The sequence below is a fragment of the Ictidomys tridecemlineatus genome, chromosome 6 (assembly GCF_052094955.1).
Source record: "Ictidomys tridecemlineatus isolate mIctTri1 chromosome 6, mIctTri1.hap1, whole genome shotgun sequence".
Lineage (NCBI taxonomy): Eukaryota > Metazoa > Chordata > Mammalia > Rodentia > Sciuridae > Ictidomys > Ictidomys tridecemlineatus.
This window is the reverse complement of record NC_135482.1, coordinates 8485896-8596504: the sequence shown is the minus strand read 5'-3', so window position 1 is coordinate 8596504 and position 110609 is coordinate 8485896. Positions and strand designations below refer to the sequence as shown.

General features: G+C 52.5%; 2 protein-coding genes and 2 long non-coding RNA genes across 7 annotated transcripts; 1 reads left to right on the top strand and 3 right to left on the bottom strand.

Annotated features, from left to right (window-relative positions):
- Positions 1-6913: 6913 nt before the first annotated feature.
- Positions 6914-29042, bottom strand: Nptxr (neuronal pentraxin receptor). The gene is made up of 7 exons (XM_021724524.3): positions 29007-29042; positions 27945-28130; positions 26214-27239; positions 14899-15124; positions 13720-13967; positions 11378-11557; positions 6914-10462 (listed from the first exon to the last, which is right to left on the bottom strand). The coding sequence occupies exons 1-7, from the start codon at positions 29040-29042 to the stop codon at positions 10238-10240; spliced, it is 2127 nt and encodes a 708-aa protein (XP_021580199.3). The 3' UTR covers positions 6914-10237.
- Positions 29043-42647: 13605 nt separating this feature from the next.
- Positions 42648-52888, bottom strand: Cbx6 (chromobox 6). 2 transcript variants are annotated; one of them, XM_005322244.4, is made up of 5 exons: positions 52700-52888; positions 52493-52536; positions 52288-52353; positions 52087-52153; positions 42648-48033 (listed from the first exon to the last, which is right to left on the bottom strand). In XM_005322244.4, the coding sequence occupies exons 1-5, from the start codon at positions 52766-52768 to the stop codon at positions 47092-47094; spliced, it is 1188 nt and encodes a 395-aa protein (XP_005322301.1). In that variant the 5' UTR covers positions 52769-52888; the 3' UTR covers positions 42648-47091. The 2 variants fall into 2 exon arrangements, with proteins under 2 accessions (XP_005322301.1, XP_005322300.1); XM_005322243.4 differs by having other exon boundaries at positions 42648-48087; positions 52700-52887.
- Positions 52889-64826: 11938 nt separating this feature from the next.
- Positions 64827-81695, top strand: LOC144378511 (uncharacterized). Of its 3 annotated transcripts, XR_013440251.1 has the most exons (4): positions 64827-73879; positions 76488-76679; positions 79269-79417; positions 80423-81695. It is a non-coding gene; the product is annotated as an uncharacterized LOC144378511 (long non-coding RNA). The 3 variants fall into 3 exon arrangements; XR_013440250.1 differs by lacking the exon at positions 76488-76679 and having other exon boundaries at positions 64837-73879; XR_013440249.1 differs by lacking the exons at positions 64827-73879; positions 76488-76679 and having other exon boundaries at positions 76686-79417.
- On the bottom strand, positions 78810-85023 carry LOC144378512 (uncharacterized). Its single transcript, XR_013440252.1, has 2 exons — positions 84613-85023; positions 78810-84509 (listed from the first exon to the last, which is right to left on the bottom strand). It is a non-coding gene; the product is annotated as an uncharacterized LOC144378512 (long non-coding RNA).
- Between the last annotated feature and the right edge of the window lie 25586 nt (positions 85024-110609).

The window sequence follows — 110609 nt, the reverse complement described above, 5'->3', positions numbered from 1 at the left end:
TGTCTATTCTGTAGTTACTTTGTTGGGTCAAAATTGTTGATCATTTTGTTTAAATTTTCTGTACCCACACTGATATTTTTGTCTGTTCTACAAGTTATTGAAAGAGGTGTGTTAAACTACCTCACTATGATTTTGGATTTCTAGATTTTTCCTTTTGGTTCTGTCACTTTTTATTTTATATATATGGAGCTATGTTCATATGTGCATTCAAATTTATAATATCTCTTAGGAAGATAAATTATAAATTCAAATTTATAATAGTTATATCTTCCTAAGAGATTGACTGCAGTGTTGGGATCAAATCCAGGGCCTCACATATGCTAGGCAAGTGCTCTACTGCTGAGCTAGACCCCCAGCCCCCAAACTGACTCTTTATCATCATGAAGTGTCCCTTTTATCCCCAGCAGTGCTTTTTGTATTAAAGTGTACTTTACACTAAGTGTACCAACTTTTACTCAGTATTTTTGCAGTATATATATTTTTTATCCTTTTAATTTGAATCTTTCAAATGAAAATTTTAAATTCAGTTTGACATTAATTTTTCATTGGAATATTTATCTTTTTGTATTTAAAGTAATTACTCATGCACATTACATTTATTTTATTTACTTTGACCTTTTTTGTGCTACTGTCATTAAATGTAGCTTTTACTAAAACCTTGACCCAAATGCCAGCAACTTCAGAGAAGAAATTTGGGTGGAGAGAAGAGTTATTTCACTTAGGAAAAATAACCACTCTATTTTTCCTGATCGTTGACACACACAATTTAAGCATAAACAACTTCTGTGACACTTTAGACCTCTCCTATGTACTGGAGCAGTAACAAGTTCTTAATACGATTAGGCTTTTATTTTTATTTTTTAAAGAGAGAGGAGAGATAGAGGGAGAGAGAGAGAGAATTTTCAATATTTATTTTCTAATTCTCGGCGGACACAACATCCTTGTTGGTATATGGTGCTGAGGATCAAACCTGGGCCACACGCATGCCAGGCGAGCGTGCTACCGCTTGAGCCACATCCCCAGCCCACGATTAGGCTTTTAAACACTAGGTCAAGGCTTTACATAAAAATACCACTTTACTTTTCCCCACTAAGTTTCTAAAATATCACATACTTTATCTGTATCTGCAACCATCTGGGAATTTTTAGGAAACTTTTATGCATAATCTTATTCCTAATACCTGGCTCTTTAAACTCAGTGACAAAAGATTGACACCTCCAAAAACAATGGCCAGGGAGGTGTCATCTGAGATGGGCGTTGGAGGCAGTTCCTCACCTTCCAGGGCTAGGGTGTGTGATCTGTGCATTGTCTGATAGTCTTCTCTAAATTCATGATTAAATCAGCAAATTTGCCATTTGTTTTCTATGGTCCCACCTTTTCTCTCTCACTTTTTGGTCTTCTTTTGAATTTTTATCATTCCATTTTTTTTTCTGTAATAACTTGTGAGTCCCATGTTGATACACAGTTCTTTTAGTGACGCCATAGGACAAATAACAGTGCTCCTAGGCATGTTAAAGTTTAATGTAAATTCATATTTTTGCTACTTCCAGGACAAAGGAAGGACACTGAACTACTTTACCTGAGTGTGTCTCCCCCCACCTTTGGTTCCTGTTGGCGTCCTGGGTTTGAAACCTCACAAGACGTAATTGCTTTTGCTTTTTTCCATCAGCATTTACTTAGCTTGGTACACAGCCATCCTTTTTGGTGGTCTCCATAGGAATCTCCATGCTCGCCTCAGGGGTTACTTTCTCTCCCCCCAATGCACTTTCTTTAGTATTTCCTTCAGGGAAGTTCTGCTGGTGAGGCCGACCTCGAACTCTCACTCCTCCTGCCTTCACTTCCCAAGCTGGCTATGGGAGTGCACACCATGCCTGGCTCAGAGTCCTCTCTCTTGATTTCTAAAGGATGTTTTCAGTGAATGTAGAATTCTGTGGAGCCAGTTATTTCCTTCCAGCACTTGGGAGATTTCTTCCTTTCTCCCTTCCTTTTATTGAAAAGTTATTGACTTACTCCATTTTGTGCTGAGTTTTAACTGAGACTGAGTTGGTAGTTTTTAGTTTTTTGGTACTGGGGATTGAACACAGGGACATCTTAGTATTGAGCCACATCCCCAGCCCTTTCATTTTTTAATGAAAAATGCTAAGTTTCTGAGGCTAGTCTCGAACTTGCAATCCTCCTGCCTCAGCCTCCAGAGTAACTGAGATTACAGGCTTGCAGCACTGTACTCTGCAAGACAGAGTGATTTATAAGGAACAGGAGTTTATTTCTCACAGTTCTAAGGCTGAGGAGGCCAACAGCACGGCACCTGCAGCTGGTGAAGGCGATCTGACTGTGCATCCCACGGCTGAGCAGGGAGGGAAGGGGAAGAGCATCAGAACCAGAGGGAGCCACCTTGGCCACCATGACATTAGTGCCCCACGGGGCAGAGTCCTGTGACCTCCACTCCCTTGTTGAACCTGCCTGCCTGAGCTGCTGCACTGGGGTTGCATTTCTAACACGTGAGCTTAGGGGACACATTCAAGTCACAGCAGGAAGCTATCCTTGCTGTTGCTTCTTGGAAAGTAGAACATCCTTCTCTGGGTGCTTTTAAGATCTTCCTCTTGTCTTTGATTTACGGTTTTTTCACGTTCAGGCCCTCATTTGTGGTCTAGCTCAGCATTTCCCACGTTCGGAGTTCCTGAGGTTCTTGAACCTGTGGCTTACTGTATTTCGGTGGTTTGAGGAACATTCCTAGACACCTTGTGTTCTAGTATCATTTCTGCCCTGATCCCACTTCCCATTTCCCGGGACTCCCTGTGTGTCAGGCTTTTGCGCGGTGCCTGATGTTTGCTGAACCCTTCTCGGCACTCCATGTTCCCCTTTTTCGTTTGATTTCTTGAATAGAGAAATTCCTCCCTGCATCTGGCCTGTTGTTAAATCTATTAAGTTCACAAATTTGGGTGGTGTATTTTTCAGTTCTCAGATTTCCATTTGGTTCTTTTTTCACAGTCTATAATTCTCTGTTGAAATTCTCCAATTTGTTCTCTAATGTCTCAAATAGAATAGCCTTCCAGGGTTTCAATTATGAATGTGACTTCATAATTGCTTTCAAGGGTCTTATAACTCCACTATTTGGATCTCTTATTTTTGTATTTCTTAATTTTTCATTTTTTACTTTGAGATAATTGTAGATTCCATTCTGGTGTGTGTGTGTGTGTGTGTGTGTGTGTGTGTGTGTGTGTGTGCGTGTGTGTGTGTGTGTGTGTGTGTGTGTGTGTGCGTGCGTGTGTGTGTGTGTGTGTGTGTGTGTGTGTGTGTATCAAAGTGAGATCTCTTGAGTTCTTACCTGAGTAAAACATCACCAAGGTATGGACACAGATGTGATCATATCCAGATTCCCTCCACTTTTACCCGTGTGTGTTTATTTCTATGCAGTTTTATCAGATGACTTTAAATTTTGTTCCCCCCTGTGGAAATTCAGCCATTCAGTTTGTTTCTGGATATGTGATAACTTTCTGTTGAATGCCAAATCATGTGTGGCAAATATCTTACAAGCCTGGCAATGCTGTAGTTCCAGCTACTCGGGAAGCCAGAGTAGGAGGCAATGTAGTGAGACCTCACCTTAGGGGGAAAAAAAGTAAAATAATATTTTCTTTCTTCAGAAAGAATTCATCTTGCTTCTAGAAAGCTGCCGGTGAACTGGCTGATTCTGTAATTCAGTTGATGAATGGAATGGAAGCTGGTAATCCACAGAAGGGTTGGATGTTTGCAGGGTACCTACTGTGAAGCTGTGACCCTGGCTGGGTGCAGTGGCTCATCTATCATCTCAGTGACTCGGGAGGCTGAGGCAGGAGGGTTGCAAGTTGGAGACCAGCCTCAACAACTTAACAAGAAAGACTGTGCCTCAACATAAAAAATAGAAAGGACTGTGGATGCAGCTCAGTGGTAAAGTGCCCCCGGTTCACCCCCGGAACACAAAATAATAACAAACTAACGCTTTGGGGCCCCCTGAAAGTCTGGGTCCTTGGCCCGAGGGCCTCCTCCTGAACCTGGAGTTCCCAGCTGGGCGCTCTACACCTCCTTGGTATCTGACTTCTAGGACAGTTGGCCAGCTGCCGGACACAGCCATTTGTGGGAGGTGCCTGCGAAGGCGGGCTCTGCCCTCTGCTCTCTCACCCTCACATTGGTGTCCCTCAAACCGCCTGTGGTCGGCTCCTCCTGGTGCCTTCCCTGGACGCCTTTTTTTTAGTGTTTATTTAGTTGTAGATGGACGCTCAGTACCACACAGTACCTTTATTTACTTTTATGTGGTGTGAGGATTGAACCCAGTGCCTCACACATGACAGGCGACACTGGACCACTGAGCTACACCTCGGCACCCCTTGGACGTCTCAAACATGCCCTCGTTTCTCCCGGGCTTCTCGGCAGGGAGTCGGTGTACAACAGGAAACTCCTCCACCAGCTGTTGTTTTGATATCCTGAAAGGACAGGGGACCCAATCACAGACGCCTCGTGTGGCATCTGTGTGCCACAGCCTGGATGTTGAACAGCCCTGTGTTAAAAGCTCGGTCCCCAGAGGGACTCTACTGGGAGAGGGTGGCAGTGTTGGTGGAGGGGGCCATGGGAGGTCCTTAGGTCATTAGGAGTGTGCTCGAAGGGGACTGTGAGACCCCAGGCTCTTTCTCTTTGCTTTCTGGCCATGAGGTGGGTGGCTTGGCTCTGCCACATGCCCCCCATGACGTGCTGCCCAGCCACAGCCCCAGAACAACAGGGCAGCTGACCACTGACTGCAGCCTCCCAAGCCGTGAGCCCAAATAAATATCTTCTTTGAGAACTGACTGTCTCCAGTATTTTGCTACAGTGTCAGGAGCTGGCTCACACAGCAGGCTTTTTCCAGAGTCAGACTGAATTCAAATTCCAGTGTGGGCCAGCATCCCGGCTACTCGGGAGGCTGAGGGAAGATTGAAGTTCAAAATCAGCCTGGGCATTTGAGCAAGATCTTCTTTCAAAATAATAAATAGAAAGGGCTGGGATGTAGCTCGGTGGTAGTGCACTGGCCTCATATGTGTGAGGCCCTGGTTCCATTCCCAGGCCTGCCATTCGCAAATTCTTGGGAAATCTGTGAACCTTAAAGCTCCTGTGGGTTCACTCGCTCATGAGAACTGCACAGAGTGAGTTATGAACGCATATTTTTAGAATAGATTTAACAAAAGGACATACGATATTTTAAGAAACCTGTAATACAGGCAATGTTCCCAGCCTTGTCCACGGATCAAGCAGAGGAGACAACGTCCACCTGGATCCTGAGAACTGTTAGGCCACCTCAAACTGTCCTGTGGTCACCATGCTGATGCCATCCCAATGCACTTCGCCCCCCCACCAAATCCTCTTTGACAGAGACCCTGAAAATGCGGTCCCTCTCCCGGTGCCTGTGCTGCCCTCCCGCGTGGCTCGTCTGAGCCTTGCTGACTTCTGCAGCTGGCGCGTCAAGGACACGGTCATCCTGAGCGAGGCCCCTCTCCAAGCCCCTCCAGTAACCAAAGCAGGGATTTTGTTTAAGGGAGGAGACACTGGGAGGAAGTGCACGCCCACTGGGGTGACAAAGCAGTGGGGGATGAGTTGGTCACTTGGGGGACACGTTTTGGAGATGGTCGAGGGGAAGGGCTCTAGCTCACAGCGCCTCTGAGAGCAGCAGGGACAGGTCAGGGTGACAGGAGGAAGCTGAGGAGTGGGCTCGCGCTGGTTCGCGGGCACCTGGAGGCCGTGAGGAGGGAGGGATTACGTGATGGCCTCTGTCCCCTCCAGGAATGAGGAGGTACAACTGATGTGAGGCGCAGGGCTGGGGTGCGGGGTTGCAGAGTTGAGGACAGGGACAGTATAACGTAGCCTTAAGAGTGCTTAGGTCGAGGGGCAGAGTGACGCAGCCCTGGGGACCTCAGGCCTGAAGTTCAATGGGAATCAGGGGGTGCCAGGGCTGGGCCTCCCCACACAGGGCTCAGCTGCGCAGAGCTGGGAAGCAGACGGGGAGGTGGGATGGCACCGGGCTGGGCAGCCAGCCTGGGGGACAGAGGGAGAGGGGGCGTCTGCAGGTGAATCCTGCAGGAGAGGATAAACAGGGCGCATCTGTGCAGCTCGGCCTTCAAGGTGTGTCTTCCCGTTGGTGGGAAGTCGCTGAAAACATCCTTGTCCCCAAACAAATCTGGGGCTCTGGCCTGGAGTCAACGCAGCACGTGGGCTTCTCAGCTACCGTGGCCGACTTCCCTCGGGCCTTCCCGCTGGACAGGCCACTTCCAGCCAGCCCTACCTGGAATTCACTCTTGGAATTCCTGGAAGGTTGGGAGGCTTTGGGGACAGCCTGCGGAGTCCCTTCTGCTGGTGTGACCCTGCCTAGCCCCTGACTTCACAGGGGTCATTTGTAGACAAAGTCCAGCCCCAACAGTGGTCTCATGGGTAAAGTGCCCCCCGCGACGACCGTGTGCGCAGGGAGGTCCCCGGAAAGATGGAGACCCTGCAGGACTGGGGGTGGGTGGTAGAAGGGTGGGGTCGGGAGCAGACCCTAATGCTGCTCCCAGGACCCAGGACCCAGGCTGCAGGTGCCAGAGGAGTCCAGCCGCCTTGGGGGAGGGGTTGGAATATGACAGGGTCCTTCCACCTGCCCGGCTCCATCTCCAGGACCCCAAGGGTCCAAGCAGGTGACTCAGACTGGGTCCTAGGGAACAAGTCGGGGCCCGGATCCTGGAACTGGGGCACATGGTGGGGAAGGGGTGTTCGGAACGAGGCCAAAGCCCAGTTCTCAGAACTGGGGCACTTTCCATGAGGGACCTGCTTCCCACAGCCTGCGGCATGAACGCCGGAACAGAGGTGTGCCTGAGCCGCAGTCCAGGTCGGGTGCCCCGGGGACAGCACCCCCCACCCCCAAAGAAGAGCCTTCGAGTAAACCGAAAGTTTATTTTGAACATTCAAATTTACAAAAACAAAAAAGTAACAAAAACCATGACACAGGTCACACACGCGCACACGGTGCATCGCAGGCCACTGTGTACAAACAGGGAGGGGGACCCCGAGGGCAGCCGCGGAGGGCGGGCAGTGGGGGCACTGACTGCACAGACAACGTGACATGCTTGCCGGCTGCTCAGCCTGGGCCACACGGCCCCTTCCCAGGGTCAGGGTGTCGGGGTGGGGTCCGGGGTGGCAGGCATCTAAAACAGGGGTGAAGAGTGGTCCCATCTCTGGCAGGGCCCCTCCCCAGTCCCCTCAGGCCAGGGTCTGGGACACCTAGGAGGCGTGGAAAGGGGCCTGGGTCCTGGAGAGAATGGGGCGTGGCCTGCCAGCGGGGCTCACAGCGCCCCAGTCTCAGCAGGGTGCTTTGGGGGGCCACTCGCCCTCCCCAGGCCTCAGCGTCCTCCTCCGAGAACTTCCGGGCCCCATCTGTGGTCCCGGGTCATGCACGACTGTGGCAAGGGCGTAGTCCCCTAGGGACTCTGGCAGGGGTGCCGCCACATGCCTCAAGGTGGGCAAACCTGGCAGAGCGCAGCTGTGGAGCACCTGCCCAGGGCGTGGCTCACAGCGGAGTCTGAAGAGAAGCAGATGCGTCCCCTCCCTGCCTGGTCCCCAGGTCAAGATCCCTCAGGGCTGGGGACCCTTCTCACGGCCTCACCAAAGGGACCTTGGCCCTGGGGAAGGTCCCTCCAGGAACACCTGTCTCTCCGTCCCTCTGAGCCAGGTGGCCGTCCCTTCAGGCCAAACCGCACCGGCAGCAGCGCACCTGAGCTCGTCTGTGTGGTTGGGGTTCTCGGGCCCTGGCTGAGGCTGGCCCTGTGTGTGGGTGGAAATCTGAACTTCACCCCTGGGAGGCCGAGGGACACGGGCAGGGCGCTTCGCCCTCTGAGCCCCAGGGACCTCCCTGAACTGGAGGCCAAGAGGGTCCTAACCTGTGACTGTGCTGTGCACAGGGCTCAGCGAGCGCCAGGTGCCTAAAGAAGCCCGACATGGCCAGCTCCATCCTCCTGGGTGGCCAGGCCCAGCCCCTTTCTCCCTGTCTCTTGGACATGTCCAGGAGCAGCTCAAGTCACCCGACTGTCCCAAGAGCAGGTGCCCTGTGTCCGCAGAAGACTGAACAGATGAGGGAGGGGTGCAGACACACTCAGAGGCACACCCCAACATCGCCAGTTTGTTCCCTTCCCTCTTGGGGCTGACCAAGGCGATTGGCACAGGAACGAAGCTCAGGCGTCCATGTCGAGTCCTCACTGTGACAAAGCATAAAGGACTGGGGATGACGTGTCTGGGTGGGCTCAAGTGGCCAAGCAGTTTCTGTCACCTCCCTCCCAAGGCCTGATCCTTCTAAGGTCTCAGAATAGTAGCAGAAACCCAACAAGGTCACGTCCCCAGCATCTAAGTTCCGAACCCTGCCATTGCCCCAGCAACAGCCCGTGTCATCGCGATGAGACACTTGACCCAGCACTTGGGCTGATCTCATTGGCTGTTACCGGGGCAACCGAGATCTCAGTGGTCCTGGCTGAAGCCCGAGTGCTGTCTTCCAGGGCCCTGGGACCGAGGTGCTGAGCAATCGTCTGTGCTCTCAAAATGGAAACAGGACCTGGGGGCGGAGGCCACAAGTCCAGGACATGGACGCACTTCCAGGCACTGAGCCCCACACCCTGTGGCTCTCGCGTCATGGCTCAGGCTGAGTGGCCATGGGGAGCGGAGCAGGAAAAAAGAGGTGGGGTGAGATGCACCAGTGCCATTGCTCAGACACCTGGGAGGGACACGTGCATCCCTAGCTGTCCCTTCTGCCACAGTGCCCAGGGGTCATGCTCCCCGTCCTGGGGTGCCAAGATGTCTGGGTGTTGCCTGAAGGGAGACGTTCCAGTGGCATGCTAGAAAGCATCCTGCCCTCTCAAATGTCCACCCTCTCAGGTGTGGACTGGACCCAAAGAAAGTGTGGTGTGGAGGGAGGAGCACTGAAGAGGAAGTCAAAGGCTCTGGATTCTAGTTCTGACTCTCCCCCATTGTGCTGTGTGATCCTGTGCAAGATACTTGCCCTCTCTGAGTTCTTCCCCATTTCTCACAGCAAGAGGTGAGGCTGGATGGCTTTTCTCAGCTCTGACATTCTTCCACTCTCTTGGGGGAGCTGGTGAGGACTCAAGGTCTTTGTGACACTCTTAGACAAGGGTGCCAGGCTGGCAGGACCCAGAAGGAGCTGATACTTATGATCCATGTGTGAGTCTGTTCTGTCTTGAACCTTACCCTGAACCTTGACCCTTGGAGACACATGCCCAGCCTGATCCATCTGCTGCCCAGTCCCAGGACCTGCCCCTACCAAGCCCCTGGGTTCTCGGGTTTTCTCTGCACTATCCACCTGGTCAGGTGGGGGCGTCATCTCACTATCCATCTGGGGAGCTCTCGGAAATGGCCAAACCAAGGGCCTCAACTCACAAAGAGAAAACTCGGCCCAGAGAGGGCAGGCACTTATAGAAGACCACACAGCAGGTTAGCAGCAGGGCCCTCTCAGCATCTTCCTCCCTCCCCAGGGCCATGCAGAAGGAGTGTCCTGGGCCATGACGCTTCTGCTTTAAGCTGCTCCCAGACCAGAGAAAGTGGCCCAAGCCCTGGGCACAAGAAGTGACCATAGTCCTGTGGCCTCTGGTCCATGGGACCCCAGCCCTGCAGGTAGGGCTGGGCAGGGAATGTCCTGGAAACTGAGGCCGGTGAGCCTGGGCGTGGGACCGACATTCACACCACTGCACACACACACAGGAGGGAGGAGGGGTAAGGGCTGGCAGCTCATCCAGACCCCGCCCTCCATGGGCAGCGGGAGAGGAGGGAGAGGCAGTCTGCTCTCCAATGCCCGTGTCAGCCCCTTCCGCCTCCTGCTGCGGCCCCAAGAGAAAGGGGCCATCTGCAGCCTGGGGGACAAAGGTACTGAGGCCACCGCCATACACGACCCGAGGGGATGCTGCTGAGGTTGGTGGAATCCGTGTGTTCGATGGGAGAGGGCGGGCAGGCCGGGTCACCCCAAGTAACGCCAGGAGGGTGGGCGGGGCCTGGAGTCCCCGGGCTTGGCCTGTTGACTTGAGATGCTTGTGCCCACCCAGGAGGCCAAGGGGACCCATCGAAGGGCAGGGATTCTGGAGGTGTGTATACAGGTGAGAGGGACGGGAGACATGGCCAGGAGGGGCAGGAGGGAGGCCAGAGTGTGGGCAGGCTGAGGAGGGAAGGACCGCCCCGGGGTCCCCCAGGTGGCAGGCGAGGTGGCCCCTCATGCCTTGGCTCGCCCCTTGCACACGTCGAAGGAGGACTTCGTTGCACCCCCGAAGGCCTCAACCAGCTTGTCCTCCCAGGGGAGGACGTTGCCCAGCAGCGGCCCAGTACAGTTGGCAATGCCCAGGACCTGGGCGGGTGTCAGGGCATGGTCCCACAGGTTAAACTGGGTGATGTCCCCGACGAAGGCCTGGGTGGCATCAAATCGGCCCCCGAGGGTGTCCTAGGCCAAGAGAGAAGCCGGGAGAAGAAAGAGGTGTGGCGTGAGGGAGCAGAAAGAACAGCAGCCAGGCCCTTTCCCCAGGAGGCCCTGCCCAAGGTCCTAGCCCACCTCCAGGTCCTAGCCCACCTCCAGGTCCTAGCCCCACCTCCAGGTCCTAGCCCCACCTCCAGGTCCTAGCCCCGCCTCCAGGTTCTAACCCCGCCTCCAGGTTCTAGCCCCGCCTCCAGGTCCTAGCCCCGCCTCCATGTTCTAACCCCGCCTCCCGGTCCTAGCCCCACCTCCATGTTCTAACCCCGCCTCCAGGTCCTAGCCCCACCTCCAGGCCCTAGCCCCACCTCCAGGTCCTAGCCCCACCCCCAGTCCCTAGCCCCACCTCCAGGTCCTAGCCCACCTCCAGGTTCTAACCCCGCCTCCAGGTTCTATCCCCACCTCCAGGTCCTAGCCCCGCCTCCAGGTTCTAGCCCCACCTCTAGGTCCTAGCCCCGCCTCCAGGGTCCTAGCTCTGCTTCCATCCAAGCTCCACTCTAAGGTCCTAGCCCCACCTCCAGATCTAGCTCCCTTACAAAGTTCTAGCTCCATCCCTAAGGTTCTAGCACCATCTTCAAGGTTCCAGCCCCACATCCAGGTTCCAGTCCCACCTTCAGGTTCTCTCTTTACCTCCAAGCTCTACACTCACTCCAAGGTTCTAGCCCCCCTCCAAGGACATAGCCCCATCTTGAGGTTCTAGTCCTCCCTAAGGTCCCAATCCCTTTGGCCAGTCCCTACTGTCTTTGGCCCTCAGTCTGCCCATTTGTAGAATGGGGGATCTGCCTGAATGGTCACTGCTGTGTTCTCAGGTCCCCTATGCCTGCCTCTCTCCTCAGGGCCCCTGGGCAGGCTCTTGGGCCTCCAGCCTGACACCAGTCCGACCCTTACCTGCTCCTGGCCCAGGATGAGGATCCCATGGGGCTTGATGGGGTGCCAGGCCGCCAGGTTCTCCCCAGAGCCTCGCAGCTCTCCATCCTGGTAGGCAGACCACAGGCCATCCCTTGTGGTCCAGGCGATGCAGATGTGGTGCCAGCTGCTGTCCTTCAGGCTCAGGGGCAGCTGGGCCACCTGGACACAGATTCCCCAACCCAGGTCAGGGGAGCCACAGGCCCAAAGCTGGAGCAGGGGGGTGGGGCTGGGAGACCCAGGGACTGGCCCAAGTCCTGAACCTGCCTCCCTCCCGTCCCAGGGTTCTGCTGACCCCTTTCCCTTCCCCCACAGCCTAACCAAGCAGCTTCCCTCAGGTCACAAGTGACGGTCCAGTTCGGGTCTTCCACTGCTTCTAGGCCCACAAGGTCATGCAGTGGAGGCAGTGTCCCATGGCCCACTCCTCCTGCATGCATCACCCCATGTCCACACACAGCCCGGGCCGGGGCACTGGCAGCAAAAAAGAGGCCTTGGACCTGAGGCCAGGTGCCAGTATCTGGCTCTAGCTCTGCCACCAACCCCCTGCGTGACCAGGGAGGCTGTTCTTCCCGCCTTGGACCTCAGTTTCCTTGTCTGTAAAGCGAAGTGGTCAAAGGAAGGCAAACAGCAGCCCTGTCTTTCCCTCCAGCCAGGAAGCCACGGTTAGTTCACCACGAGCCTCAGACTCATCACCGAGCTCCGGGGCCTCTGCTGAGGGGCTGGGCTTGGCCTGTGAGGTGACGGCACTTGCAGTACGTGGACATGGCAGTCCTAGAGGGCTCCCTCATCCCATGCGCTCTCTGGGGCCTACTTGGTGCCAGGCCTGATTCTGGACACTGGGGAGATGGGTCTGGTCATGGCCTCAAGTGAGCTGTGCCTGCCCAGGAGGGCAGGACTTCAGGGACAACACTGCCAGAGTAGTACAGAGGCCACAGGGAGACACAGTGGCTGTGAAGGCCAGAGGAAGGGGGAGACGGGAAGAGAGGACACCTGGAAGGTCAGTGGTATCCAGCCACTCTGTTGCCAGGCAAACCACGCACCGCCCAGCAGGAAAGTGAGAGGCCTGGTGCCTTGTCCAGGGTGCTGAACTCCTGGGCTGTCCTGGGCAAGGCCAGGGATGGCAGCCAGCCGGTGGTGGTAGGAGCAAGGTGGCAGGGTCTAGATGGAGCCCAGCTGCCTGGATGGTCTTTGAGCTTCTGGGTCCATAAGAGAAATTCACTGTGTCCTGGGCCCATCTCCTTCCTTTTCTCCCAGGACACCCAGGAGAGGCATCTCCTGACTCTGTGTGGCTGTGAGCTGGTCACAGGTGGGTGTGACATGTGATGCCTGCATTTCCAGGGGACCTTAAGGGATCACTGTGCCAGCAAGGCCAAAGCAGTGTGTCAGGCAGGAGGAGGAACTTTGAGGGGGAACAGGGGTGATGAGAGCTTCCTCTTCTTGCCCCTCCATCACCTGCCCCGCCAATCACTCCTCCTTCCCTGTCTTCCAGCCAGGCCAGGGGAAGGGACATGGGGACGGGAGCCTGGGTGTGAGGAGGCAGAACAGGGGAGGGGGTAAGAGGTGACACTTTCGCCCTCACCAGCAGCGTGGCCAGGAAGCCTGGCTTCCCCTCTGAGTCTCACTGCTCTCCCTGCAGGATGGGGACAACGAAGAGACCTGACTCCCAGGCTGTGGGGCAGGCTGGGGTGGCAGCAGGATAGAGCTTTGTAGCGCTGCGCCTTGGAGCTCACATTGTCAAGGCTAAATGCCAGGCTCTGCTCAGACCCTCTATGTGGGGTTAAGCCACTTGCTTCCTATGACAACCTGAGGGGCAGGGACTATTGTCCTCCCTGCTCACAGGTGGGAAATCAAGGCCCAGGCTGGCGAATGGCCACCTCACTCAGTGGGTGCGATGCACTTGCTTCCACCCGGCACTCAGGTCCCAGAATGGCCGAAGCCGCGTGTCCCCCACAGAGTGGAGGGCAAAGAAACTGGCAGAGGGGGAGGTCCCCAGCCTTCCCCCCCTCCCCAGGCCGATCCATGCACCTCTCTTCCTTCATTTTCTCTCTCTGGGAGAACAGAGCAGGCCCTGGGCACAGGCACCTCCAGCCCCGCCCCCACACACACACAGCTGGGCCACTGGGGAAGTCACCGCGAGTCTGTGACCTCCCCTGCTCCTCTAGACAACAGGAGCGACCCTACCCGGCCAGCCCACCTCTGGATTGCCTTTGCCTTCCCAGCACCCGCCTGGCACACAGGAGGCACTTAACGTGTGCTGAATCGGCCGAGCAGAGCTCCAGCGCTGACCCGTCGCAAGGCGGCGCTGCAGGGCCCCTCCTGCCTACCTTGTCGTTGATCAGCAGCTCCATGGGCTCGTGGCCAGCCTCCAGCAGCACGATCTCGTTGGCCTGCCCGGGCACCGAGTAGGAGAAGGGGGTGCCCTGGCCGGTGCCGCCCGACTTGGACCGCAGCCACATGCAGGCGGTGAACGCGTAGAGCTCGGGCAGCGCCTTGCGCACCCGCCCATACATGTAGTTGTTGCGGATGGGGATGCTGATCTTGAAGGCGTCCGGGGGGCTGTAGGCCGAGGACCCTGGGGGGTGGCATGGCGGGGTCAGAGCAGCCAGCAAGGGCTGGGTGCACAGGCACTCCAGAAAGAGGGCTAGCGGCACCCGGCCACCCACAGGCGTCGAGTGGGTCGTCCCCACCCGTCTTCTCTACTCTGCCTCTGGCTAAGGGATATAAGTGATGAATCCCCCCCCACACCCGGTCTGGACCTAGATGTCCTGAGTTCAAATCCTGCCTCTGCCATTTCCAGGCTGTGTGACCATCAACAAGTTCAACTTGACCTCTCTGGGCCTCAGTTCCTTCAGTCAATGGTTTCTCCTGCTCCCCAACTTGTTTCCACAAGGTTTCAAGGCTAAAAGGCCCATGAGATCTCAGGAGTCCTAAACCCCCATTTCTTGGATGAGAAAAACAGGCCTGGGGAAAGAAGTGACCTTCCCAGGTCACCGAGCAAGCCAGTGACAGATGTGGAGCCTGGAGCGAGCCCTCCTGATGCCCACCCCTGGCACCATCTATTGTGCTGCTCTGCCTCCCCAGTGGGGCCAGGCCTGGGGGTTAAGCAAACGACAAAACCCTGACTGGTAGTTGCTGCAGGTGTTATTTGTGGGTGTTTAAATGCATGACAGTGGAGTCGAACAGAACTGGATAGAGGTCTCAATCCTCCACTTTTTGGCTGTGTGACCTTGGGCAAGTCACTTGACCTCTGAGCCTCAGTTTCCTCGCCTGTGAAAATCCCTGTGCAGTTTGTGAGGACTGACAGCTGACATGCAGTGCGCTTAGCCACTCAGTAGTACCAGGAAGTGGTAACTGTCAATGATAACTTAGGTCTGATGATACTGTCCCCCACTTATTCTGTACTCCCAGCCTCCTCCCCACCCTCCCATCCAGCTTTAGCCTCTGGAAAGCACGAGCTCAGGGTGGACCTGGCACCTCGGGGCCTCGCGGGGCCCAGGACCCACCGTGCTCCAGCTCAGCCACGCGGTCCTGCAGGGCGTCCAGCTCCTTCTCCACCTCCTGCCGCTGCCGGTGGCTGCTGTGACTGAGGGCCACACGTTCCTTCTCCAGCGCCAGCACCTTGGCCAGCAGCTGCCCCTCCAGCTCGTCCATCTTGGAGTGCAGGGCGGTGGGCACCACGGGGGCGGGGGCTGGGGCGGCAGAGAGGTTCACGTGGGCTGGGAGCTCCTGCTGCTCGGAGGGAGAGAAGGAGGGAAGGTGAGGCCACGGGAGGGAGGGGGAAGCCTCGGGCACCTGGACGCCCACTGTCTTAGAGAAGCCAGCGGGCGAGCCTCCGCGGGCCTGTCGGCCTTCTAGCTGCCAAGGCCTGGGTGGCCTGTCACTAGACCCACGGGGGCGGGCACAGCTCTGCCAAGGCCTGGGAGTGCCGGGGCCGGGCCCCCTCTACTCACTGCTCACACCCAGGCACCAGTCGGGGTCAGCCTGCTGGGCCGTGTCCACTGCCCCCAGGGGTGTTGGCTCTCTGCATGTGGCACTGCCATCAAGGCAGACCCAGAGGCATAAGCCAGGGTCTTCTGGAACAGGACTCTGGGCACAGCCTTTGCAGGCAGAAGATCCCAGGCTGGAGTTTGATGGCCCCGGACTCAAGTCCAGCTTGGAGGCAGCCCGCCCCGTGGCCTTGGGAAATCCCGAGCTGTCTGAACTTACTTTCTCCCGAGACAATGGCACCCAGTTGGCAGGGCTGTGGGGCACTGAGGGCCAATGCCAACAGGCGGCCTGCTGTTGCGATTACTGTCTGGGACACGGTGTTCGGGGTGGGGGACTCACATCACGCAGCCCAGGATGGGGACTGAGTGCCCAGAGCCCCTCCTGTCCTGCCATAAGGTCCTGGCCGGAAGGAGAACTGGGGCAGGGAGCAGGAAGCTCTCCTTGCCCTCTCCTGGTGGAGGGAGATGGGTAAGGCTGCGGGTTCAGACTCTTGGAGGGGACAGTCTCTGGCAGACACGTCACAGGAAATCAGTGAGAGATGAATAATTCCTAATAGCTTCTAGGAGCAAACTGAACATTCGCCCTCCCAGGGGATTCCTGTCTCCTCCATGCTCCTGGGCAGTTCCCGCTCTGCCTGGTCATGGCCCTGTCCCCAGGCCTGGGACCCAGACTTGAGTTCATCAAATCCTCACAGTTCACTCACTGAGCACCTACCACGTGCTGGGCCCCCATTTAGGGTGCTAGAGACACAGCGACACAGAAAGCCCAGGACCTGCCATCTCGTGAGTGCCCCGAGCTGCCAGGGGCTGGCTCTGGAGCTTGGGACAAGCAGAGATGACCCTCTCAGCCTCATCAGCCCAAGCCCCAGCCTTGCTGGTCATTTACTGGGTGACAGGCATGTCCCTGTTTTTAGCCATGTGGCAGGAGGGTAAGTGTGTCCCATGTTTCAATGTGCTGGGGGATATGGGAGCTGACCCCGTGAATGCTGGGGTGGCCTCATATCAAGGAACTGGAGGGACCAGCTCCCTGGCACTGTGCCCAGAGAGCAGGAGCAGGCGGCCGACCACCTGGGACCACCGCTCCTGTCTGCAGGACAAGGCCTTGGCACGCCTGCTGCAGGCTGTGCAGGGTGAGTGATGGCCTGCGGGGGGGTCCCGCAGGGAGGGTCCTACCCAGAGCCTGGCCAGAATGGGTGCTGGGGCATGGCACGCGGCTTGGGCCAGGTGGGACGGTGCTTTCTCTCTGGCTCAGGCCCAACAGGCCTCTCACCAACAGTCACCCACTGACCCATGTAACACGTCTGTGATGAAGGTACCATCAGTGTCTCCATTTTGTGGGCAGGGAACCCGGGGTGAGAGTCACCCACTGTCACTTCGGGAGCAGGCAGCAGAGGAGTCCCCTGGCAGCCCCACTCCGCTATCTTCACTAGGCATCATTTGTCACCTGGCTGTTCTGGACACTTGTCCTGCCACTGCTCTGTCCTGTCTGTCCCCCAGCTCTGCTGAGAGGCTCCTGTGGGAAAGGTGAGGTGGCCTTGGGGTCTGTACCAGTGCAAATTCAGCCCCGCTCCATCTGGTGGCAGGGGGAGGGACTGAGGCTCGACCTCCCTGTTCCAGCCTCTGAAAAGGTCCAGGAGACCCCATGAAGCAGTGGGGCAGGGAGACCCCGGCCACCTTTATCCTCCACCACAGCCCATCTTAGAGGTCGCAGCTGCCCACCCTTCCAAATGCCCTCGTGGTCCCTGGGCTGGGGGGAAGTGGGGATGGGCAGGTGGGCCTCTCAGTATGTGCGGCTTGGCCTGTGGCGATTAGCTCACAGGGGTGCTCCTCCTCAGAGCTGAGAAGGCTGTGGCAGGGACCCCCGCCCCCAGCTCTGACCCTCTGATCTGCTCCCAGTTCCCCGCCAGCCTCCGTGCCACACTCGGGCCAGGCCTGACACTTCCCGTGCTGTTCGTAAATCTTCACACTTTCACCGAAGGTGGCACTCTCAGGACCCCTTTGAAAGGCTGGGGACACCGAAGCAGGAGTGCTTCTGCATTGCCTGGTGCCGCTGGAGCCAATGCCTCTCTAGCTGGGCATCAGGACAGGGGGGACACCGGCTATTTACACTAATGCTGATCCACTGCCCCCTCAGGATGCATGCCAGCTGGGGGGTGGCCACGTGTTCCAGGGAGGAGGTGGGCTCCCCATCACGCACAGCCCCTCCCCACCCCAGCGCTGAATCAGAACACGACTCCCCCACCCCCCTTGCCATCTGCTGCGGTCGCTCGCTATGCTGCGTGGGCTCCGGGCCAGCTGCCAAGTGGGCCCCTGGCCTGAGATGGTGTGGGAGAGAGGGGGTGATGACCACGCCACCGCCCCACTCAGCTCCTGATGAGGCAGGAAAGTGGGGCTTGGAGCCGTGGCCGTCCTGCTGGGAGTGCAGGTGGAGTTTAGGGTAAGTTTCCTGGGCCTGGAGCAGAGCCCAGGAGAGTCCAGCTCAGCTGCTAGTGTGCGGGGCTCCTGGGCACTCGGTACCAGGAATGCCAAGAGGGCGCGTTCCCGGCATGCCAAGTCCTGCTCTAGGGACGCTCTGAGCACACACTCCGCCAAGGCCTCCACAACCCGAGGAACTGTGTCCACTCCTCGGTGCTGCCCTGATGGTGGATTGGCCCAGTGGGCACTGCGCTGGCTGCCTCGGCTGCCTTGAAGGCACAGGCCACCCCTGCTTGCTGGGCACAGGGCGGGCTCTGGAGGCAGCCGGGCAGGGTGGGTCACACCCCCACCTTCCCAATCAAGCACCCCACGTCCTCTGTGAGTCCTGCCCGGCATCCGCCCTGGCTCCACCACTGGACGCCCTTGCCGTGGGGGGCTGCGGGGCCTCAGTCTCCCCCAGACAGAAAGGAAGGACGCAATGACACTACTGTCTCATGGCATCGTGACGGTTGAACGGGCGACTGGAGGCGGGTAGGGTACAGCTGGCACCGAAGGGCTGCAGGAGGGCCGGCCCGTTACTGGCCAGCACCACTCAAGTCTCCCTTGCAGGGGCCACTGTCCGTCTCCAACTCCAGACCTGTCCGTGGCGCGGCCAGGACGCGGGACTGAGGCGGCCGCCTGGAAAGGCGGGGCTGACAGCAGCCAATCAGGACGGCGGGTCCCCAGGGGGCGGGGCCGGCGCGGCGGGCGGTGGGACCTCGGCTCCGGGCCCCCCGGGGCTGGCCACACTTACGCCCCTTAACAGAAATCATCTCCAATGATTGAAAAACAGAAAACAGAATCCCGAAGCAGAGCCCTGACGGCAGAATCCAGCCCCGCGTCTGGCGTCGCCCAGCCCTTTGTCTCTCTCCAGCGCAGGCCGGGTCCCCTGGGCTGGGACCCCTTTGTGGCTGTGTCCCTTCGCAAAGCAGCCAGAGGCCGCCACCTAAACTCAGTCCAGCCCCGCTGGTCTCCTGCCTAAAATCCTTCAGTAGCCCCTTCCCCATAATAAAGTCCCTCCCTGGTCTCTGACCCCACTACAGGACCACACTCCAACCCAGCAGGCTGTCTGTCACGCCCACCCAAAGTCCCCAGCTGCCCCAACTCCCCCGACTGAACTCCCTCCTAAGGCCTCCGCACATGCTGTTCCTTCTTCCAAGAACACTCTCCCCGCCCCCCACCCTGCCCAGTGCCTGCCCCCCTCCAGATGGCAGCTTCCCTGATGCCTGAGCTAAGATGCTCCGAAGGGAGACAAGCGACCCTGAGGGCTTCTCTGGCAGAGCTGCAGAACGCTCATTCATTTTATTCACTCATTCATCCATCTGTCAACTGTGTTCCTGTTATGGACACCACGCAGGTCTGCATTATTTCTAGGCTCCTTGATACTAGATCTGTGACCTTGGGCAAGTTGCTCAACCACTCTGACGCTCAGTCTCCTCATCTGTAAGATGTGGGTTCTAACAATACCTACCTTTGGGAACATAAGTAATGATAAAATGAGAGAATAGATGGACAGCCCGGCACACAAGTGACTGGCAAGTGGTCATAACTATTCGTATTATTCTTTGCTATTATTGAGGGGCAGGAGTCTGGGTCCTGGACCTGGGTTAATGGATCAAAGTGCCAGCAGAACAAGTAGGCAAGCGTCTAGATGTCTCCGAGCCTCCTTTGTGTCACTGTCTGTGAAAGGGAGGGCAGTCGTGGCTGGAAGGCTTGGGCACAGGGGCATCTCATCCCTGCTGCTGCTTGCTGTGTCCCTAAGGAGAGGAAGACCCCAGGCCTGCCCCGGGGTGCTCACGGGGCACAGAGGCAGCTGCTGGACGAGTGGCCAGAGCACAGGGCGTCGGCACCATGGAGCACCAGGGTGGGGCTCAGGAGGCCTCTCAAGGAGCCCAGTGGGAGCCACGCGCCCTGCCCTGCTGTCCCACCTTCCTCCTCAGGGACACCCCAGAAGCTTCCTGACTCCCCCAGCCCAGTCAGGAAGCCAGGGGCAGGGGACAGACTGGGTTCTGTCATCCCGGTCCCCAATGCCAGCTTGGAGCTGTCTTGAGAAGACAAACAGGCAAAGAGGACAAGAAAGGGGACAAGACTCTCTCTGGAGCTGCAGAAGGGGTGCCTGTATCCTGGACACCCCTGTGGGCCCAGAGTCCCCAGCCTCTGTCACCTGTCCCCTCTAAGGACTCCAAATCAAGCCATTGCTTCCAGAAGGCGATAGAACTTCCTCCACGGTCCTGCCTGCCCAGACACCTCCTGGGACCCAGACCAAACCCCACACCCAGACTCTTTAGTCAGAAACCCTGGGTGGCCCTGGCAAGTCCCTGTGCCTCTGGGAACCTCAGTTTCCCCTGGAGTAAACCAGGGCTGTGGGGACACCTAAGTGCTTCCGCTTTGGGTTGAGCACCTCACTCCTGGTCCCCAGAGTTCCACGGGGCTGGTGCACCCAAGGCTGTCCAGGAGAGACCCCAGCATATGCCTCCCTCGGTGAGGAGCACACTCTGACCTCACCCCACCTCCCACAGGCAGTGCACAGCTAAGCGGAGATGCCGGACAGCAGGAGTCACCAGGGCGACCCAGATTAGAACCACGCGGGCCCACTCCACGCCCACCACCACAGGGGTGTCTGAAAATGACCAGGCCCGGGCTGGCGAGGCGCAAATGCAGGTGGGCGTGTAAACTCTCGCCGCCACTTTGGGAACACATTTGGCAGTACCCCCGGCGCTAAATATACCCGCTCCTGCCACCCAGACGTCCCACTTCTGGGGATAGATGAATGCAGGAGAACCAACGCTGACAGCCACCGAAAGATGTCACCCACATGTCCAAAGCAGCTTTATTTGTGACATCAGGAACAACCCGAATGCCCACCAGCAGAAGAAGAGGTGAGTGAATTAAAGTGCGTCCTTGCTATGGGACACCACCAGGCAGTGAACACCCAGGAGCCCCGAGCACGTGCCTGGTGACTGATGTAGAATGGAAAACCCAGGCACAAAGGAGGCCCGGATTCAAGTACAAGCAAGATGGACCCCCAGGGACAAGGGGTGGACTAGGAAGGGCCTGTGGGTGGGGGGTGCTGACTTTGAGGGGCAGGAGGGAGCCTTCTGGGAGCTGGGGGAGGTCTTCGCTTTGATCTGGGGGTGCTTTCAGGATGTACCCGTGCACCATCTCCAGGAGCTGTCCACATAGGATTTGGTCCTTTGTAAGCACCAAGGGCGAGCTTTTCCATGTTCTGGATCTAAGATATCCACAGGGACACTCTGCTTCTGCCCAGGTGGCTCCTGCCAGCTTGAAACACAGGGAAGGGTCTCCCCTCCCAGAGGAGAGCCTGGCAGGGAGGGACTATAAGGACACAGGATGGCCCTTCCCATTTGACAGATGGGAGACTGGGGTCAGAGAGGAGAAGGAGTTTTCCGAGGTCACAGGAAGCAGGTGGGAGAGATGGGATTTAAGAAGCCAGGCTTCAGCAGGTGCCCTGGCCTGTAATCCCAGTGGCTCAGGAGGCTGAGGCAGGAGGATGGCGAATTCGAAGCCAGCCTGGACAATGAGTGAGATGCAATCTTGAAAAAATAAGGGCCAGGGATGTGGCCCAGTGGTAGAGCTCCCCTGGGTTAAACCCCCAGCACCACAGAAAACAAATGCAGAAACTTAGAATCAGGCTTCTTCCTAGAGCGAAGGGCCACCATCAGCTGGAGTGGGAGGTTCAGGGACCCCAGTGTGGGCCTCACTTAGCCCCCTCCTCTCATCTTACAGGCAAGGACACTGAGGCCCGGAAAAGGAGAGTCACAAGCAAGGCCTCAGCCCTGCCCAGCAGCCTTCCACAGCAGAAGTTATCTGGAGCTGGAAGGGGGTCCAGGAGCATCTGGCCCCAGTGTGGGTGTGCCCCTCAGACTCGGAGCCTCCAGGCCCCCTGTGTAAGATGGGATTGCGTGTGGCCTATTTCATAGGACTGAAGACTGGACAAGCCAATAGGTATGTTGCAAGTGCCCCATCAAGTTGCCATTATCATAAACAGCACAGGGAGGCCCCGGATTACTTCAACGGCTGGAGGACGTGCCTTTGAGCTCTGGCCTGGCGCTCTCTTGTTCTGAGTGTTCTAAGGCCAACATGGTCTAGCACAGTACCCAGCAATGGGCACTGCCCTCACTTGTCTTTCTTTCTTGCAGGTGAATGAGATCTGACCCCTGCAGATGAGTCTGGCGTTAATCATAAAGAATTTTGGGCTCTGGAGCCAGACACTGCATGGATCAAATCCAGGCTCCACTGCTGTGGGACCTGGGGCAAATTTTTTAACCTCTCTAAACAGCTGTTTCATTGTAAAAGGAGGATAGAATAGAATTTCCCCATAGAGATTTTATAAGGATTAAATGAGATAATGCATAGTTCCTGATGCAGGGTAAGTGCTCAGTAACTGTGATTTATAATTGCTATCGTTGATTTTTTTTTTTTTTGGCAGGTACCAGGGATTGATCTCAGGGGCACTCGCCCACTGAGCCCCATTTTGTATTTTATGTAGAGACAGGGTCTCACTGAGTTGCTTAGTGCCTCATTTTGCTGAGGCTGGGTTTGAACTCATGATCCTCCTGTCTCAGCCTCCTGGGCTTGCTGGGATTACAGGCGTGCGCCACCACCCCTGGCACTAGCACTGATTTTTGATACAGCAGAAATTGTGGCTTCCCTGAATCCAACGTCTCCTGTGATCAGCAGCAGGATATTCCTTGCTATGGCTCCTACTTCAGGATGGGGGAAGGCAATCATCTTGCCGTCTGGGTTAAGGGTGGGGCTTATGTCAAAGAAACGCTAAGTCAGCCTTGAAGTTTCACTGTGCACATAAATTAGCACAAAAATGAAATACTGAGACATGCATTCACAGTGAGTTGCCACGTAAATGGTCTAACTCTCTTAGAAAGTAGTTCTTGGCCAGAGCCATTAAAAAAAAAAAAAATCACACACCTATAATCGGAGGCTGGAAAGCTACTTTGGAGGCTGAGGCAGGAGATCAAAAGTTTGACGCCAGGGCTGGGGATATAGGTCAGTTGGTTGAGTGCTTGCCTCGCATGTACAAGGCCCTGGGTTCAATCCCCAGCCCCACAAAGGAAAAAAAGAAAAAAGAAAGGGACTGGGGATGTAGCTCAGTGGTGAGCACCTGCCTAGCGCCTGTGAGGTCCTGGGTTCCAACCCCAGGATCCAAGTCAATATCTTCTGACCTAGTAATGCGACTCCTGGGAATTCAGTGAGAGAAATGATTCAACAGACTTAAAAAAGAAGCCACTGTGCCTCAAGTTGACGTGACAATGAGAATCTAGAAGGAAAACAAGTAGACACAGCCCATGGCAACAGCCCAGCAACAGGAGCCGGTCAAGTGACCGCGGAGAGAAAGCGCTGGAAGGTGAGTCCCAGGGAACTGTCAGTCATTAACATGCTAATTGCACAGCAGCGCACTGCGCAGGTTTGGGACTTAGGGGGGCTGCAGAAGGGGAGAAAATGGAAATAAATGAAATCCCCCCCAAACCTTTGACTTTTTTTTCAATGAACAACAATAAATAAATACATGTGTACATAACACACAAGAAGATGGTTTCGCCTGAGTTTTCGAATGTGGCTGCCACCTGAGGTCTATGGGGAGAAGGTTCTAGTCGCGTGTGGCCGGGAGGGGAGGGGAGTCCAAGAGGCATGGGTGATGGTGGGCAGGGACCGCATGGTGTGGGGTGGACAGAGCATGATCGGGGAGGCCTCTGGGAGGAGGTGACCTCAGGACGGACTCTTAGATGGGGAGCAGGAAGTGCTGGGGTGAACCAGGCAGAGGTAGGAAGAGCTGGAGGCGAGGCTGGAAGCACAGCTGAGCCCCAAACTGCAGCCTGGAGTCTGCACCCCAGAGGAGCCCCTCTAGCGACATAAGGGGGACCCCTGGGGCTGCCTGGAGGAGGGGGGACCTGGAGGTGGGACACTAGCAAAGAGGCTGCCACAAGGTGCAGGGGAGATGAGTCCAGAGCGAGGAGGCCCCCGGAGCAGGGAGAACGGGGGCGGTCAGGAGGGGGAGGCCAGGGGCAGGAGCTCAGGTGGTGTCCTCACCCCAGAACTGAGATTTGGTTTGGCCCACTGTGGAAAGGTGCTGGAAGCGTCCAGATGTGGCTGGGTTCACGCAGGGAAAGGGACAGGCCAGCCGAGAGGGGCACACACCACGCAGGAGGTGGCCCCTGCCAGGAGACAGGAGCCGGGCAGAGCAGGCAGAGGGCGGGGAGAGAGGCAGATGTCAGGCCCAGGAAGGAAAGGAAAGTCTCTACGCGGCTTATCAACTCTGGGGACATTAGCAAGAGCACTTTTAGGACATTGGTGGCAGAAGAGGTAGACCCTGAAAAATCTGGGGGCTTCCTGAAGATACTGAATGGGAAGAGAAGTGAGGAATTAGACGCTGGCCTCATGGTCCCACCTGAGAGCGGAGCCTGGCCCCATATCCATGGGCTCCAGACTGCGGCCCTGCCAAAGGCCCCCCGAGACTGGCTCTGGCCCCCGCCAGGCTCAGAAGACAGCCCCAGCCGCCAGGCGGCCACCCGCCTTTCTTTCTTCCTGTCCACCACACAGAAAAAATGAGAAGGTGAATGTGGGGAAGCCGGGCCCCCTGCCTGGAGGCCAACCTGCCGCCAGAACCCAGCCGCCAGGATCCCCCAGCCTCAGTGGGATCTCCCGAGGGGAGCCCCCCCTGCCAAGAGCAGCGGGTGCTGGGGAACAGATCCAGGCCAGCCCAGCCTGCCAGCCCACACATGGGAGGAGATGCCCGTGCCGTCTGGGCATGGGGGTGGGGGCTAAGAGAGGCCAAAGGACGTCAACTGGACATTAATTATTTAACATGAATAAAGTCTGTTTTCCTAAAAGAAGAGTTTGTTTCCATTTTTGGTTGCTTTTTTCAAAATTGATTATATTATAGCACAATGATCAGAATAGCAATCACTCAAATTGCCTGAGCGTGCCTCTGTGCCAGGGACGGTTCTGGGTCCTTTCGCATCAGGTAGACTCACTCAATCCTCCGCCACCTGGTGAGGCACATGCTACTGTTATGCCCATTTCACAGGTGAAGAAACCAAGGCTCCCTTTCCCTTTGGAGTTTGAGCTTATCCCTGGTCATTTCCTTGCACTGTCCAGGTGGAGTCGGGGGAGAGGGTGCTGGACTGGCTTTCCTCCCTCTCTTCTCACTTGAGGAGGTTTTTAGCTGGGTTTTCCCACCTGTAAGGGGATCAGAGGGCGGCCGCAGTGCTGTGAGCCATGACTCTGACACCCCGGGGTGGGTTCTGCCCTTAGCGGACTAGAGGACTGCTGGTCAGGGGCATCGCCAACCCTCTGGTGGGCATCCCCTGTGCTGCTTGCCCTGGAATTTCACTGAAGGAGCTTGGGGGCCCCACATTTACTTCCTTCCCCTCTGTGTCCTCGCCTTGCCTGGTGGCACTCAGATTGGAAAGCGGAGGTGCCATAACTTTCCCCCCCTTTTCCACAAGGCTACCCCCTTCCTGTGGTCCACCTCCATGCCTGGGGGTGGCCAGGGTCTTCCTGCTGTTTGTTCGGCCCAGTTTGATTGTCTGACCTACACTTCTGGAGACCACACATTTGTTCTTACAGGAAGGAAGGAGGTGGCGGAACTCCACAGGAGAAGTGACTGGCCCAGGATCACACCCAAGAGAAGCAGGCTGCTGCCTCGGACCACCCATGCCTGGCCCAGAACTTGAGCTGGGAAAATCTGGAAAAGGTGACGGTTAGGAGGCAGGGTGGGTCCCCCATGGCCATCCATTCCCCACCCAGTAGCTGTGGCCTTCCAAGTATCTGAGGCTGGACCTGGCCTCTGAGCTGCTTCCGCCAGATCCACAGCCCCAGCCCATTCAAGAGTGAGAGAGGGTGAGGGGCACCCAGGTTTGTCTTATGGGCACTGTGTTCTCGGCTGGTTGGCATGCGAGGAGAACTCTGAGTCTTGGCCAGTGCCTCTTCTCACCTGACCGAGGAGTGGGACTGGAGCTGTTTGGGGGTTCGTGGGGAAGGAAACGGACATTTAATGAGATCTTCATACGTGCCAAGCATTTCCACACACGTTCAATTTCCACTACAAGGGGACGCCGTTATACCCATTTTACAGTCGCGGAAACTGAGACTCAGGGAGGTGCATGGAGAGAAAAGGGCTGAGTCTTTGTGGCGCGCTCCAGGTGCCGCTGTCACGGTTCCAGACACCTGCTTGCTCCTGACAGCAACCCTCCCGCCTCGCCCGCACGGAAAGATCCTCCCGGTTACACAGACAGGAGACCCGAGGAGATCCGCGGGTGTGGCGCGGGCACCTGGCGCCCTTGCACGCGGGCGGCGGCCCCTCCCACCCCGGCGGCTCCCCGACGGCGCGCGGCACTCACCTCGATGCGGTCTATGCGGTCCCGGAGGGCGCGCACCGCGTCCTCCAGCTCCAGGATGAGCGCGGGCGAGTCCCAGGCCCCGTCGGCCATGGTGTCGCGGCGGGGTCCGGCGTCCTGGAGGCCGCGCGGCAGGCCGCTCTCGCAGCGGCCCAGCTTGCCGGTGAGCTCTCGGATGGTGTCCTGGTCGGCGCGGATGCGCGCCTCCTGCTGCAGCGCCGTCTGGCGCAGCTGCTCCGCGGTGCTCTGCAGCAGCAGCAGCTCTTCGCGCTCGCCCGGCGCCGCGCCCGCCGCGTCCCCTTGCTCAGTCCCCGACGGGCAGGCGGCCGCCAGCGGCGTGCACAGGAAGCGGCTGAAGAGCGGCCCGGGTGGCAGCGGGTAGGCGCTGGCCGCCGGCGCCCCGGGCAGCGCAGAGGGCCCGGCCGAGGCGCCAGCGCCGTGCAGCGCGCTCAGGCTGCGCTGCGGGCCCGGGGACGCGGCGGCGCCCGCGGCGGCCGAGGCGTTGTCGGTGCCGCCGGGCAGCGCCCGCGCGGGGCTGGCCGCCAGGGGCACGCTGGCGATGATGCAGATGACGGCACCGAGGAACGCCAGCATGCCCGCGGCCAGCAGCACGGCCAGGAACTTCAGCGTGAGGCGGGCGGCGGGGGCGCCCGAGGCCCCCGGCAGGCGCGGCGGCGGGGTCGGGGCGCGGGGCCCGGGAGCGCAGGGCCGATCGGGAGCGGGAGCCGGAGCTGTCGCCGCGGCCGCTGCTGCCGCCGCTCTGAGCCCGGGCGGCGGGAGGCGGAGAAGGCGGCGGGCGGCGGGGAGGGAGCGGGCGCCGCGGCCCCGCCCCACTCGCTCCCCCGGCGGCCCTGGCCCAGCCCCGCACCCGTTCTGTGCCGGGCGCCCAGGTGCGGTCGCCCGAGGATGCCGCGCCGGCCGGGGCGGCGCCCAGGACTTTAATGTCACCGCCGGCGGGGCGCAGAGGGCGGAGACCCCGTGGTCGCGCGGCGGGATCCTGGGCGACCCCCAGCCCTCCCCTCGCGCCCTCTGGCCTCACCCGGGTACCGGTAATGCCCACAGCCACCTTGCAGCGAGCTTTCCTCCTGTGCAGCTCTGTGCTGAGCACCCTACAAGCCGGGTCTCAATTAAGTCTCGCTGGGGACAGGCGCACAATACAAATGAGGAAACTGAGGCCCTCTGTGGTCAAGGCGCTGGCCAAGGTCGCGCAGCCAGTATGAGTCGGAGCAGCATTTGTGCCTCGTTTCTTCCGACTGGACCAGACTACCGGATAATATGGGGTGGGAGATGGAGAGGATGAGAGAGGCCAGTGTTGGGTGGGGTGGGGGGTGTTGACAGAACCACTGTTTGTACCATGGCCACTTACCCGTGGCCTGCCAGTTCTAATCTCCTAAAGGAGTTCACTTCCCTCCACCCCCATTAATAAGTATTTCTGTGATCTCAGGGGATAGCAGAAACCCCCTCCTCCAAATCCTGCCTGTGCCCCCACCCATCACAGACGGGTGGCAGAAGGAAGACCCTTGGGCAGGAGAACGGGGCAGGGAAGGACGAGCAGCAATGGGATTAGCTAGTGTGTGGGGAGGTGAGCTGGGGAAGCATCTTACTTCATTCTGTCAAAAATGTCTAAATATATGCTGGAGAAAATTAACTTTGCAATTAAAAACTTTAAAAAAAAATCCTACCATCCTTCACACTCCAGCTCTAGCTGTATTTTTGCACAAATCCTCCCCTGACCAGTGCGGATTCTCGGGGTTGCAGGCACAGGAAGGACGTGGAAGTCTCCAGGGCAGCCTGTGGCTCACTCGCCCGCCCCAGGCCCGACTCCTTCCAGGCCTGCATTCCCAACTTGAAGGGAAGCCCACGCCAGGGTCGTGGGGTCACCAGGGCTGCATTGTAGTCTTGAGTGGTGTCTGCATAGTGCTGGGGGCGAGGGGTCACCAGAACATCTCTGAGGAGGCAGCAGTCCTGTAGGACTCTGTCTGGCCACTGGGGTCCTGTCCAGGAGTCCTTGGGCATGTGCTCTAGTTCCTCCCCGCCATGGGGATGATGTCCTCCCTGTCCACCCCATCTCTGGGGGTCACAGACTTTTGTCCGGATCTGAGTCTTCACCTGGGGGCAAGGCGCGTGCAAGCTCTAGCTCCAGCCAGTACCAGAGCCGAGTGTGTATGGGTGTGAGCCGGTGCTCACTGAAGCAGTGACCTGAAAAGCGAGCCCAGCAGTGCAGCTGGGAGGTAGCATCTCCAGACAGAGGTGGCTGGGCTCTGTGGAGGCAAGGGCAGGTGGCAGGGCCCCCTGAAGCCCTGGAGACTTATGAAGCATTCGGACCCTGGGTGCATCTTCACGTGTCCTGCGAAGACAGACACACAGACAACATCCCCAGGAGAAACTGTCGTGGGAGTTTGAGGGAAGGACAGGGGAGGCCATGACAGGGAGCCGCTGCAGGAACAGCAGAGCCACGGTGACTTGGGCACCAAATGGTACCACCTTTACGTAAGCTGCCCTGAGAGTTTGGGGCCATTGGATAGAGGGTCTCAGGGCTGGAGGTGAATCTTATTTCAACCAGTGTGTTCACCCCTTAGCATGGGTCTTAAGCTTGTGATAGGAACATGTCACTCTGCTGCTTAAAAACCTGTGAGTGGCTTCCATCCTTGTTCTGGATCGTCATTTCAAGGCTGACGAGCAGCCGTGGAAGACCGAGGAAGTGTCTCCCTCTGGACTCGAGAGCAGGTACCATGTTCGCTGATCAGAATAATAAAGTCTGTGTCTCTGGGCTAAAAGTAGGGCAGGAGAGCTCACAGCCTCTCGTAGAAGGTTGGAGATGCCTAAACCCATGGTTGCTTGGCTGTGACTCAGACTGGTGATGGGAGCAGCACCTACCTAAGGTGGCCCGTGTCCCCTGGGGATATTCGTGCTGCCTGACTAACAAAGTCTTTTGTCTCTGACCCAGGGTTGTCTCCAGTCTTCTGCCAGCATCAGCAGCCACGGTAACTTGCAGGTAAGATCAGATCTCAGGCCTTTCCCAGTTCTGGACACACTCTCTGTGCCTCAGTGTTTTGATCTCTAAGATGGGAATCATGAGAGTCCAAGGGCAGCCTTGGTAAATATCTTATGGGGGGGCTGGGGATGTGGCTCAAGCGGTAGCGTGCTCGCCTGGCGTGCATGCCGCCCGGGTTCGACCCTCAGTATCACATACAGACAAAGATGTTGTGTCTGCCAAATACTAAAAGATAAATATTAAAAAAAAAAAAAATATATATATATATATATATATATATATATTTTATGGTGTTAGCTTCTGGGATTGCGAGATGCTTGGTAATCAGAACACCCTCCTCTTCCAGCCCATCTCCAGTCCCTCTGCCTGCAGCAATGCCACCTGTGTCCATGCCCCCAGGCCACCAGACTGCTCCCCCCTGCCTTTGCTCCTGTGACCCCCCAGCCTGGAATGTCACACCTCCTGGATTCTTCTGCAGCCCCAGTTGGAGCCTCCCAGGTTCCTCTAGATGAATTCTGGCTGGACTGGCTCCCCGCAGGCAGTGCTGCTGCTGGGGACGCGGGGAGTGAGGACACTGAGGTCCGGGAGCCTGTTTCTCTGGGGCTTTTTGTTGGACCTTCCTCAATCCTAACCTGGAACTCTTCAAAGCCTGGTCGGAATTCTCAGGGAACCCTCCATAAAGCTGGGATCATTCCCACACTTCCCTTCTTAACTCCTGTCTCCTGAGTTTTAGGTTTTGTATTTTCATTCCGATCTTAGGGCGAGAGAATTCTTTTGTAAATAACAAATATAGTCATTCATTTAAAAAATAAAAAAGTTTTCCATCGTCCTTGTGACGCATATGCCCGGCAGTGGGGTGGGACCAGAAATCTCAGAGTTCATATTCTAGTGGGAGGCGGACAGTAAACAAATGAATAATTAAATAAGCAAGTCAATTTACAATAGTGGTGAGAACTACAAAGAGAAATTTTAAAGTGATGTGATAGTTATAGGACACCTGGGACTTGGGGAGCTGGGAGATGGACGTCATTCATAGTTTTCACAGAAGGCCTGCATTTGCGCCGAGACCTGAATGACCTAAGAAACCAGCCATGAAGAAATCTGGGGAAAGATGGAGTGTTCTAGGCAGAGGGAGCAACTAGTGCAAAGGCCCTGGGGCAGAAATGAGCTTGGTGTGTTCCTAGGACAGAAGGAAGGCCAGTGGGGCTGGGCAGAGTGAGCACCACCTGAGGGCAGAGGCTGGGGAAGGAGGTAGAGCCAGGGCTTTCCCACCTGGGGGCGGGGAATGGGTTTGATTCCAAGTCCAGCTGGAGGGACTCAAGTGTGGAAGTGATTATCACGAGGTCTGTGTTTTTTTAAGAATTCCTTTGATCCTTGTGTGGAGACTGGGTCACAAAGGGATGGGAGGTGAACAGGGAGATTGGTTGGGAGCCCTGGGGCCCTTGAAGCCCGGATGCTGAAGATCAGGATGGACTGTAGATTTATTCCAGAAGCAGGCACGGCGTGGGTCCCCAGTGCTAAGTGTCATCAAGTTTTCAGTGTTGTCCTGGGGGGCATGCCCTCGAGGGGATTGTGGGGCGCTGGTCTCTCTCTGCTCTGTTCTGTGTTGTGACCATTTGGTCCTACCCATACTCCTCCCAGGATTTGCCACCATCCACTGCCTTCTCCAGAAGCCGAACCAATGTCCCTTCCCACAATGTGATCTTGGAAACCTCCCAAACTATTAGCTAAGTACACCTTTTTTTTTTTCTTTATAAGCTGAGAGCCTCAGGCATTTCCTTATAGCAATGGTGTTATGTGAAGGATGAAAGGGGAAGAGGCAGAAGGAGGCAGCAAGAGCCTCAGACCTCAATGCAAATCTGGCAAAGTCTTGGCCAACCCAGTAGTGAGCTGCTGGAACAAGTCAGTCATTGGCTGTGAACTGCCCCAGAAGGGCTTGGCGTTAGCTCAAAATGTGGGGTGCATCATGAAGTTGGAGGTATCTGCTCATCACACCACAGGCAACTGAGCAGCAAGTTTGTTCTTGAAGGGAGTACGGAGAGCGCCCCCTGCAGGGCCACCCCTGCACTCTCAAGACCCGCTTCTCCATGGGGAAGAAGGGATCATTTCCTCATGGTCGGTCGGCCTCCTGCTCTTGAGGGGACTTGGAAGTGGGGTGAAGGGAGCTCCCACAGCTGCCCCTGGCCTCTGGCATGAGCAGTGCTCCCTGCCTGCGGCCTCCCCCAGCCGCCATCTGGTCTTGCCCTCTGCCATGGCCTCCACTGACCAACATTCCCTGGGTCCAATCACATCCGTGGGAAGGCATCTGCTTAGTAAGTGCTCACTAAACTGAGATTAGTCGTAACAAGGTGGGGTGTGGGGAAAGCAGGACTGGGCAGGGGAATATCACCAGGGGACTTCTAAAAGATGGAGGTTGGGTAACACCTCCGCGGTCACCAGCTTCCGGTTAGGTAACTGGTCACCTCTGCCACAAGCAAGGGTAGAGCTAGAATTTGAACATGGCGCTCAAGGTGACCAACTTGGGCCAGTTTCATCATTGAGAGTCCTGCATCCTCAGAAACCTCAATCCCTGAAAAACTGTGACAAACTGTGACAGTGGGCCACCATGGCAGTCTCAGAATGCCCCGCCCTTCAGCTGCATCCCTCGGTGCTGGTGCACCATGGGTCGGTACTGCCCCCCTAGAATGTGGGGAACAGGGGTTGGGGACACATAGAGCCACCATCCTGGACATTTCCAAGCCCAAGGTCTGGGTCTGGTCTCCTCGGGATCTGGTCTCGGGCCCTGAGCTGCCTTGGTCTCCTCATCTGTGGGGTAGATTTAAAGAAGGCCAGGTGAGAGGCGGTGTGCGGACTCTCCCAGGGGCACAACACTACCCCTGGCACTTAGTAGGCGTCCAGTACGTGCTGCCCCTCCTTATTTACTCCCAGTTCTTGTAAATATTAATTCCCCTTTTTACTTCTTTGCTTGGATCTCCAGCGCCTACAACGCCTTCTCCCACAAGCCTCTTCTTGGGTCCCCTCCGGTCCCCTTCCTAAGCAGAGTCAGGGGACCGTTCAGACTGAGGCCCCTTCACCCCGGTTGGGGCCTCCCGAGAGAGGCTCAGAGCCGTCGCCCTCCTCGCCTGAGCTGGAACAAGGAGCCCACAGCAGGGGGAGGTCGGAGCCAGGCCAGAGAGCTTCCCTCTCGGGGAAGCCCAGAGTGCCATCCAGAGTCCTGCCTCCCTGGAAGCCAACCCGGCTCCCAGGCTTGGGCAGGAAGGAGGACATCTGCTCCCACACAGGCGCAGGAGGGACTGGAACTGGAGGAAACATGTGTCCTCCCCGTGGGGGGCCTGGGAGTTGGCTGGGAAGCGCCTGCCCGAGTCCAGGCCCAGAGAAGAAAGGCCAGAAAGAGTGGCCAGCTAGTATGGCCGCCTCCTCTTTCTGTGCTGCATGGGGGCTCCCTGTCCCAGGGCATGTGACAGCCCTGGTGGCTGGTCCTGTCCTGTGCTGGGTCTCCCCTGTGGAGCGTGGCAGCTCCATACTGCAGTGGTCTCAGTCTCACAGATAAAAAAATGGAAATTCAGAGAGGCCCGGCCTCAGCCCAGGGTCCCACGGCCAGGGAGGACACACTGGCCTTTGAAGGCAGGACTTATCAGACTTCACAGGCCTCAGAGAGGTGACCAGGCCCCACCCAGAAAGGAGGCACCAGGGTGTCCTGGGAAGGGTCCCTCCTGCCTGTCCGTGCCTGGTCCCCACTGGCCACTGCAGCCCTTCCTGTTCCCGCCCAGTGGTCTGCAGCTCACATTTCCCCAACGAGTCCACAGACTGCCCAAGTCCTGCCACCTTGTCTCCTCATTCGAGGGCCACTGGCACCTGGGAGCGTCCAGGGTGTATCTGCTTCATGCACAATGGAATCCTGGGGCTGATGGCCATATCTCCACAAAATGGCAGTTTTCCGATGTCCCCAGGATTCTTAAGACACTGCATTTAGAGTTTTTGGGTTCTGGGAAATGCCCTTTTCTAGTCTGTAAAATGGGTGTGCACAACACTGAGCTACCGATGGCAAGAGCCGGCTGGGACCTTGCCTGGGTGGCTATTCATGTGTCCCTGGCAGCAACTCCTCCAACGCCATCTGTTTCCTGATCTAGCTCAGAGTACCCAGGGTGAGTCCTAGGAGTGGGGAGCAGGCTGGGGAGACCCTCAGGCTGGGCGAGGGGACAATGCACGTGGGGGGATGACCCACGGGCTGGACCCTCCTTGCTCCCACGCCCCGAGCTGGCCAGCCCTCAGGGGCACCTCGGGATGGGCCCAGGCTTGGGTCTCTCTCGTCTCTTGTCTGCCTGCCGCCAGCAACGGTGGCAGTAACTAGCGGGTTGTACCCACACACAATTTATTTTTCAGATATAGAAAGTGAGAAGTGGGGGGGCCGAGGGTGTGCAGCGAGGGGGAGGCTCGTGAGAATGGGGAGCCCTTCTGCTGAGGAGGCGCTGGCTTCCCAGGCACCGCTGGACATGTGACAGCGCACTTAAACCTCAGGAAGTCCTCTCTCGTGGAGAGTGCCATGGTCACCATGCCCAGGTGGCTTGCAGTGATGCTGAAACCGAGAGGTGAAGCCAATTGCTTGAGGTCACTCAGTGACGAAGTCCAGATGCTGGGATTCAAACCCAGACCTTTAAGCCCACGGCCTCTGGGACCCACCGTATCTCCAGATGGAGGCCTGTGATCCCAGGGACTCTGGGGGCTGGGGCAGGAGACTGGCAAACTCTAGGCTGGCCTGGGCAACTTAGACCCTGCCTCAAAATTAAAAATAGAAAGGGGCTGGCGATGTAGCTCAGTGGTAGAGCACCCCTGGGTTTAGGCACCCCAGTATGCCCCTTGGCATCCCCAAGAATCTAGCCAAGGTAGGAAAATGGTAAGAAGAGGCCAGACCAGAGTGCCAGGTACACACCACCCCGGAGGGCCCTGAATCTCTCACCCACTGCAGATGGGGGGCTGGAGTCCTCTGGGGGAGCAGGTGCCTTGCACATAGCAGGACAGCTGCTCCCTGGGATGCTGGTCGCAGGAGGGACTAAGCAAACTGAGCCAACAAATGACGTCACTGCTTCTGTGTCCCAACGTATAAACCCCTCTCCCTGTGACCACTGGGGCAGAACCCAGGATGTCAGAACCCGGGGTGACTGAAGGGACGAAGCACTGAGGGGGACAGCGGTCATGACCTGGTGAGGCACCTTGTGCACGGAGGCGCTCCTGTCCAGCCCGGCGCCCCTGGGCCTTCCCCGGGAGCATTTTCAGTAGCCCCCGTCTTGCACACCGCCTTCTGGTGTCTTCTTTGGCCTCTCAGCGATCTTTCCTGCTGCCTGGGCACAGCTGGGCCGTGGGCCAGACAAGTGGGGACATGGGGACCATTGTTCTCAGCTTTGGACTGGAGGGGACCCGCAGGGCTGGACAGGGAGGGATAGATCTAGTGGCGTTTCCATTCAGGGGTCAGTTAGTCACCACCGCTGGTGGCTGGCTGGAAAGGAATGACTCAGGGACAAGGCACAGGCTCCCACGAGCTGGAGGGGGAGTCAGGCAGCCGGCGGTGGTGCTTCAGACGGGGAGCTGTGAGGTGTCCTGTTGAGGTAGGGCAGAGTGCTCCAAGGGGTGGACCTTGAAGTTGGAGCCTGTGGGTTTCTGTCCCAGCTGCAGGCCGGGCTAACAATGTCACCGGGAGTGAGTGACTCAGCCTCCCCCTCAGTTTCCCTGACTGCACCATGGCAGGATCAAGAGAAGTGGAGCTCGAACAGGCAGCTCGGGGCCCGGCTCATGGACCAGCCTGCAAAGCTCCCTGCTGTCCCCTGGTACCGATGGCAAAGCCAAGCACGGAGCAGGGAAGGGATTCGCCCAGGACCCACTTCTACCGCTGTTCCCTTACGCACTGCCATGAACACAACATGTCAGGGCAGTGGTCAGTCATGACAGCGAGGGGTCCACCCCAGGATCTAGCTGGGAGTGATGGTGCATGCTGTAACCTCAGCAGCTTGGGAGGCTGAGGCAGGAGGATCACAAGGTCAAAGCCAGCCTAAATCCACTTAGCAAGGCTATGAGCAACCTCGTGTAGACCCTGTCTCAAAATAAAAAATAAAAAGGGCTGGGGATGTGGCACAGTGGTTAAACACCCCTGGGTCCAATCCCTGGTACAAAAGAAAAAAGAGAGAGAGAGAGGAAGGCAGGGAGGGAGAGAGGGAGGGAGGGAGGAAGGAAAGAGTTAGCAAGAGAGCCAGGCCTGCTGGCACACACTGTAGGTCCCAAGTACTTGGGAGGCTGAGGCAGGAGGATCACAAGTTTGAGGTCAGCATTAGGCAACTCAGTGAGATCCTGTCTCAAAATAAAAAAACAAACAAAAAGGGCTAGGGACATAGCTCAGGGGCGGAGTGCCCCGAGTCCAACTCCCAGTACAGGGGGAAAAAGAGACTGAGTGGTAGCAGATGACCACCCGACAGGAGGCCAGAGCAGTGGTCAGGCCGCACCCGGCTGTGGCGGGCACCTCTTCCTTCCCTTCAGCTCCTTCACTCCTTCCAAATGACCCTGCTAGGTAAGGAGCATCCAGTCCGCCTTCATGGGACAGGTGCACCAAAGCCTGGCCTACAAACCAGGCCTCCCGAGTCCTGGACCAGGGTGGGCGGCAGGAGGAGCTCTGGGAGGACCTCTGAGAGCTCGAGGCAGCGAGACAGCGCTGGGTGGCCACTGCCCCACGTCCAGGCCTGGGTGCCCGCGGGGATCGCCTGGGGAGCATGTTCACGAGCCCCCTTGGGGGACCAGGGTCCAACTTCTCTTTTCCAAAGTGTGTCCGTCTCCTTGCCCGCTGGGGGTCTCTGGGCAGCCCAGAGCCTGCTGATCCCGTGGGACTGCAGACCACAGAGGCATAAAGTGGGACACAGCGGCGGGGGCTTGTCTGCTCCGCAGAAGGGCCCCCCCCCCTCCGCTTTGTTCGGCTTCCCTGGGCTCCTCCTGGCTCTGCCTGCTCCAACCCCAGCCCCGCTTACTCACAAAGGCGGATGGCTGTGGTTTAAAAGGAACGCGGGTCTCTGTCACGCTCTGAGCTCACTCCACTTTGGAAACAGCAGGGAAGACTTTGGTACCAAGTTGCTCTAATGAAGACCACATCCCGTCTCGGGGACCAGAGGGGGACCTGTCTCTATCCATCTCAACTCTGATAGGCGGTGTGCCCCGCAGGTGTCTGTCCTCTCACGGTTTCACATTTTCACTTCCATCCCTGGATCTCACTCTTCTAGAGTTTTCAGAAGTTTGGGGAGGGAACACGATGCAGGGGGGTGGCTGGGGAGAGGGAGTGGGGTGACAGTTTTGTTTTCTAGCTATCTTTTTACTCTTGATTCTGTTTTGTCCCCCCCCCAATTTTTTATTATAGTAAAGCATGCAACATAAACTTCACCACCCTAACCATTTTTAAAAAATATCTATTTTTAGTTGTAGTTGGACACTCACCGTTATTTAATTTATTTACTTTTATGTGATGCTGAGGATTGAACCCGGTCCCGCTCGTGCTAGGTGACCGCTCTACCGCTGAGCCCCAGCCCCAGCCCCAGCCCCAGCCCCCACCCTAACCATTTTTCAACGTACATTATTGGCACACTGCACCCGCACAGCTCCCCCAGCTCCAGAACGCTCATCCTGTAGAACTCAGACTCTGCACCAGTTAAATACCACCGCCCCTTGCTGCCTCTCCCCACCATCGGCAGTCCCCTGCTGTTGCTCTGCTTATCCACCATTTGGGTATCCTCTGGACAAATGTCTAGTCAAGTCCTTTCCCTATTTTTGAGTCTTTTGTTGTTGTTGAGCTTTTGGAGTTCTCGACGTTCGCTGGATATTAACCTCTTATCAGATATATGACTCGCAAGTATTTTTTCCTGTTCTGCCCTGTTGCGGTTGGTAATGTCCTTGGATGCAGGAAATTTTTAAAGTTTCATGCAGCCCAATATGCCTTTTTTTTTTTTTTTTTTGGATTGGGGATTGAACCCAGGAGCACTCAACCCCTGAGCCACATCCCAGCCCTTTTTTGGTATTTTATTTAGAGACAGGGTCTCACTGAGTTGCTTAAGGTCTCACTAAGTTGCTGAGGCTGGCTTTGAACTCTTGATCCTCCCGCCTCAGCCTCTTGAGCTGCTGGGATTACAGGTGTGCACCACCACACCAGGCCCAATTTTTCCCGTTTAGTTCTTTTGGGGGCCTCTACCTTCGATGTCACACCAAGAAATCATTGCCAAATCTGGTGTCATGAAGCTTTTGCACTGTTTCAAGTCTTTAGTTCTAGGTCGTACATTTGGATCTTTGATCCATTCTGAGTTCATTCTGACCCAGTTGGCCTTCAGTGTCTGTGAGTTCCGTGACCCCGGATTCATCCAATTACTGATCAAAAATATTAAAAACAGGGGCTGGGGTTGTGGCTCAGTGGTAGGGTGCTTGCCTGGCATGTGTGAGGCACTGGGTTCAATCCTCAGCACTGCATATAAATAAATAAAGGTATCGTGTCCGTCTACAACTAAAAAGAAAATACTTTTTAAAAAAATACTAAAAACAGGGCTGGAGGTGTGCCCTGGGTTCCATCCACAGAACTGCAAAAACCAAACAAACCAACAAAACAAACAAACACACACACACTCTCTCTCTCTCTCTCTCTCTCTCTCTCTCTCTCTCTCTCTCACACACACACACACACACACACACACACACACAAAATGAACCCTGCATCCATGCTGACATTTCCCTTGTTGTTATCCCCTAGACAACACAGTATGATAGTATTACACGGCATTTACATTGCCTTTGGTATTATAAATAATCTAGAGGTGACAAACCATGAAAGTATGAGTACAGGTTATGTGCAAATACTATGTCATTTTAAAAAATTGAGCACCGGGAGGCTGTGAAATGTTGGGGGTGGGCTGCAGCCAACCCCCTGGATCCCAAGGGGCCACTGCTAGGTGAGGAGGACCCAGCTTCATTCTTTTCCTCATGGAAATCGTTTTCCCAGCAGTATGGGTGGACTGTCCTTCTGCCTTCAAATAGTCCTGCAACTCTTCCTTGCCCCCAATCACTCGACATGTGGGAAGGTTACATTCCGGACCGTGCCCAAGTCCATTGGTCCAGATGTCTGTCTTTATGTCAGAGCAACATTGTTTTGATTATTGCTTGCTATTGATTTTTTAGATTTTTTATTTGTTCTTTTTAGTCCTTCATGACATAGGATGTGTTTTGACATACCACACACACCTGCAGTAACTTCCCGTTGGTTTGGTTGCACATGCGGTGGAGTTACACTGGTCGTGTATCCATATATGAACATAGGAAAGTTATGTCTAGTTCATTCTACTGTCTTTCCTATTCCCATACCCCCTCTCTTCCCTTCATTCCCCTTTGTCTAATCCACTGAACTTCTATTCTTCCCTCTCCTACTCCTACCACTTATTGTGCATTAGCATCCACATATCAGAGAGAACATTCAGCCTTTGGTTTTCAGGGTTTGGCTTATTTCACTTAGCATGACACTCTCCAATTCCATCCTTTTGCTGGCAAATGCTATAATTTCATTTTTCTTTATGGCTGAATAATATCTCATCGTGTATATGTACCTCACTTTCTTTATCCATTCATCTATTGAAGGCAGCTATGTTGGTTCCACAGCTTGGCTATTCTTAATCGAGGTGTTGTAAACATTAATGTGGCTGTGTCACTATGCTAGGCTAATTGTAAGTCCTTTGGGTATATGCCGAGGACTGGGATAACTGGGTCAAATGGTTGTTCCATTTCATGTTTCCTGAAGAACCTTCACAATGCTTTCAGAATGGTTGCACCAATTTGCAGTCCCACCAGCAATGTATTGCTACTGAATTTTTTAATCCAATTACACATGATCTGTGATGCCAATTTCTTGACATTTGAGATTTGTTTTATGTAGTACTACATGATATTCATGATAATTTTTGGAAGTATTAGATGCATGCTTGGAAATAATGTGTTGGTGCTGAACCCTATATACGTGGTTTGTTTTTCTGAGTTTGTCTTGGTGGCTTGTTTTTTGGGGGCTTTGTGATTTTGGATTGTGAGCTTATGTTTACTAGGGTTTTATCCTTGAGAGTCCCATGTAGCCTGCTGTGGGTGGGTGTGCAGCCTGGGAGGTAGGGCCCTTGAAGCTGTACAGTGTAGCCCATTCCAGGTTGGTTTTATATTCATTTCTAGATTAAGTTGTTCTGGGACCACCTGAAAAATAAAAATCTACACTTCAGATTTGTCAGGGACGGTCTAGAGTTACAATTCCTCAAAAGAAAATTCTTTTTTATGCTTCCAACAGAGCCAGAGGTGAGACAGGCAGTTTATGTGACATCACCTTTTGCTAAAGGGTGATTCCCTGCCCACCTTTTGCATTCTCACCTGGGGTGGGTCCAGTTGTATCCAGGTATCCTGGTTCTGAACCTGTTGAAGAGGACCCTTGGCCGTGTCCCCATCTCCACAGAGGGGTCACATTCAAGCTCCTTGCTTACCAACATCAGCAGAAGCCAAAACCCTCCCTCTACTCTGGCCCCCACCCCAGTGCTCCCCACTGACCCACCAGGGTACCCAAAGAATCAGCACCTGTTTGTCACTCTGAGGTTTGACTTGTCGATTGGTGGTCCCTGGGGAGTACTTTTTAATGGTCTTGGAAACTCAGTTCATTTGATTTTATCCGGTGTCTTTAATATAGCACGGTTCTGTCTTTAATATGACAGAAGGTTCCTCCCTCACGCTGTAGACCTGGCTGAGCCTCCATCCCCCATCCCCCAGACCCTGTGTCCTCACTTGTCTGATGTGGGTAACTGTCCTCTAGCCCTGCCTCAGTTTACCCTCCGTTCAATGTGATGAAGAGCATGACTTGGGAAGGGGGTGCTGGATATCCGCTCCTAGAGTTTCCCAGTGGCCTTGAGAGCTAAATGTCTACGTCCTTGGTGGCCCTTCTTGGCTGGCTGGGGACCTGTCATCTCACAGCTGAGGTGAACCCATCCATTAGTGCCAACACCTGCTTCCTTGCCTAACCTGATACCCAGCTGTGTTTGAAAACTGGAGAACTCTAAAGGCAAATCCTAAAAACTCTGATCACCAAATCCTAAAATTTCCCAACGTCCCTTGACTCTGGCGATTCCCTGTTGTCCCCACTGCCTCTGTCAGTGTCTGGGCCTCATTTCCCTCATTAGGATCATTTCAAACCTCAGCCCTGAGCAGCCTTTGTCTCCCCCTAGGCCTCTCCCAAGCTCACAGCTTACAGATGCACAGAGCTGGAGTCAGGAGGCCAGGTCCACGCCTCTCCCTTGTGGCTGTCTTTGCAAACCGCTGTGGCTCAGATGTCCTTGTGCCTGGCCTTTTGAAGTGTCTCTGCTCAGAGGCCAGCAGTTGGAACAAAGAGGGTGCAGAATCGGTTCATGATGTTGGTCGGAAGGGGAGAGTTTTGTCCCAGCCTCTCTGAACCCCTCTTCACTCCAGGAGGAGCTGGATCAGGACTGAAAACCCAGTATGTTTCAGCTTTTAGAGAATGACAGAGTAGATTTTGCAAAACTAGTCATCTTCACCTTGCCCCAAACCTAAGCTCCACCCATCACAGACCCTCACCCCAGCACAAGGCCAGGAAGAGGACACATCGAGCGTGGGGCCAGGGTGGGCACAGCCTGGCAAGCACACCCCGTGCACAGCCCACCTGCCTCATCCCGGGAGCTGCGTCCAGCTCTCTACACCTCCCCCCTTGCTCTCCTCAGTGGGCGCTGGTCCTCATCACAGCTTCCGGCTCCTCTGAGAAGTTGCCATGGACACACTCATTAACTCTCAACCAATGAACAGACTCACCGCTGAGTAGAGGCAAGATCTGTGATAGCGCAGTATTGACTCACGTTGGGCTGTACCTGTCTCTGGGGACAGTCCTATGTCCTCAATCTCCAGAGCTTGGGGCTCAGGGCAAACAGACCAGCATGGAGCGAGCAAGGCTTTCCCACTGTGAAGAGGTGGGCCATTTGGGGCAAAGGAACTAACTGATCACTTCGCCTCTCTGCCCTCCTCTGGCTGTGACCTCTGTTCATGACGCATGGGCTGGCTGGGCACTGGGGAGGAATGTGTGCTAAGACAGTGAGGGGCTCACAGTACCTGCAAGGTGTGAGGTGTGAGGGTGTTTTGTGGTGAAGTCCCCACCGAGGGCTTCCTGGGAGCAGATGCTTGGATGAGGAGGTATGGTGGCGAGGAGGAGCGGGTGCCTTGGAGGACCAGCTCTGACCACGGCTGGACTCTGCTCCTCTCTCCTGCCCTGTCAGCACCACCCCTCTGAGTCCCTTGCCACCTGTCTGCCCTGCCTCTGTGATGTATCTGGGAGCAATCTCTGGAGGGACATGCTTCCATTTGGCTTGCTGGCCTGGGGACAGGGCCACTGGCATGTCAAGATAGCTGGACAGGCTGCTAAAGTCCCCTACCTATCTCTCAGCTGCTCCCAGTTTAGTGACAGAGATGACTCAAAGGCAGGTTCTGTGCCAGGTGCTGAGCCCTTTCTACAGCAGAGGGGCAAAGACAGTTCTGCCCTTGGAGGGGCAGGGGCTGGGCCAGATCACAAGGAAGGAGCCAGCGTAGAGCCTGGCATGGGAGCAGTCTTAGGAGAGCACGTGTGGGTGTGGGTGTGGGGGGTGGAGTGGAGACCCCTGCAGGCTGAGGACTTTGCAAGGGATCCTGAGAGCTGTGGGCTCCCTGTTTGAAGGAGGCCTCTAGGCCTCTGGGGCCTGGTGTGGAAGTCGTGGCAAGGTGCAGGCAAGACTGGAGACTGGCAGGGTGCACTGCCAAAGGGGAGGTTCTGGACTGGCGGGATGCAGGGTGGGAGACCCGGAGAGGCCAGACATGGGATTTCACCACCTGGGAGCAGGAAGAGGGCTGAGGGCGGGCAAAGTGACACCTGTGCAGGGCCTGCACCTCAGGAGTTTGCAGGTGGGGTGCCTGGGGCTGCTGCTCTGAGCCCACAGAGGAGAGAGCTGTGTGATCGGCGGGTCACACAGCACCAGAACAAGTGCAAAGGACCCCCATTCCCTGAGCCGTGGGGCAGCTCCTCGCTACCAAACAGGGACGTACCGTGCAGACCACTGGCAAGGGCGACATGCCCTCTCTGAGCTCTGGGCTACCACTCTGCAGGCCCCTTCCTCTCCTGGGTGCTGTGACTGCACCTGGGAGGACAGTGAAGGACCCCACCCTCCCACGTGCCGCCTACTATCCCCAAGGCTGCAAGAAGGGCAGGCGGCCGTGGCCTTCGGAGTCTGGGGCCATGGTGGGAGGGAGGGCACCGGCCTGCCGCGTGCCCAGGCTGCACAGAGGCGGCGCCGGGCCCCGGGATGCCCGGCCCGCGGGGCTACCCACCGCCCGACGCTGCTTCAAAGAAAGAGACAGACGCACCCACCCGGGGCAGGGCCTCGGCTTCGGAATGTGACAATTTATTTGGGGGTAAAAGAGGCTTTTCACTCCCATTTCCTGGCATCGATACAATACTGAAGAGCAGCAGAACAAACACACACGACAGTCACCAGCCGAACCCACCCTCCCCCGCCCGGAACCCACGGAACCGGAACGACAAGACCAACCCACACCGAAAACCAGCCCTTCCCCGCCGGAAGTCCTGGCGGGGAGGAGCGGGCAGGGGCCGCCCGACTTCCGGCTCCTGCCAGTCCTACTACGTTCCCGTCTTGACCGCTGGAGACGACGTTTAGCCAGCTGGGAGCTGGATGGTTGGACCACAGACAAGGCAACACCACTTCATTTTAAAAATGAGCGCGAGAAAAAGAGACAGTGCCCCTCCCCAAATATAGAGCTATATACGTATACTTTATATATATAGAATTCCTTCGTGCACGATTCATTAAATGAGCTTTTCAAAAATTAAAAAAATTATAAGATACATATTTATTTAGGCCTTTGTGTTTTTAAATTAAAACCAACGAAAAGCAATTTGCATCTCTCTGTGCCCAGCAAGGGCAGGCGGGGGCACCTCGCTCCTCTCACCTGGCCTCTGGGGGAGGCCCTCCACCCTCCCGTTCGCCTAACTGATGCTCTGCATACAGTAGGCACTCACTGCTGGAGCACTGACTCCTTTGAGAGGGCGGGAAGGTTGAGAGGAAGGGTCCCCGGCCCTCACCCAACAGTCTCCCTGCTTCTGCATCTTGGGGACTGTCCACCAGGGGGGGCCAGGGAGCCCCTCTCCTGCAGTTTGAGTCCTTAGCTGGGCTAAATTGGGAAGAGATGCAGACAGAAAAAACTAAAACGCTTAAACTTCTTCCTTTTTTCTTTTAAAAAAGTGATTCCTCAAACCATATAAGCCCCAAAGAGGCCACCTTGGGCTAGTGCGTGGGAGCCCAGGAGTGGAACTGACCGGCTGACCAGGTGGGGCTCCATTGTCCAGCACGGACCAAGTGCAAAAAAAAAAAAAAAAAAAAAAAAAAGAACCAACCAAGCAAAAAACCCTCCCAAAACAGAAAAGTGGGGGAAGGGGGTGCATCCTCTCAGAAGGGGCCACAAAGGCTGGCAGCAGCCCAGACCCCCTTAGCTGTTTTTCCCGCAGGCTGATCCTCCAGCTCTGGGCAGGTCCACTGGCCTGGTAATCCCAGGACCACTCAGCTCTGGGATCAGCCGCTGACCTTGTTCTGGAGTGGGTTCCTCACCCCAAAGAAGCAGCTTGGCCTCCTTTGGAATGGGGAGATTCCTCCCACCCTGCCACCTCTCCTGCAGCTGGGAACTTGGTCATCACCTCCTCCTGGATCACAGGAAGGAAGCTCATTTTGACCTTGACCCCTTTGCAGAGTGAGAATGGGACTGTGGGTGGCTGGAGGTCCCAGTGCCAGCAGCCATGAGCACCTCACGTCCTTACACACCACCAGTGCCTTATGCCCAGGTGCCTTTCACACATGGGCATGCTGAGGGTCAGAGCGGAAGTGAGACAGGGACAGGTGCCCACTGTCCAACTCAAACCAGACACCGGATCTCATCTGTTTCCTATGTCGCGTAGGAGGGAAGGGGTGCATTCAAGGGGAGATGACCAATGGCCACCCTCTAGTGAACATAGAGGACAGTGGGCTCTGGGAGTTACTTCACATACAAAAATAAAGCAAACCAGATTGCAACTTTTGCTAGGTAATTAGGCAAATGGAAAAGCAGCAAGGGGTGGAGGAGGGGCCCACGGGAGGCCGATCCGTCCAAGTGTGCGGTCAGGAGTGGGCAGGCTGACTGGGTCTCCTGGGAGAGGGAAGGAGGCCTCAGACCCCATGCCCCCTCAGGCCCTGGAGGGCACCCTCCCAGAGGCAGTGTGTGGGCATGCCCGAGGTGGGGACAAGCTGCGTGGCTTGGAGCTGGGGCAACAGCCTGCCTGTGGAGACGGGCATCCCCATCTCCCGTTACCCCTGTCATAGTCACTGCCTACATCTCGCAGGGAAGAGACTCTTCCTGGCCAGGGGAGCTCAGGAAGTTCCGGTCTCAGGGGTGATAAGAAGGTCCCCACAGGGCGGAACTAGGAACTGCTTGGCCCTATAAGCTGGCAAAGGAATGGAGAGGAGAAGCCACAAGCCTTCCAGGAGAAAACTGCTAAGGAGCCACAGCCACAGAGCACCAGGACCCCATCTCTCCAAAACCTCAGCAGCCTTGGTCTCCATCAGCCGGGCAGCCTGGGCCCTGCTTCTGGCTCGCTCCCTGGGGGCAGCTGTCTTCCTTCCCTTTACTAAGGACGGGTGTGGAAGTGGGCCAGCTCAGCGGAAAGGCTCACCCTCCTGGGGTGGAGGAGGATGGCCGGCCCCAGGGACCACCAGCTTCTCATGGCCACCTCGTCTGTGCAATGCCGCATCACTACGTTCTCTTTAAATATCTTTCTCCCCCCACCCCACTCCCTTAGGAACCCCATGATAGTTTTTTCTATTTCTTTTTTTCTTTTTTTTCTTTTTTCTTCATTTTTTGAAAAACTAATTCTTTCACTTTCCTGTCATAAAATCACCTCTGAAAACACAACTTCCTTACAAAAAAGGTCACGAATTACACAGATTCTCAGGAAAACACATTTCCATGGTCTCTGGAAACACCTGTAACTGGCCCAGGTGGTGGCTCACCTGGGGAAGGGCTGGGGGAGTCACCTCTGAAGGCAGAGGAGAAATACCAGCCCTTATTTTGGGGAAAAGCCAATTGGCACTTGGACGGTCGCAGAGCCCAAAGGGCGGGGTGGGGAGGGACTTGGAGTGCTGCCACCTCAGACCCTGTGGGAGCCCCTGTTCTGCACCCCAAGGGTGCGCTGGGGGGGCCATGCTGCAGCCCCCAGCAGGGAGATTCAGAAGAGTGTCCTCCCAAGGGACCAAGGAGCTTGCTCAGTATCTGACGGGCTCCCCTCCTGCCTCTTGCCATCTTGCTTCCGAGCAAGGTACCAAGGGCGTCACATAGAGGGACCCAGTTTAAGCCACATGCAGAAATTGCCATCCACATCCACCTTCGTCCCTGGCAGTGGCCAAGAGTGGGCTGCCAGGGGCCCCCAGCCTCACCCCAGGGGACAATACCCTTGTTCTCCGGAACACAGGCTCCTCTGCAGTCTCCGGTCCCTGCAGTCCACTCTCCCAGTGCCTGGCCTAAAGCTGGGGCTTTGGTCTCTGGCATAGGTGCCTGGCTCCCTGGCAGCAGGGGCAACAGACGCTGCCTAGGAGCCCCGAGGCCCCCGCTGCTCCGAGCAGGCTGGGCTGAGAGAAAGCCTCAGCGTCAGAAGCAGAGGGCGGGGAGAAGCGGGAGGCCCTCGCAGCTCTCCAGGCCCCCCTCCCCCAACCTGGAGGAGGGTGAGGCTGAAGTGGGGCTCCCCATGTTCGCCCACAGTTCCCACCATGCCAGGTCTGCAGTGAAGGCCCAGCTGGCCGGGCTGACCACCCCAAAGAGAAGGGTCTGGGCTCGGTGACCCTAGCACACTGGGCAGGGAGAAGCCGGGCAAGGGCACAATACACTGCCCAGACACGACTATTCCAGGCCCGAAGAAAGGGAAGGACCAGGCCTTCAGGGACCCTGTTCTGAGGAGCTGCAAAGGGTGCCGCAGGGAGGGCCCATGGCCCAGCACCCGATGCCCACATGGACCCTCGTACACACACGCCAACGGGCAGATGCACACTCAACCGAACCTTCCACAGCAGGTTCTTGTAGCACCTTTGGTCAAGAACTGAAGGGGCCTTTAGATGCCAGGAGGCTGTGGCAGGGTGCACTCTACCAGCTCCTCCCGCCTTCAAGACAGGGATGGGAAGCGGACACAGTGGGGCACAAGGGGCCTGCTTGGGCCTGGTCCAGAAGCAGGCAGTGAGGCCCGGCCTCTGGCCCAGCTGCTGTGCCCTCACTAGTGGAGCGGGAGGGGCCCATCTGGTCTCCTCCTTCACTGTCTGGGGCTTTGCCAAACGGGCAGGGAGCCATCCCTGCCCCCTCCTGCTAGGCATCTGCAGGAAGAAAAGGGACCATGCCCACCCTGGGTGGGGGTCTCCGAGGGACCTGCAGCTGCTGGGTTAGCACCGAGGTCAGACGCTGTACACGAGCAAGAAGCAAGCAGAGGGGAGATGGAGCGGGATGTAGATAGGGCAGGTGGCCAGGCCTGGGGCTCCTAGAAGCCCAGCAGGCCCACTGCACACAGGTAGGGGCAGTACCAAGAGACAAGCGCGTGCCCTGTCCCAGACTTGACCTAACCCAGACTGCCCCGCCCACTGGCCTCTGGGAGGCCAACTGCCCAACCCCATCCCTGGGTCAGCACGGAGCCATTTGAGACAAGCAAAGCACAGGCAGACGGATCTGAGGGCAGGGGTAGGGCAGGAGCACAGGTGTGACTTCAGGCAGGAGGCCCCCCTGCCCTCCTCCTTGGGGGGCCCTTCACTTGCTCACCACACTGCTGCCACCTCCGGCCACAGCGCCTGCTACCCCAGCAGCCACCTTCTCGAAATCCTCAGGGTTGCAGAATTCCTTGATAGTGACCGTCAGGAGGTTGCTGGTGACATCGGTGACAACCACATTGGAGCAGGGTGACATCTCAGGACGCCAATCCCCAGCCTCAGGCTCAGAGGCAGCACTGGAAGGCTCTGGGGCCACTGGAAGTGCCTGGGTGGCGGCAGCAGTGACATCAGGAGGTGCCCGCTTGCTGGTGGCTGCCGACTCCGGGGGAATGGACAGGTCGAGCACCTCTGGCTCGGGCCAGGTGGGGGCGGGGGAGCTCATGGTCTCAGGGAGCAGCTTGGGGGGCGTATCATCAGGGTCAGAGGACTGCAGTGTGGGCGAGGGGCAGCCCGAGGAGCTGGAGCTGTGAGCATCGTAGGGGGCAGCAGGGTTGGCCAGGAGCAGCCCCTGGCCGGGGGCGGCGGGGCCGTCGGCTTTGCCGGCAGGCGGGGGGGACAGAGGGGCAGGCGGGGGCTTGTACAGTGAGAAGGTGCCGAACTTCATGTGGCGGATCTGGGTGCGCAGGACGCTCTCGCTGAACTTCTTACTCTTGCCTATGACGCGGTTCCTCGATGGGACTTTGGGACGGGCAAGTGCCCCCGCGCCCTGCGCGGCAGCCCCTGCGCCAGGGCCTTTGTCGATCACCTTCAGGTTGAGGATGATGCGATTCCGTTTGGGCTCGCGGGGCTTCACCTTGCGATTGATGATCCGCACGGTTTCGGAGAAGGGCGAGATGGGTGGGCGCAGGCCAGGGCTGCCTCCTTGGGGGTCTGGGCGGGGCAGGGGGCGGCGGGACATGCGGTGGCAGCGGCGGATGTCCTTCTTGAGCCGGTGCACAGCTGCGCTGGAGTGCAGCTTGGGCGAGGAGGCGCTGGCGCTCGGCTTGACAGAGAAATGCACATCACTGATGCGGAGGGCCTCTGCCTGCGCCCGGGCCTGCGGGCAGAGGGGCGTGGATGGGACCTCAGGGCCCGCTGACCTCCCACACCCTGCACAGCCAGCCCTGAGCACGGTCTCAGGAAACCAGCTGAGAGCAGGCAGAGAACACTGGTACTTATGACCCTTACTCAGAACAGGAGACAAGTCCAGGAGGGGACTCCACTTGCCTAAGGTGACCTACAGTCTTGCTGGCCCCGCCTTCATGGCTCCGCTGAGGGCCACCCTGTCAACAATCACGACCCTTGGGGGGGGGGGGCGCCAGTTCTTACAATTCTCAGTGACATGAAAGAGGGGCAGGTCCTCCCTGCTCCCCTGGCACCTCAGTCCTGCTGATGCATTTGTACTGTCCCCAGGTTCCCATTCTCTTGCCTTTGATTGGCCAACTCCAGCCCCATTCCCCCCTCCCCCAGGCCTGGCTTAGAATGAGCTGGAGTGCGGCAGAGGACTGTGGGCAGCCAGGAGAACTCCCAGGCTCCTGGACCCAGCTGTCCTCCCAGGTATGGAATCTCTCCAAAGCCCCAGGGCTCTGCAGTGGATCTGCCACCTCAAGGGAGGTCCAATAGGACCCTTGAGAAACCCAGCTCTTAGTCCAACCCATCTACTGTCAGAGGACACCAAATGGAGAGTGAGCAAGGGACTCCCAAAGCCATATAAGCTGTCCCTGGTGGCCTGTCCTTCCTTTGCTAAGAAAGATACTAAAGAGTCAAGGCCAGGGACTGGGGTCGTGGCTCAGGGGTAGAGCATTTGCCTAGCCTGTGTGAGACACTGCATATAAATAAATGAATAAAATAAAGGTCCATTAACAACTGAAAAAATATTTTTTTTTAAAAAAAGAGTCAAGGCCAGCTGCTCAGGTCTGCAGTGACAAAAAACAGGGCACCATCCTCTCAATGAGGGCTGGGCGCACAGCAGCAGGGGGCGGGGCAGCACAGGGGGCGGGGCAGCGCAGGGAGTGGGAGGGCAGGTGAGAAGACAACCCCCCACCTGAAGGAGGTATCATCAAGCCGGGCCCTGAAGCCTAAGAGGAGAGCACCATGGTCTTACTGAGTACTCAGGGTGCCCAAGCAGATCCACAGTGAGGGTGGCCCCGAGAAGACAGGGACACAGGGTAGAGGCAGAGAGGCTATGGGCCCACTCCAGGGAGTGACAGAATTCAGAGTGTACCAGGGCTGGCAGCCATGGATGGGGACAGAGAACTTAGGCAATGACTGCCTGGATGCGGGTGGGAGCAGAGAGGTAGGTCACATCCCCACAATCAGGGTGACCCTAAGGTGGGGCTGTGTTCCAGGGTCTTGCCACCTCCCACTCCCCACAGCGTGGAGGCTCAGCCTCCCAGGGAGGTAACCGTGTGTCCTGACAGGACTAGACTAACCATGACCTTCCAGCTGACCAAGAGTGGCTCAGAACATGACCCTCACACCCCAGGGCGCAGAAGTACACTTCAGCTCTATCTGGTCTCCCCACCCAATTTGGGGCCTCCTGGGGCTGCCTGCTCAACAATTCCTCTGGCCACCAGGTGGCAGCACACAAGGCCAATGCCACCAGCTCCCACTGCTCCCAGCCAGCTGAGCTCCCCAGGGATCCGACCACTCACACCCCTTCCCAGACAAAGGCAGAGAGAAGCTTTCTGCTGGCAAACAGGGTCTTAGCTGCGAGAACATCCCCATGGAGCTTAGGGGGTCTCCGCTCTTTCTCACCCTCAGGGGACTGGTGCTTCTCCCTGTGTCCTGCCCAATCCCAGACCCGAGTCCAGCAGTGATGCAGGGGAGCGGCAGAGCATGGGTAAACTGCAGATGCAGGAGGAACCCCCAGTCTCATTTTTCCTGTCTGTACAATCACGACAGGCCCCACCCCAGGGGCACTCCTGGGGTACCTCATGGTGTACAGCACCTGCTCGGCACAGGCCTGGATGCAACAAGCACTCAATTCATTTGTCCATGGGTGCTGAGTCAGTGAGCAAGCATCTCCTTCTAAGGCATGCTTTCCAAATTTTCTACCAGAAACATTTCTTACTTTATAATTTTTAAATATCTTTATAAAATACTGAATACAAGTCTATCTGCCTGGTGAGTTAAAAGTGACCACTGCCAACATGCTTCTGGCCCCGGGGGGGGGGGGGGGGGGTGGTGTGTGGCAGCCCTGGCTGAGGGGTTAGAAACTCTCTAATGTGTTATTTAACTTAACCTCTTGGGTCTGTCTTCTCAGGTATGAAATGGGGACAATGGAGCCTATTGCAGGCTCCTGCTCCCTACAGAGTGGTTCCTGGCAGAAAGTGCTGTTTGGGTGTAATCTGATGACTGTCAAGGCTCCCAGCACATCCCAGCAGTGGGCCCGGTTCCAGCTGCCTCCACAGCCCCTCACAGGTATCTTTATCACTCTTGTGCTACCTGTTTTGTAAGATCTAGATCAAAGTGCTACTGTCTGCCTCTGCACCCAGAGTGCGTCCGCCTGCTCCCTTTAATCTGACATGTACTCAAGGAAGAAAAAGGATGAGGTCAGCCATGACTACAAGGATCTCAGGTGGGTTGTTCCCCTTCTCTGGGCCTTGACTTTTTCATCTGTAAATGCGGATAAAAATACTCCCCACTTCACAAGGTTGTTGAAAAAATTAAAACAATTCATGCACAGGGTTCAGCACTGTTAGGCCCATAGGCAGCTCAGGGAAAAAGAACCTGAAGTAAAAGGCACTTGGTGAACCCATGCTCAGGGCCATGACTCGCTTCGCCGCTAGAGGGCGCTCCGACCGCGCCGAGAGGCTGTCAGCCCACCAGCCTTCCAGCTGCTCCGCCCCATCCCTCCCACCGAGAAGCATCAGGGTTAAGGCTGCTCCAGGGATCCCCTAAGATACGCTGCAGGGGGGGGGCGGGGGTTACAGAATACGGAATTTTGGAAACCCATATTTTTTCCACTTCTGCTTTAAGTTCAAAACAAACCCCTACACACGCAGTCCTTTGGCTGAGCGTACGCGGGGGTGGGGGGGTGGGGGGGGGTGGAGGAGTGGGCTGGACAAGACCATCCCACCCTCCCTGGGCTTTGAGCCTTTTGGACAAACTGGAGACTCTTGAGATTCTGCAGCCCCTTCTCTGAAAAAAGCCCTCCCTATCCTTTTGGTGCCAAACGTCACAAAATAACTGGCTCCGAGGAGGGAAGAGGCCCTGAGATATCCTCAGCCCCACAGGGAGACTGCAGTGCTCCAGTGAGTTCTACCTGCAGCTCTGCCGGCCACCTGGCCACCTCAGGTGGTCTTACCCTCCTTCTCCCAGACTCTTCTTCCTCACCAAATAATACAAAAGCCCCATCCCCAGGAAGGCTTCCTCTGGAAGTTCATCCCTTCCCTGCCAGGGCCAGCGGGCTAGGCTTCACCGCGCCCCGCCCCACCCCATCCTCTAAGAACCTGAATAAACAGGTTGGGGGCATCATCGGAGGTTCAGCACCTCGCCCACCCCAGCCAGTGGTCCAGCTTGATAACACTCAAGCCAAGTGATTTAAGGTCAAGTTCAAATCGAGCTCAAAAGTGAGGAAGGGAGAGAGGCAAAGTAAATCCTGAAAGGTGGGGAGGGGGAGGTAGGCAGGTGGCTTCCAAAGTGCCCCTCCTGGTGCCCCTCCAGAATGTGGCCCCTGCTCACTCTCCCCCTGGGCTCCACCTCCCCCAAGCTCCCAAGGCTGGCGGAGGTGAGGGATCTCCTGGCAAAATAGCCTCCCTGCCACCCCCTCCTGCCACCTGCCACATCCAGTTCCTTCCAGGAGCCCCGCAGGCCCCTCAGACCCTGGCTTCGTCATCTGGGATTATCCCTACTCGCAGGCCCCTTGCTGGAACTGACCCCGGCCTGCTGCCAGGGGCTTGTCTGGGGTTCGCAACTACCCCCTGCCCAGCTGGGGCCCCTCAGGAAAGGCCCGCCCGCCTGGGCGGTCGCAGATCGGTCCCTCCCCTCCCGGCCCCGCGCAGTGCCGGGGCTGGGGGCCCGAGCGGGGGCTGCTGGGGCTGGGCCAGGTTACCTTCAGGAGGAAAGTTTTAGGTTTGGGTCCCCTCTTCTTGGGTCCATACAGCTCGCGCTCCCTCTCCCTGCGTCGAGAAACGCCAAATGTTAAAAAGAGCCCCTTGGCGGGCCCCCTCCGCGGCCCGCCCGGCTCTCGCGCCTCCCCGCGCGGCGCCCCACGAGCCTCGGCCCCGCCGCGCCTGCCAGCTTCCCAACTCACTTCTGCTCGAAGGCGGCAATGAGCCGCGAGTCCAGGATGTTCTCCTCGGGCTCCCAAGTGCTGTACCTGCCGAGTCACGCACGCACAAAATCCAAATGAAACCACAGAGGCAGGGCACGCCGCGAGGAGCTCCGCGACACCCTCCTCCCCAGGCCGGGGGCCCGCTGCCGCCCCTCCCCCACGCCCCGGGCCCCGCCGCACTCACTTGATCGCCCACCCCTTCCATTTCACCAGGTACTCGATGCGTCCCTGAAAAACAGAAAGGAAAAAGGAGGGTGTGGGGGTGGGGAGGATGCGGGGACGCAGGGAGGCGGCGACGCGGGGGTGGCCGAGGGAGCCGGGTTAGCGGGATCGCTTCGCCCCGAGGGCTCCGGCCCCGGGGAGCGGAGGCCGGCTGCGGGCGTAGGCTCACCTTTCGGATCCGCCGTTTGATGATAGACTCGGCCGCGAAGACCCGCTCGCCCACTGCAGACAGCTCCATCTTGCTCAGCAGCACCCACAGCCCATAATACTCCCTGCTCCCGCGGCCGGTGCTGCACCGCTCGCGCACGCGCCGCAGCGCACAGGCCCCGGCGGGCGGGCGCGCGGCGGGGCGCGCGCTCGCGTTCCAGCTGCGGGCCGTCACGTGACCCGCCCGGCTAGCGCGCCGTTGCCAGGACCTCCCCCTCCCCGGGGCGGTTGCTAGGGAAAGTTTGCGCTCGCGGGGCGGGGGCTCGCGTTGGCTCTTAAAGGGCCCTCGCCTGGCGGCGGGAACCCGGGCGGGAGACCAGTGGATGTTTGGCTTGTGACAAGCCCGGTGAGGCGCAGTGCAGTCTTCCACTCCCCTCCACTTCATCTTCCAGGCCTCGGTCGCTATCACCTTCTCCCCTCCATTCAACACCCCCTTGCACGTCTTGCCAGGGGGCGTCTGGAGCCGCGGCGCATCCTCCTGTAGAAGTTTGCAAACAGTTAAATATGATACAGCAGAAATGCATTTGCTGTTGCCTCGCCAGGCCTTGCGGGAATTTCTCTACTCCACCCCCCCACCCGCTCCGTTATCCATTATTTATGTATTCGTGGGTGTGTGGTTTTGTAACCAGTTCAGATGAGTTAAAACAAAAACGCCACCGCAGGAAAGGGGGTGCGGTGGATCGGGCATGGCAGGTCGAGGGAGGCCGAGGTGATCCTGGGCATCCGTTCTCGAGCTGCGGTCTTGGGCAGCACCTGCCTTCATTCACCCAGGGGGCCCTGAACCATGTGGCTGTGGCAGGAGGAGGGAGAAGCTGCGGGGCGAGAAGGTCCCGCACCTCAGATTAGGTCCAGAGCGGGTCATCCTTGGGTCACTTGTCAGAATCCTCCCCAGCGGTCATATCAGTGTTTTCTCATCCCAGGCCGCTTTGCCACGTCACTGGCCTGCCCGCAGTTCCTCTCATGGTTCCGCCATTGCTCTCGGGGACACCAGACCCCAACTTCCCATTTGGGGAGGGGCTGTGGGATCTGGAACGGTCCCCAAATAGACAAAGTAGCCCTAGCCCCACAAAAACCTTTTGTTTTGAAGTTATTTAAGGTTTTTTTTTTTCGTTACAATAGTCTTGTTCTTTGCAAAACAAATATTTAAAAAACATTCAGACAAGGGGGGAAAACCCTGTAACCTCCATAAAACCGTTAACATCTTCAAAAATCTTCCAGCCTCTGTTCACTGCTTATGTAAGCACATGCATACTATATATACATCACATGGATATTCATTGCGGGTATATATGTGTATATGTACGCATGTATAATTTTTAACAAAATAGGATAGTACTGTTTACACTGTTCTGAAATCTGCCTTTTCTCCCTTACTGACATCAATTAGACCTTAAATACTGATATCGCCAATATTTTATTGGTGGGGGGGAAACTGAGATGGGTTGGGGGTGGTCAGAATTGTCTCTTGTTTGCACGACTTGATCATCAGGAAAGATTTTTACATTTCTGTGCTGCATCACCATTGCTTGCTGTTTCAAATCAACCACATCAAAAAACTAGCATTTCATCCCTGTATCCCTGCAAATGTGTTCAAGTACTACCTTGAGAGAACCCCTCCCCCATAAATCCTAATGCGCCAGAGCAACAGCTATTCACTGGCAAGCCCCAAATGAGCATCCAGGTTAAAACAGCGCTGTGCTCTGGGGGCGGGGGCAGCCAGGGTGCAGGGGCAGCTAGGGTGCGGGGAGTGTGAGTTTTGTGAGTGTGTGTGTGTGTGTGTGTGTGTGTGTGTGTGTGCACGTGCCCACAGATGTAGGCTGAGAAGAAGGCAGCAAATGAAGCAGGTAGTTATCAATCCACTGGTCAATTCATTCAGCAGCATTTGTGAGCCCTTATTAAGGATCAGGTTTTATATTAAACCATCAGGAAACAAAGTTGCCTCGGGCTCAGTATGCTAAGTCATGTTGAAAGGCACCTACCATGCAATGTGACTAGTGCTGCAAGAAGGGTGTATTAGTTTCCTGTTGCTGCTGAAACAAAATACAGCAAACTTAGCGGCTTGGATGACATAAATTTATTATACTAGGGTTCTGGGAGTCAGAAGTAATGAATCAGTGTCACTGATCTCGAGTCAAGGTATCCTCCTGCCTGTTTGCTTTTGAAGGCTGCAGTAGAGAATCTGTTCTTTGCCTTGTCCAGCTTCTAGAATCTGTTGGTGTTCCTTGGTGCATGGATGGCTTCATCACTCAAATCTGTTTCTGCCTTCTGCTGGCTGACTTCCTGCCTCCATCTCATAAGCACCCTGTGGTCAATTTGCATCCACCCAAATAATTGAGGACAATCTCTCCCTTTCAGCATCCTTGACTCAATTTTGCCAGCAGAGTCCCTTTATATGATGAGTTAGGAATCATATTCATGGGTTCTGGGGATCAGGATGTCCTGGGTGGTGGGATTATTCAGCCGACCACAGAAGGTAAGTACAGGGCGCCTTGCGGGAGGCCTGGAGGAGGGGCCAGGAGGGCTGGAATGGAATCTGCCTGTTAGTGACAAACGGGAAGGGCATCCCAAGTAGAGGTGTCATCCAGGGCACGTACCTCGAGGCATGAAGATGTCTGCTTTGGGGACCCAACACGCAGCCTGCTGTGGCTTGGGCCAGGGGGACGCGGCAAGGAATGACACTGGGAGGATGGGTGGCTTCACAGGGAAGGACCTTGGGTGCTGCTTGAGCTTGGACTTTGTCACCGGCAGTGCAGCCACCAGGGACTCTTCAGCTGAGTGCTCAGATGAGGTGTGGGGGGGTCCTGAGGATGTTCGGGTTCGTGTCCCTCTGGTTGTGGAAATCCTTTTCCCTCTCTGGGCCTTCGTGTTTCAACTACAGCATGGCAGGCGGAGTGGCCAGTTCTAGTGGCTCACAACATGTTTGACCTGTGACTTTTTTGAGAATTGTTCTGTCCCAGCTACTCCGTTTTTGATAGATCTGCGCCCACCCCTGAGCACACCTTATGCTGTGAAGCCATCTCCATGGCTTCTCTATTCTACGAGCAGAAGTCCCCCTCACCTCTGTGTGTGGTTCTGATATTTGGTGCACGGCCACAGGGGAAGAGATGGATCCCATCCCCTGCTGAGTTGCTGCCCAGAGAGGGCATTTCAGTCAGCACGCGCCACGGAGCAAACCCACAGCGCAAAACACCAAGAAGTGATTCTCCCTCCAACCCTTGCGCTGGTTCCCCTTTCTGCAAACCCTCAGAGTCATTGTCAGCCCCTGGAAGGCAGGGCCGAGGACAGGGTCCCCTGGTCTCCTGGTGCAGCTGCTCTGACTAAGGTTCCTTTCATGGTTTTCAGCAGGACCTGACTCGGTGGACCCTGGGGTCAGGCCTTTAGCCTAGGCCTCTGGTGACAGCTGCAGACGCCACATCCAAGGTGGAAAGCCCCAGGTCTCTGAAGGCCTGGCCTTGAAGTTACACAGCTGTGCTCCCCCAGGTCACAGGTGTGGGGAGCCTAGTTCAAGGTTCCCAAGGTCCCCGCCCTAGTCCCGCCTGGTGTACGTGTCCTGTGTGAGCTCCCCCTTCAGTCTATAGGGAATAGACTGGGATTTTCCCGCCACGATTAGGTTGTATGGAAAATGTAAAGCGATTCTTGCGGATGCAATTAAGGTCCTAATCAGTTGACTCTGAATTGCCTCAAAGGGAGTTTGTCCTGGTGTGACCCAGCTGGGGGAGGGGGGCTCTGGGAAAGAGGGGCCAGACCTTCTCTGAGGGCAGTGACTTGGGGCAGCAGAATTGCTCACCTTTTTTGTCCTTGAAGAGGCAAACTGCCACACTGTGAAGCGGGTCCTGTGGCAGGAGCCGTGGGCTGCTTCTCAGAGCTGAGGACCTCAGTCCTGCGGTCACAAGGATCTGATTTCTGTCACCACCTTTGAGCTCGCAGAAGGACCCTGAGCTTTCAGTTGAGTGCCGCCCCTGGATGACACCTCGGCCACAGCCTGGGAGCCACAAGCAGTCTCCAGGCAAGCTGCCCTGACCGATGGACACTGTGGGAATACCCGGGTGTTGCCCTGAGCCACTGAGTGGTGGTGACTCAGCATCACGCTCTTAAAAACTCATCAATAACGGCCCAGACTCAGGGATGGGAATAGACTCCACCCCTGGATAGAGGATTGACAAGGTCACACGGCAAAGGGGGCTTAGGTCTATTACACAATATCACAAGTGGGTCCCCGATTTGGAGGCCAGATACTCCTTCCACAGTGGCCCGCTCCTATAATCCCAGCAGCTTGGGAGGCTGAGGCAGGAGGATCATGAGTTCAAAGCCAGCCTCAGCAATGGGGAAGCACTAAGCCAGTCAGTGAGACCCTGACTCACTGACTCAGTGGCTCAGTGGTCAAGTGCCCCTGAGTTCAATCCTCAGTACGAAGGAGGATGTAGGAGGAAGAGGAGGAAGAGAAGGAGAAGGAGAGATGAGATTCCTGCCCTGAGCACCTGGGTTCATGGGAATTGAGGGTGCAAACAGCTGCATCAGAGCTGGGCAACTTTTCGTTGTCCACCTCTCTGAGCCCTGACTTTCTTCATGTGTAAACTGGAGTCCTTCCTCTCTTCCAGAATTGTGAGGATAATAACATACCATACGATAGCATTAAGGGCACCCGGAACTGTCGGGGACACGGTAGGTCCATGGGGTGGAGGGGTGCATGCATACCCCCCAGGCCCTCTGCATCTCCAGAGAGATGGACTCACACCCGCGCACGGGACATTCCTGACCCACATTGTCTTCCACTGAAAGTCAGTTCTCAGATCAGTTCTGGAAATTGAAATTAAATTAAATTGAAAAACATCAAAGGCTAAAGCTTTGCGTAGCACTGTGACATTCCAAGGATTCCTGTGTGTGGTTTGCAGGTGACATTAACTAATTCAGTCCTGGAAACCGTCCTGCAGGGAGCTGTTGAGATTCCATCTCACTGTTGAGGACACAGGGTTTGTGCTCACTCCAGGGTGGAAGGCGCAGAGGAGAACAGCAGTAGATTCTCAGACTGAGGCAGGAGGGTCGCCAGCAACGTAGAGCCTGGCTCAAATTAAAAATGAAATGGGCTGAGGTGGGCGGGGCACGGTGGCCTCTCATCCCAGCAGCTCAGGAGGCTGAGGCAGGAGGATCACAGTTCAAAGTCAGCCTCAGCAACTTAGCAAGACCCTGTCTCTAAATAAAATATGAAAGGGCTGGGGACATGGCTCAGTGGTTAAGGACCCCGGGGTTCCACCCCCAGCACTTTCAACAAACAAACACAAACAACAAAAACCGAAACGTGAATGCTGTGTTCACCTGGAGCCCTTCATCTCCTGCCACATGTGGTGATTTGACCCATGAAACTGTGGACAAAAAGCTGAAGACATGAGTTTGGGTAACAGATGCGAGTCACAAACAGTAGAAATGTGTAGCGACTTCTGAAATACCGCGATGTGACATTATGTGCTTCTAAAGAAAGTCTCACTATTTATAGCAAGAAGGCAGGGGAATTGTTTGGAAATATTCCTGAATATGGTCATAATTGGGCAAGGCACACGGGAAATGCCAGTTTTGATGGAGGGCTCTGATCCAGCTGTTCTTCTGTTTAAGACTCTTAACACCAAAGCAGCCAAGATAACCACGGTAGCTCCTCCTGCCTCTGGAGGAAGGCTCCTCTCTTCCCGTCCTGTCCTGCACATCCTTCCTTGGGTATCACTGAGACACCTGTTTACTGAGTGGTCCGTGCCTCAGGACCTTTGCACTGACAGCCCATGCTCAGAAAGCACACCTGCCAAACCCAGGTCTCTGCAGCTGCCTCTTTCTTCTCACAGGATCTCATTTCAGGTGAGGTCCTCAAAGGCTTGCCCTGGTCACCCAAGAGGAGCGTCTTTCAAAACTACTCAGTGGTCTGGTGGGAAGCGGGTGCTAGTTTCTCTGAGTTCTTTTTCACTTTAAGGAAAGGTTGGAGCAGCCTCACGGGGGGCGCTGGAAGGCCAGGGTTCCCCGGGTTCCCTCTGCACCTCTGTCAAACAGCGTGGACCCTGCCCTGGAGCAGTGACCAGCGTGGGAGCTGCAGAAGGCTGGCTGCCCGTGCTGCTCCACCCGCTGTCCCCAGCACCTGCTGTCCCAAGCCTCTGGCTCTGGGGCCCTGCTTCTGCCTACAGCTCCAGGTTCCCTGGACGGAGCTGGCCAGGCGTCTCTTGCCCCACTCGGATGTTCTCCATGCTGCAGGGACAGGGCAGCGTTCCACGTGCTTGTCATCGTTCTCCCCTGTGAAGCATGAACTCCTGAGGCAGGGACCCGGGACGGTGGGCAGCCAGGCAACTGACACCATGTGCCCCAGGTTCCGGGGACATGGCCTAGAGCAAGGCGAGTCCCAGCCCTCGAGAGGCTTAGATTCTTAGCAACAGACAGTGACACACAGGGCGGGGGTGGGGTGGGGGGCCCTTGGTTGGATGTGTCGTGGCGGAACCGAGTGCACGGATGGGATCCTCAGCTGGGAGGTCGAGGACGGCCTTCTGAGGAGCCACATCTTAGATGAGACCCCCGAGAGGAAAAGGAAGAGGCTGCAGGGACTTGGGGAAGAGCTTCCCAAGCAGAAGGAGCGGTGATGCAAAAGCCCTGGGGCCAGGACACATTTGGTATCTCCCAGGGACCAAAGGGAGCAGGGGACTGGAGCAGAGCGGACGGATGACCGGCGGCAGAGGAGGCAGGAGTCCCACGAGCAGAGCCTTGTCGGCTGGAGGAGAGCTTGGGTCTTGTTCCAAGTGCAGTCAGGGGGCTCTGGAAGAGAAGTTGCTGAGAGAGAGAGAGAGAGAGAGAGAGAGGGAGGGAGGGAGGGAGGGGGGGAGGGAGGGAGGGAGGGAGGGGGAGGGAGGGAGGGGGGAGGGGGAGGGAGGGGCAGGCGGGCACGGCAGACTCAGGCAGAGGGAGCCCGGCTGCCAGCGAGGCTCTGAGTCCAGCCAGGGCTGCCCCGCGCACAGCAGGAGGCAGAAGCCTGCGCCTAACAGCGGAAAGAGCTGTCCCTAAGACTCCAGGCTGGGGTGCCCTGTCACAGAGGTGGTCTGGGAAGGTGCCGGTGACTTAGGGCAAAAGTGAAGCTTCGCACCGAGACACCCCAATACCACAGTGACCCGAGCAGCCAGTCTCCATCCTCCACCACCATCGGGCTCTGGAGGTCGGAGGCCCCGTGAGGCCAGCAGGACTGAAGGGGCGTCAGGGCCACGGGCGGGAGAACCCAGGACAGGCTCCTGCTGGCCCTGGCCCCCCACCTCCTCTGACAGAGAGCGCAGGTCTCCTCTGTGGCCTTGGCCTTGCAGATCTGTGTGCACTGCCCCTGCGCTTCCCGCTTTGCTGGGAGACTTTTCTCCAGCCACCTTTCGGGGGGCGGGGGGGGGGGGGGGAGGGGTGCCCGCTTCTCCGGGTTCTTTTCACTTCGGGGAAATGCTGGGGCAGCCTCGCGTGGGCGCCGGGAGGCCAGCGCCCGGGGTTCCCTCTGCAGCTCCGCCAAGCAGCGGGACCCTGCGGTGACCCGTGTGAGGGCTGCAGAAGGCTGGCTGCACCTGCTGTCCCCACCACCTGCTGACCCCAGCATCCTGGCTCTGGGGCCCTGATCCTGCCTACAGCAGGGACAAGTGTCTCCTGAGGCAGGCCATCCTGGCTGGAGGCGGAGGACTTGCCACTGGGGGTAACATCACTCTTGTCCTGTGTCTCCACTGACTGGGGACATGCTTGCCTCCACCTCCGGGGACTCTCCAGTACAGACCTTCACCCTGAGCTGCCCGGGGGACTTTGCCGGAGGGAACTGCTCGAGATGGTCACAATTGGAGCCTTGGGGAGCCCTGGGGTGCCCTATCCTCAGACGCAGCTCCGAGCCACTGCAGTGTCTCTGCCATAGAGATGGGACATCCCGCCAGGGGACAGTGTGGCCCACAACTGCAGCCCGATGAGTGGGAACATCTCCGGGTCCTGTGCCGTCAGTGTGTGGAGAGAAGGAATTGTGGCCCGAGCCCAGGTTCAAGGAGCCTGCTGAGAATGTGCCCATCTTGGCCCGAGAGGGACAGAAATAAAAGGTGACAGGATTGTCTCAAATACGCTCACCCGCCCCCCCACATACACAGTAAGGTGAATTTTTACTGATGCCTTTAAAGGTGGTTTCTGTGTACAGAAAAGGTAATTCAGGGTTTTGCTTAGGTTTTAAAGATTCGTCTTCAGTTTATTATTTTAATAGTTAAATAATATCATCTTAAAGTTAATATTAAGCTGATTAGGTTATACATAAGATGCCTAGTTCATCCTTAAATAACTTATTAGTTTAATTATGGGTCTGGAAAATTTCAGCAATCATTAAGGAGGTTTTGATGAATTATGGCCTCGTTAATGAACTTCAGCTCCATCAAACGTTTCATACGGCGTGATCTATATCTGCTTAAGTTGTTAAGTATAATTGGCTCACAAGCCCGAAACACTCAAGTGATTCTTACAAACCCACTGTGTTAGGTTGTAAATATGGCGACCCTGCAGCTTGATCAGCAGCTGCAGGCTCTGCGGAAGGCTCAGTCCCAAGCTCAGAGCCATTACTCAATGGCACATTTTAAAATTGGGGCGGTGAAACAATCTCTTCTGATCAGCCAAGTTCTCTCAAGGTTGTGAGGGTTCAAAACAGAAAGACTCCTTCTCGCAGACACAGCGACACTTTAGTTTTAGGTTTCTGCATGTCTGTACTTACTGCAAATCTCCCTAGGGGTAAAAAGTAGTTTCCAAAAACGGTGTCACTTCACACAATTTTTGAGCTGCTGATGCTGCAGAATGCCTTGGGAGCTGTCGGTGGGGATTCTTGTGGGAGACGCTGGAGGCCCCGTCAGAGGCCATTTATAAATGCTCCTCTCAGAGGACTTTCTCAGGGTCACTCAGGGTCCTGGGGACAGCCTCGTCTTCCACCCCAGGTTTCTTTCCGAGCGTTGCCTAACTCTTCCTTATGTTCATGGGAACCTGTTAACTTCTACCTTAGTTTCTCCATCAGTGCTTGGATTATTTAAAAAAAAGTTTTTTTAGTCGGACATGGACCCAATACCTATATTTTATTTTGATGTGGTGTGAGGATCGAACCCGGGCCTCACAACGTGCAAAGCAAGCACTGTCTTACTGAGCTACAACCTCAGCCCAGTGCTTGGATTTTGTATTTCTTTGCCTCCTTAAGGTATAAAAATGTCTAAAGACCTTTGAACTCCATGACAGTGGCAGCTAGTGTTTATCTAAGGCCGACTGTGTTCCAGGCAGAGTTCCCAGAGTCCTTCATTGGTTCATTCAGTCAATTCCATCAACTTAAGGTAGGTCCTCCCACTTCCCCCATTTTGCAGATTAAAGAAGGGAAGCACGGAATTCCGTGACTTGTCCAAGGTCACATGGCCAGAGCCCCTACTCTTACCTGGGACCTCAATTTATTTTATTTTTTAGTTGTAGATGGACACAATATCTTCGTTTTATTTATTTATTTTTATGTGGTGCTGAGGATGGAACCCAGTGCCTCATGCGTGAGAGGCAAGTGCTGTACCACTCAGCCACAACCCCAGCCCCATCGATTTTTAAACATTGATGGAACCACTTAACTCCCGTCGCTGTTAAGACAACCCTGGCTCTCTCGGGGCTCAGTCTGACCTGTCCATTGTGACTTTGCACACGTCACCTGCCCTGAGGTCTGCTCTTCAGAGTGCCGGGTAGATATCCACTCCGAGTTAGCCTTCGGGAGCTGACCTCTATGCTCTGGAAATGGCCTTGCATCTCAGTCAAAAGTTTCGGTCAACCATTAACAACGGGGACCCATCAGTAAGCTTTTGCAGTGTAACAAACCACCCAAAACTCGGTGGCTTCAACAGCCACCACTTATTCTTTCTACAAAGCAGTTTATTGAGATAGAATCGATGTATAATAAAATGTATACAGTGCGCCCTCCATATCCCTGGGTTCCGAATCTGTGGATTTAACCAACAGTAGGTTGAAAACTGGGGGGAAATTGTTATAGTCAGTTTTTACACTGCTGCGACTCAAAGACCCGACCAGCACAATTGTAGAGCAGGAAAGACTTATTTAGGGGCTCAGAGTTTCAGAGGTCTTGCTGAGAGCCATTGCCAAATAGGAATGACGCATCGAAATTTCCTTGCCAGCGTACTCCATGTTGCTTAGAGGAAGGACTCATGGAAATGGACTTGCCTTGGACATACACTGTGACATTGCATGTGTGTTTGAGAAAGGTGACCCTGCTCAAGGACCAGGGTGGATCCAGGTTTAGGGTGTATCCTGCAGGTTTTAGGAAGTATCCCGCTCCTTGGGTTTAGGGCGTTCCAGGGTTAAGGTTATTCCTGCTGGGAATAGGGCGTATTCTGCTGCCTGAGTTCCCGTTGAGTTCTCGTGGAATTCAGAAGGTATTTGGGATAAAAAGCCTGGTGGAGTACGTGTATTGGGCGGCAGAACTTGGATTTCCCCAGAACGTGTTTGTACAGGGCCGGTGTGAGTTCAGGAATAAAGAATTGCTGTTTGAATCTACAAGGTGTGAGTGGCTTGTGCCCAGCCAGACTGTGGCAGAGGTCTCAATCCATACACGGCAGGCTCCATACCTTGGGGATCAAGGTGAGACAGGACATCATGGCAGAAGAGTGTGGCAGAGGGAAGCAGCTCAATGGTGATATGAGAGAGAGAGAGAGAGAGAGAGAGAGAACAGTGCACACTCACCAGATACAAAATACATCCCCTGTAGCCACGCCCCCAAGACCCACCTCCTCCAGCCACACCCACCTGCCTTCCCTTAATCCCGTCAGGGGATTAATCCACTGATTGGGTTAAGGCTGTCACCACCCAACCATTTCTCCTCTGACCTTCTTGCATTGTCTCACACCTGAGCTTTTGGGGACACCTCACATCCAGACCATAACAGTACTGAATATGTACAGGTCTGTCTCTTGTTATTGTTCCCTAAACAATAAGTATAGCCACTATTAACATCATTCACATGGTATTAAGTATTGTAAATAACCTAGAAATGATTTCAAGGGCCAGGGAGGGTGTGCGTAGGCATATAGAGATACTACGCCATGTTACATGAGAGGCTGGGGTACCCAGGGATTTTGACATCTACAGGGCGTTCTTGTCCTTGGTCATCCAATTGTCCTTGGGTCTAAGTGTGACTCAAAGGGTAGGTAAAGGACCTACCCAGGGTCATGGAGCCAGTGGATTGTGTGTCTCTAAAACCTGGCTTTTAACCTCTACAGTGTAATGCAATTGCGTGGGGACAAGTGCATGGAGAACTGCCTACATGGCATACGTTAAGGGCTTCTGAGTGGCAGGCCACTCCCTTGTGCTGGGCATGTAAGCGGCAGGTCACTTACCCTGTAGGCACAGCCCTGGGCGTGGGGCCAGGTGTGGCAGTCCCTAAGCTTGCTCCACGGCCACTCCTCAATTGGTGGCTGCAAGGACAGTTAGCAGACACTGCATTGGTGGCTGCCTGTAATCTGCCTAGCTGCTGCCTGAGTATATACACATGGTAACCGCGCAGTAAAATCAGACCTGCTTCCTGCTTGGTCCCCGCAGGTCTTGATTAGCGACTCCCAAGCCTCACTCTCCTCCACCCTATTCTGTAGACGTCCTCACTAGACGAGAGAGCCCACACACAATAGTTAACAAAGGGTTCCCAAAATGGAAGTGTAAAATTAAAATAATAATAACCCCAGATGTAAGTTCAAGGTGATTTTTTTTTTGATGGTGCTGAGGATTGAACCCAGGGCTTTGTGCATGTAAGGCAAGCTCTCTACCAACCAAGCTATTTCTCCAGCTCTCAAGATGATTTTAATGAAACTTATGTGAAGGGGGGGAGAAAAGGGGGGAAAGTGTGCTAAAATTGTGTTATTTTTAGAATAGAGAATCATATCCACATTGAATAATTTAAGACATTTTGCAACACAAAATGTATTTATCCCAAAATCTGAATGATTTTATTTTTCCTGATTATAAAAGCTATATATATAGCTTTTATAATATATATATATATATATATATATATATATATATATAGAGAGAGAGAGAGAGAGAGAGAGAGAGAGAGAGAGAGAGAAACAATTTAAACACTTCACAAAATCCAAAGTAGAGGGTAAAACTCATGCTAATTTCCATTACCCAGTGGTAACCTTTGGTACTGTTTGCTAAATGACCTTCTAGATACCTCTTCATGCAAAGATACACACATACATCCATGACTGTGCCTGCATGTATGTGTGTCTATCTGTCTCTCTGTGTTAGCTCTCCATTGCTGTGACAAAACACCTGAGATAAATAACTTATAAGAAAAAAGGTTTGGGGCTGGGGATGTGGCTCAAGCCGTAGCGCACTCTCCTGGCATGCGTGCGGCCCGGGTTCGATCCTCAGCCCCACATACCAACAAAGATGTAGTGTCCGCCGAGAACTAAGAAAAAATAAATAAATATTAAAATTCTCTCTCTGTCTGTCCCCCTCTCTCTCTCACTCTCTCTTTAAAAAAAAAAAGGAAAAGAAAAAAGGTTTGTTGTTTTGGCTTGCAGTTTCAGAGGTCCCAGCCCATGGCCTTGGCCCTGCTGCTCAGGCTGTGGTACCACAGTGTATAAGGGGGAACACGTGGTGGACGGGGAAGCCGAGACAGCAGAGCTGGGGTTCCAGTACCCCATCAACTATGCCTCTATCTTGACCTATCTGTCCATCCCCCATCTCCACGGCAATAAGTCACCCCGTTAGTGGCTGCGGGGGACCCACTGGCTGATGCGCCATTGTTCACTTATACAGTCCTAAGCTGCTAGGCCACCATGCTTCCCGTGTTTGGAAGTCACACCTGGGCTAGGATGACAATCGTGAAGTGCCTGTCTCAGTTCTCTCCTTAGAATCCATCGAGTGGTCAGAGGTCAAAAAACATCACAAACTTCAGGGGGAGGGGACACTGCTGCCCTGTCATGGCTCTTTACAAACCAGGGGCTTCCGGCTCCTCTGGACAGCGGCTCCTTCTGCTGGGTCCTCAGGACAGCACAGTGTGGCCTCACGCCTGAGAGGAAGCCACCCTCGCTGGCTGCTGCTGGGGTGACTGGCCGGGGCCTCTCCTCAGCAAGGGAATTTTCCAAATCCTGAAATTGCCCTGTTTGCACATTGCAAATAATTTGGCCACAAGAATTTCTGCACCTGAGAGCTGGGAGTGTTCTGTGGTGCAGCACTTGACTGGCAGGCCCGAGACCCGAGGCTGATTCCCTGCAAAAGAGAAAAAAAGAAAGAGCAACCTCCTCCTCTGCCTCCCTCCTGTGGGTCTGGGCCAGGCGTGTGCGTGCCTCTTTCTCCCGCCACAGGCTTGAGTATTCCCTTCTGAAAAGGGTGGGGGAGGTCAAGGGCCTCGGCCCAGAATTCTGCAAACAGAACCCAGGGCGGATGTGTCAACACAGAGGTGGGGCTTGCTGTTCTGCTGACGTCTTAGATGTACCCACCAAGCCAGGCTCTCTGCTGGGGAGGCCCAGAGGAATGAGATGCAGGCTCTGATCTGAGGTGCTGCCCCATGATAGTAGGAAACCAGGCACTCACGGGCACGGGGTAAGGGCAGAGGAAATGGGAATTACGCAATCACAACCTGCACCTGTCATCCCAGCAGCCCGGGAGGCTGAGGCAGGAGGATGGAGAGTTCAAAGCCAGTCTCTGCAAAAGCAAGTCGCTAAGCCACTCAGTGAGACCCTGTCTCTAAATAAAACACAAAAGAGGGCTGGAGACACGGCTCAGAGGTCAAGAACCCCCTGGGACCATGAAGGCAGCCTTGGGCACAGGGAGAGGCCACTTTAGCACCACAGACTTCGGCAATGTCTTTCCAGCAAGACCAGCCCCATAGGCTGCTTTTCAAGTCCGCGGTTAAGTCACTCGCAATAGGATTTTCAAGGTCTCCATGCGCCAGACACTTCTTTGGTGGTGGAGTTGACATTTGTTATTGGAGGAAGTGGAGCTTTTATTAGCACGGGACTAGGTTGACGGTGATGTCACCTTCCTCTGGCAGGACCAAAGCACGGGCTGTTTGGAAAGGGAAGGCACCAGGATGCCCCCCTGGACCCAGGCAAGGGGGATCCTATGCTCTCGAGAGTCCCAAATCAATTTTCCCTAAACTGTCCTTTATGTGTGGTTTTTCCGAGTCAGGATGCGGGACCCCCATCTGCTTTGCATTGACAGCTCTCCCTATTTCATAGCGTGGATTTAAGGGACTAAGCTACTGTCCTAGAGCCTGTTCTGGCTTACGGACTGGTTCTCTGCCGTGAGTTTTAGCAGGTCCTGTTGTCACCTGCCTCTCCTGTGTCTAACAGTCCGCACCTGTCACACAAAAGGAGAAAACAGCCCAAAACAAACAGCGAGGGCAGAGGAGATGGGAATCACGCAGTCACAACCCGCACTTCCTGGGGATTTCTGGAACATTTTGCCGAGAATTGCAGACGTGACCTTCTTTTCACGTACACCTAGAGCGTCACAGTGGTAGAGCTCTCTCCTAGCATGCATGAGCCACCGTCGATCCTCAGCACCGCATAAAAATAAAATAAGGGTGTTGTGTCCACCACAACTAAAAAATAGATGTTAAAAAAAAAGTTGACTATTTTTCTCATGAAAAAGTAATCTAAGGGCTGGGGATGTGGCTCAAGGAGTAGCGCACTCGCCTGGCATGCGCGGGGCGCTGGGTTCGATCCTCAGCACCACATAAAAATGAAATAAAGATGTTGTGTCTGCCGAAAACTAAAAAATAAATAATAAAAAAAACTAATCTGAGCTGGACGCGGTGGCGCACGCCTGTTATCCCAATGGCTCTGGGGCTGAGACAGGAGGATCACGAGTTCAAAGCCAGCCTCCTCGATGGCGAGGCACTAAGCAAGTCAGTGGACCCTGTCTGGTCAAATACAAAATAGGGCTGGGGATGTGGCTCAGTGGTCCAGTGGTCCCTGAGTTCAATTCCTGATACCCCCCCCCAAAAAAAAGCAATGTGTTTGTGTGTGTGTGTGTGTGTGTGTGTGTGTGTGCGCGTGCACGTGCCTGTGTGGTACATTGGAGGTGAAACCCAGGGGTGCTCTACCACTAAGCTACATTCCTAGTCTTTTTTATTTTGAGTCAGGGTCTTGCTAAGTTGCTGAGGCTGACCTCAAACTTGCAATCCTCCTGCCTCAGCCTCTCAAGTAGCTGGGATTACCAGCATATAGCCATGCCTGCTTCAAAAAGCTATCTTCTGTCAAGTCAAAAGGTTGACTTGAACAAAAAACATTTTATGACCACCAGGTATGAAATCAATAACAAAAAAGTATAGAAAAAATTAAAGACTCTTTCGCTAATGAGCCAAAAAAGAAACTGAGATGGGCTTTAAGATGTGTTTAGAAGTAAACCAGGATGAAAACTCCACCTGTCAGAACATATCAGCCACTTTCACGGGAGAAAAGGATTGAAAATAAACACAACATTTAATACAAGAAGTCAGCAGGACAGGGCTGGGGCTGGGGCTCAGTGGCAGAGCACTTGCCTAGCACATGTGAGGCACTGGGTTTGATCCTCAGCACCACATAAAAATAAGTAAATGTAAAAAAACAGCTGGATAAACTCTTAAGATGTAGGAGAAAGGAAATGTTAAAGAGCAAAAATAAGTGAAATAGAAAGTAGCATAATAAGTCAGATGACTTAACCAAGCCAAATTCTGCTTTAAAAAAATATATATCTAATAATACTGGCAAACCTCTGGCAAGATTATTGAAGGAACAGAAGGAAGCCAGAGGCTACCACAGGAATCAAGAGGCAACATGCCCTTGGACAATGAATATGACAAAAATATAATAGGGTATTATGACCAATTTTATTCTGATAACTTTAAAAATTTAAATCAAACACACAAATTTTACATTTAAAAATAATGAAATTTGGCCTCAGAAGAAATTTTAAAATATAAACAATGTTTTAGCCATTTAAAAAATTAAATTGGTGATCAAAAATCTTTATATCCACAGGGTGTGGTGGTGCACACCTGTTATCTTAGCAACTCAGGAGGCTGAGGCAGGAGGATCCCAAGTTCAAGGCCAGCCTCAGCAACTTAGCAGGGCCCTAAGAAACTTAGTGAGATGCTGTCTCTAAATAAAAAAAAGAAAAAGGTCTGGGGATGTGGCTCAGTGATCAAGAGCCCCTGGATTCAATCCATGATACCAAAAAAAAAAAAAAAAATCATATGCAAGAAAATCCTGGATAAGAATTTTTTTTTCCCCCTTAATCGGGGGAGTTTTACCAAACATTTAGGGATGATTCACTCAATTGAACACAAACTTTTCCAGAGAGTTGAAAAAAATATCAGTGCTCCTTCATTGTTTTTATGAAGCTGGGAAATCTTGATATCTAAACCAAAAACTGCTCAAGGAAGGAAAATGTGGTGTTATCTTTTCCATAAACAAGCTGTCAGTAAATAGAATCCGACAATAGAAAAGATAACACTGTGTGACCCAGTTGTATAGGAGATTTTAAAATACATTAGAAAATCGAGTAATGTTATCAACTACATTAATAGATAAAAAGAGAAAATCGTATGATCATCTCAATAGACACAGAAAAAGTATTGGACAAGAGTCAAAGTTTCAAGTTTCCAAGCCAGGTGCAGTGGGGTGCACCTGCCATCCCAGCTGCTTGGGAGGCCTAGGCAGGAGGATTGTTTAAGTTCAAGACCAGCCTTGGCAGCATAACAAGATCCTGATTCCGAAAAGAAAAAGAAAGCTAAGCAAACGAAGATATAAAGAAAACCTCTTAACCTGCCTGTAATCCCAGCAGCTCCGGAGGCTGAGGCAGGAAGACCACAAGTTCAAAGCCAGCCTCAGTAACTTAGGGAGGCTGTTAGTGAGACCTTGTCTCAAAATAAAAAATAAAAAAGTGCTGGGGATGTGGTAAAGCATCCTTGAGTTCAATGCTCAGTACCAAAAAAAAAAAAAAAAAAAAAAAGGAAAATCTTAACCTCATTCAGGACCTAGAGTGAAAACCTTAGGAAACCCTGAAATGTTTCCATCAGAGACAAGGCCAGGATGGCTGCTTCCATCCTCCCATTTCAACATTAAAGTCTAGTAGGGCCAGGAAAAATAATCAGTACACTCTCAGCCCAGAAGAAACAAAACTGCCATTATTTGCAGATAAAGTGATTACTGTCTCCCATGGAGAAACTGCGGAGAGTGGGGCCTGGCGCACAGTAGGCCCTCAGGAAATAGTTGTTGAGTGAAGGACTAGATGGAGTAGAGGGTTGAAAGGACCCTGTCAGCGCCTTTGTCTGCTTTTATTTGTAGCTCCTTCTGATTTTCCCAGTGTGTGTCTGTGTATCTCCATTTACTTTCAAACTTAAGTTTCGTTTTTATATGAAACCTTGTCAAACCTCTTTCTTTTTACTGATGTGAAATTTGCATTACATAAGATTAACCTTGGTGTGTGTAGCGGGGCACTGGGGTTTGAACCTGGGCACTTTGCCACTGAGCTACATCTCCAGTTCTGTTTTCATTTTGAGACAGAGTCTCTAAGTCATTGAGGTTGGCTTTGAACTTGTGACCCTCCTGCCTCAGCCTCCCAAACTGCTGGGGTCACAGGCGAGGGCCACTACACCTGACTTAATTCTGTTACTTTCTTGCTGTTTTTTGTAAATTGAAATCCCTTGCCCAATTCAAGGTCCAAGATTTACTCCTGTTTTCTTCTAAAAATTTTATGGTTGTAACTTCTATCTAGGTTGTCGATCAATATTCAGTTAATTCTTGCACATGGTGTTGGGAAGTCTGATTTCATTTCTTTGCATGTGGATATCCAGTTGGTCCAGCACCATTTGTTAAAGAGTCTAATATTTCCTCCATTGACTGGTCATGACATCTTTTTTGAAAAATTAATTGACTGTACATATATGGGTTTATTACTCTCAATTCTATATTAATTGACTGTACATAGATGGGTGTTACTCTCAAGTCTATTTTGTTGGTCTATACCTATAGTTAAGCCACTACCAACTATTTTGATTATTAGCTTTGTAATAAGTTTGTTGTTGTTTTGGTAGCGGGGATTGAAAAGGGGCACTCAGTCATTGAGCCATGTCCCCAGCCCTAGTTTGTATTTTATTTAGAAACAGGGTCTCACTGAGTTGCTCAGCACCTCGCTTTTGCTGAGGATGGCTTTGAACCCACAGTTCTCCTGCTTCAGGCTTCCGAGCAACTGGGATTTCAGGCATGTGCCACCGTGCCCGCTTGTAATAAGTTTCAAAGTCAGGAAATGTGAGTCCTTCAAATTTGCTCTTTGGTTATGTTTTAGCTACGTGGGGCTTCTTAGAATTTCATAATAAGCTTCTCTGCGTTTGCAGAGAAGAGCCTTGGAATTTTGATAAGGATAACATTGAGCCCGTAGGTCACCGTGAGTCATATTGCCACTTAATAATATTAAATATTCCAACCCATGAACATGGATTTTCCATTTCTTCAGTTTTTCTTCAATTTCTTTTAGCAATGTTTTATAGTTTTCAGTGTACAAATCCAAGTTAAACTTAAGTGTATATTCATGTCTCTTGATAGACTAGGATTCTTTATTGGAAATTCGATAAGCTTTTCTCTAATTTTGGCTATAATATTCTGAGTTTAAGAAGAGAAATACTCATTTTGATTTATTTTTTGATTTTTCAGATGTTCCAGTTTAAAAAAAAAATGCTTCTATTTCTGACTGAAGACTAGGTTTCTTTTTATTTTTTTTGTATCATATTTATTAAATGCTAATATTCTCTCTCTCTCTCTCTCTCTCTCTGTTACAGGAGATTGAACCCAGAGTGCTTAACCACTGAGCAGCATCCCCAGACCTTTTTTTTTTTTTTTTTTACATTTTATTTAAAGATAGAGCCTCACTGAGTGGCTAAAGGCCTTGCTGAGTGCTGGCCTTGAACTTTCTATCCTGCCTCAGTTTCCCAAGTGGCTAGGATTACAGGCGTGCGCCATGCTAATTATTTCTTAAATGTCAGGTTCAGTTTACACTGTCATTCTTTTTTTTAAATTTTTTTAATATTTATTTTTAGTTCTCGGCGGACACAACATCCTTGTTGGTATGTGGTGCTGAGGATCGAACCGGGGCCGAACGCATGCCAGGCGAGCGCAATACCGCTTGAGCCACATCCCCAGCCCTACACTGTCATTCTACGTGGAACAAATGTTAACAAACTCTTACTAGGGATTTGCTTCACATTTAATTCCATTTACAAACTCAGTTCACAAAACCACTTTTGTCTTTAAAGTTTATCTGTAAGTTTGTCATAGTGTTGGGGATCGCAAATCAAGTCAAGATGGTGCCTGGCAATTCACCAGGAGGAGTGGTTTGTGAGGCAACGCCACTGAGCCATTAAGATAGTGGGGGTTCCTTATTGGCTGACTGCTGTATCTAGATGATGCTAATTGGGTCAAGCTGTGTGTAATCAGTTAGGTATCTAGACCTCTGCTGGTCCACAATAAAGCGGCTCCGGCTTCCTTGAGCCCCCGCTCAGTTCCCGATGAGTTCCCCCGCAATAAAGCAGTTCCCGCTTCAACCTTCAAGTTGCTTGTCACCTCCCGGTTATTTTGCCCAGCCGGACTGCAGCATCATAGTAGCTTCCTTCTCCACTGTTCTAATGTCCTGGCTCGGGCAGGGCACGTACCGCACCCTCCCTCCCCTCCCCTGTATCTCTGAGATGAACGTCCTTCCAGCCTCTCTCCCCCAGGCTGCAGGGTGGGCCTGGAGTAGCCTGCTTCAGCCTGCTCTTTGCAAGATCATTTCAAGTGAACTATTTTCATTCTCTGCTAGTTCTGTAATCTCAGTTGGTCTCTCCCGCTCAACAGGCCAAGCCAGCTCTTAGCTCAGCAGGTAACAGTTAAAAGTTCAAAATGGGTAAAGATGTGCTACTTGTTTCCTTCGCTCACAACTTGTGCCACGTGACTAGACACTTAAGAAGCAAACTGTTGCCGGCAAGGGGGTGCTCGCCTGTAATCCCAGCGGCTGGGGAGGCTGAGGCAGGAGGATCTTGAGTTCAAGGTCGGCCTCAGCAACTTAGGGAGGCCCTAAGCAACTGAGAAAATCCCTGTCTCTAAATAAAAAAATAAAGGGCTGGGGATGTGACTCAGTGGTTAAGCTGAGTTCTATCCCTGATACCTCCCCCACAAAAACCCAAACAGTTGTGAGCCAGTAGGTACCAGACGGTATGCAGTGGAGCCCAGGTCTTTGTCCTGTTAGGTGCTCCAGCCATCATCTTATAGAGAGGGTTGGAGAAGGTGGATGTGACACCACCCCAGACCAGGCTAGTGCTTCTGAGGCTGGCATTAGGCAAACAGCAACTGTCCAAACCATGGTTTAGACAGGAGACCTTTCAGGGCTTGGGCATCCGGCCGTATCGCTAAGGACTTGCTAGATTTCTCTACCCTGTTTATACGAGGGTACGGAGTGTTGCTCAAGTGAATTGAGACGCCTTTGATGTGACCATTAGAGCCTTTTACTAAGAGTCATCATGCCAATTAATGTGAATTTCATTTTTTGACATTCAATTTACCAATTAGCAAGCCTGCAGTGTGGTCTAGGTATGGATAGCCCAGGTGGTTCCTGCCTTTGGATCTGCCTTCTAATATGATCCCAACCACCCCCATAGTCCATGACAGACACGCCATCCATGATGAAATATTTTAAAGTGATCACAGATTTTTTTTTTTTTTGGTATTGCAGATTGAACTCAGGGGTGCTTAACCACTGAGCCACATCGCCAGCACCCCCACTTTTTTCCTTTTTAAATTTTTATTTAGAGATAAGTTCTTGCTGAGTTGCTAAGTGCCTTGCTAAGTTGCTGAGGCTGGCTTTGAATTCACGATCCTCCTGCCTCAGCCTCCTGAGCCTCTGGGATTACAGGTGTGCGCCACAGCACCCAGCTGATCACAAATATTATAATAAGCATTTTGAAGAAGTTCTATAATGAGAATTAATTTTTGTGTGGAAGTGTCCTCATTTTGCCTCCATCTTTAAAGATAGTGTCACTGGGTATTAAAGTCCAGGTTGATGTATTTTTCTCTTTTTATCATTTTGCAGGTGTCTTATAGCTTCTGGTCTGCTGCTGAGAACCAGTCATCCCTATTCTCTTGTGAGTGACCTGTTTCTAAGTTGCATTTAAACATGTCCCTTGTCTTTGTTGCTGTCTGGAGACTGTCATGGGCACGGGTGAGACATAAAGAACAATAGTGTGGCCCAGAGTGAAAGCTGAGGTTGGTCTACAGGATTTCTGAATTAAGGTCAGGCAGAGAACTTACCATCAGACATTTCCAAGCACACAAGAAGCCAAGCTAGCCTGAGTAAGAGCTGGAGAAAACAGCAAGAACAAGAACGTGTGGACCCCAGGGACTGTAGGTAAGGGAACTGATGGGTGATCTCAGTTTAGGGTTCTAGATGAAACTATTAGAATATTTAGAAATAAAAGACATCAACATGAAAACCATGGATGTGCATCAAGAGACTAGCAGCAACAAGCAGGTGGGTTTGAACAAAATAAGCAAATGAGACTTTAAAAGATAAAAACACATCAGTGGAACAGAATGGATTAAGCAGTAGATTAGAAATAACTAAAGAGAGAATTGGTGAACTGAGAGTTGCATCTGAAGAAGTTTCCCCACAATAAAGCACAGAAAAACAAAGGCGTCCATAATGAGGAAGAAAATTTAAGAGATGTGGAGGCAACAGAAAGGGCTTTCTGTATCTAAAAAGACCAGAGGGTGCCAAGGAGAAGAAGCACTGGAGGAGTTAAGAGCAGTACATTTTTCAGAACTGAAGAAAAAGAGATGAGCCCAGGCGCCAAGGCCCACGCCTGTAATCCCAGCGGCTGGGGAGGCTGAGGCAGGAGGATGGCAAATTCAAAGCCAGCCTCAGCAACTTAGAGGCTATCAGGTTAAGATGTAGGAGAGCAAAAATAAGAAAGACTTTTATTCTAGTATTAAAAAAAACAGCCAAAGAAACCCTGAACAGAATAAAAAACACATTTTAAAAAACAGGCCTAGCAAAGCGCAAGGGGGTTGAGGAAGCGGGATGAAGAGATTGCAGAGAAGGAGTCCTTCACCTGCAGCCAGAGCTGCCACAGCCTCGCCCCAGAGCCACCACCTCATCTAACATGGGAACGTGGGCGGGTCTTCCACTGATCAGGGGATCCATGAAGCTGGGCTCTGGGGAACACTCAGTTCAAAATATTTTCTAATTTTTTTTGTGTGTGACTGCTTTGACCTGAGAAGTATAGAAGTGCGTTGTTTAATTTCCAAATTTAGATATTTTCCAGATGTCCTTTTCTTATTGATTTCTAGTTTAATGACATTTGAATAAGAGGACACACGCCATCTGATCTTAATTATTTTAAATTTATTGACGTGCCTTACGCTCCAATATGTGTTTACCTTGGCAATGTTTCATGTGACCTTGAAAAAAGTATACTTATAGTTTTTAGGTGTAATATTCTTTTTAAAAATTTTTACTTTTTAGTTTTAGGTGGACACAATATCTTCATTTTATTTTTATGTGGTGCTGAGAATCGAACCCAGTGCCTCACGCATGCTAGGCGAGTGCGCTACCACTGATCCACATCCCCAGCCCCTTAAATTTTTTTTAATATTTATTTTTTAGGTGTAGTTGGATACAATACCTTTATTTTATTTATTTTTATGTGGTGCTGAGGATTGAACCCAGGGCCTCACACGTGCTGAGCAAGCGCTCTACCACTGAGCTACAACCTCAGCCCCTTAGGTGTAATATTATATAAATGTCAATCAAATTGAGTTAGTTCATATTTTTGTTGTTCAAATCTACTATGTTCTTGCAGATCTTTTTGTCTTATGGTTATAACAGTTACTGAAAGTAAATTGTTCGAATTCTTTTTTTTTAATTTTGTTTTAGTTGTAGTTGGACACGATGCCTTTATTTTATTTACTTATTTTTCTGGTGCTGAGGATCGAACCCAGTGCCCTGCAGGCGCTAGGCAAGCCACAGCCCCAGCCCCTCAAATCTCCAATTCTAAGTGTACATTTTTTTTTATTTTCCTTTTAGTTTTGTCAACATTTGTGGGATGCAGTTAAAGCAATACTTACAGAAAATTCTTTGGCTTAAAAATGTTGTTATTAGAAAAGGGAAAAGGTTGACTACCAATGCTCTAAGCTTCCATTTTAATTATATAGAAGAAGAGCAAATTAAACCCAAGACATGTAGAAGGAAGAAAATCATCAAGAGAAGAATGGAGTTATAGAAATAGAAAACAGACATTGAAAAAGATCAACAAAATGAAAGTTAGTTCTTTAAAATGAGTAAAATATTATAAATAAAGATAAAATATTGAAAAACAAGCCAGGCATCGTGGTGAATGCCTGTAATCCCAGCGGCTTGGGAGGCTGAGGCAGGAGGATCTCGAGTTCAAAGCCAGCCTCAGCAAAAGTGGAAAGTAAAACTAAAAATAATGAACCAACCATCTCAAGAAGTGAACAGAGAGAGGGAGAGGGAGAAGATGAAGACAAAGATGAAGAACAACAACAACTATAGCAAAACAGGGGCTGGGGATGTGGCTCAAGCGGTAGCGCGCTCGCCTGGCATGCGTGCAGCCCAGGTTCAATCCTCAGCACCACATACCAACAAAGATGTTGTGTCCGCCGAAAACTAAAAGATAAATATTGAAATTCTCTCTCTCTCTCTCTCTCTCTCTCTCTCTCTCCTAAAAAAAATAGGGCTGAGGTTGTGGCTCAGCGGTTAAGTACCCTTGGGTTCACTTCCCTGTAAAAAAACAATTAAAAAAAAAACCAAATTATAGCAAAACAAACTCAAAGAAAGAGAGGGCAAGTAATCGCTATGGTCAGAATGTTTGTGTCCCTGCTCCGAATTCAGATGGGGATGGTGTTACCAGGTGGAGCCTTCAGAAAGTGAGTAGTCATAGAGGATGAGTCCTCACAAATGGGCTTAGTACCCTTTTAAAATTGGCAAGTGACCCATAATTCCAGGGCTTGGGAGGCTGAGGCAGGAGGATTGTGGGTTCAAAGCCAGCCTCAGCAATTTATTGAGGTCCTAAACAAATCAGCAAGACTCTCATCTCTAAATAAAATATAAAAAGGGCTGGGAGTGTAGCTCAGTGGTTAAGTGCCCCTGGGTTCAATCCCTAGTACAAAAAAAAAATCCATATTGATGTAAATGTGTCCTCGTGCCTCATTACCTTATTGATACCTGCAACACCTGTGGTGTGTCACTCTGCTTTTTCATTCTTGGTGTCATTCCATATTTGTACCACCCTCTGTCTCTTGAGCCATCTCAGGGGGAAGTTTACCAAGTCCTTAATATCTTTAAAGATATCTACAAAGATCTTCTCTACGATATGTTCATTTTTTTCTTTCTTTAATTTCTACTTTATTATTTTTTCAGTTTCTTTGAGCTGCTATGACAAAATACCATAAACTGGATAGTTTAAAAACAGCAGAAATTTCTTTCTTTCTGTTCTGGAGGCTGGGAAGCCCAAGATCAGGGCTCAGACTCTGTGTCTTGGGAGAGCCCACTCTGTGGTTCATACATGGCCCCTTCTAGCTAGGCCAGACATACAGCCTTTGCCGAGTGGTAGTGACTAAATTTCTCCTTGTAATCAAGACCAGTCCCCCTTTTTAGCCCCCTTGAGCCTAAGGCATGAAGACCCCAAGGGCTGACAGCAGCCCCAAATCTGATCCGATGGAGCTGAAGCTGCACCCTCTTGTTTTGGAAACTCCACCTCCAAACCTGCTGAGCTCAGCATAGTGGCGATGAGAAGTAAAAATTCTGCAATGAGGTTTCTGGGCGCCATGGTGGGAGGAGCAGTCCGTTGTCTCTCCCTTGATTGATGGGAGGGAAAGCAACACACATGGGTGGCAGATCCAGAGCACACACCACATCCGGTGCTGGAAGACCTCCTCCTTTCACTTCCTGCTGTCTGGAAAGTTCTCTCCTTAGTGATCATGTTCTTGAGTAGGAATCTGGGATGGGAAAGTGGAAGAGATTTGCTTTGGCATGGAGAATGGCTGTGATCACTATAAAAGCAGGGTCTGGAGGAGGGAGGACCAACAGTCCCTGGTGTTGAGGACAGTCCGGCAGAGAAGGGCCTGGGCTTCCCCTGTTAGGGCACCCCTCCTGTCAACGCCTGTGCCTGAACGTCACTGACTGTACTGAACGGCTGGGCTTAGGAACTGCCTCGGCAGCTCTTCACACCCCAACCCCTTTGTGTCTGCTGTCTCCAGAACCGCAGCTGGCGCTCCCTTTCTCCACTTGTGGGGCAGAAGGGAATGTGTACCTGGGTACTTGGGTTCTCAGACTCGTCCTCCAGTCCAGGTTGGGGGTTGGAGCTGTAACAGTCCACAGCTCGAGCTCCAGTGAAGATCCAGCCACTCGGGCAGCTGGAGCCCAGCCTGCGTGAGGCAGGGGTCTCTGCCCTCAGATCGGCTCTGGTACAGGGGCAACAAGACCCTGGGCTAACAGGACCCACCACCTGGAACCACAAGGGACCTTCCTGGTGCTGTTCGTGGTCCTGAACTGCCGCTGCTGGTTTCGGGGCACTTCCCACTGAGGGCGCCTCCATCCTGCCCCTCCCAAGGACTAGAGATCAAGTAAGCAAGGGTGTGAGGAGTGGCTAGGAGACCAGGAAACAGAGTTCTTCAGAGAATACTGCTGCTGAGGCACTTCCAGGGAGAGAAAACGGGACTTTTATTTTGGCCGCCATTTACCAAATGTTACAGTTGCCAAGACCTCTGAGAAGTTGGGAATCACATCACCCCACCACACCATTTCTACAAGTTTATAGAAAGGGATCAGGCTGGGTGTGGTGGCATATACCTGTAATCCCAGCGTCCCAGGAGGCTGAGGCAGGAGGATCATGAGTTCAAAGCCAGCCTCAGCAACAGTGAGGCACTAAGCAATTCAGTGAGAGCCTGTCTCTAAATAAAATACAAAATAGGACTGGGGTTGGGGCTCAGTGGTTGAGTGTCCCTTAGTTCAATCCCTGGTACCAAAAAAAAGTGGGGGGTATGAAGACCCAGGACTGCACTTTTTAAAAAATATTTATTTAGTTGTAGATGAACACGCAGTATCTTTATTCATTTTTTATGTGGTGTGGGGATCGAACCCAGTGCCTCACACATGCGAGGCAAGCACTTTACTACTAAGCTACAGCCTCAGCCCCCAGAACTGCCCTTTCTTGAACTTCAGGGTCCATGTTGGATTCCTTATCACTCTGTCCGCGTATATGGTAGGCGTTCAATGATGTTGATCGAACTGATGGGATGTTGGGTGTAACTTCATTCCTGACTCTAAGGAGAGCCGGAAGGCTAAGGAGCGAGTTCCAACAATGTGTCAGTCATTTGTTCTTAGGTTCTTTAATGTCATCCCCATGGGAGATTTGTCACACCTTTCCCAAGCAAGAACCAGGCTTACAGCGCCAGGCCCCCTAGGGAGAGGCAAGGTGAGCCTGAGGCTCAAACCCAGTCATGCTGATCCCAAAGGTGGTGATTTCCTCATCATCTACTGTATCCCACTGGACACTTCCTCTATGTGCAAGAAGCGAGAGAAGCAAGAGAAGCAGACTCCATAAAGGTGAAGCAGCTTGCCACACCGACAGACCTTGGTTAGCATCTGGAGGTCATGTTTAAAGGTTAGATATGGACTTTGTGCTGATAACTGTGCTGATCAGGGTGTGGAGCCAGGGGCTCAGTCTAGGGCTTGGGGGAGTGGGGGGTTGAAACCCCATCAGGACTCAGCCTTCCTCCTTGTTTCAGTGCCTCCCTCATGGTCAAGTTTCGGACCAGCAAAAGTAATAAATGACTTCCGACAACAGGAGAAGTCATTGGGAGAGCCAATAATGATGCGAAAGATCTGGCAGGGGAACAAGAAACGGCTCGGGTGCTGTGCTTGGAGGCCATAGGAAGGTGGTTTTCTCCGGCTCCTGGATGAATCATCTTGGCGGCCACCCAGACTTCCAATGGGATCCAGAGGTGCAGCCAGCTCTGGGTCCATGCAGGCCAGCTCTCTCCTCACATTTCCCTAGGTGGGGGCTGTTTCCTAGTCGGCCGGTGCCTCCCCTAATCCCACTTGATCTGCCTGGGTGCTGCTCCGCTCCATGGTCGGCCTCCTCCATGTGTCCTTATGACCTGTCTTCACAGAGTGCATTTAGACTGTGTCTCCCAGAGGATTTGTAGACATGTCCCTTTACTTCATCATCCCTCCTACACCTCGTGGGGCTGGTGCTGACCGCATTGCAGTCCCCTAGCATCTGACTGGTGCGGTCAGCCGAGTTAGGATGATGGGATGGCTGACCCCACGAAAGACCGCATTGCACCGTCAGCCAGGCGCCGACACCATTCTCCACGAGGGGAACGGACCGAGGAGAGTTTTATTAGGGGGTGTTGTTTTGTAATAACTCTTTAAATGTTTGCTTCTTAGGAGAACATGGATATGCAAGGGGTAGAGGTCAGGTATGGATCTGAACCCATTCTCTTAAGGCACAGTTTCTCAATGGGTTCGCACCACAGACCACTTCAAGGATGTCTGGCCACAAATCATCAATTTATAGTTTTTTAAACTGTAGAGTTCCAGCAAGTAAGTTTACCTTGAACGATGAAACATCATTTTCTTCTTCTTTTTCCCATGAACTCTCCAGTGATTAAAATTGCCCAGGGTGGCCACGAAAATACGATCCTCCTGCCTCAGCCTCCCTTGTAGCTGGAAACGTCGTTTAAAACATTAATAATCGTCTGGAGTCGGCGAGAAGACCCTCCTTCAGCCCTCCCCCGCTCCCTAAGGCAGGGGCGGGGCCATCACACTTAGCCGCACCGTGATTCGCTCAGAATCGGACACGTGACTGTGCGGATCCAATCGCCGCGAAGCTCGGACTTCTGGGAATTCTGGGACGCGCCTCTCCTTGGTCTGGGCGGCGGGGAGGGGCGTGCGATCCGGCTCGGCGCGGCCGGGGCCGTTTTCTTCTGCCCCCGGAGAAGCTGGTCTGAAAAGAAGCCAACGCGAGGAGGAGGACTGAGCCAAGGCACCTGCAGCGAGCCGGAGCCAGAGCCCTGACATCACAAATGCCCTAATTAGTTCCATTTATGGTTCAGTCCGGAGGGAGCTGGGCTCGGTGGTCCACGCACCGAGCCGCGCGTACCCGGTTTTTCTCACCGCGTGCTGTAAAGGTGTGCGTGGACCCGGGCTGCGGTGAGCCCACGTCCAGTTTTCAGATGACTACTTCCTTTAGCCCCGAGTCAAGGTCCAGGTGCATTTTGTTGACCATGAACTCTGCGGTGATTAAAGCCTCAGGAGGAACCCCCTCTTGCATTCGCAGAGCGGGGCCCTTCCTCTCGCAGCCATCGCTGCTTCAACCTGGCGCAGATCCCAAAGCGCCATTTCTGGCCCATGACTCACAAAGCAAATAATCTATAAGTGAAAAGCCTCTTATCATACTTTGGCAGGAAAAACAAGATGACAAGCCAGGCAGCATTTTTCCTTCATGTTTGGACCCCAAATGTGCCAAGGGCTGCTTTATGCTCTGCACAAGAGCAATTTTGGCTCAAAAGCAAAGTATTAGCTCGCATGTGTACGCACTAATAATTGCTTTTCTACACTGTGTGCCCTTAATATTGTGCAATGTCCAACAGTGCTATCTGATAAAAGAGCTTTGTCAATATCCTCTTGGCTCTCTTCCCAAGCATAGGCTTTATCTTTATCTTTACAGCTGGTCCAGGAGCATCTTGGCAACGATAAGAAGCACTTTTATGTGCATTTGTGAAGGGGGACAGTAACTGACCCTCATGGCTTTAGCCACCTCCGCACCTTTAGTAACAGGAATATTCAGTGTTACATTAGAAAGCATTATTTTGTGCTTGTTCTGGAAAAACTGGATTGGTTGCTTTTTTTTCTTCTTTATAAAGAATAGAACATTTTTATGGCCTCAGATTACTATTTATCAAAGTTTTAATTTTGACAGTAACATATTAAAGACTAGGGACAAATGCATTGCTGGTCAAATAATGAAACTTTCCAGTATTCCTCTTTGTACTTCCACTCACCATTTGAATTTATGGCTGTTACATGTAAAGTCAATATATAGGGATTTGTATGTCTTAGAAAATGCAGCTTTGGGAGGGGAGGGGGGATAGTAGAGGATAGGAAAGGCAGCAGAATACAACAGTCACTAGTATGGCAATATGTAAAACAGTGGATGTGTAACCGATGTGATTCTGCAATCTGTATACGGGGTACAAATGGGAGTTCATAACCCACTTGAATCAAAGTGTGAAATATGATATGTCAAAAGCTTTGTAATGTTTTGAACAACCAACAATAAAAATTAAAAAAGAAAAAAAGAAAATGCAGCTTTGCTTCCATAGTCCCACTGGAGAACTATTTATTCATTGTGTTTACATTGCTCTTCCGAGGATTTATGCTACCATTCTCATTATTTTACATTTTGAAGAACATCTTTGGAGTCATTGATCCATTTTTGTGAATTAGATCTCTAATGCAATATAATAGTGACCAACACACACACACACACAAAAAAAAAAAAAAACAAAACATAAAACATAAGCACTAATTTGGGAGTGTCAATCTGATTTCTGTTCTTTTCTGGGCAATGTAACTCTTCTAACTGGTAGGTTCTAAGATTTTATTTTTACTTCCAGTGTTCTAAGGTTTCCCAGTGTAGTTCTAGGGGTGTCTGTTGGGGGAAAGAGGGGTAGAAGTATACAGCAGCAAGTCTTTGGAAAAACATCTCAGGGATCTCAAAATTTCTCAAGACCCTGAACACTTTGCCTTAAGTCTCATTCCCCCAGTTCTGAAGTCTCTCTAGAAGCTGTTTGCTTTTTCATTGACCAGGAAGTGACTGATAGATGAGGACACTTGGCAACTGGTCATGCAGTGCTGTGACCCTGACACAAACTCCTAACAGGCTGTGTTCTGCTTCAGTGGAGATAGAAAAGAGACCTAGAAATAGTGGCAAGGTTGCAGACCTCTTCCCTCCCCTCTTTACCTTTACCTTTAACTTAGCTCAGACCTTCATAAAGTCCAGCATGGTGACAGGATGATGTGCTGTCCCTCAGGGCCACTTGACATCATTCCTATTCTTCCTCTTTGGACACATGACAGAGTCACATTTTTCTTACATCCTTGAGATGAGATGTGAACATGTGATTTGCTTTGGCCAATGAAATTGAGGAAAGGTGACCTTACTTCCTTGTAGAAGTTTCCAGAGCCAGAGTACCTGTCTTCTCCCTGCTGTTGCTAAGTCATGCTCCAAGTGTGAGGCCAGGCTGCAGCCCTCAGTGAAGAGAAGAGAGAATCTTTTTGCCACCCCCAGATGTTTACAATCAAGAAAAAAGCTACATAACTCAGTTGGAGATGTAATTCAGTTGGTAGAGTGCTTGCCTTGCATGCACAAGGCCCTGGGTTCAATCCCCGGCACACCACACACACACACACACACACACACACACACACACACACACACACACACGGGCTGCATTGATTTAACCATTGTGACCCATCTGCCTATATATATGACACCTACCCAAATTGAGCAGCTTTATAGGTGTCCTATAAATTTTAATAGGTTTTTATAGATGTTTTCTATAAAGGTTGATGGGGCATAATGGGTAAAGCCACTGAGGTCTTGGGATTCGTTGGTTCCTGCCCCATCACTAACCTCCTCTGATCCAAACGGATGGGCACGCAACTCATAAAGGGGCACTGACCCATCTGCCAGGTTCCCTTCCTGAAAGCCTGCACCCCCTGGTCCCAAGCAGCATCCCACATTGGAGGCTGTTCTCCACTCCCCAAGACCCTCTCTCATAGCCATCATCGGCTGTATCTTCAAGCTCTTGTTAAGCTAACTGCCAGTCTTTCGTTTTCCCTTTGCCAACAGCACACCCCAAATTGGGAATATTTTCAGTATTGGTAAGGACGTTTAACAAGCAAAAAAACTCTTAATTGCATTCTTTCAAAACTAAAGATTAGCATTGAGTCTAAGGTCCACAGTGGTCATTAAAATACAAAGATCTATTTACTATTCGGAGATTTGTGGTGCACGGCGCTGCTCCAAGTCACGCAACAGCGGCGCGTGGCGTCAGTCGCTGTACCTGGAGGCGGGTGTGGGGAGGGGTGCGGGCGGAGGTCGCGCTGGCAGGGGCGGGGCTGGGCAGGGGCGCCCCCCTCGGGCGGCCGCCAGAGCTGCAGCTGCAGCAGGAGCCAGGCTCGGCGCCGAATCCCGTGATGGAGCCGAGGGACGTGCCACCAGCGCCCAGGCCCGCGATTGCCCAGCGGAAGGAGGAGCGAGGCGCCGAGGGGGGTCTGAGTGCTGGGGGAGGGGGCTTACGAAGCGGCCGGAGCCCAGGGAACTTAGGGGGCCCCGGGGCCGAGGGCGGCAGAACCGGGACCGAACGCGCGGGCGCATCTGCTGCATCTCCACCATCACCGAGCTCACTGGACCGGGAAGATTCGGCGCCCGAGGGCGGGAGATGGAGCGACTCCACGCACAAGACGCAGAGCTCTCCGGGGACAGAAACCTGCACGTCCGCGGGGCCCGGAAAACGGCGCGCGGTTCTCTCCCCGGCCGCGCAGCGCCCGACCCGGGCCAGGAGAGGAAGCAGCTCCGCGCGCGTCCCGCCCGAGGGGGCCCAGGTGGCCGTGGGCCCGAGGACCTGGCCATCCGAATTCGCCGTGCATATCGATTCGCATATTTTCCAGATACTTTTGAAATCCTTAAAAAAAAAAAAAAGTGGAGGTCACGTGTCGATTTTAGCTGCGCCCCTCCTCCGCGTGTACTTTTTGGTTGACATTCCCCCCCACCGCCCCATTATTCACATCTTTGCCCACTCGACGTCAGTCTGCGGTTTTATTGTGTAGTAGTTGATTCTAGAAGTCAGATACGGTGACTCCTGCGGCATTTCCCCCTTCGCCGCACGAACGGATGCGACAACTCCTGCGGGCCAAAGCGGTGAAAATGGAGAAATTTTGCATCTCTTCCAAACGGGCTTCACAGAGCACAGGTTTAATTCTTGAATTTCAGATTTGAGACAGTTTTGTATTTTTCTGTAACTATTTTTCCAAATGGTTTCATTGGCCCTTTTCAGGAACTTGTCAACTCGTTTGCCTCATTTTTTTTTTTTTTGTAAGAGTCGTTTTAGGCTCACAGAAAGACTCAAAGGAAAGTACAGCGATTCCCCACCCCCCACACGCATCCTCCCGCACCGCCCGAATCTCACAGCCCTGGTACATTTGTTGTCACTGATGAACCTAATTACTGCGCCTTCGGTACCCAGAGTCCGCAGTCTCCGTGAAGGGCCACATGTATAGTGAAACATAGTCACCATTGTTTGTCCTTGTCCTAAAATCCTCTGTGTTCAATCCCTCCCAACCCCTGGCCACCACTGTCTCCCTAGTTTTGCCTTTTCCAAAATATCCTACAGTTGAGATCATGCAGTGTGAAGCCTTTTCAGATCATCTTCTTCCTCTTAGAAATATGCATTTCAGTTTCCTCCTTTTCTTTTTTATGATGTGAGAGCTCATTTCTTTTTAGTGCTGAATAATATTTCATTTTAGGATGTATCTAAACCTAATTTAGGTTTAATTATCCATTCATCTACTTAATTGTTTCCCAGTTTGGTTTTTTCCCCTGCTGAAGACTGAACTCAAAGATGCTCTACCACATTCCCATGCCTTTTTGTTTTTCATTTTAAGACAGGGTTTCCTTGAGTCTGGCCTCAAACTTACAATCCTCCTGCCTTAGCCTCCTGAGTAGTCAAGTGTATACCATGGAGCACTGCTTCTTCCAAGTGTTGACAATTATGACTAAGGCTGCTATATGCAATTGTATGGGGTTTATGTGTGGGCACGTTTTCAACTCCTTTGGGTAAATAACCATAGAGTGCAATTGCTAGATTGTAAATAGAAAGAATATTTTAAATTTTGTATGAAACTGCCCAACTGTCTTCCAAAGTGTTAATTCCTACCAGCAATTGACTACAGCTTCTGCTGTTCCAACCAGCATTAGGTATTGTCAGTATTCCAAATTTGGGGCATTCTAATGGGTGTGTAGTGGTATTTCATTTTAACTTAAATTTAATTTAATTTTACCTAATGATGTATGGTGTGGAACATGTTTTCACGTGCTTCCTCACTATCAGGTATTTTTTTTTTGGTGATGCATTTGCTAAGATCATTAGTTCATGGAGCTGGGGCTGGGGCTCAGTGGTAGAGCACTTGCCTAGTATGTGTGAGGCATTGGATTCGATTCTCAGCACCACATAAAATAAATAAATAAAATATAGATAGTGTGTTCATCCATAGCTAAAAAATATTTTTAAAAAATCTTTGGTTCATTTTTTTTTGTTTTGTTATTAAGTTTTAAGAGTTCTTTATTTACTTTTGGATAAAATTTCTTTATCAGATATGCCTTTGGCAAATATGTTCCCCCACTCCAATGCTTGTCTTTTTATCCCTTTGACAAAGTCTTTTGGAGAGAAGGAGTTTTAATTTGATTCTGTTCTTGGGGATTGAACCCAGAGACATGCAACTACTGAGCTGTATCCACACACGTTTTTATTTTTTTATTTTGAGACAGGGTCTCACTACTTTGCAGAGGCTGGCCTCAAACTTGGAATTCCCTGGCCTCAGTCTCCCAAGTCGCTGGGGTCACAGGCATGCACCACTGCATCCAGCTAGGAGTTTTTAATTTTAATGAAGTCCAGCTTATCAACCATTTCTTTCAGGGATCGAGACCTTGGTGTTCTATCTAAAAAGTCATGGGGCTGGGGATGTGGCTCAAGCGGTAGCGCACTCGCCTCGCATGCGTGTGGCCCAGGTTCGATCCTCAGCACCACATACCAACAAAGATGTTGTGTCCGCCGAGAACTAAAAAATAAATATTAAAAATTCTCTCTCTCTCTCTCACTCTCTCTCCTCTCTCACTCTCTCTTTTAAAAAAAAAAAAAAAAAAAAGAAAAAATAATAATAATAAAATAAAAAGTCATTGCCTTACCCAAAGTCATCTGGGTTTTCTCCTATTTTATCTTCTAAGATTTTAAAAAAATCTTTTAGTTATAGGTGGACACAATGTCTTTATTTTACTTCATATGGTGCTGAGGATCGAACCCAGTGCCTCACACATGCTAGGAGAGTGCTCTCTACATCTGAGCCACAACCCCAGCCCTCTTCTAAGATTTTGATGGTTTTCCCTTTTACATTTAAGTCTATGATCCATTTGAGTCAATTTTTGTGAAAGATGTAAGGTTGTATCTAGGTTTTTTTTATGAATGTCCTTTTGTTTCTGCACTATTTGTTGAAAAGATTATCTTTGTGGGGCTGGGGATGTGGCTCAGCGGTAGCGCGCTCGCCTAGCATGCGTGCAGCCCGGGTTCGATCCTTAGCACCACATACCAACAAAGTTGTTGTGTCCGCCGAGAACTAAAAAGTAAATATTAAAAAAATTCTCTCTCTCTCTCTCTCTCTCTCTCTCTCTCTCTCTCTCTCTCTCTCTCTTTAAAAAAAAAAAAAGAGTATCTTTGTTACATTGTATTCTTTGCCCGGTTTTCATAGATCAGTTGACTGTGTGAATCTATTTCTGGGCTCTTGGTTCTCTTTTGACCTATCCGTCTGTGATTCCACCAATACCACACTGTCTAGATTACTGCAGCTTTATAGTGGGCATTAAAGTCGGCACTGTCAGCCCTCCAACTTTCTTCTTCTTCAATAGTGTGTTGCTAGTCTGTGTCTTTAGACTCTCCATATAATCTTCAAAAAAGTTTGCTGATATCCACAAAATAACTTGCTGGGATTTCTTGACTCCGTAGATTAATTTGGGAAGCAGAGACCTCTTGATGACATTGGCAACATTCTTATCCATGAACATGGACTACCTCTCTGCTTATTAGTTCTTTGAGTTCTTTCATCCGAGTTTTGTAGTTTTCCTCATGGAGATCTGGTATATATTTTGTGATGTTTATACCAGAGTATTTCATTCTTTTAAGTGTTAATGTAAATGGCATCATGTTTTAAATATCAAATTCCATTTTTTTCACTGTGGATATGTGGGAAAACTATTGGTCTTTGTTTATTAACCTTGTATCCTGCAACTTTGTTATAATCATTTCCTAGTTCCGGAAGTCCTTTCATGCCTGTGTCAATTCTGTCAGAATGTCTGCATTGATGAACATTATGTTCTGGATGTTTGTGACCTCTCTAAATTCTTATGTTGAAAACTAACCCCCCTGTGCAATAGTACACAGTGGAGATGGAAGGTCCTCAGAGCTCCATCTTTATAAAAGAAATTTCGGGGAGCTTGATCATCCCTCCGCTATGTGGGAATAAATAGAGAGTGCCATCCATGAGAAACGGGCACTTACCAGACACTGAAGTTCCAGCCTCTTGATCTTGGACTTCCTATCCTCCAGAACTGTGAGAAATAAACTGCTCTTGTTTATAGATTACCCAATGTAGGATATTTGCTATAGCAGCCTAAATGGACTAAGACAGCAGTTGTTTATCTGCAAATGAAACACTTTTATTTCTTCCTTCCCAATCTGGTGTACCTTTCTTTTCTTGTCTTATTGCATAAGTTATGACTTCCAACACGATGTTGGGAAAGAGGATGAAGGGGGATATCCTTACCTTGTTCCCAGTCTTAGTGGGAAAGAGTCCGTTTTCTCAATTTGCCTGTTTTCACAGCTGGTATTTTGTCACCAGTCACATTTCTGGTGTGACCATATCCCCTAGAAACTCAAGAGTAGTTTTAACGCAAGGCATAACTCCATGGAGCTGGTGATTTCTAGGGAGATAGTGTTGACAAATGGCAAGTAGGAAATACATCTTAGGAAACTGCATTCACAAAATTTGATTTCCTGTGTTCAGTCGCCAACTCCCTGGAACCATTATCTCTCTTTACACAGAATACCTTAGAAACTTAACTCCTTCCATGTTAATATTCAAAACTGCATTTTCTGTTTTGTTTTTCTTTTTTAATTTAGTGACAACTTTTCAATTAAAGTTACTTGACTATTGGTGACTACAGGAATGGAATCTAACCTTGCAAACTGCCTGAATTTGCCCAGTCAGTGCTACTTGTATGAGTATGCGACGTTTCCTGTTGTCCTGCTCTTAGAGGTGAATCATCTTGCCAGACGCTGCGGGATGCCTGTGTTCTCTAGACTCCTGACAGGTCCCATCTCTTCCACGATGACCCTCTGGGATACTGTAATATACCTGGGCGTAAGAATTTTTTTCTCCTCTTACATTTTCCTTCATGTTTCCTTGAAATTGAGAATTCCATCTAAAATAGCCAAGAACCTTCCTGAAACTCCTCCACTTGCTCTGCCAGGTTAAAAGTAACAGGGAGAGGGGCAGGGGTTGACTCAGTGGTAGAGCGCTCACCTAGCACATAGGAGGCCTGGGTTCAATCCTCAGCACCACACATAAATAAATAAAATAAAGTTATTAAAAAAAAAAGTAAGGGGGGAAAATGATGATGGAACATGATAGACATTATTATCCAAAGTACATGTATGAAGACACAAATTGGTGTGAACATACTTTGTATACAACCGGAGATTAAAAAAAAAAATTGTGCTCTATCTGTGTAATAAGAACTGTAATGCATTCTGCTGTCATATATAAATTTTAAAATATTAATTAAAAGAAAGTAAGAGAGGAGGAAAACCCTTTGAGTAAAATATGGAGTGAGAGAAAGAACATTCTGTGGGTAAATTAAGATTTTTGCAAATACAATAACTGGGAAATCATGGATATAATGTAGAAAATAAATATAATTCAAACATTCTATGCTACACATTTTATTCACTAAAAAATATAATTACTATTAAAATTGAATGCTGTTACATATAATGAAAATTGGTGCTACTGTTTTTTCAGTATTTTTTTTTAGTTGTAGTTGGACACAATACCTTTATTTTATTTATTTATTTTTATGTGATGCTGAGGATTGAACCCAGTGCCTCTCACATACTAGGCAGATGCTGTACCACTGAGCCACACCCCCAGCCCCAGTGCTACTGTTTTGAAAATGAGATCTTGTGCCATTAATGCAGCTGAACTGAATATTATGCACAAACATAATATTTGGCGCACAAATTAATGCTGTTAAAAGAATGGTTAAAATTTACCTTTTGTTCAAAGAAATAATTTCATTCTAAATCATGCAGCATGATGAACTTTGGCCATCCAAGAGTTTGCTAATTTTTTCATACAGAAAGTTATATATTCTGGATGTCTTTTTAAAAGAAAATATTTTAATGGGGCTGGGGTTGTGGCTCAGTGGTAGAATGCTTGCCTAGCATGTGTGAGGAAATGTGTTCGATTGCCAGCACCACATAAAAATAGAAATAAATAAAAAAGGCTTTGTTTTTAAAAAAGAAAGAAAAAATATTTTAAATCTCACAAATTGACCTTTTATATCCATCTCTAATAAACAGATATTTTTTTCCTCAGTAATCTCTTGAATGTCTTTCAATGGAATGTCCACACCATGACAAAACTGGGATATTTCAGCATAAGAGACTTTTTACACCTGAAGTGCTGTCACAAGCACTTGTACATTGTATTATTAGAGGAAATAATGCATGATCCTATTTTATAGATGCTCAGTGTTAATTTGACTTAAAATATGTGTCGTATGAGGACCTCTCTCTTAAAAGAAGATCTACTATAAAATAGTCTCAGGTCATTTGGACTAGGTAATGCCACGTGGGTCTTTCTTTCCAATGACATTTAGCAGACAAGCTGTCTTTATTCTAGGAAGCTTACAGAATTCCCCAGTTTTCTAGTTGTATAATGCCCTCCTCTTCCTCCTCACCCACCTCCTCTCCCTCCCTCCTTTCTGAATTAGGAGCTGGCCATTTGGGAACTGCTTGTCCAAAGAAAATCAACTGCTGGGGGTCACTCTCCCCTGAGCCCTTTCCTGTCTTTCCTTTCATCTCTTACCAGGTATCCTTTAGGTCAGGTGCCTGGGCAGGTGCCAGGGACCCTGGAATTACTGGCGCTCACACTGGCCTGGCCCCAGTGGGCTGTGGTGCCAACTTCCCGTTTGTTTGGAAGCCCCACCCCTGCCTCCCCACCACACACGTGCACCAAGAGCACTTTCAGAAGAGAGGGCATTGAGGAGCATGGGCAGGGGTAAGGTTCAAGTCTGTTCCTGTGTCGGATCCTGGGAAGTCTCAGGCCTCCAGAAAATCATAAAATCTAGGCATTATGGAATGTCTTAGTCCATGTTGCGTTTCTATAACAAAATGCCTCATGGTGGGTAATGTAAAAAGAAAAGAGGATTTTTTTTTAGCTTATGATTCTAGTGTCTGGAAAGTCCAACAGCATGGTGTCTGGTGAGGGCCCTCTGGCTGCGTGGCAACATGGTGGATATTATCACATAGCAGGAAAGGAAGCAAGAGAGTGGACAGGGGCCAGACCAGCTCTCTTATAATGACTCAATCCACCCTGACCCACCCCTGGAGCCCACATGAATCCATCACTTTCCACGGGTCCCCACCTCTTGAAGGTCCCACCACCTTGGACTTGGATTGACACCTGGTTATGAAGGAACCAGTGACTGAAAAGGTCGTGCTGTTGTGACCACTCTGTCACTGAGGCCTGTGATCCAGGCTGACCCCAAGTTCATGGACCTTGAGGTTTTAAAATGGAAGCAAAACTTGCTTCCATCCCAACATGGCAGAAAGTTTTAAAAGCAAACAAAAAACCAAGCGCTCTTTCTAGTAGCCTGGCCTCTGCTCATCAGCTCCACGCTCCCACTGCCGGCTGCTCCTCTGGAGGAGGCCTGGTCCTGCCCACCTCTGGGCTGCTCACCTGGAGGCACCTGGTCCTTGTCTCTTCTTGCTCTTATGGGGCTGAGGGCAGCACTTGCTGAGGAATGTTGTCCTTGAAGCAAAGGCAGACAGTAAAACACCACGCCCCTGAGATCCCCCTTCCCTTTCTCAAAAACCAAGTCAAGGAAACAATGAAAGCAGGCCCCACCGAACGTCCAGAGGCTTGATCTCGGGGAGCGCGGACTGTCTCACCCACCGGGAACCGGGGCGGTGCGACCTGTGGACACTGCCTAGACCCTGCTCTCCTGCTGATGCCCCTGTGGCCCCTGGGGCAGAGCAGAGCACTCTGGAGGGACAGTGCTTGTGTGACACTGGACACCGTGTCCTGGGGGACGGAGGTGCTACGTTCTGGCAAAGCGCCCAAATTACCGTGAGAACCTGAGATGCTACCTGTCCAGCCTGTCACCCCCAGTGCCCCTCAGCCAGCCGTTGCCACTTCCCAACAAGCCTGCCATCTCGCATCTCATCTTCCTAAGTTCTCCTAGCACCTACCTCACTGCCCCGCAGAACTGGGCTGTGGAGGGGAGCAGAGGGCTCCCCTCGCCTCCCTGAAAGGGCTCTGGCCCACCAGAGGGAACCCCAGGGGCTGGGCCTCGTTAGAGGTGCCCGCAGCTATCCCACCCAGGAGGCCCTGCAGAGAAGGACGGTTTAGTGACCTTTTCTGATTATAAAAACACACTTACTCGCTGTAGGCAGTTTGAGAGGCAGAGAGAAGTTGCAAAAGACCAACCAAAGAAGGGAACCTTTTTATTTTTTAAAACTTTTGATTTTATTTCAAACTTCCAGAAAGTTACATAAGAGGGCACCTGGGTACCCTTGGGAACAGATTCACCTGTTGGAAATGTTTTCCCCATTTGCTCGAACACAGGAAGAACCCATCACCGACCCGTCTACCTACCCACCCGCCCATCTACCCATCTCAGTTACTGTCATTTGTTTCTCATTTACATGACAAAATTGTTATTTTGCTACACTTGGGTCTTCCTCAGCTTTGACATTTGGACACCCAGACATAACCAGCTGTGTGACCGAAGTGGACTGGGGATCTCAGGCCTGAGAACTGGTCCCAATTTGTACAATGGGACGTGACCATCCACACCTCCCAGGGCCGTTCCAGAACTGGGTCCTGTCGGACAGGTTGGCACAGATGCCCACGGGCTCCTCTCTGCAGCTGGGTCCGCACCGTGGCTTCACTCTTTGGCCTTTTGCTCTTGTGACCTTGTGAGGAAAGGGCGGCCAGGAGGGCAGGGGACGCAGCTCAAGCGGAGTGGACGCCTGGAGGCAGGAGGGGACGCTCTTGTCTCACCCGAGGCTGGGAAGGTGTGTTTTCATGGAAGAAAGAAACAACATCTGAAAACATATTTTAAAAGCTGAAACCAAATGGGCCTCAACAGTGCCTAGGAGGCGAGATGAACTAAGCCGTTTGAGGGAGATTGGAGTTCTGCAGGAATCCACCTGATCACTCCGCAGAGCCCCTGCCCACAGCCCTCCCCGGGCTGACCAGCAGGTGGCGTGCTTCCCGTCTGCTGGGCTCAACACACCCCGGCCCCAGGTCTATCAGAGGCTGTGGCCAAGGGTGGCCCAGAGCCCAGGCCAGGGGAGTGGGAGACTTGGGCTGAAAGTCGATCTGGGGACTGAGCATAATCATCACGACTGGGAGACAGGGCCAGCCTCTGGGGGAGAGGGGCCCCTTGGGAGGATGGCTGGCCAGGGCTGTCCTGGAGAAGACCCAGGACGGAGGCCAGGAGGAGAGGGGATGTGCTCAGGGATGGAGCCACGTTCCCAGGCCTGGAGCTGGGAGAGCGGAGGGGGAGCACGTATCCTGCTGCTGCAGGGCTGGGGCACCGGTGTCTGCTCTGCTGCGACTCCATGTCGGGCCTGAGTCCCCGTTCAGAGTCCCCCGTGTCCCTGTTTCCGTCCACCCTCATTTGAATTCTTTGTCCTCAAGGACATGCTCTTTGGTCTCTGAAGCTTCGTGTATCCTCAGTAGAGGGCCCTCCTGACCGTGGCTGGGCCACCCCTTCCTGGGCTCGGTCACACCTACACACACACAGACACGCAGAGGAGGTCAGAACCGGTGCCCTTGGGCCACCCTGGATGGCATCTCGCCTGGCTGCGTCTCCACACATGGAAGCTGCAGGCCCAGCCCTCTCAGGAGGTCTGGGGCCCCCAGGCTGTGACTACTGACCACTGTCATTCCCTGAAGCCAGAGGCCTGCTGTTTGACACCATCTCGCAGGCCCAGGGGTGAGCAGGTGGGCAGAGGCAGCAGATGGACACAGGCCAGTGAGTGAGTGAGTGAGCAGCTGTCCAGCCTAGATGGGCGTCCACAAGGTCAGGGTCCCCCTGCACAGGCCCGCTGAGTCGGGCTGACCTCCCAAGGAGGCAAGACTGACGTGCGAAGCTGGCCCCTGGGATTCATCCCTGGCTCTCAGGAGGGCAGGGAAGGACCCTGGCAGAGGTCGCCACCGGGCGTCAGGCCAGCACCACATCGCCCTGTCCTGTGCGCCCTCCTGAGCGTCAGTGTTATTGCCACTGAGGATGTGAGGACACAGCATCCCCAAGTCACCCAGAGGTGCATGCAGGTGGGCAGTGAAGAAAGGTCCAGAGGGTTGGAAAGCCTGTGCTAGACCCCTGCAGCCCGGTGCCCTGGGACGGTGTTAGCCGGACCACTGGTCCAACAGCAGGCTGTGCCTGGGCTGCCTGGCCGCCTCAGGCCCCCGGAAGTCCTGGCTCAGCTGACCAGTGAACCTCACCTTTCCACCTTTTCAGGTTCTTTGGGGGGGCTCATCTCCTGCCCCTGACCAGATCCTGTCTACTCTTTTTGGGAGGAACAGAGACTGAACTCAGGCGCTCAACCACTGAGCCCCACCCCCAGCCCTATTCTGTATTTTATTTAGAGACAGGCTCTCACGGAGTTGCTTGGAGCCTCGCTCTTGTTGAGGCTGCCTTTGAATGCAGGATCCTCCTGCCTCAGCCTCCAAAGCCGCTGGGATGACAGGCGTGGGCCATGGCAGCTGGCTTTGGTCTACTCTTCCTGTTTTGTTTCATTTTTTTGTTGTTTTAAGCAATCTGGGGACAGGCACTGGGCGCAGTGATGCCTCAGAGACCACCTTCCGACGCAGCTCCTGTGATCCGATTTTTATTGGGTCCTGACTTAGAGTTAACAACGAAACAATAGGTTTCCAGTTAGTGTACCCACTTCCCAGACTGGAGGAGGGGACTCTTTCCAGAATCCCAGATGCACAGGGAGCCCACGTTTCCACTTTTAAGATCAGAGGCTGGTTTTGCCTGTTTTCAAACGACACACCAGTGGAGTCCCACAGGATGAACGCACTCACCTGTGCCTTCTTTCATTCAGTGTTATACTTCTGTTGTTCAGGAGTTCGTTCCTTTTTTATTTCTGTGTCGTGTTCCAGTGCTGGATGTAGCACCGCGTGTTTACCCATCCTGTTGCGGCTGGAGAGATCAGTTGTGTTATTCACGGTTCGGGGCTGTGGTGAATGAAGTTTGTGGGCATTCCTGGGCACGTCTTGCGGAGGGTACAGCTTTCATTTCAGTTAGATCTTCCCCAGCGGTGACGTTGCTAAGTCGCAGGGTAGGTTTCTCCAAAGTCCTTGTCCCAGTTTACACTCCGCTCAGCAGCGTAAGCGAATTCCCGGGCCTCCACACCCTGGACAGTCTTTGATAGGGCCAGTCTTCTGAGTTCCGGCCACCCTGGTGGGGAGGCAGTGGCATGTCATCGTGATTTCCGTGTCTCTGATGGCTCATGACACTGCGCACCTTCTCACGCGTTTCCAAGCCATTTGACGCCCTCTTTCGTCAGCTGCGTCAAGCTCTTTGCCTCTTTACAACTGGATCCTTCCAGTGATTTACTCGAGTCCTTTATATTCGGACGAAGAGTCCTTTGTCAGATGGACGTGACATGGACACTGTCTCCTGGTCCGTGATGCACCTTTTTACTCTCTTTCAGATGAAAATCTGTGCTTTTCTTATTAGATTAATTTCTAGTTGTTTGATGTTTTTATTCCATATTGTGAATGGATTTCAGGAGTTCTCAGGTAAAACCCAGCAGAGAGGGCTCTGCGCCCACAGGCCCTGCTGTGCTTGCTTCCCAGGAGTCACCTGACCCTCCAGGTTTCAGTTTCACTGGAACTTTCCTTCGACACTGATTTTTTTTTTTTTTTTTTGGTACTAGGGATTGAACCCCTGAGCCCCACCCCCCAGCCCTTTTTTGTATTTTATTTAGAGTCAGGGTCTTCTCACAGAGTTGCCTAGTGCCTCGCTAAATTGCTGAGGCTGGCTTTGAACTGGTGATCCTCCTGCCTCAGCCTCCTGAGCCACTGGGATGACCGCATGCGCCACTGTGCCCCGCTGCTGCTATTCCTTGATTTACCAAGTTTTGGTGCTGCCTGCTGCCTCCTGGCCGAGAGCGCGGGGACTGGCCCTGCACACTGCCGGAACTTCCTCTGCCCTCCCTCCCTGCCTCCCCGTCACTGCCCCTGGGTCCTCCATGGGCCGACGCCTGGCCCACTCCCGACCTTGTCCATCAGCAGAGGCCCTCCCCTTCCTCCTCTCCGCCGCCTCATCCGTCTTTGCACAGCTGAGAATGGTGACATCAACACAGCGGCCACATCTCAGCCCGCCACGTCCTTGGACCACCGTGTGTTCTCGCTTGGCGTCTTGCTGGGACCACAGACACACATCTGGGCCTCTGCTTTCTCTGGGATGAGGCCAGTTCAGTGCTCCACGTCGGCCATTCCCACATTGATGTTGAACAAAATCATACAGAACCGGAAGCCACAGTCACAGCGCGTTTCACCCCATGGGCCAAGCCCCCAGGACTGGCCCCTGGTCCCTGCTCCCAGGCGCTGGAGCTTCATGGCTCTTGGGCTCAGAGTCATCCCTCCTGCTGTGAGCGCCCCTGACTCCACAGGGCAGCAGCCAGCTTCCCTCCTCAGCCATGGCCAGCCTCTCGCCTGCACCAGAGATCCTTGCTAGGAAGAGGAGGTGTCAGAGAGCGCAGCTGGGAGACAGACCCGAGGAGCCTGGGGTGGGACCAGGGTCCCCAGCTCTTTCCAGGGTGCCCGCAGCCCCCACGGCCTCTGGTTTCTAGCCCCCCTCTTCTCCCCAGCAGGGCCTTCCTGTTCCCAGGCCTGTCCCCTTCTCCCTCCAGCCTCCCTCCTTCTGGGACCCTGTCCTGCCTCAGGCCTCAGCTCCCCCTTCCCTTCTTTTTTTTGGGGGTACTGAGGACTGAACCCAGGGGCGCTGAACCACTGCGCCACATCCCCAGCCCTTTTCATTTTTTATTAGGAGACAGAGTCTCCAACTTGTGATCCTCCTGCCTCAGCCTCCCAAGCCACTGGGATTCCAGGCGTGGCCACCGCACCCGGCCAAAAATTGAATCTTCAGTTTGTAGAGAGAGAGGAGCTTGTTATTTCTAGAATTCTTAAAAATTTCTAGGAATTCTGATTTCTCTTCCCCAGTCCTGAAGACGAATGTCTTCAGAGGTCTCCTGGGGTGGCCATGTTAACCCTGTGTGTGGGGCGGGGGCTCCAGAGCACAGGAAACCTCACCTCCTGCAGCCTGAGGCTGCTGTGAGCAGGAGGGGACCGTCCCCAGCAGCCTGTCCCCCCTCGGGCGGGCAGCGGGCACCCTATGCTTCTCCTCACCCCCCACAGCTGGCCCTGGATGGTGACAGGGCTCATCAAGCCCTGTGTCAGGTTTGAATTGAGTGTCATCCAGATGCTTCTCCAAGTGCCCCAGAATTCCAGCTGTTTGAACTGTGAAATCACTGTCTGCATAGAATGCCTGAGCCTGGGAAAGCTCAGATCTCCTGTTAAGTTTTTACAAAACCATTACAAACGGTAACAGTGTGACTTCCAGGTGTCAGATACTTTCTCTATTGTTCCCTTCTTCACTGTGATGAGGGAGTTGCCCTCTTCCTCCTGCCCCACATCCCCAGCCCCCCTTTATTTTCAATGTGGAGACAGGGTCGTGCTGAGTGACTTAGGGCTTCACTAAGTTGCTAGGTCAGCCTCAAACCTGGAATCCTCCTGCCTCAGCCTCCCGAGTTGTTGGGATTACGGGCCCCCAGCCCCATGCCCAGTTCTTCTCTCATCTCTGGGAGTAGTGTTATTACTTCGTTAATAACCTAATAATTCAATGAAATAAATACAATGGAAATGTGACTGTCTCCCCACCACCCACCCAATCGGATCCATTCACCTCCCTGGGGCTCATCAATGATTCGTGTACCCCTAGCCATGATTTTTTAATTCCTTATATCATCTTAATCATTCGCTTTTCTTTCAATGGATTTGGATTGATTTCCAAGCAGGTGGCCCTGGAGTTAGAGGTGAGGACAGGGAAGGTAGTCATCTAAACCAAGCCCAGGTCCAGCGAGGGCGCCCTGGGTTCGTCTCTCAGCGGGTGATTTGCCCCACACACGTGGCCTGCAGCCACGTCCAGCACGTGGTGAAGCTGGAGTGAGTTGGTGGCTATAACGACGGGGCTTTCCAGGGGCAGGCACTCGGGGGCGAGGGGCCTGGAGTCACCTGCAGATTCCGGAGTCCGGCCCAGCACACGTCAGCAGGGGCGTGTGGGGTGGGGTCTGGCTCCCTTCCCCCTCCTCGGAGGTCACCTCCTGGCCTCTCTCTCCTGATGTCCCTCTCTCTCCTGGCCAGTGCTGGCAGCTGACAGGGCCTCCGCCGCTCCCTGTCCTCAGAGGTCCTGGTCCGGGACTCTCTCTTACCCGCCTGTCCGCGTGGCGCGTTCACCCTTGAGCCACTTGGCCCACACCCTGTTCTTAAAGGCTGTGGATTTTCTGGGATGTGACCGTGGCTTGCTCAGAGGCACACTCCTTCCAAGACAAGCCTTACTGTCCCCAGGCACATCAGACTGCAGAGGGACAAAGATCTTCCTAGAAGCCTTCTTCCACTGGTGAGGGGCTGTCAGGAATAGGCTTAAACCTTTGTTTTTGTGGTGCTGGGGATTGAACCCAGGGCCTTGTGCATGTGAGGCCAGCTCTCTACCCACTGAGCTATAGCCCCAGCCCTTTAAATCTTTAAGAAGTCTACCAAAGCGGGGCGGGATCTTGAGTTGTACTGTTCAATTACAACCCAATAATGCATTTGACTGGGAAAACTCTAGATATGATCTTCCCCAAATTCAAACTTTTTTAATTTTATTTTTTAACTAGAGACTGTCTTCGGCTCTCCACACTCCCCAGCCTGGAGATATATATATATATGTGTGTGTGTGTGTTGTACCCAGGGATTGAGTCCAGGAGTGCTTAACCACTGAACCCCATCCCCAGCCCTTTTTTAGATTTTATTTAGAGACAGGGTCTCACTGAGTTGCTTAGGTTCTTGCTAAATTGCTGAGGCTGGCCTTGAACTCGTGATCCTCCTGCCTCAGCCTCCCGAGCTGCCTGAATTACAGGTGTGCGCCACTGTGCCCAGCTCTGGATACGTGGTTTTGTTTCCTGCATTTTCAGTTACTGGTGGTCAACCATGATCTAAAAATATTAGTGTCTGTATTTATCAAGAGTCAGAGAGAGAAACCACATTCATATATTTTTGACAGTATAATATTGCAATTGTTCTATTTTTTATAGTGATCATTAATCTTTTACTGTGCTTAATTTTACTTTAAAAGGCCATTTGGGGGCTGTGGCTGTGGCTCAGCGGTAGAGCACTCACCTAGCACAGGCAAGGCCTTGGGTTCGATCCTCAGCACCACATAAAAATAAATGAGTGAAATAAAAAACTAGCCTCTCTCCTTTCATTCAAAAAAAAAAAAAGGCCATTTGGTTCTTTATTCTGCTAGGAAATCTCTGAGAGGCACAAATTTAACAGGACATTTTCCATCTTCTATGTCACTGCGCCCAGTCTTCCAGTTTCTCTGCTAGTTTCTGAAAACATGAGACCCCCACCTTCCAGAAGCTCCTGAGATGCCTGTCCAGCTCCCACGCAAATGTTGGCCGGTCCTTGGGCCTGCTCCCCTGCCTGCTGCCTGGCCCAACGTTAGTGTCACAGATGGCAAGATCTCCTTGTGGCAGTTCTAGGCGTCTCCATCTTTTTCTAATCAATTCTTTATTGCTGCATACTAATCCACTCCCAAAACGATGGCTTTGATGACTTCAGATAGTTCTGGGATCTTGTACTGATCTCTCACCTGGGTGGCCAATATGGTGACCATCAGGTATGGCTGGACGGGGCTGAATTTCCATCGTGTCTGCCTGGGGCAGCTGTCACTGGGGTCTTTCACACCTCTCTCTCTCTCTCTCTCTCTCTCTCACACACACACACACACACACACACACACACACACACACACACACACACATGCAGGGGTGTGAGTTTCCTGCTTTCCTTGCTTGGTGGTAAGGAAACGGAACCTATAAAACTCTTTGAGGCTCTGCCTCCCAAGTTACATGATATCACTTCTACCACATTTTATGGGCCAAGGCCAGTGCCAGGCTGGCCCAGATACAAGGGGACACAAAATGGACTTTTTGTCTGTCTGTTTTCAGTATGGGGTTGAAGCTAGGGGTGATTTGTCGCTGAGCTACACCGAGGGTCTCACGAGGTTGCCAAGACTGACCTCCAACTTGTGATCCTCCTGCCTCAGTCTCCAGGTCACTAGGGTTCCAGGCAGGCACCACCCTGCCCAGCATAAAATAGACTCCCGGTGGGAAGGGTGTCCGAATTCCACGCCAAAGGGCCAGGAAACTAAGGGTGACAGGAAGAAGACACAAACTGTCCCCAGCCCCTGGGTGTGAGCCCTGAGAGCCGCATGAGGAAGAGCTGCGGGTGTGGACATGCCACGTCTGGACCTGTCCGGGGACTGTCCCCTCTCCACATGGACCGCTGGGCCTCTGGGGCCTGCGCCCTCTGGGAGCCTGGGCTGAGGGCAGGAGGAGGACGGGCCTGGGGCCTGGGTAGAGGGGGACAACGGCCCACCCTAGAGGGAAGCAGGGTCGCGCAGTACAGAGGGGCAGAGGCGGCGGGTGCTGGGACAGGCTCGGTGCCACCCTGGGCACCACCGAGAGATCCAGGTTCCGGAGCAGACAGAACTGCTGCCCGGGCCCGCTGTCACCAGCTGTGTGGCCCTGCCCTGTCACTGCCTGCCCCTGACACTCGCATGAGTCAGCTGTGAGGGGGAGAAGGGCCGGCCTGCCCCGTCACACTTCTCTGGAGGGTGAGCCCCTGTCCCCTGCAGGTCCCCGGGTGGGAATGTGAGACCCACTGCTCAGCTGGGCGCCGCCGACCTCCAGCCCTGGCTGGAATCTGGAGTCTGTCTTCATCTTCGCTCCCCGACGGCCGATGCCCAGCTGCCCCCCAGCTGCCGGGCCCCTGGGCCAGGGGGGAGCACGTCAGAGACCTCCCAGAATCTGCTGCTCCTTCTGCCCCCGGCCCTTGGCTCAGCTCCTCCAGCCACGAGTGTCCTTGGACTTGAACTGGAGCCCGAAGAAGAGGGTGGCCATGGAAATGGGGGTACACGGTCGTCCCCACAGGGGGTCTCCAAGGCCCCCAGTGGAAGCCTGAAGCCCTAGAGAGTACTGAGCCCACGTAAATTGGGGTTTTCCTATAGATACCCAGGATAAAGTTTGATTTGTAAATGAGGCAAAGTGAGAAATTGACAAAAACTCCTAAGACAATTGTCACAGGGTACTCACCGTAAGGCGGTCTCTCAACGGCCTCAGGGTGGGTAGCATACCCACCACGACGAATATGTTGGACAAAGGGCTGATTCACGTCCCAGGAAGGACAGACAGAATGGAAAGAGATCTCATCATGCTCTTTAAAACTGGAAATTATTGCCAGATAAATTAACACATGTTGAAATCCCAGCAACTCTGGAGACTGAGGCAGGAGGATCACAAGTTTGAGGCCAGCCTCAACAACTCAGCAAAAACTTGGCTCAAAATAAATTAAAAAAATAAGGGCTGGGGGGTGCAGTTCTCTGGTAAAGCACCTCTAGAGTCAATACCAATACCACAAAACAAAGTATGAACTATTTATTTCTGGAATTTTCCATGAATATTATCAGACCTCCATTGACCACAGGTAACTGAAACTTGGGAAAGCAAAACCTCGGATGAGGGGGAATAAAGTTACTAGTTACCATAATAATGAAAGTCAGTGGGAAACTACTCATAGGTATTTCTTTAAGTGTTGCCTACAGACATGAACCAAACTATGGGCCTCCAGTAAGATGTGCAAGCAACTATCATCACCACAGCGGGAAAGAGGCCCTCCTTCTGCTCCCCACCCATCCTGCTCAGCCTTCCAGGGGTGTCGTCTCTGGGTTCCTAATTCACACACTGGCATCCTCCTGACGCTAATGTCTGAAATGTGTTAAGAAAAAAATTGAGCTGGGACATCAGTAAATCAAGGTAAATGCACAAGCTGTGGGGACACCTTGACAAGTTTCCCCGCTGCGTGGAGGGCACCTGGGGAGCCCTTCTGCTCCCCGTCCCTCCCCCCATCTCCCCCAGGAGATCCACTCTCGGGATTCCTGACACAAGTGAGTTTAGTTTCCCCCTCACTTCCTACAAATGCCGGCACAGGACAGAATCGCCCGTTTAAGGAGAGCCAGGGAGCTCGCCACGCTAAAGCCCACCTCCACCAGAACTGTGCTCTTACTACAAGACGTGCCCGCTCCCCTGTGCCCACGCCCCTGTCCTCCCAGCCCCCTTAAACTTTCCCATCGGAGTGGGAATGGGCAGACGGTGTACTGTCTTGGTCCTGATTCATAGTTCCCTGACTGTGAGGGGAAAATTAAAATGATCTTTGTTTTTAACTGTTTTTAAGGGAAATCCTACACCCTTTCTTCTGGAAATACTGAGTTTTACCGGCCCGCTATTGGCTTTCCTGCCAACTCATTGGATTCCACAGCCTCATTCTTAAAAATTGGCAAATCTTCATCGATCCTGTTAAGACAGAGATGAAAATGCTTCCCCTCCCCTGGGAGCAACTGGGAGAAGGAGGTTACACCAAAGAGGCAGCTCAGAGGAGCCATTCAGTGAGCCTACACGTCAAAGTCTCCCATTCACAGAGTCACGCCCATTCCCTCTGCTGTTGGACACTTACGTGAACACTCACAGCTCAGAGGGCTAAGAGCCCAGGGTCACCGCCTGAATTCCAAAGTTGCTTGGCACCTCTGTGCTTCAGTCCTGTCACATAAAGCAAAGATACTAAAAGAACTTCCTTATTGGTGGCGGTGGAACCCAAATGGCTTTGCTTCCGAATGAATCTGTAGCTTCACATAGGAAGAGTGCTCGATCCCCACACACTGGATATTGTAGAAGTGTTTTCTGTTATCTGTTATCAGAAATCTGTCCCTGAGAACATTAGAATTCATCTTGCAAAATGTATTTGATTTACTATAAAAACTATAAAGCTTCACTGACAGAAAGTAAAATAAATGAATAAAGACCTGAATAAGTGGAGAGGTGTACCATGTTCATGGATTGGAACACTCAATATTAAGATGTCAATTCTGTGGATTCCGTGCAATCCCCATCAAAGTCTCAGGATTGGCTAGGGGTGGTGAGCTCTTCTCCCCGATATGGTAACTCTGTAATGTGGCCCAGGTAGAACTACATTTCCCAGAACTCCTTTCTGGTAGTTTCAGTTCAGGGGGGGCCACCAGACAGACAATCCTGGCTGACCTTCAGGGAGGAGTGAAGTAGCCACCATATTGCAGCATGTTCACGTGTCCTTGGTCTGCCAACTCTCCCCTGTGATGTGAAGCGGCAACTGGGTCTGCAGTTGCTAGAACTTTCCCTACATGGTCCTTGATTGCCTTGGGCCAGGTGTGTGTCCTTAGCCCCTTGAGGAAGGGCTCCAGCAAGGCACCATTAAGTCAGAGGCAAGAACAGTGCCACTGGTCCCCAGCCTTGTTACTCCCCCACTGCATTGTGTGGGTTCCAGCTTGTCCTTGCTCTTCACACCATGCATCCATCATCCCAGCTGCCTACCCTGGAGACGTCACATGGAGACACTCCACGGAGGTGACTTTACCAGCCATCGCATGAAGTTGGATTCCTATAAGAAATCCTTACAGGAATATATCGCCGTGGTTCTGCTCTAGGTTGAACCCTGTCCAACTCATTGAATTTTTTTAAAAAATACTGTTTTTTTTTTAATTGTCAAATTTGTGGAATATAAGTTAAAGAGTATACATGAAGAAGTTTTGCTTCATCAAATGTACATCTTAGAAAAGAAAAATTTAAGGTAAGCGATCCATTCAAGAAGTTGAAAGAGGAATAACAACAAAATCAAGATCTAGTACTTTGAAGAAAATAAAACTAAAAATCTGCAAACAAAGCAAAGGTTAAAAATAAACTAAATATGAATGAAAACGGCAACAGAATTTTAGAGAATGTAAAAAGTCAGAAGGGAATATGAACACACTTGTCCCAAGAGACACGAAAACTGAGACACAATGAACAATGTTCTAGAAAAAAAAAAAAAATGATAAAAGGACACTAGAAATAAAACACATGAATCAACCCTAAACTATTCTGAAGGCGACCCCATAAGCAACGGCATCAAAGTACAACCAGGAGGTTTCAGGGTGAGTTTGAGGGATCCTGTAAGAAATGGAACTGAACTCACACAGGAAAGGGGAAAAAGCTAAACTTCCATAATTGATTTTGGGAAGTTAAAATCATCTTGATTGAGAGCCCAGGGTGGTGGTGCACGCCTATAATCCCATTAGCTGGGGAGGCTGAGACAGGAGAATCGTGAGTTCAAAGCCAGCCTCAGCAATGCTGAGGCGCTAAGCAACTCAGTGAGACCCTGTCTCTAAATAAATACCAAATAGGGCTGGGGATGGGGCTCAGTGGTCCAGTGCCCTCGAGTTCTGAGTTCAATTCCCGATACAAAAAAAAAAAAAAAAATCACCTTTATCAAAAACTGGTCAAGAAGAATTTAAAAAGACCAATTCTAGCCATGTGTGATGGTCAGCTTTTCTTTGCTGTGCCCAAAATACCTCACAAGAGCAACCTGGAGGAGGAAAAGTTTATTTTGGCTCATGATTCCACAGGTTCTGTGGTGGTCAGCCAAGTCCACAGCTCTGGGCCCCAGGAGAAGCCGAACATCCGGAGGAGTGTGATGGAGGGACGCTGCCCCCCCCCCCCCCCCCCCGGCAGCCAGGAAACAGAGCGGGGGAGGGACGTCAGGGAAGATGGACCCCAGTGACCTACCTCCCAGAGCCACAGGCCACCTGCCCGCAGTCAGCACCCAGCTCAAGGTAGGATGGACTGATCAGTTAGGCTGCAGCTCTCACACCCAATCATTTCATCTCTGAGTATTCCTGCATCCCCACAGGAGCTTTTAGAGGGACACTTCGTATCCAAACCACAACACCACACTTACTTACTTTTACAAATGCAAAAAAAAAAAAACAATTAAAATGCTACTAAACAGGCTTTCCAACCAAGGAAGATTTTAAAAATCTCAGGCTTATAATTTCCTATTTCTAGGAAGGCAGACTCCACTAGGTCTGCAGCTTCCAATATGAGCTGGGCTGGGGTCAATGTCCCACACTGCACAGGTGTCTGCCCAGTTTGGGGACTTGGGCCACCTCACACGGGTGCACCTGTTCCTGCCTGTGAACCTTGAATCCCTGGATGGCAGAGGTGGCCAGAAGTCCCTAGTCTCCCTCTACGGTGATGATCGGGTAGAGGTGCAGGTGAGGTTCACTGTGGCAGAGCCCAGGACGAACACTGGCTTACAGGCTCAGGCTCAGCGCTTCACGATGACACCCAACCGCAGACGCCCCCCAGACAACCAAGGCTGCGGCAGCCTCACGGCAGGATTCTTTAATAAATGAAAGGGGCGCAGCCAGCACTGGTGGGGGACTTAGGAGGTTAAGGCAGGAGGATTGCCAGCCTCAGCAACTTAGCAAGACCCTGTCTCAAAATAAAGTTTAAAAAAGGGCAAGGAACATAGAAAAGGAAAGAATGTCCCTCAGCTGCCCTTCCCCAGGAAACCTTCAGTCCTTCAGTCCTCTGTTCCTGCTTCTCAATGTCACTCACCCCACACACTCACCCTCCCACCCCAACCCCTGTAAGTCCCCTTGGAAACGAGGCTCTGTCTCTGTCCTTTCTACATTATCCCCCTCCACCCAGCACCCCGGCTTCCTGTTTCAAATGCCAAATGCCCAGCGGCTGAGGCCTGCGCAGCCTCCCCCACCCCCACCCCTGCTCTGTGGGACCCCACCCCAGGGGCTCGCCATCGCCCGCCTGCAGAAGGCCAGGGACAGCAGCACACCCCGTCCAACTTTTCATTTCTATAAATATTTATTTGTTTTTTAAAGATTTGGCATTACACGGGGCTGGGGCTGGGGCTCAGCGGTAGAGCGCTCGCTTAGCATGGGTGAGGCACCACATAAAAATAAACAAATAAATGAAGGTATTGTGGCCACCTGCAACTAAAAAAAAAATTTAAAAAGATTGGACATTATAAATCAGGGAGAATGAATAAAATGTACTCAATCATGTCAATAACTCTCACTATAAATATTTATAGGCACATATAGCTCCTGCGCACACACATACACACACACACACACACACACAGTATATAGGTGTGTGTGTGGTTTTCTAGTCAATATGATTGGTGATTGGTGAATTGGGGTCTATCCCTGTGCCCTACTTCCCTTTCGGTTCTCTCCAGGTGAGCTCTGCATCCCCTGAGAAGGGTGCGGGGCAAACACTGCCCACCGTGCGTCTCCCTGAGGGCCACTTGCTCCCACCAGGGCCCTCCCGGCTGCCCTGTCTTCCTGGCCTCCCGCTGACCTGAGAGTCTCCCTTGCCCCTGACCTGGGCTGGGGAGGCAGGTGGTGCCCGCAGGCGGGAAGGGCCCAGAGCCACGCTGTGGATCAAAGCAGCTCTGCCTCCTCCCCAGGCCCTTCCCGTCTCCCTGGCCTCAGTTCTCCTTGTTCCTGGGAGCCAGCGGGGGGCACGCAGGGCATGTGTAGGAGGGGAGTCCAGAGGGCAGCTGCACTCCACGCTCTCCACGGACCCACGGACCCACCGAGAGCTGGGCCTGTTGAATTTTCTTCCTGGGGGGCGGGGGAGCAGGGGACAGGGACTGTGTCTGCCACTTAATCGGTGCTGCTGTTACTGGCTCTGGGCCGTCCCTGCTTCTCCGAGAGCCCACGTGCACCCTGCTGTGGCCCGTCCCTGGTACCTGTGGCTGGTGTCTCCTGAGGTGCACAGAGGACATTTCAGCGAGGTCCTAAGGTGGAGGGGCGTCCCCTCATTTTCTCTGGCCACCTCTTCAACGTCTCCGTGGCCCCACCCCAGGGACACGGCCTGCAGTGGCTAGGGGCTGGATTTCCTGGCCGAAACTCCCACCCCAGTCAGTCCGGTCACCAGCCTTTTGGTGGCGTCTTCCTACTGGACGTTGCTGAGGGTGCCAGGTGCACGGCCCTCTCTGACGGTGGTTTTCACTTCCCGCCACAAATTCTGGAGCAGCTGGAAAGATTCCGTATTCCACTCCACTGTCGCAGGTGTCCTAGGAACCCGGAGCCACCGACACTGACCCCACGTGGGGAAGACATCCTCAGGGTCATCCTTAGAGCGTACGTTGAGAAGGTGACCAGCCGCCATGCAGCCTCAGGCCTCAGACTCGGTGTCCACGTACAGGATATAGAAATTACTCCAGAGGAAAGAAAAGGACGAAGGCGTCCCAATCCTTGCAGAACCAGCACCACCTTGACCCTAACAAGGGCAGAAATAGAATACATGAAAAAAAGAATCTAGGGGCTGGGGTCAGTTGGTAGAGGGCTGGCCTCACATGCACGAGGCCCTGGGCTCCATCCCTAGCACCACCACCAAAAAAAAAAAATTATAACTAATTAGTGACGGTCATCGATGAGCAGCCCGGGAGCCACTGACGGGCCACCTGACTTGCCGGGAATCAAATCTGAAGGTCCCCAGGGCTGGGGAGCCCCACACCCTCAACCTCAGAGCTCAGGTGAGTGGCAAGGGGCTGGGAAGCTGCACAGAGGAATCGTGAGGCCCGGCTCTGTGCCACCCAATGCATCGTGTCACCATCTCCAAGTCTCTTCTTAAAGCCGAGGAATCATGTGCACAGTGGAGCCTGATATGTCTGTGAGTTTGATAGAAATCACTGTGTGTGTGTGTGTGTGTGTGTGTGTGTGTGACCCAGCTGTGATCTCAGAGGCTCAGGAGGCTGGGGCAAGAGGATTGTAAGTTCAAAGCAGCCTCAACAGTTAGTGAGGCCCTGTCTCAAAATAAAGTACAGAAGGGCTGGGGATGTGGTTAAGAGCTCCTGGGTTCAACCGCTGGTACTGAAACGAAAGAGAGAAAGAGAGGAAGGGAGGGAGGAAGAAGTGAATGAGGAAGGAAAGAAGGAAAGAAAAAAGGGGTGGAAGAAAGAAAGGAGGGAAGGAAGAAAGCAAGAGATGGTCAACTTCATCAGCCACGGGGACACTGTAAACCCACCAGAGGTCACACGCTGGGAAGGAGGTGAGGAAACTGGATCCACCGTACATGGCTGGCAAGAATATAAAATGGCACGTTTATTCTAGAAAACATTTCCATGGTGTCTTATAAAACTAAACACACACTAAACGTAAAGCCCAGCAATCACACGCTTGGGCACTTATCACAGAAAATGCAAATTCATCTTCACATAAAAACCTATACTCAAGGCCTAGCCTGGTGGCACACACCTATAATCCCAGCAATGGGGAGGCTGAAGCAGGAGGATCACAATTTCAAGGTCAGCCTCAGCAACTTAGCGAGGCCCTGAGCAGCAACTTAGAGAGTCTGTGTCTCAAAATAAAATAAAGGGCTGGCTCTGTCTCGGTGGTAACATGCCTCTGGGTTAAATGTCCAGAACCCCCTCCCCAAAACAAAAACAAAACAGCATATCCATGCCATAAATACTATTCTGTACTAAAAGGAAGTAAATTATTGACATGACCCGTACAACACTTGGAATGGAACTATCACAAACGGTCACTTACGGATATATGTGTTCATGTTTTTGTTTCTCATATATATATCTCGCATCCTAGAAATGAAACTACACACACAAATTATTTTCCTTTCTTGGGCTGGGGATTGAACCCAGGTGTGCTAACACTAAAGTACATCTCCAGCCCTTTTTGTGTTTTATTCTGAGACAGGGTCAAAGTTACTGAGGGTCCTAAATTGCTGAGGTTAACATGGAACTTGGGATTCTCCTGCCCCAGCCTCCTGAGTCACTAGGATTACAGACATGCATCCCCAAGTCCAGTGGGAATTTTTTTTAATAAGGTATTCTATTTTGGGGCTGGGGATGTGGCTCAAGCGGTAGCGCGCTTGCCTGGCATGCCTGCGGCCCGGGTTCGATTCTCAGCACCACATACCAACAAAGATGTTGTGTCCTCCGAGAACTAAAAAATAAATATTAAAGAAAAAAAAAAGGTATTCTATTTTTTTATTTGTATTCTTGCATTCTAGTGAGGTCTAAGGTAAGGTACTTTTTTGTTTGTTTTTTGGTTTTGGTACTGAGGGTGCTTGATCACTGAGCCACATCTTCAGCCTTTTTTCACTTTTTATTTTGAGACAGGGTCTCACTAAGTTGCTTAGGGCCTTGCTAAGTTGCTGAGGCTGGCTTTGAGCTCGAGATCCTCCTGCCTCAGCCTCCTGAGCTACTGGGATCACAGGCATGGGTCACTGCACCTTGATAGTGGAAAATGTTTTTAAACAACAAATTAATAGGGGCTGGAGATATAGCTCAGTTGGTAGAGTGTTTGCCTTACCTGCACAAGGACCTGGGTTCAATCCCAGCACCACCAAAAAACAAAACAAAAACTAACAGGGCTGGAGATGTATCTTGGTGGTAGAGCACATGTATAGCATGGGGGAGACCCTGGGTTCAACCCCCAGCTGGGTCATAGCTGTTAGGTCTTCCATTCTTTGAACATTCTAGGTGCTTTGCTAAATTCTTTACATAAACCAGTCACATTTGACTTTCCCAATAACTATAAGATGCATATGATTAATGCCCTTTTAAAGATGAAGGATATTAGAGATTCAGAGACATTCAGTAAGTCACCCAAGGCCACAGGGTAAGGAAGGGGCAGAGTTAGGGTGTGCCTGGCTGTAAAGCTGGTGCCTCCACCACAGTTCCTCCCTGTCACCCACAGCTGGGTTCAGGGATGACTCCTGGGTCTGTGTTCTTCACTCCATTTTCTTATAAAATGTATCTGCTTCTGATCAGTGGAAGTATGTATTGTCTACTGATGTCCTTGTCCTGTGCCCCTTTGTTCTCCAAGGCAACAGAAACCCACCTTGAAAGCTCAACCCCAAGTTCTGCCTTGGGGAGAGGTAGGATCGCCTTCCGCCAGGAGGGGGCGCTGTGGCAATCCTAACAGCCGTTCATCAGCCTTCCCAATGGGTTCTGCCTTCAGAGGAGCCCAGGGCCTGGCACAGAGCACACCTTCATCTGGGACAAAATCCAGTTGAAGGACATGATATCCAGAATGATTATTTGGAGGACACAATGGACCTTGATTCCTCCAAAGAGTTCTAGGTTATAGGCTGGGAAAGATGGTGCATGCCTTTAATCCCAGTGCTCAGGAAGCTGAGGCAGGAGGATCTCAAGTTCAAAGCCAGCCTCAGCAATTTAGGGAGGCCCTAAGCAATTTAGAGACCTTGTCTCAAAAATAAATGACAAGGCCTGGGGATGCGGCTTGGTGGTTAAGCGCCCTAGGTTTTATCCATGGATGGACTTAAAACAATTAGAAAGCTGTGTGTATTGTATGCTCGTGTGTTTGTGTGGCATTTGTTGGCTCATACCTCCACCCTTGAGAGGTGGCAAGACTGCTGTCTCTGATTTTGCAGGGAGAAGCAGCCTGGACTGTGGAGAAAGCCCACAGCATGAGATCACCAATTCCAGCTCTGCCACCTGTAGCTACCTGCTCCTGAGCTGTCAATCAC

Coding starts and splice junctions, on each gene's coding strand:
- Nptxr (XM_021724524.3), bottom strand. CDS start 29,042: ATGGGTTTAGGCATCTCCAACCTTCTACGAGAGGCT. Junction 27,240..27,944: donor AACCCCGAGAATCCGCACTG/GTCAGGGGAGGA, acceptor GGGTGAGGCCAG/AGGGCGCGAGGGGAGGGCTG. Junction 10,463..11,377: donor TCATCCTGGGCCAGGAGCAG/GTAAGGGTCGGA, acceptor CTCTTGGCCTAG/GACACCCTCGGGGGCCGATT.
- Cbx6 (XM_005322243.4), bottom strand. CDS start 52,768: ATGGAGCTGTCTGCAGTGGGCGAGCGGGTCTTCGCGGCCGAGTCTATC. Junction 52,354..52,492: donor TGGAAGGGGTGGGCGATCAA/GTGAGTGCGGCG, acceptor GTGACTCGGCAG/GTACAGCACTTGGGAGCCCG. Junction 48,088..52,086: donor CTAAAACTTTCCTCCTGAAG/GTAACCTGGCCC, acceptor CTCTGCCCGCAG/GCCCGGGCGCAGGCAGAGGC.